At 37.1% G+C, this 144179-nt stretch overlaps 1 protein-coding gene across 1 annotated transcript; it reads left to right on the forward strand.

The window, feature by feature from the left end:
* Positions 1-6565: 6565 nt before the first annotated feature.
* Positions 6566-108809, forward strand: LOC135080818 (hemicentin-1). Its single transcript, XM_063975540.1, has 17 exons — positions 6566-6572; positions 80142-80274; positions 80760-80968; positions 81329-81439; positions 83208-83411; positions 83858-84009; positions 88152-88293; positions 88723-88853; positions 90765-90924; positions 98042-98198; positions 98648-98787; positions 99259-99395; positions 100158-100323; positions 105369-105522; positions 106772-106956; positions 107613-107767; positions 108531-108809. Exons 1-17 carry the CDS (start codon positions 6566-6568, stop codon positions 108675-108677), a joined length of 2490 nt encoding a protein of 829 aa, XP_063831610.1. The 3' UTR covers positions 108678-108809.
* Positions 108810-144179: the final 35370 nt, after the last annotated feature.

The following is a 144179-nucleotide window of genomic DNA, read 5'->3' on the forward strand; positions in this document are numbered from 1 at the left end:
ATTTAAATTCCTACGCTAAAAATTATCCATTTGTATTTAATGCCACTATGCAGTCCTAGTTTAACTATTACGAGAAAAACTCATTTTTGCAGTTTTCATACTAGTTGCTATTCAAGTAGCCATAAGATAAAAATAATACAGGATACATAGGCTTGGGGGAGGCCTTTGTCCAGCAGTGGACGTCATTTGGCTGAAACGACGACATAGGCTTGTGATACCTTTTTAGAATCTCAATTAACCAAGGAAGTTTTTAAGGTAATGGGCACGATGGTCTTCCTACATTTTTTTTACACGATGGCTGATCAAAAGTGCAAGACAATGAATTAATTTTTCCTTCTCTTCTGCAATTTCTTAAAATTTTCATACTTTCAAACTAGTTTGTTGAAGTTTGATATTTTCTTTTGATAGCCCAACTATCCCTTGTGATAAGGAAAAAAACTAGATTGAAATGTATCCTCATTTGTAGAAATGGCATGAGAAATAGTAATCACAGGTGGCAATTTTCTAAAAATGCACAAAAACTTAAAAATCTTGAAATCGGTGTTATTTTTACTGGGGTCAAAAATGGACGTTAGGGAGATCATGGCGAGGCCTATCGATGGTTACAGGGTTATCCATTGTTTTTGGGACACCCTGTATAACATGAATGCGTTTCATAACTAAAAATATTTTTTTACTTCCGTTGAAGTTCACCATTGATAAAAAGCTGCGTACAGAACAAAAACTTTAGCTAGAAAGTGTATGTAACGTACATAAATGTTATTTATATTTAATAGTATGCTAAAACTATTTAACATGTCAATTAGTATTCTGTTTAAATATAATATTTTAAAGATTTTTGGCTAGGTAGTTTTTACCTGAAAAAAATCAAAAAGTATATTACTACCATGTTTGCTAAATGTTTGTTAAATTTATGCTAAAAGTATGTAATATTATAACAAAAAAGTGCGTTGCGATACCTTACAGCAATAAAACCTCAACAGAAATAATACCAACAGCCTCGCCGAAGAAGTAAAAAATTTGAGAAAAACAAGTAAAAATATGAATTCTGCTAGTTCAAACCAAACCTATTCCTCACTGGAAACAGTCTGTCATTGCTTGCAAATCATATCTTAAGGTTCCACTGCCTTAATGTTATTACAAAATAATGAAAATCGGTCCACAATTGACGGAGTAATCGGTGAACGAACATAGAAAAAAAAAAAACATACATACAGTCGAACATATAACCTCCTCCTTTTTTGAAGTCGGTTAAAAATTAAATAATTGTTAAAAAAATATAAAAGATGACAAACAGTGAAGGGCTGATTAAGTTGTTTTTTGAGACATAAAAATGCCGGTAGAGCCCTTGAGACATTATTTTATATTTTTTTTATTATTTTTACGGTAATCTACATCTTATGACGCAACTTTTGAGGGGTCTTGTGTAGCGAAAATATAAAAAAATATATTTCGGGACACCCTAGTGTACAGGTACAATTACAATATGAAGTTGTGGGTACTTCTCATTTACACTCAAATTTGATGGTCACACAATAATAGTTCATAAACGGTATAAGTTAGAACAATAACTTTGAAATCAGATGATAAAATATCTATTTAGCTACATACAAAATAAATTTTATCGTAATAGAAGCAAAAATAATATGAAAAAATCACATGAAACGATAAAAAAACGGGGTCATTTTTCGCGTTCTCATCGTGTCACACCTTCGGTTGCAATGAAAAATTTGGTTACTGCATTCACAATTTTCATTCAATTTGTGTGTAGCATATACTAAAATCATCGTTATTAAATATACTTTCCACACAATAGTCAAAAAAATATATTCTTATAATTATTTTGAATTGAGAAAGCGAAATACGTTGGTCACACGATTTTAGGTACCTAAAATTTTGAGTAATAATACAAGATTGCCGTTAAACCGAACACCAGCAACCAATCACAGCGTTCTATTCGGTTAACGTCAGTCGCGCTTCGACCATTGGGGAGGTGAGATAGGTCGATCGTCACTCCGCGATAAAAATACGTAACTTTTTGTGATTATCCATAGACATACCGTCGCTTGCTTGAACAATATTTTCTACCTCTAAAATTTTAACAATTTAATTGAAACTTTGCCATTGAAAACTTAACATGTTAGACTTATTTGTGTAGTATTCGACTTGAACTGTTAAATTCAAATTTAAGGATAATTCATAAAAAACTAAAATTTTCGTCACCTTCGTGGCATCACTTTCGTGGTGTTTTATACACGAAGGTGATTTTAGGCCACGAAAGTGATTTCTTGCTTTGGTTTATTTTAAAATATAGTGACTGGTGTTCATGTTTTTATAATATTATAATAATTAATAAATTATACGTGGAGCCTAAGTAGAGTTCAGTACATCAATAAAAAAATAAGGGCCTCGTATTTTTGTTGTCTGTCTGTATGACTGTATGTATGTCTGTATATGTGACTGTGTATCTGTTTGTAAGATAAATTTAATCTGAAGTTTGAGTTAAAAGTTGTACAAGAAAAATACGCTGGCCTAAATAAAAAAATATATTTTTGTTGAGGGACTAATAATCAGTTAGAGTTCTTTTTTTATTGAGGTACTGATAATCCGTTTTTTGCTTCTTTAGCATTTCAGAATGCCACCAGTGTCACCCTTAAAACCAATTGCGTAGAATCTTGTAACTTAGTAGGTGACGTAATCGGTAAAATTGTATCTTGTATTTAAGTAGGTACCTATTAATATTATGTTATTGCTATTTATCTATGAAAATAAACAAAATATATGTTTTATAAACACTTAAGAGTCATTTACAGTAGTAAAGTTTGAAAAAAATATTGCTGTGAAGTACAGAATCACTTTCGTGGCATCAAAAAATTCAAAACGTTAAAGCTTCCAAACGAGACTCACTATTTGACTGATTTACTGAGAATACAATCTTCACATCAAGCGCTACAATTTTTGTTTACAAAAAGTTGAAATAAGTTAGAAATAAAATTCGCCACGAAGGTGACGATGAGAACCGTGGCGATGAGAAGTACCCTTGTATTAAAACCGTTTGCAAAGTTTACGCGGACGAATTCGCGGGATTGTACTAGTAGTGATAAAAACGCTGTCCAATAACGCTTTATGTCAATTTGTATCATTCTATTTTTAGTACCAAATAAATATTTTTTCTTTCTTTCTTTCTTTCAAAACATTTTTTCTTAGGAAAATAAGTACGTGAAAGTGAGTATATCAAACATTTAGTCGCCATTCTAATACAGTGATGCTAAATTGTGTAACTCCACACTTTGACGGAGAAGCAAAAATGCTGTATAAACGGCGCCACCTGGTGACAGAAATGAACCCATTCACGCTAAATGTGTTACGGGGGACGCGACTCGGCTCTACTTAACACGGGCTAACTCAAAATTCAATATTCAACGCGACATTTTGATGTAAACATCGCGTGACAGCCTTTGAGGTGGAGTCCAAGCACAAATCTAGCTTTTCTCTAAAAAAGCTCGCTTTAATTTCGCTTTTCTGAAAGTGTGAACTTGATGTGAGTGGCGTAACATTTATGATTTAATACGGAATATATTTTATGTTCACATTGATTTGCTGTGATGTGGGTGTATTTTTGTTTTTTCAAGATAACTAAAAGATTTTGATCATTAAAAAATATTATTTTCTAGTGGTTATAAATCGATAGATTTTGCTGTTTCTGGCAATGAAAATAAATTTTCAAAAATCGATTAAAGTATTTATTTTGATATTATTTTAATACACGAATTACCAATATTCCCTTTAACCTTCCGGCTAAGCTAAATATCTTGTATGTGTTAGGAGTGCGTTCACAAAATTAGTAAACCAGCGGTGGTGGGGTTCGAAGTTCGAACCAGAGTTCCACGGATCTCGGTGCAGCCAGTCCAACACCTTCATTGTTGGGTTCTTGTCGCTATAAGAGTGACCACAATAATAAGTACCGTTAGAATCAACCGAACCTCGAACTAATAACAGCCCTATGCCTTACGCCAGTATTCACAAACATTACTATGAGGTCTCACAGTGCGCGTGGACGCACAGGGTGACATACGAACCAATCACAGAGCTTTATTCAACGATTGTCTGCTTTACAAGCAAGCATCGTTTGTGAATACGGGGCGTTAGGCTCGGTCGCCTCTATCCGATAATCCGCTACATCCTAAGTCTTGACCAGTGCCGCCGTGTTTTGTTGCGTCATCGATCATCTTCAACGGCGCTTTTCGCTAGCGTTGAGTGTCGAAAATTACTTACAGCAGCAAACTACAGCGCGACAAAAAATAACCTCGTTTTGGCGTTCCGTAGTCTTTTATGGGGCGAAAAATTAATTATAATTATTTCATTAGGTAGCTTTATATGGATAGTCTTTAGAGGTTTAATAAGCCTTTGCTCTACCTCAAGTAGGTACATACATAAAGGCAGAGGTGCTTTAACAAAAATTCAGAGATGTGCCAATAAATTCCTTAGTAATCTGTCTCAAAGAACTGATGAAAATTGAAAAACCTATTGATTTGAATATCATCGGGCAGTCTTTTTTTTGGAAAATTTAATTTTTATAATTTTTAGGAGAAATTACGATTATAGAAAATTAATAAAAAAAACCCTTATTATTGATGTAGTAATCTTATTCATAAATTACCTAAAACCGATTGAGAGTTATTTTAAATTGGCATACTATGGTAGGCCACGCGTGATTTAGTCTAAAAAAGTGGCACGTGTACTCAGCCAAAAACTTGAGAACCTGAATAAATAAATAAATACCTAGATTATACCTACCAACGTGAACAACTAGCGTGTTCGAAAAACGGACGATACGGAATCCATTAAAAACCTCCCAACATTCTCACTAACACGCTAACACGTCCTCCACAAAAAACGGCAAACACCGTATATCTGAAATATCTCGTAAAGAATTGTGCTTTTAATATATCACACCTAAATCGAAAATCTCAACGGAGCGTGCAGAGAAAAATGAAAATGTAATAAAGCATCTTGGTACGTAACAATGTCTTTCGGCAAATATTCATAAGAGAGTCACTGTTGGATTGACTTTGAATACGGCATCGAGCTCGGAAGTATACTGTTGAAGGGATACTATAAGATTTACGAACCAAACGTCATGTTCTTATATCCGCCATCTTATTTTGAATTAGAATAAAGTCCATTTGAAAAGTCTTTAATTTATTTAGGTAGTCTTTAATATGACGTATTGCGTATTCGCCCGTGTGAAATTCAGTTTGTCACAGGTCGTTATAAATTCTAGTTTATCTATTATTCTGAATGCATAAAAAAAAACTGTAAAGTTTCATAAAAGTCCGTTCAGTAGTTTTTGTGTGAAAGCCTTCAAACATCCATACAAATTTTCGCATTTATTATATTATTATTAGTAGGATAAGAAGTTTTTCGGGCCCAACCTCTTCTTACTTTGGGCCTAGATCATTTACCTCATAGCTGGAACAATACATTACACACTTATTATAAATGCTTAGTCACTTACCAACTCATGAGTACTAACAACTCCTCAGATCTTCTTTTATTATACACTATTAGCTTTCTGCGGCATCGCCCGCGTGAAATTTTATCGATTACAGATTTTTTTTATCTCGTGCGTTTGTTTCAAAAACCGGGATAATAACTATCCTTTGTCCTTTCCCGGGAATCAAACTATCTAAGACTTTAAATTTTCGCGTTCCATTTCAACTAAAAAGCCGAAACGTCAAGCTTCTAAAATAAGTTTAAAGTTGAGACCCGTCCGTGCTTCTCTTTTTATTCAAACTATCTCTATGTTCTGTCTATTTTCATAAAAATCGTTTCAGTTAGGCGTGAAAGCGTGACAGACAGACAGTGTTACTTTCGCTTTTATAATAAGTAGGGATTGTACGCGTATGAGTATAATTGTTTTGTTCGTAATAACAGTAATTTATCTAAGCTAAGCTCGTTCAAGGTTCATGAATCTCCAGGCCCAAGAGATTATCCGAAAGACGGCAGATCTATGGGGCTAGTCCCAGTAGTCCCTAGCCATTGTGTCGATCTCGCGTACATTGTGCCGCCATATTTAAACACAAACGTATTGTGCTGGTAACGTCGTGTTCCTGTATTTCCAGATGCTTATGCCCATTGTGCTCCCGGTCGATGGGGCGTGGTCCAAGGTGGATATCGTATGTGGTTACAATCAAGTCTTGTTAATGAAACTGTTTGAAGTTAAAACTCATTGGTTTCATAAAATGAATATTATTTTGGCAGATGAGATTACCTGTATAAAGGGTGATGTAAAGCCAGTAATGTTTTTGACGGTATTGAAGTATCTTATATTAATATTGATAACTTTACGCACACCGTACCTACGACATGCAAACCGTACGAAGCTTCGAAAGTCCTAACTGTAGAAAGACTAGCTGCTAGCTAGTAGGTTATTAAGGTCATCATCATCATTTCAGCCACAGGACGTCCACTACTGAACATAGGCCTCCCCCAGTAATTTTCATAATGACCGGTTGGTTATTAAGTCAGCCCGTATACATTTAAATATTTTTCAAGCTACACAATGGAAGGTAAGTTTTGTACTCGTAATAACTGTAACAATAAATCTAATTTAGTATCTTTATAATTAGACCAACACCCCAAGCATATTTGTTGGCCAAGTTTTCCATACACAAGTGGGATCGCTTTTACTTGCGTTTTGTTCGCTCATAATGTATTGTAAGCTAAGTTATATGAGCTGTTCGTAACTCCATTAACTTAAGTTTGTACAGCTAGTACGAAAATTAAAATGCATTTGTGTGAGTTTGCCAAGTCATACGTGTAACAAATTACAGAACGGACAAGTTTCTTGAATATTATTATTGTAGTTTGCGTTTCATATCGTTTAATAAACGGAGGCGCTGTAACAGTGAAATTTTAGTGGCAAATAATTTAAATGTATTCATTTGTATTTTAGGGTAACGAATTGTAATACTTAAGGTGATCCCACAAGATGGACCGACGACCTCATAAAGGCAGCAGGAAGACAGGCCGCTACCAATCGGTCACTATGGAAATCATTGGGGGAGGCCTATGTTTAGCAGTGGACGTCTTATTGCTGAAATGATTATGATGATTAATTTTAGCTATCGTAACACACTAAAAACGGTTTCGCACTACGTCCGATCCGATTCCGTCAAAATATGGATATGAAAAACGATTACAGAAATCGGATGATGGATATTGGATCTAGTGCCTAAACTTTATAGCACAAATTTTAATGGTACAAATAGATCGGACGTGGTGTGAAACAGCTATAAATGAGCAACAATAAAACTAAACTGTGTAGTAGTAGGGCTACCCAACTTTCGCTGGTTGGCTTTGCATTAGATCTTTCATTAAAAAGCTCTACAGGCTCCGCAGTGTCATCAAAAACCTCATTATTTTTCTCAAACAATACTATTTGTAATTTCCTCCTTAAGTAGTGACTAACAGATAGATTATGGCACTTAAACAGATCGACACAGTAACCATTAGAAACTACAATGTTTTGCGTAATCGTCCCGGTTTAGACAAATCTGGTGATTTATGTGTCGTGGCAAAACTGGGATAGACCGGCTAAAGTAACTCTAAGCTGCTTTACAAGCTTTAGGTATTAAATTGGTGTCTACTACCCCTTAAACTCTTAATAGGATCACAGGAGAACCTGCAAATGCTGTCTTTAATTAAAAGGTCTCATTTCGAATACATTTCAGAATGTAGTTTAAATTTTATAATAATACTATAGCTTTCCGCCCGCGGCTTAGCCCGCGTTGAATTTTGTCTGTGACAGAAAAACTTTATCACGCGCGTCCCTATTTTATTATACTATGCCAAATTTCATCATAATCGGTTCAGTGGTTTAGGCGTGAAAGCGACACAGACAGACAGACAGACAGTTACTTTCGCATTTATAATATTATAAGTATAGAAGTATAGATTAGTATATTAATATAGAAGTATATATTATTTTAAGAACAATTTAAGTTCTTTTGAAGGGTCAAACCTGAGGTCGTTAATAAAAAAAGTTTTATAAATTCCTATAATCATCATAATGCTTACGAGTATTTACATAACCTAGGGAAATTCCGATTACGTTTCAATATTCTACAAACTAGTTTCTGTGAAATTTGAGAAGGCACAATTTCCTTGAACGCTGTTCCTTTCATTTATTTTTCGTTACCACGGCCTTCAGCTATGTAAAACACGAACAAAATTGTGAAATTGAAAAATACGTAGAAACAGACTGAGTTGCCATTCAAGCATATTGTTTATTGAATTCCACCGGCTTCACTTTTCCTTCGAAGTACAGTTACCACTAGAAACAATGTACCGTACTTCAGCAATATTTCAACTGGAACCAAAATAAACTTAAAAAAACACTTACAAAGTTGGCGACCCGCGAGTTTTATGAAATATAAGCGCATTTTTCTCAGTTGGACCCGTACTATAATAAAGAGGGTTCCGCAATTGTTGTTCGGAGTTCCAGTGTTTGTCGCTGCTTGTCGCGGAACTTCTGGCGTGGGGGTTCAGTATCAGCGGAGCATTAAATAATGGTAAAGAAATCTTGGCTGCAGAACACAAACACGTATTCTTTTAAAATCAATACCAAAAGCTTTTCAGGTCATGCTTTGTGATAATTCATCATAGTATGTATAGTTCTTGCAACTCCTTCCTGAGTTGCAAGAAGCTGCGAGTGAGCTATACTTGTGTGTGTACGTACATGCAAATAACGATGAGTGTAATGGCTGTCAAAACTTTAGAAAAACGAATAGTAGCAAGCCACCACACATTATGTAAACTCACTTGCCTTCGTGAATTGCAACAACTGACTATACTTTGGAAATGGATGTAAAGATACATGAATAAAACAAATTCTTGAACTTGTCTAATTTTGACAAAATTTAAAAATTAAGTAGCCTATAAAATGTTCGTCTAGAATAAGTATATTATTCATGACATTATGGCATGACTTTAGGTCGTGATCAGTACACATGAACTTGTGTCCCCTGCAGAATTCAAACCAGCTATCGTTATAGTCCCCAACTCATCGTTGTGGTGCCCAAACCCGATGGCTAGGCCATCAATTTGCATCGCTCTCGCGCCGGAGGCCACAGCTAGTAATCCATTAAACAATTAAACGTAAAACAGTCGATTTCCCTAATCTACAAGTGTTGAACACAAACGCTTATTAAATCTACATCTGAATCGCAAGACTCAGACCGTGATGGGATTAGTTCTGTAATGCGCGATATTCAAAAGGGGGATTGTTGAGGCGTTTAATGACGCTGCCGATTTGCGGTTCAGGGTCTGGCTGAGCTACGAATTGTACGGAAATCAATAAATCTTATGCCACAATACTATGAGTTTATTCCAAATGGCTCTTAAAACTGGCAATGAAGAGGGAACTATTGCTTTACGAAGTGTAATCGTCGCAAACGCGTTACATGGTACTACAAGAAAACAATTTAACCTTATAGACGAGTATGATTACGAAATCATACGATATTTTATTGGACCGACTTAGACGACACTATTGATGAAAAAAAAAATGTACATACACGTTGGTTCTTATACAGGCTCCCTTATAAAATCATTTTGGCTTTAGACAGAAACGTACGAGTATTTCACTTTCCAATCAAGCAATATCTTTTAGATTTATACTTTTATCTACTTTGCGAAGAATAAATTATGTAGCATAGTTATAAAGTGAATAGACGAGAATATACAAGCAGCATAAAGTACCAGTAAGCTCTATCTATTAAACTACATCTAATCTTGTCTCTGCTTAAGACTGACCATTACAATCTTATAGCACTAAATATGATGATATCAAAATACAGCTCTTTGAAGTACTCGCGAACCGAGATAATCTGAAAATGGAAATGTAGTTTTATTTCTGTGGTCCTTTGATCTCATGGTGGATTAAGTTTCTATCAAGTTTTTTGTTTGATCAGTAAAATCCTTTCTTAGATATACAGGGTAGGTCGAGGGTTATGTTACACTGATTACGAGATGAAAATAGTCTCGGCAATGTAATATGGAACGTCTGTTTTGCCTTTATAGTTATTTAACAGCTCACGACTCACTATTTCATTTATGGTACAATGTTTGAGGCAAATGTTTAAGAAAAGTTAAAATATTATAATGAAAATTAATTGTGTTTATATTAATATTTACGGTGTTGACCGAGATTTGGCATATAAGAAATTTAAAAACATAAAAAGGTAGCCCTTAAATTTTTTACAATATTTACCTATTCTTCTTTTTTTGGATCTACTACTAAATACATCTTATTCTAACAGTTTACGAATTGCTTTAGTTTAGAAATAAGTTTAAAATCATCAATCGTCTACAATATAGCAACAGCTTCGCGATGAAACAACATTATGAAATCAGTTACTTTTAGCTCACCCTGTATAAAAAACTTTTAATGAAGAAAAAATCTCGTTAACGAGTTAACAAGGCCAGAATTAGTTTTGAAACTAATTTCAAAGTCTCACTATATGAAATGGGAATTTTTATTTGGATGCAAAATTGAGACTGCATTATCAACTGAGGCCCAAAATTTGATGTTAAAAAATAATTGCAAATTTTATAAGAGGCAAAGCTAGCTTCTGCACGTAGCGTGGTTTCACTTAGGCTGAGTTGCACCAAATGACTTTAAAAGTAACTTTAACAATAACCGGTGCTTGTGTGGAGTTTGGCAGATTTTTGACGTTTGTTAATGTTAAAATAGAACAATACATTTCAGTGTGTTTCATTCTTTTACCATAGACTTCAGTATTGACTCAGATTCAGACTGGGAGAGTCTCAGAAATAAAGACTAAATTAATTCTTTGGGGTCCAATGTTTGTTTTGGTTTATTTTCCAGCAATTCAGAAATGTTATAACTGTTTGGTTAAATTGGCATCAAACGTTTCTTGCTATATTATCTCGTCTAAACAACAATAAAAAACATAAACAACTGTAAAGATAATGTCTACAAATTTGAATTCTTACCAAGTTTTCTCTTACACTAACATCGATGAAAAGCTATAAAGTGTACACTTCAAAGTGGTGTTTAATGAAGCTTTAATACACTAACATCATGAATAAACGAAAAAACAACGTATGGACGAAGGGTTTCCACCGAAAAAAGGGCTCGGAACAATTATTTGTAATGGACAGGCCATCTGAGCCTGCCCGCTCCATATCCCAAATACATCAAACAGCTTACTTACTTACTTTAATGGAATTCAACTGTCAATAATGATGACAGTTTAATTTTCCCCCGGGACAAACTTGACCTAAACTGTGGATTTTTATTGGCGGTCAAGCTGTAGATCCTGGCTACGCAGGAGTTGTAGCGGTGGGGACGAGAGGTGGGAATAGTCCTGTTTTCTTAATGGAAATAAGTGCTACTTATTAGAAAGGGGCTGTTTTAAATTCTGAATTGTAGAATCTGTAAGGTACTTGCTCTTTAGATCTTTTTATGCTTGATAAATTGGACGGTACGATATTGTTTTTGGGTATTATTTCAGTCCCGCTGGAGAGCTTTTTAGTATTTTACGGTAAGTACGGTATTGAAGACAGTTACCGAAAAATACATTATTACGCGATGTTGATTGCATATTTACGTTTTCACAACAATAGTCGTCCTAAAAGTAATTACATCACAGTCGTGAACGATGATTTTCCATTCACTCTTTACATGAGAATGTTGGAAATTAACAGTAAAATTACAAATTACTAATGAAGCTCGTATCAAATTGCATAGCTTTGTATGCTGGAGAAAGATGCTCGGGATATCATGGACAGAGTTCCGTACCAATGTGTCCCTACTCCAGGAGCTCGGTGTCACTCAGCGTTTATCAACCGTAGTACAGTCGCGCATACTGCAATACTTCGGACATGTCTCGAGGCGGGATGACAACTCCATAGAACGACTGGTCGTCCAGGGAAAAGTCGAAGGAACCCGATCGCGTGGCAGGTCACCAATGCGCTGGACCGATCAAGTGAAAGCAGCAGTGGGAGATGGCTTATGTGACTGCACCAGACAGTCTGCCAATAGAGAGAGATGGAGGGAGATCGTGCGGAGAGTTGTATCCGCCTCTACAACCGATGTGAACAACGCCTCAACGTGACCACGACCGCTCTGCCAAGAGCGTAACGAATAAGAAGAAGAAGTATATCATTGCATCTAGACGGTTCCTAATCCATCCCGCTGCCACAAAAGGCTGGCTTATCTGCCCGGCATACGGAATAAACTGTGCCTTTGCATTGAAACAAATAAAAGTCGTTACGTGCTGACCTTTGTAAAGAATTCCACTACAGCTAATAAAAGGGCAAAGGGAGTAAATAACGCGGGTGACACACGGCCCTGACAGCCGGCGAGCGACGAACCGTGCTCGGAATAACAACTAGCTGGGATTAGTTGTAGTATTTTGTAAAAATATTCAGTGATATTTGCTAGAAAAGCTACACTAAGTTTGCTTAAAGGCGTCTAGGGTAGAGCCACGAACGTGGCATGTAAATGAAGTTTTAGAAAACAGCGAGGAAAATTATGTGTCGCTGTTTTTTCTCGTTTGTCTCTAAACATCTCGCTCTCTCTCTTTCTTGTCTTTCTCTTTGTATCTTTCCAGAATTTCTTTACTTACGCGGATATATTGTTTGTGTTATGTCCGGTGGGCGTAAAAAACCTCACAATGTGAATGAGTGTCATTGACAAGTGAGAACAAGGATTCCGTGGAGGGTAGTTGAACGGGAAGCATGGTCGATCTGTTTTAATGGTTTCAATTTATTATTTAATGGACTTTAGTGTACAAATTTGGTGTTATTTTGTGTTCTAAAGTGCAGTGAAGTGATAAATTATAAAAAACATTGAAATACTTCGAATTTGAGCGCGCATCGAGTGTCGAGTGGGTTGTCGTATGAACAACCCGCTTTGGACCCGGTGGCGTCTTGAAACCTGCTTACGGGCATACTTAACTCCACGGAATCCATAAAAAATCAATAGAACTGAAACACCCACGTTCTATTGATAACTTTGTCAATTATTTTTTCACTCGACATTGGCAGAAATAAACCTCCCAGAGAGGTTTGGTTGCCATTAAAAAAAAAAAAAAAAAAAAAAAAGTGAGAACAATAATATTGACACTTGACTTTTATGGACACATTGTATTTTTAATCGGAATAGTTTTTGTAACATAATTCATTGTACTTATCATTCAGCTTCATAGTTCGTGACACCCGAAGTAGCCAAAAAGTTGACAACACAACCTTATTCCAATTGTAACAAAGACGTGTTGCGAACTTTTAGGGTACTTTGGGTGTCATGAACTATTTGAAGCTGGCTCTACATTGTTATTTTATGAAGTGTGGTCCTATTATTTTGATCGATTGTAACATTTAAGATTTTTTTTTAATTTTTGAGGATACATTTTCAATTTTTCATCCAAGGTCAACATTTCCCACATACCTGTGTGTCTCGCACCCAATTCAAAGTGGAGTTTACGTAACATGGGTTCCTTAGTAAGAAACTAATCGGTTTGTGCGTGTTGCTTCTGTTAAAATCAGGCGGGTGGTGAATCTGAAAGAAGGCGGATTTCCTTGAAACGGGTTGACATTTCAGATAGGGGTAAATAACTGCAAAGCCAGATGTCGGTGAGTATTAAGTTTTTGTAAAACAAGGTTAAGTCGGTTAACTCAACTTAGAGTAAAGTTATGCATTAGATACAATCTTTTACATTATTTTGATAGTGTAGTAGGTTACAACAATTAGATAATTAAAATTTATGATCGATTTACGCCCGTATTCACAAACAATGCTTGCGTAAGTGAAGCAGCAAATCTAAAGCTCTGTGTTTGGTTCGTGTGTCACCCTGTGCGTCCACGCGTACTCTGTGAGACCTCATAGTAATGTTTATGAATACGGGCGTTAGTGTCTTTGAGACATCCATCTTTCTTGCTATTATCAAAGAATAATAACTATTATAGTCTAGTACTACGCGAAATATCACTATTGATATTTTTTACCTCAAAATAATTATATAATATCGTTCTTTTACTGCTATATTTTGTAACATTGATCGTTAACTTTGTTAAAGCAAAAATGTTTGCATAATCAATATGAGATTTTTGAAGCTTCGTATTCCAGAGAGCCTCTTGTTTTCGTACAAGCATTTTGGAGTCCACTTATTCCGCCTTTTGCACAACATTCCCGGCTTATTTTGATTAGGTGGTATAAGTTGGTCTAATACAACCCGAGCCGCTGCAACTTAAACACCAAACAACGCCCTCTCCGGGGAAATCAGGGCAGACCGGGAGCTTACTCATAAGATAACGTAACGGCATATTACTAAATCTTTCCATGCTAGTCGGGCCATTTAGAATTTTTGCAGAACGAAGGTCTTGTTTTTGTTATTAGTACTGTTTGTGATTATTAAAATAGTTTTTACCCGTGGCTTTGCCTCACCTCATCTAGAAATTATCGTTTACTCATAACCGTGGTTTTATTATTGCATAGAAGTTATGTAGGTCAGTTATAAGTAGTCTATGTAAAGATTTTTCTTTCGTTGTCTTCTAAATTGCCATCTGTTATTCATTTATGCAGTCCTCACACCAAACCCGCAGACTCATCGACATGTGTCGTCGACTTTTGATATGTCAATGTTATCAAAAGACAGAAAGTACAAGTCATCGACATGATTACTTTGAAATAGCTTTATTTTAAAAATAATCATGTCACCGACACCAAGCGCTGGGCTGTTAGCGGGCTTGATGTGTAGTCCTTTAAACTGATAGTTGATATCGATCATCGGCTAAATCTTTCAAAGTGGATTTTGATTATGTAAGCTTACAGAACATCCAAGTCATTACAGTCCAACCCTAAAGATTAATAAGCCACTAAAACTCATTCAAAAAAGCCATAAACGCATGCGAAATTTCACGCGTGCTCACGACGTCTGACATATCAACAGCCAGCGCTGGGTGGAAGTATTACCGCCGATACATCAATCAACTTACAGCCTTATGCTTTAGCCACTTAAAAAAACCCTGGCGGAACAACCTCTGTTCATTTTTTATTTCCACGCCACTGATGTGTCATAGTGTAAAATGTTGCAGCAACGTCGATTGGTCCAAAACTCAAAACATTGTAGCTGTCACAACAATCAACCAAAGTACCATGGAAATCTTTTCGTAGAAAATAGATATTTTAGCCTTTTAAAGCTCAATTAGATTCTTTTAAGTATCCAATAAAAATATAACAGTCGAGTAAAAAGTCGCTAAAAGCAAGCTATTTTCTGTTGTAAGCATCCTTGACCTTACCAAAAAACAGTGAAAAATGCATTGAATAGTAGTTGTTCAAAATGATATTTCACACCAAAAGTATTTTTTTTTATGCATAACAAGGCAGGTATTTGACCACAATCGCACCTGATGTTAAGTGGGATGCAAGATAAACTAGTGTTCAACGCGTATGTAACTTTTTGTGGTGAGACGGTTAAAATTAACCAAATTCCAAGTAACTAGCCAAAACTTAACGATATTTCATTACATTTCTAAGTCTTGTAAGTTAATTTGCTCAAGGGATTTCAGTTAAACATTAAGCGAAAGAGTAACTTCAAGCTCTAACTGAAACTCATCAAGGTCATAGAAATTATACGGCAATATTTGTTTAGATCATTCTACAGAACATAGCTATCAACTCTACATGTAGTTCACTTGTATTCCGTATATTAAATATTAAACATAAATTCCACATAAAACCTGAGGTAATGAGATACGCCACAACGCCACTGCATTATGTTGCTTATTTCCTTACCCGTGACAGCTCGGAGCAAGTCTCATAAAAATAATGGCCACCATATCCCGCAGTCTCGTGTTTGACGCCTTTATGGGCGCGTGACGTGTAATAATGTAGTGACGTCACATTGTATCGCCGAGATTGAGGAGGGGTCTCGTAATTTTGTTGAGGCATTTTTGTAGATGAAGCAAGTTGCCAGTGAAATTGGTCGTGTAAAGCTCCACTTGACCTTTGACCTGAGTTTCTTAACCTGGGACCGTGATAGGGAATTTTCTATAACAAAGTGTAAATTTAAACATTATTTTATTATTTTTGAACATTATTTTAAGCTAAAATGCTTATGATTTCGCTATTTTATTGTTTTGCTTATTGTGGAAATAGCTTCCAAGCGATCAAAACATCCAAATGTGCTTTTCCAACTTTGTGTCTCTTTTGGATTCAAGACAAAGAGTATTCTATTTACGTCACTCATAATTATGTATTTATTAATTTACGGATTTCACCGACAATGTTGTTCATATTATTATCATACGTGATGCGGGCTGAGTTCATTTTGACCTGACCGCTGACCGTAGAACGCATTCAGTGTGGCAAATCCTTAAAGAATCATCATCATCATTTTCAGCCATAGGACTTCCACTGCTGAATATAGGCCTCCCCCAATAATTTCCACAATGGCCGGCGGCCTGCATCCAGCACTTTCCCGCTATCTTTAAAGGCTAGTGCAAAAAGAAAATAAAATGAAATAGGTATGTCATAGTCAAAGGTCGATATTCAGTCTCTTCGCGGAATGACTGGTCTATCCTAGGTTTGACCAAAGCCTTCGGGCCAACCCCGAAGTGAATTCTTATTTCGGCCTTTGACTAAGTCAAACCTAGAAGTGCCTAAACTGTTCAGTCAAACGTCGAAACTAAAATAATCTGTTTCGGGCTTTGCCTAGTCAATCCTAGAAACGACTGGCAGACTCGGTCAAAAGTAGACGCAGCGTTACAGAGGCCGGCAGCAATTATAGAAAACCGACCAAGTTCGAATCGGATTCACGTACGAAGGGTTCCGTACGACTCTTTTATTGTTATATGGCGAATGGGGATGATTTTTAAAGTGACTATAAAACTAAATATTTTGGGAAAGGCATGAGATACAGCCTGGTGACAGACAAACAGCGAAGTCATAGTAATAGGGTTCCGTTTTTACCCTTAATCCTTTAAGGTACAGAACCCTAAAAATAATAATTTCAAGATCGGTTTAGAAACACTGATAAACTACCGCAGTAAACAAGTTTAGTTATTCGTACTCGTACATTCACCTAAAGAGAGAACCGGTCGGTAAAGTCTATGTAATAAGTTCAAAATGAAGTGTAGTTTAGTTTAAAGTCTTAATTGAGGTTTGACTAGTCAAACCCCGATTTCATTAAATTCAGTTTCGACGTTTGACTGACCAAATTAGTCTCTCCTAGGTTTGACTAACATTCTTTAGTCAAAGCCGAAATGTTTGGGCTTTGACTAAGACTTCTAGTCAGACCTGAGGATTGACTAGTCAAACCTAGGAGCGCCTGAGCTTCGAGGTTTGACTATAACAGGTATACGACTTTTTACAAAACCGAAATTTTTCAAATAACTTCATTCTTCCACCCAATTCCTATACCTACACAAGAAACTCGAATCATATCTCCACTTGAGATATCTTTGTGTTCTCAAGTCCTCGATACGGCTGCGTCTCGTTATCCACGGAACGTATCGCGACCGCAGCGAATCGTGTTTGCTGATGATGCGTGCAAAATTGGAGGCTTTGAGTCGTCGAGCGTGGCTTTTACTCGAGGACCTGTAGTGATCGAAAGTTGACTGCAATTCGGCACATCAAGTGGATCGTATGTAGTTGGCATAAGATGCTTTATTGCAACAATTATTTTGATGTGCTATCGAACATGCTTTCGTCTAAGCAAGCTCTTGACACTACCGATCAAGTGACCAAGTGTAGTGTATTTATATGTGTAGTGTGTACTTATAATGTTTTGATGCTAAGTATTTTCAATAAAAATTTTTGGCAACTTTAAACTAAAATGCAATCAAATTTATGTTTTGGATTGAACGTCAAGCTCTTTATGGCTTGAGCAAGCTAAAAACATTAAGCATAACATTTAGAAGAAAAAGTTTATGCAGACACTCTGCCTCATTGTGTACTAAAGGCGTAAGGCCCCGATTTAACATAGTGAATTTCATGAAACTTGTAAATGCACACACACTTCGCTACACAAATGTTACCCATACAAAAAAGTATAGATATGTCAAATTAAGCCCTTTAAACTCCCGGAACACTTACAAAAAATCAAACCGTGTATCGCATCCGACAGATTTATCAAGGGCCCTTTTACGCGGTAAAAACTCCCAGCGGAATATACATCGGATCGACGCGCGCGCCTTAATTTATAGGCCCGTGCGGTGCCGGACAGGTATAAACGGACTGGACGGAGCAGTAGAGTCGCCATGCTTTTTAAAAAAGCAAGGAGTGGTCTCTGATTTCAAATGGTTTCATAAGTTAAGGACCGACTTTTCTTTAGTTGAATATTATTTAACAAAAACAGTTTATTTTTTAAACGGCTCAAATATCAAGTTAAAAGGATTTTTAAATTTAATGTTTTACTCGTGATCCTATCCTACTTCTAACTTCCTACTAATCCTACTAATATTATAAATGCGAAAGTTTGGATGTCTGGATGTTTGTTACTCTTTGACGCAAAAAGTACTGAACGGATTTTGATGGAACTTTACAGTATTATTGTTTATAACCCATAATAACATAGGCTATAATTTATGACTATCTGTGACAAACTAAATTTCATGCGGTTGAAGCCGCGAGCAAAAGCTAGTGGTAAAATACAAATACTGACTTATGAATTTAGGGATCGTCGTTTTAAAATGATTATTTGATTTTTTTATTACTGTGAAAAAAATGTATACACAAGATTGAAGCATTTATTTTAACTCATGGTTATCCTATCTTACCACCTCCAAAGCTAAATCTAAGTAACGAGCTATCTTGAATGTTCAAGTAACATCGCGACGTCTTGACATAACTTCGGCTGCATATGTAAATAGGAGCCATGTAGCAGAATAAGAAAGTTCGTATCTATGACTAAAGTTATTTATTTGAATAGAATGTTCAAAGTTGATGTGTGAACTGAGCTATCTTTAGCTAAGCTTATGTATTGCTATTATTATTTTAGCATGACATGAATTCAGATTTCAGATTCAGATTCATTACAGTTTCTGCTGGAGATAATTTTGTCCTTTCATTTAACAGCCAAAAGAGTGTGCTATAATTTCACCATTATCGCATCTCTCTTGGCCAGTGGGCAGTTAAAATGTGTCTAATCCAATACTCTGTTATAACTGTCAAAGTGTAATAATAACATGTCGCTAACTATAAAAACACCTTGACCATGTAGGCTGTTTATCGGTTGAATGTTTGTGACTGAGTGTAGTTAGTTATATCTAGGGCATGCAATTCGGATATCCGGATATCCATATTATTCGGATATTCGCCACATTTATTATTCGAATAGTATCTATATAATTATTCGGTCTTTTCGAACAATACGAATACGCCTTTCCTATTAAAAACTTGTAAAAATATCTGACCGCAAACTACTTAATAAAACTTAAAACTATTAAAACTGCAGGCAAGAAGTTAGCGGTAAGGTTAGATGTATGGACAAGTGCGCGCAATCGCAGATATCCCTTCAAGTGCCAACCAATATTCGCGAAAAAGGTTAAAGTGTCAGACATAATGGTTTCCGATGGTGCTAGTGTTATGGTGTAGTTATCTCCTGTTGTAATGAGATTTTTTGTTTGTAGTAAATCAGCAGGAGTCCAGTGACTCTGTTGCCCTCAGTGGTCATGGTTTCTCAACTGTCCTGGAATCTACTAAGGAGACTCTTGACACTAGCTCTTTGCAGTCTGCTGAATAGGAAACCTTCAATGGTCATGAGTTGTTGGTCTGATGAGTTTGGATGATTTGGAAGTTTATCCTTGTAGCGGAGTGTGTGGCTCTTTATTTCCTCTCTGACTGTGGGCAATGGCAAGTCCTGATAGATGAGCCTTTTGCTAATATACTACGGGATTTGGTAAATCAAACGTATGGCTTTTGTCTGGAAGCGCTCGATTATGTCGAGATTGGAGTTGGCAGCTGTTCCCCACAGCTGTATGCCGTAGGTCCAGATAGGTTTGTAGACCATCATTTTGCTACTGGTGTTCAGCTGTGACTGGCCTCCGACAAGCCACATCATGTTTCTTAGTTTGGCATCTAGGTGCTTCCTCTTTGTCCATATAATATGCTTTCTCCAGGTTAGCCTGCGGTCCAAGTGCAAGCCCAGATACCTAACGTCCTCAGCGGCTAAGCCTGAGGTATTTGGATACCATTAAGTTTAACCGGTGGGCAGGAGTTTCTTCTGAGAGTGAAGGTTACATGAACATGCATGATTTTTCACCGTTCGCTTTAATACGCCATGAATGATACCATTTCTCCATTTCCGTCAGGCTTTCCTGGAGATAGAATGAGGCCGTGACTGGATCGTCGTGTGTTGCCATTATTACATTGTCGTCAGCAAAGGTTCCTGTGAATGTATTTGCAGTTGTTGGCAGGTCTGCGGTAAACAATAGGTATAGCACGGCCCCCAAGACACTACCCTGGGGTATACCGGACGTTATGTTGCATAGGGCAGAACAACAGTCTCCAGATCTAACTTCAAAGCATCTGTCTTTCAAATACGACCTAAGTATTTCGTAGAACGGGCATGGGAGGTTCTGTTTCAGTTGGTACAAGAGCCCTTTATGCCAGACCTTGTCGAAGGCTTGACTTATGTCCAAGAACGCAGCTGAGCAGTATCGTTTCTTTTCTAGTGCTTCTGAGATGTGATGTTTATGGTTCTGTAGACCTGTTCAGTTGTGGAGTGTCTTTCCCGAAACCAAATTGGTGTTCGGGTATCAGATCACCGATCTGGGGCTTCATTCGTTTGAACAGTATTTTTCAAACGAATGAAGAATTATATTTTTACCTTCGATAGCAGCGTTTTTTTTTTTCAAGTAGTTATTGAAGGTAGATGATTGTATTAAGCAAATTGATCCTTATTAAAATGATTATAGACAAAAAAGTGTTTCTTTTAATTTACATTGTTTTGAAAATAGCAGTATTCGAAAAAATCGTTTTATCCGAAGTATTCGAATACCATAAATTTTAGTATTCGAAATATTCGAATACCAATATCCAACGAATAATGCATGCCCTAGTTATATCTCGTGCTAATTTTAGCAAATATTAATATCATTCTTTTTATAAAATTTTCAAAAGTAACAACACAATATCTCACCAAATACCCAACTCGTGGTCACCCTACCAAGACGGCGCCAGGTATAGGTAAAGTACTAACGAGTCGGTTACACCGCGTGTCACCGTCTTTGACATAATCGCGAGCATCAGATGGTTGTTATCCATAATGTATACGGGTAGGGTAACCATATCGTGCGATGTATAACTTATGACGTCATGTTCGCTTGCACTAACATTGTGTTTATTTGTTTCAGGTGAGATGGGAGTTGGTGGAAGTTTTTAGTGAGTAAGTTTTGTTTACTATGGTGATTTTAAAGTTGTTCACGTTCTTTTTAGTATTTACATTACGGCTCGTAGAATTTGCAAAAAGATTCAGTAGGTTAAAATGTTGCAAATAATCTCCCGATTTTCCCTGATTTTCATTATTTAGTTACGTTTTAATAGAATTGTTAAATATTATTTCTTGAGTCTAAGAGACTAACTAAAATTACGCCCGTATTCACAACCGATGCTTGCTTAAGTGAAGCAGCAAATCGAACACACAGCGTTGAATAGAGCTCTGTGATTGGTTCGTGTGTCACCCTGTGCGTCCACGCGCACTGTGAGACCTCATAGTAATGTTTGTGAATACGGACGTTCAGATTCTTGCTTAGGTCTTTGCGTGTCTTTTTATTTGCTTAAGCAATTCAATATTATAATTAAATGAATTAATGAAATGTACATTTACGTGGAATCTTCCGTAAAGTTTTACAATAAAACCACATAGGCTTCTTTTCCAAACCACCTCTTTCTTATAGCTCTATATTTTCAGACCAAAACCGATTTGAAGGTCTGCCAACTGCCTTAGCCACCAGCTCATATTGCGAATTTTCTTTTTAGCGAAAAATCTTCACTAAACCTTATTTACATTAGCTATACTTACTCTAGCACATCCACTTTATCTGTATCTCGATAATAGAGCAAGGAGCTTAATTCCGTGCAGCGCACTCCATGAGTTCCTGTGTAACTTTGTGTACAGTCAGCTTCAGATAGACCGAAACGTTAGTCGCGAAGCGATAGCCAAAATGATCTCAATCCATACTAATATTATAAATGCGAAAGTAACTGTCTGTCTTGCTTTCACGCCTAAACCACTGAACCGATTTTGGTGAAATTTGGCATAGAGATAGTTTGAGTCCCAGGAAAGGACATAGGATAGTTTTTATCCCGGTTTTTGAAAAAGGGACGCGCGCAATAAAGTTTTTCTGTGACAGACAAAATTCCACGTGGGCGAAGCCGCGGGCGGAAAGCTAGTATTTCATAATAATGTAACCAGTCAAAGTAAGCATATTGTTTGAGGCACCCAAAATAGTCAATAGAAGTTAGCAACACTGTTCTCAATTTATGAGCTGTCAGGATGTTCAAAAATATGTTTGCAGATATGACATAGAAACTGTCATGTTTTTGTTGTAACCTCTTTGAAGCCAGTCGTTTACAATGGATTAAGAAAAAATCATCCTGACAGCTCGTATAAAATTGAGAACAGTGTTGCTAACATATTTTATACTAGCTTTCCGTCGGCGGCTTCGCCCGCGTAGAATTTTGTCTGTCACAGAAAAACTTTATCGCGCGCGTCCCTGTTTCAAAAACTGGGATAAAAACTACCCTATGTCCTTTCCCGGGACTCAAACCATCCCTATGCCAAATTTCATCAATATCGGTTCAGTGGTTTAGGCGTGAAAGAGAGACAGACAGACAGAAAGATAGACAGAGTTACTTTCGCATTTATAATATTAGTATAGATAGTATAGAAGAATAGATTGACTACTTAGGGTGGCTCAAACAATATGCTCATTTTGAGTATCTTAGACGCTTCGATCTATCTGATGCTGACTGTACCATCGGTTTAGAAGTTTGCTTTAACTACACGGGATCTATGGTCTGTATAGTGTATTGAAGACGTTCCAGGAACTACGTAATCAGGTGCTTAAACATGGTTTAATACAAGAGTGCACCCGGAATATCATTTATGGTTGATTTTACTTTTAGAAAGCAAAATGAAGTCGCTTTGTAAACGATGGTTAATTTAAAATCAAATTAAATTGTGTATAAGTCTCATTTCATTTTATAGGAAGGTAGAGCTACTTGTCTTGCGTTGTATTGAGTACGTTAAGTAGGTAATTTTACATTATATTTTATACTAGTTTTTGCCCACGTGAAATTTTGTCTCTCACAGAAAAACATTACGGCGCGTGTCCTTATTTCAAGAATTTTGTATTATGTATATTGTTATGTCCTTTCCCGGGACTTAAACTATCTCTATTACAGACAGTTTTTTCGCATTTATAATATAACTAAACACAATAAGGCATAAAAGAACCAGCATTTACCTTTGATATACCAAAAGTTAAACAGCGATTAATTACGTAGATTTAGGACTAATTTGTTTTTGTAAAGTCCTCATAACTTTATAGACTCCCATGGGCGTACATTCTTCAAACCTTGTAGCGTTCATTATTTATATGTATACAGGGTGGAATTTTGTAATGCTACCTGGAAAGAAAGTACTCTTAATACTGTAGATATAAAATTTTATTTAAAGAAAACATTCCTTTATTTTTGAAAAGAAAAAGAAATACATTCAAAGATTATCGAACATTTTTCGAAAATTCACTACGATGCCATACAATTTTCTGTAGGTACATAATTAAAATAATTTAAGATTTCATGGTTTTCCTTTCATTTGATTTATCAAGTTTGTTAGAGAGATTTCATCCTTATACTTAGCCCTAGCGCACGATGTAATAAAAATACAGGGTTCGATTCCCGGTTGTGGCAAGCGAATTTTTGGAAAACTTTGAATGCAGTTCTTTAAAAAAAGAAAAGAATGTTTTCTTTGAGATTTTTTTTTCTATCTACAATATTAAGAGTACTAGTAGTAATTCCACCCTGTATATTCCCTTAACTTTTTCTCACAGGCTCATTTGAGATCCCACCATAAATCCTTATGCTCGAAGCAATAATTCATACTTAAATTTTATTATCACTTGAATTTCCTTTCGGATACACAAGAGTATTATAATATTATGAGAGTTCCAACTCCTACATTATCTTTACGACTTGTAAGTGTGGTGTAAGTTATGGGAGACGGCAAGTGTCGATGAAAATACAATGACGTTTTATGTTACAACTGTGAAACAAGCAACTTTTATGGTGACCGCTTTAAAGTGCTTTCGGGGTTTATAGGAAAAGATATTCTATAATATTTTGTAGATTTTTAAAATGTTTGTGGGGATGACACAGGTGATATTTTAGTATTTTTATACTAATCGTGTAAATTGTAAGTTATACCGTCGCAATCACTTAATTTCGCTTAAACCAAGTAAACAATGACCAATTAAGTCTTTCACTTTGAACCGTGTTAACAAATTCTGTGATGCTCAAGCACAGCTCAAGTTTCACTTTATGTCACGAATAAACACGAACAATGTTTGTTATCAAGCGTATGTGGATAATGAGTGATTCAATTGGTCTAAAATTTGAATAATTTACTACATTTATTGCATACAGTCCGCCAATTTCTCTGCACCGCGCTATCAAGTTTCAATAACCTTTTTACCCACCGCGTCACAAATGACCGTAATGTGTTTATCACTTACACCACCACCCACGCGACCGTCATAAAAAGGGGGTGTGCACACTGAAAAAGACATCAGGGGCGCGAGATTCGGGCCTAGGTGTGAAGTCTGATCGCGTCTTTTACGAGCCCTTTATAACTGATGTGTTGTCCGTGATTAATTTATCGCTTGTGAATAATCTGTTTATTGTTTTATGTCAAAATTGAGATTGATTGAAGTCAGCTGTTGATTTTAACAGGTGGGGGATTATGTTGTTGATGTTCTGTAATAATCGTATTTAAGTGCGTATGTTCAGCAGTGGACGTCCTGTAGCTAAAATGATGATGATGAAGATAGTTAAATGCTGACATTGTCTTTCATAAAACTGTTGCGCGATATTGCTCAAGCTATACAAAAATACATAATTTACTAACTGACCCGGCGAACTTCTTATTGCCTATGTTCGTTCATCTATACTAATATTATAAAGAGGAAAGATTTGTACCTATTTTTGTATGTTTGTAATGAATAGGCTCAAAAACCACTGAACGGATTTTGATGAAACTTTACAGTATTATTGTTCATAAACCAGAATAACGTATTCATATTCATATTCATTTATTTATTGCATCACAATGTATGTATGTACAGTAAGGTCTTATAAAATATGTAAGGTAAACATATGGGCCCTGCAAGGGCATTGCAAGTCGTATAGGCTATAATTTATGACGATCTGTGACAAACGAAATTTCACGCGTGCGAAGCCGCGGGCGGAAAGCTAGTCAGAAATAATTAGGAATTCTGATGTTGAATTTTTTAACCGGTGTAGTAGTTTCGGAGCCTATTCAATACAAACAAACAAATAATCAATATTTCTTCTTTATAATATTAGTAGATCAGTTTATTTAATTACAGGAAATTAGACTTTAAAACTAGACCTTAGACTTTACTTTTGGCTAGCAACAAAACTAGATACTCATTTAAGGCGATTAGAGTCCTCAATGACCTTGGGCGTTTGACCTTCACGCCACGCGAAACACCCGCGCACCCCGCACGAAAACTCCGATTTGACACCGATCAAAATTACACGGGCATAGGTAGATACAGAATAGAAGCTCTTTTTTCATCACATTACTGCCTATTATTTTAAACTTGAATTGATGAACCTTGATGTCGGTGTCATTTAACTCAGGCGTAAAGGTATTTAATAAAAATAACACAATCCATGAACATTTTGTACGGGATTTTTTTTTTTAATTTTTTCGTAAATTTTCTAATGATTTTGTCGGTTCAGCCGTTCTCGAAATTTGAACATGTAATATGTAGGTAACTTCGGGTGGAATCTTGCAAGCTGAATTTGTTAGACCAACTTCCTGACGACGACTGTAGGTATTGGAACACATAGTAGTATTGTCTATGGTTGAAAAAAGCAAATGTTTCTTCTTTTGTCTATTGTCATTCTCTTTGTGTCACTTATGAAGAATAAACTGAAAATGTGTTTAATCTCGTCTTTTTATTAGAAATCCTTCAACAACTGATTGAGTTAAAATTTTGGATATACTACATGTAGGTATTATATCCATTCGGATGACAATGCAATATTGTGATGACATGGAGTCGATCTGATGATAGAGCTGGAATGCCAGTGGCCCCATAGCAACTCCGGGATTAAACGATTCCATCGAGTTTAGGCTCGTTTGATTTGTATTTATTTATTTATATAAATATAAGTATCTAAGTAATATTATGTAAGTAAGCTACTTTAAAAATCACGAGTACCTACCTACTTCAATTCTCAAAGGCAAACAGGAGCTGGAATGTGGCCGTAGGAATAGGCAAGTTTCTTAAAAAAACACTATTAGTACGTCAATTACACTATCAAAAAATATTGGACACGGGATATTTTTATTTGTCAACAAACAAGTAATTACGAAGTTATGATGCGATGAAATTCTCGTGACGTCACAAATCGCAACAGTTTTAAGCACGCCTTAACGTCATGGGCCTCTTCTGAACTTGGCGCGCTTTATCTCTTTAAATTTTCATAAGTTAAAAAAAGTGAAAAATACATTTTAAAGTATTTTTTTGGTAAGTTGACCGACGGACTAATTCAAACTCTTGCTTTACCCAGGAAACATCCCTATTCTTCGAAATTATTACGAGCTACATAACGAAAAATCTTTGCTACTACGCCGCAGCAAATTCCGCATCATAAATAAAAAAATAAATTAAAAGAAAAAACCTTTTTTTAAAACAAGTTTTTGTATGCTAATAATTTTAGTTTCATGACATGCTCCCAAAATTCATCATCTTATAAGAGGATTGCAGTTTTTATCGACGAAACTTTTTAATTTGAAAAATATGGTATCAATGTACTGTGTACCTATGCACCTTCAGTGGCAACAACAAGGTCTATTGAGTACCTATAGTCTACTAAAGGCATGAAATAAATTAATTTTCACCAAAAATTAAAACCAACTCCAAAACGAATCACCAAAAGGTAGGCTGTCACCGACTCCGAAAATATCAATCATTATATACGGGCATTTGTAATCAGTATCCACATTTTTTAATAAGCTCTATAGAACAATTTATCAATACCACTTTATCTTATTTTTTTTAACTGTGGTATTTTCGCGAAGAAACATATTGAAAATCTAATTCTAAATGGCCCATTTGCGCCGAGCCTAAGTATGAAAAATATAAATTGTTTTCTTCACGTAAATCGATTTAGTTACTGATTCTGACTCGCTCCTAATTTGGATACTGATTGCAAAGGCCTAGTAAATAAATAACGAAATATATTTTCAACTTTTACTTATCTAGTGCCGTTTTTTTTTGGAGTCGATTTTTTTACACTAATAGATTCTATTTAGGTAGATAATAGCGTCCGAGCATGCTTTAATTCAATCGTATCGTCTGACTGAACGTGCTCTATGAACAACTCTGACATAAAAACTATTGTCAAACAAAGACTAGGTTGCACCATCTTATTTTAAATTTGACAAAAGTCAAAAATCTGTCAAACTCCATACAAAAAAACACCGATTATCGCCAAAGCTACGGTCAAAGTTAGGTCACGTCAGGTGGTGCAACTCAGCCAAAGAAAAAATTCATTTTGATCGCTAATGTCAGTTTGCAGCGAGTGACACAACCTCCCCGTCTGAAGGCCAGCGGCCGACTGCCGCCCGCACCCCGCGAAGGCCCCCTCAACAGCAAAACGTTCGGAATTTATCAAAAGTAAAATTTATGAATGAAAGTAATGTTCGATTGAAAAACGCAACGTGTCATTTAAAGATTAAAGAATTCCTAATCTATTCGTGCAAAAATCTTTTAAATTAACATAGCCGTTTTGGAGGAGTAGGGAATTTAAGTAAAAAATCGATGTCCCGTATTTATTTTTTTAATCCAAAACAAAGAGACGTAGCGAAAATTCAAACGTCACAAATGTAGTCCTTGAATTGTTGTATAACATATATTTTTTTCAACTATTTCTGTCCAGCAGTAAAAGAGGAGTAGGCTTTACAAAATGTCCATTTGACGCGGATTGAGGACTCTAATCGCCTTAATTGACTGTTGTAGGATTCAAATAAACAGTTTTTAAAAATACTTAATGTGAATGAAACATCCCAATGGTCATTAACCCCGTTTCAGAATTCACTTGAAATAACAGTAAATGTGAACCTTAAAAAGAGTCAGATTTCAGTTCTCACTAACTAAAGGAGTCATTCAGAGAGCAATAAAAGGAGTATCATTTGCAATTTCCCCGCTTCAGTTTTCGTCATGGCGACGCTGAAAATAAAGAATCATTTCGACAGGTCAACGCATAAAGAACTTGCTAAATGGACGCATAGGGTTGGCGAATTATTTTAATAAGATTGTTTAAGAATAGCTAACATTAGACTAGGCGCAGACCACCGATTTTTAATTGGCCGATAGTTGGGTCAGGCTGGTAATTAGTATGGAGATGTATGAAAGTGCGCACATTACACCGATTTGCTATTGGCCGATTCTTCATACAAATTACAATCGGACCAACTATCGGCCAACTAAAAGTCGATGGTCTGCGCCTATGTTTATACTTAGATTTAAAACGTTCCCTCACAGATTCCATCGATATTTATGACTCGATCATCGATGCCTCTGACGTCTCTCAAGACGTCTGAGGCATCCAGGCATAATATAGTTATTAAAATTTTGTAGCGTTAAGTCACAGAATAAGTAATAGGTTAAGTGTCGCACCTCAAACTAAATTTGAATCTTGACTAAATTTAATTTCCTAAGGTAGGAATCGACACCACGACCTTTCGCTTGCCTTGCTGCTCTCACCATCTAGCTACATAGACATGGTAGAACCCGTCGAAACTTTCAAGTGTTTTGCCATCGTGAGGAGTGTAGGCTAAATCCTTCTTTTGCATTCACAATAATAAGACCAAATCACAATAATAGTACTTACTAATTAACTGGGTGATTATTCGTGCGAAAAACCCTCAACAATATACCGAAAAGTGTGTCTCAACGAAAGACTATTTTAGTGTAGGTAATTTATTTATCCCGCAATCGAAGCTGTCCACAGCTCTACCAAAAAAGGCCTTTTAAAAGTACACACACAGTTTTAGATGACCTGAGTTATAATCGGCAGCCCTGGCCCGCTCGCTAACAAAGTCGTCGTTTTATGCAGTGGCTGCAGTTAGAGCACTATGCAGTATGCAGTTACGCCGAGTTTATTGACGCGGGACAGACATACTATTGTTCTGAGGGCTTAAATACTGCCTAAATTGTGACCCTGGGAGAACAAAGGAAGGTACCATTGGCAGATGTAACTTTTTTGAGGTATGACCTACCTGTATAGTTCAAATCAGACGATTTAAGTACGGAATAATTTTGAACAAGAACATAGTAAAGACTAAGTTCAGTTAATTTGTAATAGGTATCTACAATATGCGAATCTTGGTACTATTTATATCCGTTGTCTAGTACCCATAGTACAAGCTTTGCTTAGTTTGGGACTAGAAGCGCAGTGTAAAATGTCCAAGGATATTTATTAATATTCTCTTTATTAACAAAATAATCGACAAAAGTGAAAGTGGTGCACATTCTGGATCTAGTCTCTGACTATATCATGGGATGTAGCCAGAGACCATCCCCAGCCTGTGCACAGGAGCTATTGCAGTTATTGGAGATTATTTCCATGTCTCGTCCTTTCTGTAACGTTTTGTATCAGTCATTGTTATTCAGAAAAATACATTCTTCCCTCAGTCTTAAAACTTTTCATGGACTTAATACTTTCAAAACTGATATTAGAAATACAAGACTAAAACATCATAATTTATTTTTAATTGAGTTTGTTTTTAGGTTTAGACATCTTATTCGCGTAAAGATTGATGTTGTTTTTGGTCCCATTGTTATTTGATCAAATTGTAGAAGCTCAAGATTTTTTCAATTTTACAAAATTGAAAAGTCTGAATGTTTTGAAGTAATATTTGAACCTAATTATTATTTATGTTCTTTTACTTGTTCCTCGTAATTGGCAGCCCTACAATCACGGCTCTCGCAAACAAAGTAGTCGTTTTATGCAGCTGCAGCGCTGCACAGTAAAGTACTATGTTTATTGAACTACACAATGAACTGCGTTGAAGCTGCTCTTTGAAAAACTGAATCGTAAATAGAATGATGTAGGGAAATCTTGTTGGGATAGGGCTTTTTTATCACTTAATGATAAAGTGCTTGATTAAAAGCTTATAATGTTAAATACGTAAACTACTTTTGGTTTTACAATTCTTGGATATTGTCCCGAAGCAGTGGTAGGGTTAATTCTGAGACGTGTAAAAGTGCTTTTTAAAATATACTTGCAAAAATAAAATTAGTTTAATGAGTTTTTAGACCACTGAAATTTTGTGACAACTTGATTTGCAAGTATTTGATATTTATTTAAAGACAAATTGGAGCACTCTTGTGAGACTTCGATAGATATACGAGCTATGTAGGTACGTACAATTTAGCTACTTTGGTCACTATGCCAAGTGGTTGTCTATAGAGTGTATGGAGTGTTACCATAGTAAATACAAATGAGTAGGCCAGCTTCATAGAAACGCACCGAGCGCGGTTTGTATGTGAGCGTGCCAATATACGTATGCGGCGCGCACGCACACACTGACAAAATTTAGCGTGGATTAGCGGGGTGTTGCGCCGAATTTTGTCAGTATGTGCGTGCGCGCCGCATGCGTATTGGCGCGCTTATACAAACCGCGCTCGGTGCGTTTCTATGAAGATGACCTACTCATTTGTATTTACTCTGGTGTTACCGTGTTATAATGTAGGAGGATGCATTCCACATTGGACAACTAGACAAAGTTCACAGGTTTGTGTTTATCGACGCTCCGGGAACACATGGCGTAAGGAATTCCACACTTAGCGTATGGTTTATGTGCCTTCTGAACATACCAGGGAGATGGACAAAGTAGCCTGTTGCAGTTCACAGAAACATAATATTAAAAGTTGTCTCAAACGAAACATCAAAAGTTATCCTAAGGTGCTTTTTCAAAATTTTAAGGCTGGGTTGCACCATCTTACTTTGATTTTAACAAACGTCAAAAATCTGTCAAACTCCATACAAAATACGCCGGTTATCGTTATAGTCACGGTTAAAGTTAGATGGTGTAAATCAGCCTAAGCTTTATGATCTGTTACTGTCTTAACTTATTGACACCAATAAAAGACTCAAAGACAAAGAATTAATGAAAGGTAGAAATAGAAGAGGAAAGTTTTTTGGGTAAACAACTTTAGTTTTTATTTTACTTTGGTGCCTATATTCTGTAAATATGGATCTATTTAGATACAAAACTTTAATATTAATGCTTTCGGTAAGAAATGTCCTTGATACAAAACTTCGTATGACAGACTGAATCCAAGATGAGCGAAACAGCTGGTAAAGACTAGTTAATAAATAACTGTGAATCCTGCCAAACTAAACTCGTTAGACTCAAGCTAGGTGAAAGATGGGCTGTTAATGTCGGGTCTCCCGTGTGTTTGCTTTCAGACGTACCTACTTGCGAACTTTCTGCTTTTGTATTGGAGATGTTTTCATACATGTCACTTTTGAAATCCAGTACAACTAAAGGAGGTTTCGAGTCGGTATATGAAAGGTGATATCACAATAAACAAGCTCGACGATTTGGTTCAAGCCAGATTTTTAATACCTAATTTCACCCAAAAAACAAATAACAGATTGGCATCATTCGTGCTGAAATAATTGGGTAAATAAGTTATTTCTTCTGGCCTAAGATTTCTTCGGTCAATAGACGTAATAAGACTTTTTGGACACAACAGAAATAAGCGTAGGAATTATCAAGATTACAGGCGATGACGTTGCTTAAGTAGATCGATTTATTTATATTCAAGAAACTTTAATTTCCTCATATAGCTGAACTAATTGACCTGTATCGAATTACTGAAAGTTTATCCTTCTTAGTATAAAAAAAGTATCGTTAAACTACCAAGTTGTCGTTTAAAAACTCACATAAACTTTACAAATACATTTTTAAACACTGTCCTTTGAGGAAACAAACCAGTTCCAGAACAATAAACAATGAGATTTGAGAGGGTTCTCTTGCGAACTCCGGCAGAACTCTGGCCAACTAATACAGTTTCTGTAAAAACAACTTTTATTTGAGCGTTCCTCGAATGGGACGGCAGAGTAGTTACCGAGAAGTTCAACTTTAACAGACCCACATAGCGATTCTGTTGTATCAATACTTTTTTTATAATTGTATAGTAATTTGTAGTGAGTACGATCGCTTGGGCAGCAAGGTTAAGAGTGGAGGCCAGGAACCGGCAAGTGCAGCGTAGGACGTCCATAAGGTAGATAGATGACCTCATAAAGTTAGCAGGAAGGCGCTGGATGCCAGTCGCTACCAACCGGTAGATTGGTCGGTCGGAATCATTGGGGAAAGCCTACTATGAAGTGTCGTTTTACTAATAGTCCCATTAAAACCTCCAGCGAACCTAAAAAGCTTGAGTCATAATAGGTATGTAGGCCAGGGATCAACGGGATCCAAACAAATCCATTTGGCTATTATTTGTCGCTTAAATGCAGAAGAATTAAATACCCAAAAAGATCTATCCAGAAATGAATGAATGATTAGTTGGCACCTTGCGTGATATATGAACTAAGTTACGGTACTTACTTTATCAAATTACTAACCGCTGCACATCAAGGTCACATTGTGACACTTTCATAATCATCATCATCATTTCAGCCACAGGACGTCCGCTGCTGAACATAGGCCTCCCCCAATGACTTCCACATCGCACGGTTGGTAGCGGCTTGCATCCAGCGCCTTCCTGCTACCTTTATCAGGTCGTCGGATCGAACTAAAGTCGCACGGATTAGCAAGCTGTAGTGGCAGTGTGACACTTTATTTCGTTGTAATAAGAGCACTTTTGCAACAAACGTACAGTCTGACATGCTGCCGACTGTATAGATCCTAATAAGGCATAAACAGTAACTTTTCCTTTCTCAGTCATATTTATTCGGAATTTTCAAAGAAATAACGACTCGAGACGGCAAAAAGACGCACTGGCGAGCAAACGCCCTCGGCCTATGGCAGGTCGTAAACTAGAAAACGAGATATGAAAACTTCCTCCTTGGAGGCTAAACGTCATGGTATAGGAAGATCCAGAAGGATCGTTTCTTCTCGTCAATATAATTCTCTTGTCATCATCATCATTTCAGCCATAGGACGTCCACTGCTGAGCATAGGCCTCCCCCAATACTTTCCATGTTACCCGGTTGGTAGCGGCCTGCGTCCAGCGCTTTCCTGCTACCTTTATGATGTCGTCGGTCCACCTTGTGGGTGGACGTCACACGCTGCATTTTCCGGTACGCGGCCTCCACTCCAGAACCTTGCTGCCCCATCGGCCGTCAGTTCTGCGTACTATGTGCCCTGCCCATTGCCACTCTTATAGTACCCCAAAAATATTTGTTTTGTACGTAGGTAGGTACCTAGTTGATCGAAGCAGCGTATAAAGCATTACAGTTTAGCTTGAAACAATCGTTTGTCAATTTGTTAACATTCAATAATGTACTCATTACACCGATGTCTCACTCTTACTAAGAAGACGACATAAGTAAACTTGAATAAAGTAATAAATTGTTCTTCGCCATTATAGGCATAGAAATCGTTTAAAATAGTATGTTTCACTGCTGAAACTTTGTAATTCTAAATATTTTTCTTAGCATTTCTATGCTTAGACTACGGCTTTTCTATTTTTATAATTTATGAAAGTTTCAATTTTTTAAAAGACACATAATATTAAACGATTCTTCTGTCTCATTTTTAAGTATGCCAACGTTTTTTCATGACGAGACGTCACAAAAGATTCTGAGGAGTTCGCTAAGTAGGGATGCCGAGTCGAATTTTCATTTTCAAGTGTAACGTTTCATAAAGTTTGTCCTTATTTTTGTTGGATTCAGGAGAAATGGTGCTGTATTTCGGTCTGGAGGTGAGTTTAGAAGATATTGATAGAGATTAGGATAAAAGGGCGAGTAGGATGAAGTTCAGACTGAAATTGATCGCAGTGTTATTAAGCAAATAATGCATTTTAAAATAGTTCAACTTCATTATTTGACACATTATGTTTTAAGTAAATTTTAAAATTACTTAATTTGAATACAGCTCAGATGTATTTTTTTGTGTTTTACCGATCACAAAGTTGAATTTCAATATTTTCAATTTCTTGTAACTTGTGTGTGTCAAATGAAAAGGAACTATTCAATTCTGATACCATTCGATACCCTGAAACGATTTTTATTTGTCTGGAAAACAAGCCTTTGCAATTCTCTTCACACTGTTTAAAAAAAGCTTCTCCTCAACTATTTTTCAAACTTTTATTCAAGAACTCAACAAAAACTTCGTTTTAAAAAAAGAAAAAAGTGGCAACCCTAGCTAAGAAAAGGAATTGTTCATTCTCCTATTGTGCGCATGCACTCGTTTGTTCACCCGGCCCGCCTGCACGATAGCGTTTAATGATCAGCTGATAAAATGGCGGCTTCAATGTGGGATCATTAGTATCTCGTAAGAATTGCATTATGCATAAATTAAGAGATTTTTGTACAATACTATGATTAGTAAATGGATGTAATTTGGTAAAAAACTGGAACAACCTGAACATCAGGTCTTCATCAACTTAGCTGGCGTTTTCAGTCTTACAAGCCTAGTTCACGGCCATGGCGCATGATGCCCATGCCCATACCCAGATTTTTAGTGGGGTTGAGCCACATAATATGTATAGACAGGCGATTTTTCTGAGTCAAAAAAGGATGTAAAGGCTATTTCCCACGAAGACATCCTGTTTTTTTGCAGGTACTGTTTTATTCAGGATCTCGTTTAGTTCAGTATACGGGTTTTAATCAGTCCTGCATACATTTCTTGCAAACACCCGTTCCACTAAAAATCGTATCTACAAAGAACAGGATACTGCCGTGTGAACACACAAGTCCAGTTTTGTGGGATCCAGTAATTCAGTGATCCAGTAAAACGGGACTGGCATGGAAAAGAAAGAAAGAAAGATACATTTATTACAATGGACATCACACAAATACAAGCAGTTACATAGACATGACAGTGGCACATAATAATGGAAGAAGAAAAAAAAAAAAACAAGAGTAAACTGAGCAGCGCCACCCATTCACCAACAAGATACCCACTGCAACGGGACCACACTCAGCATATGCCGTGGCCCACGGTGACGAAGGCTGGTTTTTGTGCCCCATGTCGAGTGAGGGTCACGGACCATTTGGTAAAATAAATAAAATATTAAACTTGTCTAGATAAACATACATAAATAGTAATATAAGTGCAAAAAAGGGCCCTAACCCTGGTCTTACCAGGGCAGTGAGCAATGAGCATTCAACTCGCACGGTCTCGTCAGCTCACTTGACTGAAGCAGTACATTTACTGCCTCGTAAACATTCGCAACGTCTACTCGATTGGTAGACAGAGGGCGCAATTAACTCGCCCATTGTCCGCCTCATTGACGGCGCATTGTTAACGACGTATGGCACCGTGCGAATTGCCAGATGTATCGGGTGTGAGCTGAAAATTGATGAAGGATGGGGTCGTAAACTGTAGAAAGGGACTGAAAGGGATATGTGAAGAAAATGTTGATCTGAAATTACTTATACTGGTTAAACTGAAAGAAATACGAGTACAATCAAATCTTTACTGGTTGGATCTTTATTGACAGTCAAGCGTAGATGATAGCTACACAGGAGTTGCAGCGGTGGGAATAGTCCTGTTTAATGAAATACATAATATTTAAAATTTTCTCTTTTTCTCTCTCTCAATTGGCGACTATTTACCCGACTGCACCAGTTTTTAATTGCGCTATCTTTTCATTTCACGCTTACAAAACTAAAATAATCACTCGTTATTATAACTACCTACTTCAATGTTATTTGTATTGCTAATTGTTGGATCTCTGTTGGATAAATACAGGATTTATAATTATAAAAAATATGTAGATGGATGGGTACAAAACCACGACAGCTAGACCTCAAGACGTCTTCAGTATTCTGTTAAAATAAACGTTAAAAAACCCTTTCGTAACCTAAATACCGAATATTTTACTGGAACATTTCGCCCTTTCTTTCCAGTCTGCAGTTTTTGAATTGATTAAAATGGATGAAACGTATTTAAATCCGCGAAATTGTAATTGTGTCCGGGCGAAGTTACGAGTGTTCCAGTGACTTCATTACACAGATCCCTGTTTTATGTTTAACTTTTGGTTGAGATGGTAATAAGTCTAGAAGAATAGGCATTAGTGTTTTAAAAACTTCCATGGAAGGTGAAATTGTTACAGTACTATTTCGATGCCGTCTTAGTACCTATTTAGCTCAAGAACCCAGTTTCTTAGAAAAGGAATTATGTTTAAATGAATAATATTATAATATTAGCCCACGCAATTTATCCTACTTATTCTGTGAGTACCAGATAGCGGAAAAAAGATGTCAGTTCAATACATTTTCGGTAAATATTTATCTTATTTAACGCCCACATCACTCTATACAGCTAGTATACAAATATTTAAAAGCCCAAGGTAAATAGATAATCGTGCTTATTTCAAAAACATTTCAAATCCATGAAAGAGCTTAATCTTTACGTAAGAAATATTACATTTCATAAGGATAGCAATACATCAAACAGGATAAACAAAACATATTTCTAAACTATCAAAGCAAAAATAGCTTGGAGACGTTTAAAGTCGGAAAGTGATTTTAGGAAAACATCTGCTGGCCCGGATTAAAGTGGATACTCCGATATTTTTAGATTTCTACCTTTGGCACAGGATTATTTTGGAAATTCTCACGTGCGAGATTTGTGCGGCTTTCACGTGTTTTTGTAGGGGTATTTTTTTCGGTTTGCTACCAAAATAGTTTATTGCATATGAAAATATTTTTTTAAGAATACCTAACACTCAATTACCTGTCAAAGTGACACTTGTTTATCAATGACAGCAATCATTACTAGTGTTATTTATCGTAAAATAAATACGTTAAAAATTATTTTTTGTAAGATTATTCCCAAAGTAAGTGCGCTTTATTTTTTTTGTCACCATTTTCTGCACATATTCTTAATCCAAATCCTTAATTGATGAAACAAAAAAACAATATTTTATACAAAAAAGAGCAATTTACTGTGGGCCATTACTTTTTTTATTCCAAAAATCTATTAAGAGAACAATAAAAAGCTCCCTCAAATATCCAAATTCCAAACAAAAAACAAAACGCATCGCAGTAACCTTGTATCATCCGAGATCAAAGTAAAAAGCTAAAACGGCTATACTTAGCGGGAATCCCCATAAAAAACACGGTTCGGGAAACTTTAGGGAGATGCCACACGGTGCGGTGCGGCGCCGCACCACAAACATTTTGTGGTATGCGGCGCCGCAACGGCACCGTCTCGCTCAATCGAAGTGCGGGGTGTACCTGCAAATCAAATCAAAATCAAATCAAATCAAAATCAAATCAAAAAATATTTATTCAGTTTAGACCACAAGTGGCACTTATGAACGTCAATAGAAAATAATAAAAAAAGAAAAGGTAGCCCTTATGGGGCACTTTACATGTCTCCTTATCTTTTGGGCCCTACCAGCGCTTCGAGACAAACATATGGCAAGTGCTGAGAAGAAACGCCGGAACAAACTCAGTCACCACTTATTGCCAGGAATTATCTAACGATAAGAATAGTCAAATTTAAGTACATCAAATATGTGCAGACTGAACTGACCACGCATCCTTGTCATCAATATAGTCTCGAACCTTGTAGTACCCTTTGGACATAAGGGTATTTTTTATATGTATCTTAAATTTGTTTATTGGCAATTCGACAAGGTTGTGTGGTATTTTGTTAAATATGGTAATACATTTCCCCAAGAATGAATTACCTATCTTATGCAACCTGAATGATGGAACAGCAAGTTTATTCTTATGTCTCGTGTTAAATGAGTGGACGTCACTTTTCTTAGTAAATAAATGTATATGTTTACGGACATACATAATGTTATCAAATATGTATTGCGAAGCCACAGTCAATATATTGATTTCTTTAAAAACTTCTCTAAGCGAGTCACGTGGTTTAAGACCGTATATTGCCCGAACAGCTCTTTTCTGTAAAATGAAAATTGATTCTATGTCTGCTGCTGAGCCCCACAGTAAAAGACCATAAGACATAATACTATGAAAATAACTAAAATATACTAGCCTTGCTGTTTCAACATCAGTCAAGTTTCTGATCTTTCTCACCGCAAAGGCAGCTGAACTAAGTCTTCCCGCCAAGGCAGCAATATGGGGGCCCCATTGTAATTTACAGTCTAGGGTAATACCTAGAAAGACAGTAGAGTTTATGTTATGATTGATGATATGAGTTTATGTTTATGCGGTGCGGCGCCGGAACGCACCGGCTGGCATATCATTGATTTTTATACAGAATGGGTGAATCAAACTGCTAGGGGAGGTAGCTCTACTAATGTACTACATATCTCTAAAAATATGAAAAAAAAAATAAAGCGCATAAAAAAAAATTTTGGAAAAGTGAAAATAAATCAGCTTTGCCTAAGTATCTGGCTATAATTGCTGCGTTTGGAGTTTACTTCTACTTTTTTCTTACTAACATTAATTGTACATGATCGCTTCGTTTATGTGTAAACAAACTTTTGAAAATAATAAGTAAATTTCGAGTTTAGAGCACTTTATTAAACAAAAATTCCGAACTCAAATTTTTTTTTTTCATATTTTTTGGAGTAAGTACATTAGTAGAGCTACCTCTCCTAGCAGTTTGATTCACCCATTCTGGGACACCCTGTATACAGGACGCCGCGCCGCGATCGCACCGCACCGTGTGGATTCTCTCCTTAGACTGGACAAAAAACAGTTGAATGAACAGCTGCGTCCGCATTGGCAGGATAGCGGTGTTTATGGTGACGCATATGGGATTGTTATGGTGGTTGCATAACGTGGGTGCTGTCACCAGAAGCCGCTACCACTGGGATTGGCTTTGCCATAAAAAAATAATGGGCTTTGACATAAAACTTTGACTTAGAAGATCTATTTAGATTCTTATATACAGGGTGTTAGGTAAATGGGTATATGAGCTGACACTAGCCCATGTTACCATGGTCATATAAATGGTATGGTGAAGTCAGAAAATTTATATCATCATTTTAATTATTTTAATTTTCATACAAATCGGATTTTATAAAATTTATTTTGTATGAAAATTTAAAAAATTAAAATGATGATATCAAATTTCTGACTTCACCATACCATTTATATGACCATGTTAACATGGGCTAGTGTCGGCTCATATACCCATTTACCTAACACCCTGTATAGATGAGATAAACAAGGGAACCAAATTACGAGTACCTACATTTAAAGTATTTACTTTGCAGAAAATAAAAGATTTTCATGACTTAGTTACGATGAATTACTCGTTCGTTCGTTCGAACGTAAGTATTATCGCATTATTTTACGTAATTTGAAATGATTTTTTCAGTTACCTACTTAGACCTAAGTAAGACTGCAATTTTGATTTAAATATTTCGGATTTTTTCCATTGTATTGTTACTAACTTACAACAGTGTCAGAATTTTTTTATGCATAACAAGGCAGGTATTTGACCGCAATCGCACCTGGTGTTAGGTGAGATGCAGTCTAAGGATAGTACTTATTATCGGCCCTGTAAGTGCCTATTCACTCTCGCCTTGAAAAAGCCCGGCACTGAAATTCTGACACCAGAATTTAAAATCACCTTTACGCATAATCAGACTGATTGATAACCGGATTTCTGCATCAGTTGTGACATCACATTTGGAGACCCCATTATCGATAGCAACAAATACACTAGGGTGATCTGTCAAACGGCCAGACTAACGTTATAGATGATCGCGACACTGCACTGCACTGCAGTCACATTCCAAATATACTACGAAGCTTACTTCATGTCTAATGACTGTGCCAAATCTTATTTGAAATTTAGTGTGCCTTTATTAAGGCTGGGTTGCACGGTTGCACCATCTTACTTTAACTTTGACAAACGTCAAAAATCTGTCAAACTCCATACATAAATACTGGTTATCGTCATAGTTACGGCCAAAGTTAGCTGGTGCAACTCATCCTTAGATAACTTCGTTACGGGTCCATATTATGTATTTTGAATTTATACGTACAATCAAGGGCACATCAGACTATTTATGTATATTTTTTCTTTGTTGTATTTTCCCTTCACAGTCATGATCATCATCTTAGCCATAGGACGTCCACTGCTGAAAATAGGCCTCCCCAATGATTTCCACAATTAAAGCCAGTTGGTAGCGGCCTGCATCCAGCGCCTTCCTGCTACCTTTATGAGGTCGTCGGTCCACCTTGTGGCCTCCACTCCACAACCTTGCTGCCCCTTAACAGTGTTGAGCTTGACTGACAATAATCAAGTTTATCTTGAACACAAAATTAAAATTAATTTATTTTGCAAGTAGGTAGGTAAGCTTATAAAAAGTTATTTTGCAAGTCCCTGACCCTGTATCACTTTAATCCCTACCACTGCTTTGGGGCAACAAATTGAAACAGAAATTGTACAATATTAGCGAACACCAGAGATAACTTTGACTATTCATATCCATTCAGAAATAGAATGTAACTTTATGGACAGTCGTAAACCTATCATCTTGTAACACTTTGTTAATACTTAACATATACAAGCTACAAAACAAACGATAATGACAAACATAAACATGGCTGACAAATTATGACTTAATGAGTGAAAAGTGGGCAAGTTGTGAGTGGTTTCACTGCCACTAATCTATGAAACATCGATTGCGAAGCAAGCGTGTTGTTACTTTGACTTGTTACTCGTAATCAATTTGACGGTTTCTATATTCATTTTCAGTTGTGTAATTGACACCAATATTATTGAAAGGTATTTAAGATGTTAACTTTAGAACTACTCTTTCAGTTTACACTAATTACCTACTTAATTACACTATTTAGTACTGTTGTATGCCTTTATAATGTCTTTTATTAGCACTGGATCACATCCGCATTTATTTGTACTCAGTTCTAAGATTTTGGGACTCTACTCGGGAGGTTCTAGGTTGTATTCCCAGTGATATAATTAAAAAACCTATGTATGAATTTGTTCCCAGTTTGGTTTGTACCTACACTGCAGGCTCGAATCAACTTGTTTGCACTTTAAATCGTTCTAAATGAGCCATATTACTTGGGCACTTGCTACATGTGTTTGTTATGTTAAATGTCTGATTTGTTAAAATCTGATGCCCTCTCACATTGCATGGATTACGTAGAGCAATATGCATCGCGCACGTTATATGCATTCTGCTTGAGAACCCGACGCAATGGATGCAGCTGTTGTCCGTCTATCCTGTACGTACAATACAAAAAGTATATTTGTTTATCCTAAAACATCGCTGCAATTTCAACCTTATTTCCATACCTTAAGAACGGTGTGCTTGAATAAATAATTCGGAAACACTTGCGGCGGAACCCGGTCTGTCGGAACTAGGGTTACCGAAAACACAAAAGCCGGACTCGGTGCTTAATTTGGCCAGACATTTAACCCTAAAAGCTGGAGATACCTTTTTTAATAGGTAACGTGCTATGTCACGGGGGGGGGGGGGTTCTTAGTAACATCATAGCTCTTATACAGTGTGAGTCACGTTAAAGTGTACATATGAAAATAGATGAAACTAGACCTATTTTTATCGACAAAAAAGAGGTCAAAATTTTTTTGAGATTTTTTTTTAATTTTTTATAGAATTTTTTTTCTTCCAATTACTTATTGTAAAGAAAACGTAATAACTTTTAAACTAAGCGGTATATCCTGATAAAATAAAAACAGTAATAATGCTCAATAACAGGCGATACTAAAAAAATACATAAAATACACAAAAAATGCCAACAAATAATAAAAAATGATACTTTTTGAAAAAAATCTGCTTTTAAATTCGTGTTTTTTTGGTTATTTGATAAATTTCTCCAAAAAATGCCCCTATAACCGGTGGTTTTTATTACTTTGTATTATTTTTTATCGTATTACCTTCGTAAAACTAAAAATCACATGTCTCTATCCCTATCACAACGTTTGCAATAATCGTTTGAACTAAGCCTCTCCGGGCGCGCTATTCAAAGCTTCGTTAACAACGAAACTGAAAATGGCTCTAGATTTGTAATTTTGATAAAGACAAGTTAGATTTCAAATAAAAACAAAAGATTTCGAAGTAATATAAGCATTTTAGTTAAAATTAAAATTGTCTCTACCTGAAGGGGAGAATAATGTTGTGGCAGGCCTTTGTTCAAACGATTATAGCAAATGTTGTGATAGGGATAGAGACATGCGATTTTTGGTTTTACAAAGATAATACGATAGAAAATAATACAAAGTAATAAAAACCACCGGTTATAGGGGCATTTTTTGGAAAAATTTATCAAATAACCAAAAAGACACGAATTTAAAAGCAGATTTTTTTCAAAAAGTATCATTTTTTATTATTTGTTGGCATTTTTTGTGTATTTTATGTATTTTTTTAGTATTGCCTGTTATTTAGCATTATTACTGTTTTTATTTTATCAGGATATACCGCTTAGTTTAAAAGTTATTACGTTTTCTTTACAATAAGTAATTGGAAGAAAAAAAATTCTATAAAAAATTTTAAAAAAATCTAAAAAAAAATTTGATCTCTTTTTTGTCGATAAAAATAGGTCTAGTTTCATCTATTTTCATATGTACACTTTAACGTGACTCACACTGTATAACTGAGTACCTACCATCAACTCTCATCTTCGAATCGGTAGTCCAACATCCTGATACGCGCATGTGTGCTTGATGTTATTCTGTGGCTCAACTTTCGGCTAGCGTGGCAACCACATAAAAGTCTAACAAAAGCTGGACATGAGAAAATTTGGCCGGACAGTCCGTAATAAGCCAAGCATGTCCGGCTAAAGTCGGACACCTGGCAACCCTATTCGGAACCGCCGATTTTGTTTATTGTTTGTGTAACCCCAGTTTTGTCTTGTCTTGGGTGAGATGTACGTGAGTTTCTTTGTTCGCGTATTAGTACCACACCACATGTTTGGTAATTTAAACAATTTGTGTTTAAATTTATGAGAGCAGATTTAAATTTGGGTTTTCAAAGAAATGGGAATACTCATGTTTTTGTTCAATGAATGAACGGTTATTACTCAATAATGACTGTTTAAGGTTAGTTCTTCTAATAAGAATCAAGTTCAAAGGTTGACCAATAGAAACGAAGGTTTTTTTTACTCATTGTTTTTATATGGTAATTTTTTATCTGATTTTAATGAACATTTGGTAAAATTCACGTTATAAATTAGACAACAGTAAATTCACGTTATAAAGTAGGTCAAATAAAATGTTTTCAGTCGTACTTTTCTAATACAACGGTTTTTCTAAAGGTTCATCAAAACGGAATCCTATGGCTCTTAGAATAAAGTTTGGAATCAAATGAAACAGTCGAAGTCAACAAGAGCAATCAAGCCATGAAACCGGCACGTTCGTCAAATTCGTTCTTTAACTACACCCAACAACGCGAACATGGGATTTTACGTTTTGCGAGTAACGACGTTTGAATTTCGAATGCATCTGTTATTTTTTTCTTCTTTGTTCCCGCTTGTTTGTAAACGGGACCAAATCCGGCCTATTTTTGTTACTGGCCACCGAACCGCGTTTGAACTTTGTCGACTTTTTTGTTCGGAATTCAATTTTGGTGACTAGGCCCATTGTGGCTTTGACATAACGAGGTCGGGCAATAGATGAGCAAACAAATGAACATTTTACTTTTTATTTTTAAAACAAATGCATTTTGAAAATCTTTTTTGTGCCAGTTACAGAATGTAACAGTTTAATGCTTTATAGCAAAACTACAATTCCTTTAACCAATATTTTCTAAATCTATAAAAGCATATTTAAAAAGAAACGGTGTTTCTGCAAGTTTTAATAATTTTTTCACGACGCGACTATTTTCACAAACAACCAATGCAATGGTTTCGATTCGTTAGCTTTGTTCCTTTTTATTTGAAATTCAATACATATTTGCGAACCATTGTGAATAACTGCATAAATGATATTTTATTCAAACACACGACAAATGACGCCAATGTTTATGAAAAATGAAAGAGCAAAAATTTATTTCAATTCTGAATTTATTAAGCGAGGTTTTTTAAAACCAAACATTTTACTTCGTTACAGTTTATTTTTATGGCTGTTTTACTTTACTCTAACATAACAACGGCTAGATTAATATGAGGATTCATAAAATAGTATTTATTTTAATTTGTGTTTTAGCTTTATCTATCGCATGCCTGTTTCCGATTTCTGTTAAAAATCGAGTGTTAATGTATGTTATTCAGTCAATCACTAATGAAGTAGGTAAAACTTTTTTGTACTTTAATCTATAACTGCAGTTATCGTCTTTTCAAATGCTGTTCTCGTGTCCATTTCACAAAATTTCACGACACAGTTCTCGTTCATCCCATCGAGTTCTTTTGTTTCTCACAATTTCCCCGCCAAAAAATTGCAATAACAATTCCCCGTTTCGAAATCTGTTTTCTTCCACACAAAAACTGGGGAAGTAACTTTTTATACCACATTTTAGATGGCCACAAAAACACATTAGCGTCATAAAAACCAACAAGATTGCTAATCTTGCGAAGTTGGTGAAATCAAGGACACCTGGTGGTCGTTCTGGATAACTTTTCCAAAGTGTACGCGTATTTTAGGGTGTTCCAAACAGTTTATCTTCTGAGATGAGAACGGTTGCATGCGATTGGCTATTATGTTCTTTTTTTCAAATTTTGGAGAACATTTTCGCTCGGATGGAGCGTTGGTAGCTATGGGTGGAGCGGGCCGCGATTCGGATTATGTTTTTGCGGGGTAAGCCATTCCCAGACGCGAATTCCATATTCGGTTTTGGTTTTAGAATGCTTAGATTTTTATACCGTTTCCAAACATGGAAGTTTCTAACCATGAAAACCTAGACGAGTAGATTAGTTTTGGAAATTGGAAGGAATTAACCAAACTGTCAGACGTGCAACAATTCAAACAACGCAGAGTTGCCCAGAGTCCCACTTGATGCCGGAAAACATCGCTTCTAAGATGACAAACTGAATACTAATTTTACACAATCGCCTTGTCATTTTACTGAAAGATAAATCACTTACAACATCAATACATCGAACTCCGAACAAAATTCGAAAACTTTCTTCTCACTGACACAATTTCCACCTAAACACTTTTACCGATGTTTGTTCAAACGTTGATTAATGGCGACCAGAAGGGCTACTCTGAAACGCTGCTTACTTAGTTTCGGGTATATCTGTCACCGTCGCTCACGCTGATAATGAAAGGGATGGAAACATTCGAAAATTCAGCTAACGTTTTTCGGAGTAGCCCCCCAGACGGCCGTCTTGATCACGATTCGTTGGCAACCACCGTCATAAATAACGAAGTGAAAATACGAATTTGAAACAAATGATGAAAACTTAACGATTTATTCGCGTTCTTTGTGATTTTTGACAATGAACGTTTACTTTCCAATTTGAGTAAATTGATTGGAATTATAAGCGTATCACGTCTTCCGATTGGTTTAGTGGACTACCAAAGCTGTTTTGGAAGCCGCTAAAACTTAACAAAACACAAGGCGCTTGTGGCTAGGATCTATGAAAAAAGGGTGTAGCCACAGTACCTCTGTGGTAGCTCGCTTCCATTTTTGGCCTGATCATCACTTTCCATCAGGTGAGATGCAGGCTAAGAGCTTCCTGGTTGTGGATAAAAAAATATGTCACTGAAAATTAGTAACACTAATTTGTATCCGAAAAAGTCGTTCATACATTTACCGTCGACAAAAAACAGTCAAACTAGAATTCCAATTTACCGTTCTGGAAGTAAACCATTAATCTTTACTTACACGCGCCATAAGCAAGATGTTATCACCCAAATTGATTTTGAAAAATTACATCCGAGGCTCCTATTTTTCTGAACCACATTCTCTCACAATCGCCTACGTCTCCCACTTATCATAGAAAATGTTACAAGTTTCTTTTGCACCCAAAAAATCTATTTTAAGCTCTACCACTCTACGTTTACGGACTTCAAAGGTGAATGTAAAGGTTGGTTTTTCAACAATGAGAGGGTTTGTAACCAAAATGTATCCATTCACACATTCTTGGATTGTTATGTCAGATTGGCCTTTGATTTCTATAACTATGCCCCCGGAATATGTTTACACAAAGAAGTGGGGGCGTATGAGTACACAGGTTCGATTGTTAAAAAATGTAGAACGGTTCATTCAGAAATCGACTTTTTGGCTTCCCACACAGCAGGTCGGTTGTAAAGGGGGTTACACACATGCAACATTAATTTTAAAAAATTAAGGACCTTAGCATGAGATTTTTTTTAATTTTAAATTCGTTTGAGATTGTATTGATATTAATGGTTGCAGGCTTTTACCGGCCAATCTGGTAATCTTTGGGATGGAAATAAGGCTTTTTGGCTGAAATTATATGATCATACTGGTGAATAATGCTGAAAAATATTAAGATTTTATAAGTTTTCCATCAATACTCAATCCGTAATAAAAATACGTTCACATCAAATAATCAAAAATTTTAGAAACCTTTGCGAATCGAAACCATAGTAATCCCTTGATGTTATCTCTCACATATCTAATTGTTCGACCCAAATTCTGCGTATACAATTTAATATTCATAAGACATTTATCCGTAATACGTACAACCAAGCGTTTTGCGATCGGCGAATTTCGCTCCGAGTCTGACAGGCTTTCACGGTAACCATATTAATCTATGCTGCCATAATCCGATTGCTAATTGATACATTGACGGGGCTTTGACAGACGATTTGGTAAATCTAAGATTGAAAGGTATTAATGCTGAATTATTAATTGGTATTAGTAGGTTTTTAGTTTATGGTACACGTGCAAGGATTGGATTGTTACATTCGCTCTTATTTCATACGGGTCAGGTGATCACAAGGTACATACTGGGGGCATTTACCGAATGGGGGAAAATAGGAATTTCTCTAGCACATGAAAAGTCCCATTTTTGTGAGATAGATTGAAATATTTTTTTATGCAGAACAAGTCAGGTATTTGACCACAATCACACCTGATTTTAAGACAGTGAGATGCTGTCTAGGATGGTTATCTGCCTTGTAAGTACTTATTTCCTATTTCCCCCAGTTCGGTGAAAGCCTGTCGGGGAATGATGGGAATGCCCCCGATTCTGATGGCTGTATATTTGGCTAAAGACAATAAATACAAAGGCGGTACATGTCCAGTATAGTAATATTAAGGACCTTTGTGAGATAGTATTATTTGCTGATGACACTTCTTTAATTTTTAAAACTGACAGGCGTCAGGAAATATTTGACGACGTGAATAATGCTCTTTCCAAAGTATTAGACTGGTTTACAACTAATAATTTGCTATTAAACGCAAAAAAAACCAAATGTTTAAAATTCACTATGCCTAATGTCAAACAAGTTAATACTAATATTACAGTAAATAATGAACGCATTGAACTGATAAACTCTACTGTCTTTCTAGGTATTACCCTAGACTGTAAATTACAATGGGGCCCCCATATTGCTGCCTTGGCGGGAAGACTTAGTTCAGCTGCCTTTGCGGTGAGAAAGATCAGAAACTTGACTGATGTTGAAACAGCAAGGCTTGTATATTTTAGTTATTTTCATAGTATTATGTCTTATGGTCTTTTACTGTGGGGCTCAGCAGCAGACATAGAATCAATTTTCATTTTACAGAAAAGAGCTGTTCGGGCAATATACGGTCTTAAACCACGTGACTCGCTTAGAGAAGTTTTTAAAGAAATCAATATATTGACTGTGGCTTCGCAATACATATTTGATAACATTATGTATGTCCGTAAACATATACATTTATTTACTAAGAAAAGTGACGTCCACTCATTTAACACGAGACATAAGAATAAACTTGCTGTTCCATCATTTAGGTTGCATAAGATAGGTAATTCATTCTTGGGGAAATGTATTACCATATTTAACAAAATACCACACAACCTTGTCGAATTGCCAATAAACAAATTTAAGATACATATAAAAAATACCCTTATGTCCAAAGGGTACTACAAGGTTCGAGACTATATTGATGACAAGGATGCGTGGTCAGTTCAGTCTGCACATATTTGATGTACTTAAATTTGACTATTCTTACCGTTAGATAATTCCTGGCAATAAGTGGTGACTGAGTTTGTTCCGGCGTTTCTTCTCAGCACTTGCCATATGTTTGTCTCGAAGCGCTGGTAGGGCCCAAAAGATAAGGAGACATGTAAAGTGCCCCATAAGGGCTACCTTTTTCTTTTTTTATTATTTTCTATTGACGTTTATAAGTGCCACTTGTGGTCTAAACTGAATAAATATTTTTGATTTTGATTTTGATTTTTTGATTTTATGGACATTTCTTCAAATTTTTCTATAAAAACAATTGAACGTCATAATGTGCGTCAATTTTTCTTGTGTGCACGCAACTTTATTATTGTAATTTTAACTACTTGACCTACGAGCGAAGTGTGTTTGGTTAGGGCGCTTTGATGTTTGGATATAAATTATTTATTTTACCTATACCTAATGTGTATTTACGTACACGCCAGTTGTGAAAATTAAGTTTATTTTAAATAACGTCATGTATATTTCTCTAAGTTGTTTTATTTTTTGTTATTTTCTTAAATAAATTGGAGGCTGGAGAATAACTGTATTTTTGTAAAGTTACCACGTAAATTGCGTTTGTTAGACAAGGTCTACTTTTAAATCTACTTAGTTATCTTTTGTAGGACTAAAGCAACTAAACGTAGTTAAATGTTTCACAGTGAAAAAAAGTAGATGTTTAAATTATAAAATACATTTTTCTCAACAGACAAACATTTTCGAATCAAATAAAAATAAAACGTTGATTTGAAACTAGTAATAATAAGCTAATGTTTTAACTTAATAGTTTTTTAATGCCTTTCAGAAATAGTGCCGATACGTGTAAAAGTATTAGGCTAGGTTCATGCATTTTCCAGTCGAAAAAAAAAAAAAGGTTGCACCATTTTACTTTAACTTTGATAAACATCAAAAATCTGTCAAACTCCATACAAAATACACCGGTTATCGTTATTGTTACTGTCGAAGTGAGGTGGTTCAACTGATCCTTAGGGGTTTTTCTCGCACTTTCTTTCTCAAATTTTATTCTTCTAATAATAGGTTTTACGCCGCTTTAAATTAATTTTAATTTTGACGTCATCCAATACGTGAGCTTAAATAAGAGTGACTTGTTGGTGGACCGAAAACATCAGCATATCAGTATATACATTTACGTTGCAAAATAGCACTTATTGCAACCAGATAAGATGTCACACTAGTTATAGCTTGACGTGCTGTCATCCGCCGTCAGGCCTGATCAATATTCATAGCGCTAATCAACAATCGCTATGCAGATTGTAATCACACGATGACGTCATGTCCATTTGTATGGAATATCGCCAAAAGCATACATTAACACACTTCGAGTAATTATGTATAACAGTCAGCGTCAAATAGTTCGTGACACCCAAAGCAGGCAAGAAGTTCGTAACTCGTCTTTGTTACAATTGGAATCCTTACTATAACACTACCTTTAGTGTTGTCAACCTTTTGGCCATTTTTCGTTTGCCTCCTGTCCCATAAAAAAAAGAAAAAAAAAAGAAAAAACATGTCACGAAATATTTGACGCTGGTGTTACTCGTATAATTGCTCTTCAAGATGCTATTGTTCTTTGAAGTTCTTTATTGGGTCAGCTATTAAGAAAGTGTTTTCTCTTTTATCTATGGAATTTTAATCATAGACAATATTTAAAGATTACCTTTGAGTAAGATAATGCGAGAGAAAGTCCATCTTATTAAAACTTTTAAGAATCGGTTAAGCAAATCAAGTTGTGAATAAAAATAATGAGATGGTTTCCATGGGTGTCAAAAATAGTTGTTAAAATTAATTCAAATTTAAGTCATCCTACTATCCTACTAATATTATAAATGCGAAAGTTCGGATGTCTGGATGTTTGTTACTTTTTCACGTAAAAACTACTGAACGGATTTTGTTGAAACTTTACAGTATTATTGTTTATAACCCAGAATAACACATAAGCTATAATAATTTATGATGATATGTGACAAATTAGATTTCAATAAATAAATAAGACGGGGGTAAAAAGCGTTATCTATCGTCATTGGTTTAAATCTACAGAGCTGGACAAAAAAATTTGACGTTCGTAAATATTCATGCGGGGAGCCGTGAAACGCCATCTATCAACATCATTAGTAATTAAACGAGGTCCACGCGTACGAAGTCGCGGGCGGCCGCTAGTTATACATAATATTTTATTATGATGAGCATAGCAAATAATATACGGAGTATAAATTGACTACAATGGTATTAAGTAAGCATAAAGTTGGCAGCTTAAACTGAGCGGTAACTAAATTGCTTAGTTAGTTGTGTAGATACTGCAGCATGATAAGTTAGACTATTGCGAACGCTACATAATAATTTACTATATTAATTTAATTAAATAATGTTTTGTTATGTAATCTTTTCAAAATTAAGGAATGGCTAAAAACAATTTAATAAAATAAGTAACGTTTTTACTTCAGTTCGTTTCAGCCAAATGACGTCCACTGCTGGACAAAGGCCTCCCCCAAGCATTTCCATAACGACCGGTCCTGTGCCGCCCGCATCCAGGTTCTTCCCGCGACCTTCACTATTTTACTTCAGACTGACTGGCTAATAAAGTATTTACCCTAAACGCTTTACTTATGGGTTGTTTGATGATACTGATGATTGCTCTTTTCTTTATTTTTAATGGGCACTTGATTGCAATATTACCTCAGGGAGCGGGTAATATTTATGATAGGACATCATTCATGTGGTTTGGTTAAAGGTTTTTCGCCTTGCTACACGCCTTAAGCATCCATATCTGACACAATTAATATGACTTTGTCCCGATAAGGATTTTTCCACACTGTTTTCTATTTCCCCAAAAAGGGGTCAGAGACTTTTTAAATTAGTCTATTCCCAGTTTCAAAGTACAGCCAACTAGAAAACCATAGCAAAATGGCGCTCACTTTAAATTCAAAATTAAACCGCCATGTAATGGCCGCGGGAACTCTTATCCGGGACGATGAAATTTTTATGCTAACAGTAAGTGCTCGGGGAGCTTGAGGATCCCTTGCTGAAGTAAATTTCTGAGATCACTGCCGTACTATAAGATTCACAAGAGAATTAAGAGTCCGAGAGAATTTGTGGGCGACATACGGAGCCAACGGTCATAGAACAATTTTAGGCTGTTTTTCTTATCATAACGAGCAACGGCACTGAGAACAGTAATGAAAGTATTTTTTGCAGTATGAACTGTTATAGTACTGAAAGGTAGGCATTTTTGTTTCATGACAAATTACATAACATACATAAAACGCGTGTGATTTTATTATCTTCAGTGAAAACGATAATTAATAGATAATTAAACAATTTAACATGCAATCACACATTACCAGAGTTTACTTTCGGTTTCTATCATATATTTGAAAATACGATAAGGGGTGACGTTATAAAGTATACTCGTACGTACTTATGACGATGGCAATAGGTTTCATTAGCTTTAATAAGTTAAAAAAGGTTAGGTAGGAAGGACTTAAATACAGCATTCTAGAAAACCTTCACAGAACACTTTAAGATTAAATTGGTTTCCTAAGCTCCGCGACCGTGTGTCCCAGTAAGAGCATCTTCCAAAACGCTTTCATTGCAAGGCGCTCTCTAATCAGTGCATCTGCCCGACTCAATTTGAGAGCCTCTTACATTTGAATTAAATGCTTAAATACATTAGGCTATTAAAACTCAGTAAAACTCATTTATTTCTGTAAATAGGCTTAAAAAAGCACTTTTACCATTAAGGTTCAACTTAGTTCAAAGAGGTAGAAATCTCTTAGGTACGTTAAATCTTTAGATGTTTTCATCATCATCATCATCATCATCATCTCAGCCATAAGACGTCCACTGCTGAACATAGGCCTCCCCCAATGCTTTCCATGTTACCCGGTTGGTAGCGGCCTGCGTCCAGCGCTTTCCTGCTACCTTTATGATGTCGTCGGTCCACCTTGTGGGTGATCAAATCTTTAGATATAAGATATTATATTTCAACAGTAAATAAAGATTAAGATACTGTCAATCGCACATCTATATCTATAAAAGCGAAAGGTCACTGATTGACTGGCGCACTCAAACTGAAACTACAAGTGCTAGGAGTCTCAAATTTTGCATGGGGGTTCCTTTAAGAACGTAGGTGCTCACTAAGAACGGATTTTACGAAACTCCATCCATAAGGGGTAAAACGGGATCCACGCGTACGAAGTCGCGGGCGGCCGCTAGTCTCGCTATAAAATCTAAATAATGAGTGATAGTGTAGTATAACATGCCTGTAGATCAGAGAGCACATTACAATTACCTGTAACGGGCTTTACAAATCGTTTAGAAACTATAATAGTACCATAGATTCGAAGTCTAAGTACCATCATTTTCTCGAGGGTCTCTCAACAAAGTCTATCTTCTGTGCATCAATAGTCATCCATATCCCATAAATTACACATTACGAATCATAATGCATGCGCAGAATCCTTTCAAATGTACTCTACCGAAGATCGAAGAATAAGACAAGTTCAAAACCGCGGCGCTCCCTCTAATCAACCACTAGTTACGCGCCCGCGGGGCATGCCTAACTAGATCGACTTACCTACCTCTAATGGGACGAAAGGATGCAATTTTGCAACCATCAACGTAGATGGATCTCTTGTAAGCTTGAGAGAGAGTTTTATAGCCCGACCAGGAACATAAAAACCCTCGCCATGTTGCGGAAAAGTAATGGTACTAATTTCTTTTAATGGCAACAGTAACTGAAAACTTCATTGACATGTCACCTTGCATGTCAGTCTATTGCTGTCAAAGTGTAAACAAACTTTATTTTAAATGTGCGCAATTGATTTTGTGAATTAAATTGCTAAAATCTTTTTATAGTCGTGAAAGAAAAGTGGTTCACAATGTGTTAAAGTATTTGTCGAAGAGAAATACTAAGGGTTCGGACAATATTTTCATTGAATAATGTTTCCGACAAAGGTTGTCAAATTGACTGACATGTTTATCGCATAGTACAGTCCACTATGAAAATTAGCTGTGGTTTGTTTCAACTACCTATTTTAAAATTTTTTGTCACTTTCTAATTGTTGAATTTTATGGAATTGGGAAAGAAGTACCGAGTTTGAAGCGTTCATGAGCAAACATTGCAGTTGAATATTCAAGTTCTGAATTTGATTATTGATGAATAATAAAATAAATCCTACTAGCTCGATTGATGGTTTCATTTAATTTATTTAAACCAGGTTAGCTATAATAATATTTTTTCGTTAATTTATGAAAATATCAAATTAGCCCGTAATCCTGAATCCTGATACATAAAGTTAGCCTATTAATTTAACACAGGTACGACTGTACTCAGTGTTGCACTATCAAATGCAATTGACGCGCCTCTATGCCAGGGTTTTTATGTTCCTGGTCAGGCTATAAATATGATTTGAAGCAAAGGCATCGGTGTGTTATGCTTTTGTGCAGCTTAGGGTGGGTTGCACTGCACCATCTTACTTTGACAGTAACAGCTTTAGAGTTTGTCAGATTTTTGACGTTTGTCAAAGTTAAAGTAAGATGGTGCAACCAAGCCTAAGTGTGTTGTCTTCCGAAGTTTCTAATTCTAAAGCTAGATGAATAACGGTCAGTTAAATCAGTCAAACTAACCAAAAACTCATTGGTGTGTGAAATCTTAAGTTGAAATTAATTAATGTACAGTACACTGTCAGTTTTTTCGATGGTACGCCAGAATAGCCTTTTGGATTAAGGCCCAGATTAATATTAGGTAAGTTTCTTTTATATTTACAGTAACTAAAGCTGAGGTAGTAATTTTTTGTAACCTTTCGTTGGCCGTGTGGCTGCTTTGACCACTGAATTAAGCAAATTATTGGTAAGCTGTCGAAATTGTCAAATTATTTTTTCATCAATGTAGGTAAAATACCGTTGAACTTACGATTGTTGTCCTAATCTTTATATAACTTCAACGCACTTCTTGTCTTTGTAATACACATTCTAATTAGTTTCTCAAAGCTTTTCAAAACTAAAGCACGGTAAATTAGCTTGACGGTGAAATGTAACTGTATACCTACCTATTATATTTATAAAAGAAAAAAAGCGACTGTATAAACTCTATTGTCATCCACGCGCAAGTCCTCGCAGACAAATAATAATTGACAGCTATTATGCGAGCTGAATTGCTAGTGACAGCCGGTTTATACGTACTACCAGGGCTTCCCAACCAGTGGTCCACGGATCACCGTGGTCCGCAGGAGTTGAAAATAGATCGCGGACCATATTTTCAATATCGCGAGCGATTGACCCACACCCACAAGGTGGACCGTTCGTTCGTTCGTTCGTTTCAGCGTCCACTGCTGGACAAAGGCCTCCCCTAAGGTTTCCTACAATGCACGGTCCTGCGCTGCCCGCATCCAGGCTCGTTCCGCGACCTTTACCAGATCGTCGATTCACCTAGTAGGAGGCCTGCCCACGCTACGTCTTCCAGCCCGTGGCTGCCACTCGAGAACTTTTCTGCCTCAATGGTCATCGTCTCTACGAGCTATGTGCACCACCTACTGCCACTTGGTTTTTGGCAACACACATTGATACTTATTTTAGATACAGCTTTTTTTAGTTTCTTTATTGACTAGTTTTTGTCTACAACTTTGCTCGCATGAAATTAAAGTCACAGATCATTATAAATTTTAGCCTATACGTATTTTTGAAATAGTTCCTGCGAACAATGAAAAATCTAAGTGGTCCCTGGTCCAGAAAAGGTTGGGAACCTCTGTACTAAAAGGTTCGTTAACGAGTTTATCTGGCATTATTTTGAGTACATGCCCGTGACGGAATTGTAATTTGTTCGGTAAATACTTTTGTTTCAAGTGTTTTATTGTCTGTGTGGATTAATGACAGGTTTTCCAGTGTTATTGAGTAACACGACTCTTCTATTGAAAACAGATTTTAATGAGTATAATGAGCAAAACTTAAAATATTTTGGAGCTTTCAATATTCGCTTTTAAAATAGCTAACTTTAATCATCACCATAAAGCATCTAACATAGCCAAATTGGTTTAACGTAACTTGCTAACCACGAAATCCGGACCTTTAAAGCATATTATCGCCTTTCCTTGCGCATTATTTGTAGGCTGATTCTCCATAGAGTCTTCTCGAATCTTCTAGATTCGAGTAAGACTTTAATGACGATAAACCGGTGAATTTCATTCTTAACCTAAGATGAGTGGGATGAAAATGATGAAAAATAATTGTGTTTATCCAAAAAACCTTTTGGGAAAGATATTTTCTTCACAAACAACATTCTTCAGAAAAGATTCAGTTTAAAATTATCAACCACAAATAGTACGATTTTAATTTTCTTTGTTAAAACGGACTGCCCTATTCTATTTTGAATTAACTAAAACCTGTTTATTTTTAATTTACATACAATTTATAAGATCGCATCTCTCGTCGAGCGTCTTTAATAGTGTAGGGTTTAGATATAGATGCCGAATTTTAGATTATTGAAATTAATTTTCTATATCTACTTACCTACATGTTTTACAAACGATCCATAACAGATAAATTCGTTCAAATTTTTTTTCAGTTAAAAAAGTCCCTTTTTCGAATTTAATTATCTACATCCACACAAAAAGTATAGAGTGGGTAAATGTCAAAGTATATATTAAATTACAAGTTGACATTTCAAAAACTAATTGAGGCACGCCCAACACTAAAACATTTTCATTTTCTCGTATAATTTGAAAAACCGTCATCCCACTCACACTTGCCCGTTCCCTTATGCCCTGGAGATGTTGTCGCGTCCCTAAAATGGAGTCTGGAGGAGGTTCATTGAGGGCCTGAGTACTATTTGCTCAAGGATACCGCTTTGAGCCGGTTTTGGACGTTTTGATTTCAGTTTTTGAGCACACAAGACTGTAAGGATGAAAAGAGTAAAAGGATATGTAATGTGAGGGTATTCAGACGGATGATTTGAGGTTAAGATGTTATTTAGGTTTAATGATGAGCTGAGATTTGCGGGTTCATTAACCTTGTGAGATTCGAATGTTGTTTTTTAGGAAGTTATTGGACAGTAACAGAAAAGTTCAATGGTTTTTTACAAAGATGTTAAACCGAGTTCTAATAACAGGTGTCGCAGGAAAATATATTAATATTGATTAATTTTTATTTTCTCTATTTTTCAGCACAGCAAAATGCTTTTCTATTTATTTATTCATACACAGTTAAAATAAGTAGGTTGGGGAAAAAGTTTCTTCGCATGTTGTGTGAAAACTTAAATGGTTTTTGGAAAAAAAAACAATAAGACATAGTCTTAATTAGGCTATTGTTAGGTTATTTCAGCCTGTCTGTAAAATATTTAAATTTTTCACGACCCAAGCTGCAATCAACTGCAGAAGTGTCGTTTTACTGTCACCATTGTAAATTCTCTAATAACAACCTTCTCGCATTGCTTTAAGGGTGTAACGATAAGTGTCTGTCTTTTACAGACGCTATGAAACAAAATATACATCTTTATATGCCATAAAACATTTTTAGACATGGCAATAATAGCTCACATTAGCGTACACTCGCTCGTAAATGTTGCCAGATTTAAGAAAATTTATTGACACAGCTGATCTGTGAGATATTTATATTCCTTTGTTTTTGTATAGTCGTAATAAATAAATTTAAATTGTTTGTTTTGTGACAGTGACAATTTCAAAGTGAAATAGGTAGGCTTTGTTTGTAGATAATTGAATAACTTTCTGTACTTGCTTACTCTTTTGAAACGTATAACCAGAGTAAATACAAATGAGTAGGTCATCTTCATAGAAACGCCCGAGCGCGGTTTGTATGTAAGCGCGCCAATACGTATGCGGCGCTCGCACACACTGACAAAATTTAGCGTGGATTAGCGGTGAGGTGCGCTGAATTTAGTCAGTGTGTGCGTGTGCGCCGCATATGTATTGGCGCGCTCACATACAAACCGCGCTCGGTGCGTTTCTATGAAGATGACCTACTCATTTGTATTTACTCTGGTATAACTTATAGTATTCATTTCAGCCAAACGACGTCCACTGCTGGACAAAGGCCTCCCCCAAGGATTTCCACAACGACCGGTCCTGTGCTGCCCGTATCCATCAATACTTAAGTGTAGGTTAAATAAGTATGCACTTAAGTATTCATAGAACCTAAGTTCATTTTTGATTGTATTAAATGTATGCGTTTCTGCTAACTAATAAAAATGAGCAATGTTTCTTTCTTTTACTTTTTTCCATATCTCGAATGCTTTTTCTGTATTTTAAAAGTCATTAAAGTTTTATCGCTTTGTTGTAATACTGCCACTTCAACCAAATTAACCCATAAAGCTTAAAAATGTGTTTTGCTATTACTACAGAAATATATCTATGTAACTCTACACTAGACGGGCTCTAAACGTCACTGTCCACGGTGGCGTAGCGTACTAGACGCATACGCGACTTTGAACGCTTGGTGTAGGTACGTCTGATTGCAGAGTACATACAAATCTATGAAACTCTGTCGATGGAACGGTAGTGTGGCGTGCGCGACATTGTATGCAGGCTGTAAGCCAAGCGTACAAATACACGTACGTCTATACTCAACGGAAAGACTCGTGGCAGGCGGGCCATAAGTATTTCTTTTGCATTTTGTAGCTTGCCGAAATTACTGTACTGTAAAACTTTTCACAGCCCTAACATCATTTACACATTAATTAATTGTTTAATTTTGTTGAAGCTCTGCATTTTAATACTTTAGATCCTATCTGTGGACAATGGTGCTGGTTGCATTGTTACAAAATTTTCAAATTATTAAGATTTAGTACATAAGCCCTCAATGTAACTGTTTGTTGTGCCAAATAAAGAGAAAAAAAAAACAGAGATGCACATTCGTCAATATTTTATTAATTATTACGTATTATAAACAACGCTATGCCTGCCTTTCTGTGACGTCACCCATAACTGGTGAGTGTGAGTGTAAGGGAAAATATGATCTGCACTGTTTTATTATTACACCACCTGCCACGAGTCTTTGCGCCGAGTATAGTACGCTACGCCACCGTGGACAGTGACGTTTAGTTCCCGCCCAAAAGTCATGGCCAAAGCAATTTGTTTTTGTCCTCACATCAATTCACTAACAACAACAAACAGAAACCACCCAAACAATGCCTAAATCAATCAAAAGGGCACCTGTCAAAGCCTCCCACTATCTAAACAAATTCCCGTAATTTACCCGTCTAAACCAACCAATTTTAGGGTAACTCGCTTCCCCATATTGTTTCCTTCTGGGGAAATTAAAAACATATTTCTTTTCGATGGCACGATAGGATTACACCCGCCCAATTTTCTTTCGCCCTGTATTTTTGGTGTTGGGTAAAGCCAGGGAGGTTTTAATATAGGCTGTCTTCCTCTGAGCTCTAATCAGTATGGATTCTGTATGACTTCGTTTCCCTTTGTAATGTAGATTATTTAAAATATTTTGTTTCTTAGCTTTTGTAGAATTTCATTAGTAATGAGTCTCTCAAAACATTCGGAGAATTCGTAGAAACTCACGAGCAATAATATTTGATTACTAGGAATTTTACGTAATAATGTTCGCTTATTTTCTAATTTTAAAGTAGATGAATGGAATATAATATCAGATTTGTAATTAAAATATTTTATGCGTAGTTAAAGTACTCTGTCGGGTAATTAACTTCATTATCTTTTGGGGGGCGATAATAATATCTTGTGGGCTTAGGATGTGTTTACTTAGGTGTAAGCTCCGCTTGCAAGCGCATCAAAGGTCCGAGGTACAAGGGTACAAGGGCACACTCATGTAGTACATAAATATTGTCATAAACATACTCCTAAATTACCAATTCTATGACTGTTTGAGAAAATCCTGGCAAGTCTGTAAAAAAAATCTGACCATTTCACTTGCATTATTATAAAAAAAACTCACACCATTTTTTCCGTGTTTTGCAACAAGTATTCTATTTCCAAAAAGCAATCTAGTTGAGATGTTACTGGCCAGTCCGTTTGTTAAAATTCGAATGGTCGCTGTCTAAAACGACAATCGTAAATAGAACTCCCCACGGGTGGTCTTCAATCGACTACAATGGACACATTTCAAAAATAAACCAGAACCGACGGTTACGTCGAAGGCGGAGTGAAATATCGCAAATAATATTCCCGATGACGATAAAAAAGAATATTTATAATGCCATTGACATCATCATTGTTGTAAATTAGGCCCCTCTCTAATATTCTGGTAGGCTGGCTTTGTCGTGGAATTTATTCGAAATAAATTGACGTTTAAAATCGCATTGTCATCTTTGAGGTTTTGTGTTCTTGTCAATGCTCAGGTTTTCGAGTTATGACGACGGTTGTAAATTGTTTGTGAATGGATCGAATTGATCAATATGAATCGAGTTAAAATGTTCTAAGTCGTGTGATAGAAATACATTGATTTTCAGCACTATTTTGGTCAAACAAATTTATTTTTTCATTTGCATCAAACTGTAACACGGTTACTGTATCAGTGCCTCGCCAATGAGAACCACTTAATAACGGTGCGGTTAATGCCTATCGGCAGGTCCTTAAACACTAGAGCTGAGTTGCACTACCTAACTTTGACCGTAACTGTGACGTTAACCGTTGTTTTTTGTGTGAAGTTTAACAGATTTTTGACGTTTGTCAAAGTTAAAGTAAGATGCTGCAACCCAGCCTAAGGGCTCTTTCTCACGGAGACATCCCGTTTTATACAGGATTTTTTTGTAGGATCCCGTTTAGAAGTTTTTTTAATTTTAACATTCAGACAAACAGTTTCCCGCAAAAAACCGATCCGCTCTAATTTGGAATTAGAATTGCAGTCAGACTTGTGTGTTCACCGGTTTTGCGGGCTCCTGCAAACTGGAATGCCGCGGCCCTTGCCCTATCATACGATCCTTTATGTTTTGTTTAACAACATAATACAACCCCGATGATCCCGCCTGATCTAGTTTCACCATAACACACTTACGGCCGTTATTCTCCCATCTTACCGCGCCCTGACGGAAGGTATCGGCGTCTAATATCTTGTGTGTGGTCCAATTTACAAGAATAAACGATTTGAGAAGTAAGGAGGAGAAAAAAGGAGAAGAAGTAAGGAGTTCTAATACATACTCAGGGCTTTTCTGTGGAACATTCATGAAAATATAATATTGTTTTAATTGTGTGTGACAAATAAATAAAACCTTTAAACAAAAATGTAACTAAAAGATCGATATTGTTTTATTGGATTTTTTTTACTCTTATCCATACCTACAGGTAAGTTTATATTTTCACGAAAGTCACCGTTTTACGTCGACGATATAATTGAACTTAACTTAATTTACCAACTTACTAGGTAACCGACGAAGAAATTGAAAAAAAAAAGTTTATACATAAATTCAAACCACACATTTATTTTTTAATGCTTAAACAATATTATTCATGCTTAACATAAAACGTGACCAAAAAAATTACAAAATAATATTGAAATCGCTACATGAAGCCATTTGGACCCAACCTTCATTGAGCCGTACCTGTCACTTAGCGAGAAGAATTGCCGCCCATAAATTACTCTGATGCAATTAATTTCTGTTATGTCGAGGGTATTGAAGGGTTAATTTAACCATTCTTTTAACGTCAGTTCGGCACCCCTTGTTGTGGTCCGAATTTCAAGTTTCCTGGTTTTTGTGATGCAAATATCTGTTGGTTACTTGACAGGTCAATTAAGGCTGGGTTGCACCATTTTACTTTAACCCTCTGTGTACGAGGTGACTAAAAGTTACGTCCCGTACCAGGTGGGGTATGACACACCCCAATATACAAAGTGATAAAATTTTCATTCAACATTTTTTTAGGTGGAATTTAATATTTAATATTGATTATTTACGTATGCTAATTAGGTTTAAGAAATGATCTGAGCTGAAAATATGTATTATAACATTTTTATCATAAAAAAACAAAAAGAGACAATTTCCGTTGTTCTTGTAATTTAGGAATCAGTTTCCTATGTATAATTTTTAATTAGTGCCTTTAATTATGACAACCGTTTTTATTCAACAAAGTACAAGTATTTACTTATAATTTAAAAGTAAATTAAAAACTGGAAGAGTGTAAATTTGTTTTGATCATCGGTTTTCAATTTACCACAATTCTGATGAAAGAAAATGAGTATGCTCAATGCATAAAATGGGAGCGTAACAATTTTATTTATTTATAAAATATGTTATTCCATTTCAGTAGCCCATAAATTGTATCACCAAGTATAAATTGTAGCCCATAAGTGTATGTCCACATACATCTTCGGATCTCAGTACTAAACTTCCAGATTCGCACTAAAAGTCATCTCATTTGACTAAAAATGCTTGAAAATTTCAGATACCGTGAAAATCACGAAAAATGATCTTTGTATTGAATTTTATTCCATTGACAAAGCTAAAAATATATAAATTACACCAAAACTGTTAGATTTTTTTTAAACTTTTTAACAACGTCCCGTACCAGGTGGGGTGTGTGACACCCACACGTATTTTAAAGGCATGTAACTCAGTTGATAGTCACCGCTGGACTGATTTTGCAACGCTTATCGAAGCAGCAGTGTCATAATTCCAGCTACTGAGAATTTCAAATTCAGCACTTACAAATTTTTAAAATTGTGGCTATTTTTAAAGGACTGGGGTGTGTCACACCCCACCTCGTACAGCGAGGGTTAACTTTGACAAACGTCAAAAATCTGCCAAACTCCATACAAAAAACACCGGTTATCGTTATAGTTACGGTCAAATTTAGGCGGTGCAACTAGGCCTAAGAAATACCCCGCTAAGTATTATCCCTTTGTCAATCTTGAGATTTAATTTAGCGTCTAAAATAATTACTTACTTAATAACGTCATCAACTTGAAGCATTTATATTGATGACGATGTTTGGGATTCTAAACAATAGCCTTGTGATGCTTGGAACTGTCATACGCAAACAAAATGGCTGTACTTAAAGCAATATTTTTACATAACCCAGTATTTTTCCTCTATCGTCTCAGACTGACTGAGATGACATACATTTATATTGGGTTTGCTTGAATACAATGTTACACAAAAAACGTACTTAGATATGTTACGGGATGAAGCCTTCAGAGTTAAGCTGTAAGAAATTCCACCCAACAACTAAGGCTCAGTTGCACCAACTTATTTTAACTGTAACAATAACAATAACCGGTGCTTTTTGTGTGGAGTTTGACAGATATTTGACGTTAAAAGTAGGATGGTGCAATTCAGCCTGAGTAAACAACAAAACTGTGACTTTACCATTTCAGCTAGTACTGCATGTAATTCCTGGACTTTTTCGATTTAATTCTGTCAATTCTTCATATCGATAGATAAACGAGGGTTCTAACTTAGTCGTGAATGACATTATTTCACTCAACCGTATAACCGGAATTCTCATTACAAATTAACTGTGGTTCCTATAACCGTACGTTTAATACCGTAATCGATTTAATCGTTGGGAACTCGAATGTGTTCGATATCTCGATTGACAGTAATATCGATTGAATAGAGCTATTTTTAGAATCAATTAACCAATCATGTGTATTGCAAAGTTTGGTTTGTATTTCTGTTTAGTGAAGTCATTGAATAGGCCGTTTTAGTTCATCCTATACCAATAGTTTATAACTATCTGATTGGTATATTAATTTGTTAATGAATTAAATGGTACTTTGGAATTAATTGGGTTCGATCCTTGTATCATTTGTTCCTAAATTTAAATTCCTAAATACATCCAACTGTGAAAGTGTTCGTAGATTCTGATAAAATCTTTTAAGAGAAGTTTTCGAGTGGTGATCATTAACCGAAAACCGTAGTGCAGGCAGGCCTCTCACTCCGTGGACTGACGATCTGGTGAAGGTCGTAGAAAGCACCTGGATGCGGGCAGCGCAGGACCGGTCATTGTGGAACTAAGGATTGATTGAAACGAAGGAGCTTTCGCGCTTTTGTCGCACATGCTATCGCGCGTTTTCCCGCTCTCGCAAGTGGAAATAATGCACGAACCTCTACCTACTACTACCTCACGATTGCACGAATCGAAACCCGGGGTTTCAAATTGCGTCATCTGCCGGGCAAGAACGTGATAAAATCTTGTCTATGATTTTAGACGACAAATATAGGGGCCTATCGCGCAAAGCCGATAACATAACGCGATAAATCTTATCAAGGTGCGCATCCTAAGCGCTTAACAACTGTTTAATTTTCTTATTCGTCTTGTATAAACACAAACTCTTATGCTACAAATCGGGTCCGATTCCTAAGCATGTCGCATCACGCACTAGTCACTAGTCAGTAGTCCGCTTGAAATGTCTAACGAGCGGATAATTGTCCGGCGGAGCGCTGCAGAATGAGCGCACCAATTATAATGGGCCACTTCCTATGGGAGCCGAGTGATTTACCGTGGAATCGGCTTCCTCGGTATCGGCAGATTACACGTCTAACTAGCGTTTAGGCAAGGCTGTTTACTTACTACGCTTAAGAGTAGCTACGTTTTTCAATACAATTTGAAAGTCTCCGTCATGGAACGGTATTTCTAAGGATACCATGGTCATAATTAGTCGTACTGTGCAGCGGTCAAATCATAATGGGCCACTTCCTATGCTGGTGATTTACCGTGGAATCGGCTTCTTCCGTACGGGATCGGCAATCGGTAGATTGCACGTCGATCTAGTGTTTAGGCAATTACTTACTACAACTAGGTTTTTTCAACGATTTCTAAGTATACTCACTCATACAGAGGTCAAATCATAATGGGCCACTTCCTATGGAAGCCAAGTGATTTACCGTGGAATCGGCTTCCTCGGTACGGGATCGGTAATTCAGAAGATTGCACGTCTAACTATTGTATAGTCAATAAGGCTGTTTTTTTATGCATGACAAGGCAAGTATTTGACCGCAATCGCACTTAGTGTTAAGTGAGATGCAGTCTAGGATGGATGTTAATACAGGGTTGTCATATTGTATTAGGCCTCAGCCTCGAATTTAGCGGGCAGCGGGGCGGTGGCGGTAGCGGCGCGGGAGCGGCAGATATTATGCGTAAAATCAAATAGACCGGTTCTCGAAAACAGCAGCGCGGGAGCGGGCAACGAGCGGGCAGCGGCGCGCGAGCGGGCAACGAGCGGGCAGCGCACTCCTTCTTTTGCCCACAATAAATCGAGCGTTAGGAATAAATTTGAATCGAAATAAAATTATCGCCGTTGGTCAGACGTTTCGTTTGCGAATAAAAACAAATATCTCAATAACACAACCCCGAACACAACACTTCGCCGCTAAAGTGCCGCGCGAGCTGCCCGCTTGTTTCGAGAACGGGTCTGCGTTGCCCGCCCCGCTCCCGCGCCGCCGCCGCTCCCGCTCCCGCTGTAATATTGAAATGTCTAACGGGCGGATAATTGTGCTAGCGACTAATCGTTCTCAGAATGAGCCGCGCCACTTAAAGGGCCATTTCCTATGGGAGGTGATTTACCGAGGAATCGACTTCCCATAGCGATTAGGTAAATACATGTCTTTGCTGGGAACTAGCGCTAGGTACTTCAGATTTTTTGAAACTTTTAAAATTAGAAAGACCAGTATTTTGGAACTTATGATTGTAATTTTGTATCGAGTCCCGAATTAAACAATGAGCAATATCGTTCTGTCGTGAGCTGCTGATCTAGATATGAAGTTAGCTACATTTTATTAACTGTCCCATATATTGTAAAGTAAGCTTAGTCTAGATCTCTTCTAAGTCTAACTGACTAGACCTTATCAGTAATTTCTACTTACATTTCATATAAATACGAATAAAGCATCAATCTCCTAATCCAGCAGTATCAATTCACAAACCGACACAGCGCAGTGACGTCACACAAACTCAATGCTAAACCCAAACTAATGCACGCCATAAACTGCACTAATATCCACAACTGCGCCTAATGTGACTCCTTACTTTCATAGCTGCAATGCGATATAACGCAATTTTGCACTTTAACGCGCCAGATTTATAGTCAAAATTTGAATACGTATCAACCATTCATGCACGGAGCGATACGCTGTAATAGTTTTGAGTTTAAATAATCTTCAATTTATAGGTTTGGCGGGAAAAAGAAATGGTAAAATTTTGTGATTCAACCCAATTGGTTATGTGATTCGGAAAACGTGACGAAAATGAAAATTTATGACGATACCAACCACATTAATAGTGACAAAACTTAACAATTATTGTATTATTCTTAAGGCTTTTCTTCACGTCAGAAATTTCTTAATATCAACTTCATACAAATGAAAAACAGTCATTTCCAGTAAATACTTACAGTAGGTATCATATTTATGCTGAAGTTTGACGCAAATGCAATACAAAGATGATTTTTCTAGCTAGAAAGAAAATTATATTTTCACTCATTAACCAGAGGGTCAATTGGACCCGATTGCATTCAATCTATCTCATTAGATCCAGTCACTAGATCCATTATGGATTTACTGAGATTTTATTTTCCAACTACACTCGCGAGCAAAAGTATGGAATCACTTACATGAAGTTGTTTCCACGCGATCTTGTGTACTAACGAATTTGTTAGTAACTAAAAAAAGTAGCAGCATTTTAAAGATTAAACTTTTAACTTTAAATTGATACCAAATTCATTTAAATCACACCAGCATTTAAAAAGATATCCCGGCTGATGTGAAGAAGTAAGAAAAAAGACATGTACCAACTGTTTGATACGTCGCGAGTTGCGGCCTATTTACCCCCTATAAAAGCACGTGTTTTCGGATTTTTGCGTTCACACGTTGATCCATACACATCTCGGCTTCTTTTGACACTTTACCTGGGATTCTACACCTTCAGAATCAGCACAAATCGTTGCACTATTGCAAGAAGGGCTAAGCCAGCGGGCTGTCGCACGTCAGCTCCACATAAGCCAGTCCTGGGTTTCAAAAGTTTTAAGACGCTTTCGGGAGACTGGTGGCTTTATCCCGAGACCAAGTTCTGAACATTGCCGGTGCACATCGCAGAGGGAAAACCGTTTTTTCATGTCAACTTCTCTACGAAATCGTCATTTGACTGGTATCGACGTCCAGCAAGAGCTCAGAAATGTTCGTAGGATAGCTGTTAGCGAGTGGACAGTTCGTCTAAGATATGAGCAATAAAATTTGACTCCAAAAAGGCCTGCCACAGGCTGGAAACTGACGGCAGGTCGCCGACAAGCACGCTTTCAATTAGCTCGCACTCGGAAGGCGAGTAATGGAGGCGAGTTTTGTTCTCCGATGAATGCAGACTGTTTTTGCAGTGCAGCAGTCGAAGAGGTCGGGTCTATAGACGGCCTGGGGAGCGATTTGTGCAGTCCTGGTTCGCTAAAACATTGGCTTATGGGGGTGGCTTGCTCGACTTCCCATCGAGATGTGTAGGAGCAAATTGAAAGCGTGCTTATCGGTGACCTGCCGTCAGTTTCAAGCCTGTGGCAGGCCTTTTTGGAGTCAAATTCTATTGTTTATATCTTAGACGAACTTTCCACTTGCTAACAGCTATCCTACGAACATTTCTGAGCTCTTGCTGGACGTTGATACCAGTCAAATGACGATTTCGTAGAGAAGTTGACATGAAAAATCGGTTTTCCCTCTGCGATGTGCACCGGCAATGTTCAGAACTTGGTCTCGGGATAAAGCCACCAGTTTCCCGAAAGCGTCTTAAAACTTTCGAAACCCAGGACTGGCTTATGTGGAGCTGACGTGCGACAGCCCTCTGGCTGAGCCCTTCTTGCAATAGTGCAACAATTTGTGCTGCTTCTGAAGGTGTAGAATCCCAGGTAAAGTGTCAAAAGAAGCGGAGATGTGTATGGATCAACGTGTGAACGCAAAAATCCGAAAACACTTGCTTTTATGGGGGGTAAATAGGCCGCAACTCGCGACGTATCAAACAGTTGATACATGTCTTTTTCCTTACTTCTTTACATCAGCCGGGATATCTTTTTAAATACTGGTGTGATTTAAATGAATTTGGTATCAATTTAAAGTTAAAAGTTTAATCTTTAAAATGGTGCTACTTTTTTTGTTATAAACAAATTGGTTTGTACACAAGATCGCGTGGAAACAACTTCATGTAAGTGATTCCATACTTTTGCTCGCAAGTGTAGATCCACTGTGGATCTAATGAGAAGTTATTTATAATTTGATACACCATTACTCCTAAGAGTAAAATCCAATAACTTTCACCATTGAGCTTACACTTTCCCAATAAGTCTCTGTGACCTCCATTGTGACAAGTCACACTTCAAAGTAGAAGCCTAACACCCTGTATTTATTATGACAGGCACACCGTAATTCGAAACCACACTGACCGCGGCGGCCATGAGTATAATGACGCCAATTTATTTGGGACTGTATTAATCAATACAATGACACGCGACGGCCTTCGCAGCGGGTCAGTGTTTTTATTTCCCTTTATTATTGTAATTATTTCATTGAGGCACTTGTACTGGCTCAAGTTAGAAACAATTTGCTCTTTTTAATTGTCCAATCCCAACTAATATTATAAATGCGAAAGTAACTCTGTCTGTCTGTCTGTTACGCTTTCCCGCTTAAACCTCGCAACCGATTTTGATGAAATTTGGCATAAAGATAGTTTGAGTCCCGGGAAAGAACATAGGATAGTTTTTATCCCGGTTTTTGAAACAGGGACGAGCGCGATAAAGTTTTTCTGTGACAGACAAAATTCCACGCGGGCGAAGCCGCGGGCGGAAAGCTAGTGAAGATATAAAAGGCTCTGTGGTGCTGTAGTCTTGCTTTATAGATGGAAAACACCAACGGGACTATTTCCACCTCTCGTTCCCACCGCTGCAACTCCTGTGTAGTCAGGATCTACAGCTTGACCGCCATAAAAACCCAACCGATGAAGGTCAAGTTTGTCCTGGGGGAAAGTTAAACTGTCATTGGACCCGCAACGAATTAATCAGAAGAACATAGGAGGAGTTCGAAGTCATGATGAAAACACCAGTTAATAACCTTTTTTAGGCCTGATGTTAAGTGAGACGCAGTCTAGGGTGGTACATATCTGCCTATTCACTCTCACCACTTAGGCTGGGTTGCGCCATCTTACTTTAATCCTTCAAGGCCCGCGAATCTAGACACAATAGATAATCAATTGTTATGACATTAATGAATGCCGTCTGGGACTCAAGCGGTTAAAAAACGTCAAAAATCTGTCAAACCCCACACAAAAAGCACCGGTTTTCGTCATAGTTATGATTAAAGCTAGGTGCAGTTCAGCCTTAAGTGTAATTGTTCAAGTTTGATTAAGACGGTTGCAGACTTTGAATCAAAATTAAAATATAATCTGAACTTAGAAAGGCATTTGCCTACAATCTGATTAAGCTACACCGGACGCTTATAACGGATCGTAAAGTTCCCATCGTCAGAGCTTTTTTAAACTATTTTGTAGGTATATTAATAAAATCTGTCAGTGAAAAATAACGCTCCATTTCCTATCAGAGTTGTCACTAAACCCAACCGCATTTTACTAACCGAACCGTTTAATATTAAACTTAATCCCATAAGTCGACGCTTCCGCGCTATAAATAAAATAAACATCTCAAATTATTTCTAACCGCTTCTCTTATAACTTGAACTAAAATTGCGTAGGTACTTCTTAGTGGGTGTGATGGATTGTTCAAAGCGAGATAGGATTATGTCAACGTGATGAAATCACTCCATCGTATAGAGTTATCTTTAAAATCGTAATTGATTGTCGATTAGTTGTTGAAGTTTTTGCATAATCGTAAGTGTGCTTGAAGCTCTGACGTTGATGTAGAGTGTGACAAAACAGTGTCATAGTTATGTTAATTATACCCAAGTTGTTTCATGAAATGTCACAATGTTATTATGACTTTAAAGAGCTTATTAGGATGTATCGTAATATTTCTTTGACTCTACAACTGCTTCGCTATCATAATTTGTGCCCATGTTTCATCGTAATAATATGTGAGGAAGTTTTGTCAGTCTTTTGTCCTGTTTTGATATTAATAAAACCCAGGCACTTGTTGATATTATAGACTAGTGTTCTTTTTAATATGTGAGGCCTAATGTCAACAGTTGCCTACTAGTTGTCATATTAAAATCTAGTTCTGTTATTTAAGTAATGACTTCCTCACGTAATAATTATTCTTACTAAGACTGAGTTGCACCATCCTACTTTAATTTTGACAAACGTCAAAAACCTGTCTAACTCCATACTAAAACACCGGTTATCGTTTTAGTTACGGACAAACTTCAATCAAATTATTTGATAAACAATAGTTGTATGCCCTAAACCCTAATTCACGTTACTTTGATGTTACAGTCTCTAACTATCTTATTTAATAAGCAATTGGCGTCAGATTCTTAAACACAAGTAAGTAGAGCATAAATTTACAACATAATATCCAGTTTCGCAAAGAAACTTTAATCAAAATAAGCGCACTAGATACCTCAATACCGAATTTCACTACAAAGGATTCAAAATAAAAAGTACGAGGTTCACTTTGATTATTTCATCCCATCTGGGCCCGGATCGGTTGCCAATGGCAGCCGTATATTCGGCAAAAGTTTGAATGCGTGCCGTGTTTTGGGTTTATTGGTAAAATTTGTACGAGTTCGCAACTAATATACTAAAACCGTAGAAATTTTTAACGAAAACATTGATATTTAAAGTTTTTTTGATTTGAAAATCAACGTTTTCATAGTTATAAAACTAAAGAAACTTGAAATTAAGTTAACTAGTCAATATCCGCCCATTTTCTTAGTTTAGTTGTGACATAAACACGCAGCACTGCGACACTCACAGATAGGACTATGGTTCAAGCGGAACGATTAAGCGTTTTGGATAAAAGTAATAGTTTACAAACAATTTTTTTTTTGTACAAACGATCTAAATGTCATAACAACAATGTTAACAGCATTGTTGTGTTCCGGCAGTTAGAGGTAAGATAGCCAGTTCCTCCGTGGTTGAGGATTCCGGGTGAAGCTCGCTTCCACCTTCGGCCTGATCATCACTTACCATCAGGTGAGATACAGGTCAAGAGCTTCCTCGTTGCGGATAAAAAAAAATAGGAGAATGTTAAAACATCCATTCTGTAGCTCATTCTCTATCTACATTCTGATTGGTCCAGCAAATCACAAATAAAGCCCTTATAAAGTATGAGTTCCTCATAATCATTATATTCATCATCAGTGTACACTGAACGAGCTTAAACCTCTAATTTATCAGAAACAAATGAATTATTTAACCTTCAGTACACTCCCCATTTCCCCATGTTGGGAAAGCCTAATATTTGTATATTTACCTCTTATAAGTAATCCTCTGGTAGAGTGAGTCTTTCGATTCAACTCTATCGAAACTACTCGACAGTGTAAATTTTACTCCCTCGCTTCGCTCTTGGCTCAAACCTGCACCCTTCACAAGGCAGCAGGTGCGCGAAAAGGTTTCGCGCTAGCGCGTACAGTGCTGAAACACCCCGTATTTCAGGCGGGCACTGCTGGAATTCTCAAACGGCAATATTTTCGTCTTTAGAAGACAATATGTGTAAACGCTCCAGGATTCGCAGCTAATTCCGTTTTGTTGCGAGTTCCAAAGAATTCTGGGAAAAGTTGAACCGTATTTTGTTGTTATTTGTTATATCAAGTAAATACACAGGTAGCTCAAAATAATCCTATAGGACTTTTCCTGTCAACACTGACATACTAATTAAGTAGGAGATAATGAAGTATTTACATGATTACACATTATTAAATAGTATAAAATAAAGTCGCTCCCGCAGTCTGATCGCTTAGATTTTGTAAACTACCCAACTGATTTTGATGTAGTTTTCAGCAATAGATAAAGATTTTAAAAAATAGAGAGACGTTCAATACAACGGTTTATAACATAATATTATGTATAAATTGTACCGGGGCAAAGCCGAGACTAGTCGCTAGTTTATCATACAATAGACTCGTACTGTCAAATCAGATGCTGCACCAGGCAATCATTAACTATTAGACGTTTTATGGTCTTATTAGTCTGGCTCTAATAAATATGTTAAATATCTTGAACTAAATACAGCCATTGCAGTATAGAGTTACATAACCCCTTCCTTCCATTTACCTAGCAACCTACCAACCTAGGAAGCCTTAGTGTAAGGAAACGCCGTCAGCCGTTATGCAACCAACCGCGATAGAGCGGTGCAAAAGGGCTGTGCCAATTTGATGTGGAATCTACAAATAAACTGTTTACTATTCGATTGTATAATGATAAACAAATTGAGTTTATATTTGTTTATCATTGTAGCAATCACTTGCAGAAAAATACTTGAGATATTTATACAGAGCTTCTTAAGAGCTTATTTTTTAGGACTTTGTAAGACGAATCCATATTAGTGTCACTTAATATCAGGTGCAATTGCGGTCTTGCCTTGTCTTGCATAAAAAAAACTTAGGGTCCATGCACACCACATATTATTCAGATTCCGATTGCTTTGTTACAAAGTTTCATTGATTGTGATAACATCGTGTACAAGGCGTATTCCATTCTCATGAAACGCACGTCGACAACGCATGAAAAAAATGCATTGTGCATAAAAGATGTCAAAGTTTTGACATATAATATAGTTCGTTCACTCTTAGTGTGATTAAATATCTCCATCCAATGATATTAAAAATATCCTCCGACTAATGATACCATAATAATATTCTTTGAATGAAAACATTCCGAAGTTTTCAGGTCTCTGAAAGTTATGGAGAAGCAGAAAGACTTAAGAACGTTTGATTAGCAAATTAAAGTAATGCCAAGTTCAAAATGAGCTTATGGATGGCCACTACAAAGAATATTTTACGGCCAATATCCAGTCCACAAAGAGGCATGATAAAAGCAAAACCCCGTCTCCCAATTTGGCCTTAAACAGAAATGTTGTGCAGAATATCTTAGACACAGCGTCGTCATAGTAAAAGAGCTGTAGTAAATCATCTTTTCCGACGTTTTTTTAGCAAATAGACGATATCGATGTAGGTATACGAAGTGTTTTAATTAGAAAAATCGTTCAGGCAATAAGATAATTAATTGTAATTACATCGATTTGCCTCGCTCTAATCTATGTAGGTATAATTTATAAATACGACGGCATAGCAAAGTAAGCACCGTGGCTATGTAATTATAATAGGTGTGATAAAAAATATAATATTATGATGGCTTTACAACCGCAATGAAATACATATTTTACATACATAATTACATGACTAAATCGATAGATAAATGCAAACTATAGTAGGTATAGGAAAATCTCTATTGTGCTTTGAACCCATAACCGCTCACACTCGAAACAAACAGAAGGTGCACCCGTAGTTACATACAAGGTTAAATAGGAACTTATAACAGTCTTAGGCTGAGTTGACCGTAACTTTAACGATAACCGGTGTTTTTTGTATATGGTTTGACAGTTTTTTGACGTTTGCCAAAGTTAAAGTAAGATGGTGCAACCCAGCCTTATCCAAGCATTTTAGAGTGTTTGCATGCACTTGACTTACTGTTCGCTTTACAATGGCCTGATGTAATAAGGGTCGGTGCTCGGAACAAGGGTGGAATATTGGATGCAAAGCCTTTTATGACTACTGCAGCCCTCAAGTCTTCAAGGTTATTGTTTGAGCTCTCTAAATAAAGGCATAGTTCACTTAGTATTAGGTCTTTAAATGTGGTACTGAGGATTTAAACTGGTTGAAGTATGAGGTTGTGTTTTCTGATGCGCTTTCTTTTTAACCGACTTCAAAAAAGGAGGACGTTCTCAATTCGTCTCCGTGATTTTTGAGATATTTATTTTGGGGTGACCTATAATATTCTACACAGAATTTCCAATTTGATTTTCTTCATTGATAAAAATATTTTGCGTATTAAATACTTACTTAGTGAAAAATAAAATGAAAGATTTTTTGAAATTTTTAGTCACTTTATTTGTTTTTGCATTACTTCTGTAAAGAAGCTGATTAAATTAAAAGTCTAATTAATAAAAGAATCTGTCTTTGTCAGACTCTTAAAGAATTTAGGTATTCCATTCAAAGTTATGAACTTATTGAATCAAAATATATTAATTTGAAAATTAAGAAAGCTCCAATATTAGTTTATTCGAACACTCACAGGCGTTCCTGGAATATTAATTTCTAATTTAACTAAGGTATTCCTAAAGAGAATCGCTATTAATAGAGTCTCACATATTGGTTGAGGCTTCACTTAGTTAATATCAATTTAAGATAACCAATAAAATGATATAGCATTTTATAACCACGCGAACGCAGTCGTGGGTCACATATTAAAATAAAACCAAAAACAGAGAAACGATGTTACCAATTTCCGGTTGACAAAATGACTGTTGGTCAGTTATTAAATCAGCGCTGTATCATCATTAGTAATGGTACAGACGACCGTACATCCGACTACACGTTTTTGTTGGAAAATGACACCTATTGTAACGACATAAGAGACCACAGTGTTGAGCATAATATGCTGCTGACTGTACATCGCATATTTGCGGTGACTCTGATATATTACAATGACTGTACCCGGATGATGTGCGGTTCGAATGATGTCACGATGTTCTTGTTAAAGCTCTTTTTTTGAGCTGGCAAGCACATCAATCTACGATTCAAAGTGTCAATTTCCTTGATTAATTTTGAACTTTATTGTAAAACATAAGATCGGAATTCGTCAAGGATAATAAGTAATTATGTTTCTTTTTAGAGTTTTGTACCCAAAGGGTGAAAACAGGACCTTATTATTTAGACGTCGTTATATTTTAACCGTTTGCTACAAATAGCATAATTATTATAAAGTATGTTATTCTAGGTTATAAACAATAATACTGTAAGGTTTCATCAAAATCCGTTCAGTAGTTTTTGCGTAAAAGAGTGACCAACATGTTTACATCCAAACATCCAGACATCCATACAAACTTTCTCGTTTATAATATTAGTAGGAAGTAGCATGCTAGCATACACTATGTTGGCACCAAAAGCCCTCGGGGAAGGTACATAATGCTAGTTGATGTTGGACACTATCTTTAAAACAAACTACTTTTAACAACTTGATTATTTTACAGTGTACCATTAAGTATCTAAATAGCATACATTATTATTTGTTACGATAATAATATGTAAAGCCAAAACCAGAACTTAGACTGAGTTGCATCACCTAACTTTGACCGTAACTATAGCGATAGCCGGTGTATTTTGTATGGAGTTTGACAGATTTTTGACGTTTGTCAAAGTTAAAGTAAGATGGTGCAACTCAGCCTAAGTGTTGTCTGTATTATGACAATCACAAAAATAATAACTTTAACATTACTTTGACATCTATTATACCTACTTATTCCACATCGTCATTATATCAGTTTAAGCACGCGATACATCAGAATCTGATACATAACCAAGATTTGTAATGTCGTTTTAACGTCGAACGACAAAAGAAAGGAAATTAATGCCGATGCCGATAGGGAATTGTTTCGAATTATCATAAATCCGAGATTCAGATACGTTTAATAGGTCCACAGAGATTATAAGACAGTAAATCAAATAGTTAAAGAAACAAAAATTTGAAAAAAGTCCGTGAGGAGCTCGGAAAATTTTGTGATAAGCATTTCTTGCTATTTAGGCTAATGCCGGTGAAACTTTTAAAAGAAAGGCTTTTTAGATTTATTATTTGCTTAGATTGAGGATAAGTTTTGACAAATATTGTTGTCTTGTTTTAAAAAGTTGGCAATTATTCTTTATTGTGGTAAAATTGGAGGGTTATCTGCAATGCGGTGTATGTCGGTGACAGCAGAGAATTCTATTCATTAATAAGCAGGCTGCTATGAACTGAGATATTTTGTTCATTCAGTTATTGATACCTAAGTATTTTTAACAGCAAATGTTTTGAAGGTCGCATTCGACAGTAAATATTCATAACGATCACGCGTTATAAAGGTCTGCCTTTCAGCCCTAATACCTTCTTATCTGGAGATTATTAGACCTTAACTTTAGTACCTATTTATTTATTTACTATTTAATGTTCAAAGGTAAAGGAAAGTCAAATTCGAAGCTTTCAAAACTTAGGGCCTTTGCAAGGCGCGTACACAACCCAAATATTATTATAGCATGCCCTACCACCAGATATTAATAAAATATAACATTCAATGTTTGGTTCATGTTCAGGACTATTCCTTCACCTCTTCACGGACCATGTTTCATAAATCAATTTATACTGTAGTCGCCAAAAGAACATCTGATTAACAAATACTCGGATTTCCAATTGTAAAGTTCGAATGAAAATACATCGAAACCGTAACCGAACCCATGATTATTCGCCGGGAGTGAAGAATAATTATTTTAAAACCCACCTTCGGGGATATTATAATTTAATTCTGGAGTTTGGTGACGTCAAACTCGGCCCGCCATTATTTTAACGGGTCAGGTTTCTTGAAACTCGAGTTGTGATTGCTTTCGGAATTTCGGGGAGAAATTGTTGGGCTTCGATTGGATAAGATGATTGAAGTGTTTTTAAATTAATAGAAAATGGGACGATGGATTAGGTTTCGCAATAATCATATTTGTATGGAAAGGTCAAGCTGACAGACCATAATTTATTATGAAGGAAGACGTCTTAACAGATTTTAATTATAAATCATAATCAATAAAACTCAAGTCCCTATTTTATAGTGCCCATCTTTTATTATTCATCATGTATTTACCACTTTAACCATGAGCGGTGTGTTCCATTAAAACTCATGCTTCTTTTACGATACTGCTACAGTGCTTTTTAACCAAATCATTTTTATTGCACATAACATAAATGTTGGTACAAGTCGGGGATAGAACCCGCGACCTTTTCGATCGTAATATATAGACACGCATTCTGAAGCACGCGATCCCTATATGAGTCGATTTACCCATCGATTTTTTGTTCATTTCGTATTAAACAAATTTTTGTGAATGTTTTTGAAAGTACTGATATGGTATTCACAAACATTATTATGAGGTCTCACAGTGCGCGTGGACGCACAAGGTGACATATGAACCAATCACAGAGCTCTATTTGACGCTGTGCGTGCATTTTGCTGTTTCACTTTAGTAAGAATCGTTTGCGAATACGGGCGTTAAATAGACCATAAACAAAATGAAAGTGTCAAAACCTTCACCTGTTATAATATTTACAAATAAATTATATGTTACAATGGTCCCAAAATAGAAACGCATCTTGATGATCAAGATGATGGATTATTATTAGTAATTATTGCCGGAGGCGCTCTACTAGCCCGCCCAAAAGTAAACCAATAAAAACACTATAAATCAAACCAATAAAATTATTATTTGGAGGTGTTTATAGCTCAATGGCGGCGACTTTAGTGGTGATGATCACCCATGTAAAGCAACCATTAAAATGTTCGGGAATGGTTGGGTGACCATTCAACCATTTTTTTTTTACAAATAAACATGTCCCCTTGCTTCGGAAGATACGTTAAAAAAGTCCCAGCTAATAATCCATTTCAGCCATAGGACGTCCATGGCTGAACTGAACATAGGCCTCCCCCAATAATTTCCATAGTGGCAATGTATGGACCCAGCTGACTCTACATTAGTCATTTAGTCATCAAACTTAGTTAGGGGCCTTAGGGTGAAAATATTAGACAGTAAGGTTGGCACCTTGCCTTACAACATAACCCAATCCCCAGCCAATCTTCGAATGTATTAAAAGCGAAAGGTCACCCATTGACTGACTCACTCATCATGAAATCTCAGAAACTTCAAGTGCTTGGAGTCTCAAATTTTGCATGGGAGTTCCTTTTGGATTTTAGGTGCTCCCTAAGACGGAATTTTGCAAAATTCAATCCCTAAGGGGGTTAAACGGGATCCACGCGTACGAAGTCTCGGGCGGCTGCTAATTACTAATATTAGTACCACCTACCTACTTTTGATTCTTTAGCACCAGTTAGGTGCCATCTACAAGTTTTCTTCACGTGACCCGACCTCGATTGTACAAAACCACCCAAATTATAAAATAAAAGCCGATAAGACCCAGTTCTACGATAAATCAGTTGTAACGCGGGTTGGAGATATGATGTATCGATAGATTGATGATTAGGGTTTCGTATTATTTAATATGACTGTTTCTTTAAAATCATTTTTTTTAATATGGATGAATAATTTATCTTGTAGCTGAATCATTACTTTCTTGAATAATTATAAACTCATGACCAAGCCTAATAAGTAGATATTTTATGTATATGGCGAGATACCATATCCACTTACGGGATATAATCTACCCAACGTACCACGAAATTGAAATTCTAGCTTTTAATCGTTACGCATTATCATCAGTGTTGCACCATGAGTTTACGTTAGGTGTGCTCGCTAGCGAGTACGTCAAAAATCTCTATAAAGATTTTATTTCTTGAAAGTAGCCGCTAGGGGCGCTGCACAATATGTCATACAATTAAATGTCATTTTTTTACGCAGTCGCTAGCGAGCACAACTAACGTAAACTCATGGTAAGCACACAGAACATGAAAGTGCTTACTTTTTCCGTTAGAAAAATAATTGTGTTTCGATAATATATCGATATTTCTCACATCGATATAAATTCAAATACTCGCTCGTCCCTACGGGTGACTATAACGAAAATATTGGCTGTAAGCAATTTTCGTACTGCTCATTTCCTCTGTGGGCGAAATGGGTCACACTACTTGATTTCTTTTACGATCGTGTTTGGAGGTTCGTAGTATTATTGTATAATGTAAATTATAATCGATTCTATAGAAACGACTTTAACGAGGCCATTTTGTAATCCCAATGTTTAGATATCACCAATTTAAAAAGTAGGTACTACGAGTTTTTTTTGTGATATGATAAATTATGATTAGGAGAAAAATGCAAACTGTTTTTATAACATAAAAAAGTTATTTTTTAAATAAGTAGAGATCTAATTATTACGAAGTCATTTAAACATCTTAATGTAATGATGATGAATTCATCATCATTCTCTTCATTCTTTTTTTCTACTGCTAACCGCGAAAATAGTTTAGCATTTCTATTTTAAAAACTTACCTCATTTTATAATTCTAATAACACTAAGATAACTACGCCAATTAAGCTTTTAAATGCATTTAAACCCTGCATGGAGGGAAATTAAATTAAATTTCTACTGGACCACTTTCTCCTCAATTAGGTCGCTCTTGTCCTATTTTTTATTTGGTCTCAATGTCCTTTTTTCGGTTAAACGCTGACCGCACTGCCGTTCAGTGGAACCACAGTTCGGTTAGGTACAGTTGGTTTTAGGTATATTTCAGTTATGCACCTCAAATCTAAGGTGTTGAGATAGCCACTTTGTCATAGATCATTCAATCGCAAGAGAACCAAATTAACCGATGTAGCCCGCAGATTTGCTAAAATCAAGTAGCAGTGGATGGGGCACATAAGTAGCTCGCAGAGCTGATTGCCGCTGGGGCAGAAAAGTTCTCGAATGCTGGACACGGGCTGGAAGACGTAGTGTGGACAGTTCGGAAGACGTAGTGTGGGCAGGCCCTTCACTAGGTGGACTGACGATCTGGTAAAAGCCACGGGAGGTGTCTGGATGCGGGCGGCGCGGTATCTATCTTTATGGAAATCTAAATCAAACTTGGCTATTACTTAAAAGCAAGTTTTTGTCAGCAAAGTGAACCCACTGCTCCCTCCTCAATTATCTCAAGCACTTCCTAAGTATTTCTATCAATATCGCTCTCGATCTGTCTGGCTTTGAACGCTAGGTTTTGTCCGGCGCCATTTGTGTGAACTGGACAGTATTTTTAGTGTAAAGATAAAATAAATGGAGTCTCGGTTCTGTGATACTCGCTAAAACGTTTGGGCGTAGGGGTGATCCGAATCTAGACCTTACTAATCGATTACTTTTTTAGGTCATAGTAATTCTGGTCATGATCAACAGGAAAGAGTTCCTAAAATGTGTAGTTTTTTTTTCAAACTTCCTAATTTATTAGTCTTCTGACGTAGGTTAGTTTCACCAGCAGAGCTACAACCAAAAGACAAATTCTCCAGTGAAAGTTTAGCTTTATACTTTAATTTGTATGGTTCAAAATTATCTGCGGTTGTATTGACAACTCTACCCTACCATCAGACAGTTTACAAAATACATTGTGTGTGTTTTTGATCTTAGCTCCCACAGCCTTTAATAGAGCTAGAATCCAGAACAGTGAAATATTTATAAGGTTAATAAGTTGGCAGCTCTACCATCACCCATATTACATTGCGTGTGTTTTTTATTAGCTCTTAGAACACCAGGATTAGAAACGTAATCTACTTAGAGCACCCGCCCAAATAGCACCCACATGAATAGCACCTGGTCTAGTCCACATTGAGCACCTATCGATATTTTGTTTTCTTTCTCATAGGCAAAAATGTAAAAATAAATTTGAATCCACGAGTAGCGATATCGATAGGTGCTCTATGTAGATTAGGGCAGGTGCTATTCAAGTGGGTGCTCCAAGTTAACTACGTCGTTTAAAAGAGCTAGAACCCAGAGCGATAAAACTTTTAAAAAAACAAAGTTAGTAAAAAGTGGTGCATTTCTAACGGCTGCCCTTTGTCCCCAGTGCCAACATCGGACGTCCAAGGAGTGCTGGGCAAGAAGGCGTCCCTCCCGTGCGACATCCAGCCCCTGCATTCCGACGACGACGTCGTGATGGTGCTGTGGTTCAAGGAGTCCGATGGCGAGCCCTTGTACAGGTGAATACTATAGTTATACTAGTAGCTAGATTAGAATTAAAATTGTGCCAAAGCGCAGCACAGGCTACCTTTTAAATACTTAGCCACGTAGTCCCTAAAATAATTAATTGCAATAGTTATGCTATGTTAGTATTACCGTGTTATCTACAAGATTCGAGAAGACCTCACGGTGCATTTTTAAACAAAATTACTAAGTATTTCTAGTTAGGTCATCATCGACGAAAATCTTAACAGAAATAAAACAGACTTTCTTTCTCCATTTACGAAATAGGTACATTAAAACAGTTAGACGTTAAATTATTTTACTAGTACATATTATTATAATAGCAGTCAACCTAGAACTGTGAATAGAATGAATTTATCATAATGGAATTTTGAATTCTTAATATCAATCAATCTTTTTTAATACCTTGATTGTTACGTCATCATCAATACATCAATTCCAGCACACAGCTCATCGTCTAACTAACCGCATCTTTTCGCAGTTACGACATCCGAGGCCGGTCAATGACCCAGCCGAAGCTGTGGTCCTCCCCCACCGGCTTCGGCAATCGGGCCTTCTTCAGGGGGGGAGCGACGCCAGCGGTGCTGATGGTAGACGACGTGCAAGCGGTGGACGCCGGCGTCTACAGGTGTAGGGTGGACTTCAAGAACTCGCCGACGAGAAACCTGAAGGTCAACTTTAGTGTTATAAGTAAGTGCCACATGCCAAATACCAAAGGAAATTTTTTGTGATTAGTTCGCTCAACTTGAGATAGTTAAACGTGAAATAGATTTGCCGTATGCTCGACTGAAAATCTTTCCCTACAATTTAACGACGCCTAGCTACATCCTTTATTAGATCAATTATTAATGTAGGTACTATACTGATTTATTTATTTCCTTAACAATCATACCTCTAACATTACAGGTTACCCCAATTCAAGTAGAAGATGCGTCAATTTATGTATTTAAATATGAAATATAGATTTAACTTAGATGCCAAATCTGAATACAACTGAGCGCAGTGCAGTCTTCCCAGATGTGAAATCTAACAAATGTACTTTCGTTGCAGTCCCACCAAATCGTCCAAAGATATACGACGCCAAGAAGAAAGATAAGGCGAATCTCGTGGAGCCATACAACGAGGGCTCAAACGTGCATTTAATTTGCGAAGTTGAGGGAGGTGAGCTACTATAGTTAAACTTGCATCAATCACTCTGAATTTTCAAGAACTTGAGAGGGTAGCGAAGATGTTAATGCAATAAGGTGTTATAGTGTGACAGGAGAACGTTTATTAAACCGGATCTCCACTAGAGGTAGTCTCGGTTCGAGGCTGCTCAAATGGAGATGCTGCGTCAACCTGAGGCACGAAATTTCGCCGCCATGGACCGAGCTACGTTTTGTCGCTCGGAACGAGGCAGTCGGCCCGAAACTGCCTCTAGTGAATACGCGGCTTTACGTTCTGTTCACAATTTTTTCGATGAGACTATTTTTAATATGAACGCCATATAAATAAATAGAGGGAGATTACCAATACTCGCCACGCTTGGCAGGCGGGTTAGCGAGCGCAGTTTTTTATTGATTTCGCACGCAGACGTTAGAGCCCATCTCGTGCTACAGGAATTAGTCGCCTCTTACGACACGCCTCCTGTAAGCGGTGGGGAATTGTATTCTTTACGGCCGTCCTCACACGGCACCATTATTGGGGGGGGGGCCTATATTCAGCAGTGGACGTCCTATGGCTGAAATGATGATGATGATGATAAATAAATAATGTGAACCACCACAATGTGAAACAATGTACTCGCATTGTTCGTGACATGTTAATAATTTTCTTTCCAACACTACATCATAATTTCAACTGGCCAATGGCCATTGACAGTTCGATGGTCGACATTTCCTGTCATTAAACACCCACGTGTCGCGTTGTCATTCCAATTATAGAAAACTAGCTTTCCGCCCGCGGCTTCGCCCGCGTGGAATTTTGTCTGTCACAGAAAAACTTTATCGCGCGCGTCCCTGTTTCAAAAACCGGGATAAAAACTATCCTATGTTCTTTCCCGGGACTCAAACTATCTCTATGCCAAATTTCATCAAAATCGGTTGCGAGGTTTAAGCGGGAAAGCGTAACAGACAGACAGACAGACAGACAGACAGACAGACAGAGTTACTTTCGCATTTATAATATTAGTTGGGATAACGTTATAATTGTTCTCGGAATTAGAAATTTCATTGTTGTCAACGAAGGATATTGTATTGAAATAAAAGCTTTGGTGCTTCAAACACTATGAGTGTCTATTTATGTAGTTTTGTTACTATCGATGGTTTTTTATTTGATTCACATGTTCTATTATGGAATCACGCAATCTAATTGGGTGGAGGACGTGTTTTGTTTTAAAAATAATCATTTATTTGTCCCATCACTACCTACCAAGTATTGATGAAACCACGCTGGCATAATATGGATCTACCAATGTTCCGCTCAGCGGTAAAAGGATACAGTTTCGGAAGTCTATCTAAATTCTAAAGACTGCACTCTACAATTTCCTTTTTTCGTGGTACCACGAGAACGTCCGTGTCTAATTTACCAAAACGGGACTTTTCTCACCTCTCGTTCCCACCGCTGCAACTCCTGTGTAGCGAAGATAACTTGACAGCCATAAAAACCCAACCAATGAAGGTCAAGTTTATCCCGGGGGAAAGTTAAACTATCATTGGACCCGCAACGAAATTAATCAGAAGAACATAGGAGGAGTTCGAAATTAAGGTTTGACTTCCCTCCATTGCAAAGCGGATGACAGGTGACAAACAAAGGTTTAATAACCTAATTTACCAAAAGTGAATAGATAATTTTGTCTACACTCCCTGACTGGTTCTAGGGGGCAAATGGTTGTTGAGTTTGGAGGTGTACCATCTAGAGGGGTTGTATTCTACAATCAACTTCTTTCCAGGTCGACCACGACCGCGGGTGACGTGGTACCTCGAGAACGAGATGATCGACGACTCGTTCGAGCAGCGGCCCGACGGGGTGACAGTCAACACGCTGACGTTTCCCAACATTGGGCGACAGCATCTGAACGCGAGACTGGTGTGCCAAGCGTCGAACACCAACCTCGCGCCGCCCGAGACGAAAGTCCTGATTTTAGATATTAACTGTGAGTTCTTTCGTTGTTAATTAGTTATTGATTGAATTGTCAATGAATTTAAGAAAACAGATGAGTTACTTTTTTTGAAAATATGGTAGAGTCAGCGTCAAATAGCTCATGACACCCAAAATGGAATGAAAAAGTTGTCAACACCACCTTATTCCACTTGATGCTGACTGAAAAAAATCATTATCTACTTAATAAAAATCTATGTGTCTATTTAATTTTCTTGCGGGCAATTGAATAATTAGTCAGCACGAGAAGCTGAGAAATGACAAACAAAAAAACTTTTTTTACAATATTGCAAGCTGAAAGAATGACTATGTTGATGTTTCATTTTTAATTACTGAAACCTAATTTACTTTTCTTTTGTAACTCATCGGACACTATAATATTAGGTACATAGGTACCGTTTTACACCTAAAACATGTACTAAAATGCATCTCCTCTTCCAGTAAAACCAATATCAGTGACGATACTGACAAAAGAGAAGCAGATATCCGCCGACAAGCGGTACGAGATCGAGTGCAAGACGACCGGCTCCCGGCCCGAGGCCGACGTCTCGTGGTGGAAAAACAACAGGCACCTCAAGAGGATGGAAAAGAAAGTGAGTTTACAACCTATAGTCTGGTCCGGGAGCACGTACAATTTTGTCCAATGACCCCAAGCTACCCATCCTTATCGCTCGCGCGTAATTATGTTGCTGTCGCGCTCGCACACTCACTGCGGGCGCCCGTCCCACAGTCAATTCTACGTGCTCCCGGACCAGACTATACACACAATAATATTTTTTGAGTCTCGCCCGAATACAATAGAACTCTAGGCACAAGGCTGACGTCTCGTGGTGGAAAAACAGGGTGCGCCAAAGTTCACCTAAATTTTCAACTCCGAAAATTGGAAATCCGAAAATGTTCTTCCTAAAATTTTTCATCCTAACAATCACAATTCCTAACTACTCTGTCTCTAATGTTCATAATTCCGAAGCATTCAACTTCATAATGTCATTAGCAATAAACATCTATTATACTTTTATTTGTTTTCCTATATTTTCGCAACATAACCATATTTTACACTATTATTCCAAGTCAAATCTTTTTGTTTAGATTTCTTTCTTTGACGATATATAAAAGTTCAAGTTTGTTGGCATTAGCACGTACATACTTGAGGAAGTATTTAGCGGTGTGTACCTACCTGCAAAGATAATAGTAAATCTTCAGGAATATAAAAATATCATTTCTAAACAATAACACTTTAGGTTAGGTTAGAACTGTGACCACAACGCACGAGCCGAGCGAGCGAACCCAGAGACGCCAGAGTCCCGCTTCAGTCATTCAGTCAAGTTCCAGAAACGAATCGGTCCTATTCATAATTATTGGTTTAGGTTAGGTTAGAACTGTGACCACAACGCACGAGCCGAGCGAGCGAAGCCAGAGTGCCGCTTCAGTCATTCAGTCAAGTTCCAGAAACGAATCGGTCCTATTCATAATTATTGGTTTAGGTTAGGTTAGAACTGTGACCACAACGCACGAGCCGAGCGAGCGAAGCCAGAGTCCCGCTCCAGTCATTCAGTCAAGTTCCAGAAACGAATCGGTCCTATTCATAATTAATTATTGGTTTAGGTTAGGTTAGAACTGTGGCCTTGCGTTCCATTCGCGAAGAACGTACTTCTGTACGTAGTATTTATTAATATTCTGTGGTATGAGTGAAAATATTATGGTAATGTTTAGGGATATAAGTGTTATGATAAAAAACAGTAGGAGTTTAAATATATTTACATTAATGATATTATTAATTACAATTTTCGGAAACATGAGCGTTATGAACATCGCCGGTAGCACTACAAATAGTATGAATGAAAACTTTAGGATGAAAAATTTTAGGAAGAGTGATCATTCGGATTTAAAATCGTTAGGAAGAACAATTTCGGGTAAATAACTTTAGGTGAGCCAATATGGACCCGGAAAAACAACAGGCACCTCAAAAGGATGGAGAAGAAAGTAAGTTTTAAGTCATTAATAGTAACAAACTAAACACAATAAAAAATTTTGAGACTTGCCCGATTGCAAGACCATGGGCTCCCGGCCAGAAACTGACGTCACGTGGTGGAAGAACAACAGACACCTCAAGAGGATGGAGAAGAAAGTAAGTTTTTAGTCATTAACAACCAAACTGTGGAATGGACTGTCGTCTGCGGTGTTTCCGGACGGAGCTTTCAAGAAGAGAGCGTATCTTTACCTTAAAGGCCAGCAACGCTAGCAAGGCAAGGCTAGTAAGAAAACTAAACACAATAAAAATTTTTGAGACTTGCCCGATTGCAAGACCATTGATGGAGAAGAAAGTAAGTTTTAAGTCATTAATAGTAACAAACTAGACACGATAATATTTTTTGAGACTTGCCCGAGTGCAAGACGACCGGCTCCCGGCCCGAAGCAGACGTCTCGTAGTGGAAGAACAACAGACACCTCAAGAGGATGGAGAAGAAAGTGAGTTTTAAGTCATTAATAGTAAAAAACTAAACACAATAAAATTTTTTGAGACTTGCCCGATTGCAAGACCATGGGCTCCCGGCCAGAAGCTGACGTCACGTGGTGGAAGAACTACAGGCACCTTAAGAGGATGGAGAAGAAAGTAAGTCTTAGGCCAACCGTACATGGATAATAAATAATAATAATAATAATATTTTGCGCTTAAAACGGCCTCTACGTGTTGGATCTGTATCCCCACGCAAGCCTTATAAAGGACCGGGCCACTTTTGACCCGTGAGCTCCAAAGCGTACAAACATAATAATAATATTCATGGAAGGCATAAAGCTGACCTCAGTCAACCACACGTCGATAAGGATGCATCGAACGCATGGCTGAGGCGCGGCGAGCTATTTCCCGAAACAGAGGCTTTTATGCTCGCCATACAGGACCAGGTGATAGCGACGCGTAACTATCGCAAGCACATCACTAAAGAATTGCAGGCGGATCTATGTCGAAAATGCAATAGCGCACCGGAAACCATACAACATATTACCGGCGCCTGCAAATCTTTAGCCCAATCAGACTACAAGCACCGACATGATCAAGTAGCAGCAATCATACACCAATATATAGCACATAAACATAAACTGATAACAAAAAAATCCCCTTACTACAAATATACACCATCAACCATACTCGAGAACAGTGATTTGAAAATTTACTGGGACCGAACAATAATAACAGACAAAACCATTCATTATAATAGACCTGACATTACCATACACAATACATTAGAAAAAACCGTATATCTAATTGATATTGCCATCCCTAACACGCATAATCTACAGACAACCATTTCAGAAAAAGTTACAAAATACCATGACCTAGCCATAGAACTGAAAAAGCAATGGAATGCAAGCGCTGTTTATATTGTACCTATCGTAATATCATCCACAGGAGTAGTACCGAAATCATTGGCAAAAAGCCTCAAATTACTAGACATTAATGACCAAATAACACACCTACTACAAAAGGCCGTAATTTTAAACACTTGCCGTCTCACCCGTAAGTTTTTATCCTCGGACATATCGTCATTTAACGCTGTTATGCTTGGCTGAGGCCCGCATAACAGATGTAATAACCCATCTTAAAAAGGTGGAGGAAAGATGCGAAAAATAAATAATAATAATAATAATATTTCTTTATTGCACAAAACTTTTACAATGGTAGTAACACAATAAAAATGTAAATATAGATAGTGCATTGCTGAAGGAGACACAGAGTAAATATACAGAGGTTTCCAAACTAGGCCAAGCCTGTATCTTGGAAAACCAATAAAAATTGAGTGTGTAACTTGCAGAGAAAAGGAAAACCAGTACAACAATGCAATTTCTGGTGCAAAAGAAACATCAAGAGTAGCCTAAAAACATCAATTTATCAGTTTTTCTGTACTTAAATAATCCAGCGAGAGTAACCACTTGCTTAGGGCTATCTCTGATAGTATTATTCTATAGTATCGATTGTTAAATTCTCCAGTTAGCCGAGTGGCTTCAAACGTGTTAAAAAAGATAATAATTTTAATATGTCTATTTGGAATCGAGATGCTACAATGCGAGTAGTTTTTTTCTGCAAACATAGTTTTCACTAGCTCCATAGTAAAAACGAAGATAACTTTTGACAAACAGAAAATGTGGAACGAAGGTGTATTTAGATGAAGTAACTAAAGTAACCAAGAAGAATAATTGAAGAAATTGTAAGTAATAAATCATTCAAGAACATTATTATCGTCTCATGCACAACATAAACACCTAGTACCCAGGATAAAAACAAAAAGTGTTTGTGTTAAAGTACACAAGTTACACCAACAGAACAATTTGCCACATGAAGCAATAAAAAGCTGTGACTCCGACCGCTCGTCCGGCGAACATGTTTAAACGTCTGCTGCACAAACAGCGCAAATAAATTTAATTATATCCTGCTCTTGTTTCCACCGCACTTTAAACTGCACACAAATGTACATAGACTGCGGATGGCGACCTAAATTACAGAGCATCCAAACTCATGAAAATCAAACTGTTATTCGGTTGACAGATGAAAATAAAAACTGCGAAAAATGCGCTCGAAAGGACATCCTATTTTCATTTCAAAAAATACCTTAGGTTTCGAGATTAGAGTCCGTTTCGGTTGGTGTTTCAGCGCGCAACGTAGCTATGACAATTTCTGTTGTAGGATCACACCAAAGTATGTCTTCTACAGTTGGGTTAAGGTTGGTTTTGGTTTCAGTTCTCGGAGAACAACGAGACCCTAAGCATTCTGAGCTTAGTGCCGAGCGTGGAGGACGATGGGAAGTATCTGACGTGTCGCGCCGAGAACTCGAAGATAAAGGACTCCGCCATAGAAGACAAGTGGCGGTTGAACGTTCATTGTAAGTGTTTTGTTGAATTGTCTGTTCTTTTACGTTTCTGATGGGGCAAATTCCGTTTTTGTAGTTTCTTACTTCATTTGTTTTTGATGGCTTGATTAAATACAGTTTTTTCCTGAGCCAAGAAAACTTACATGAAAGTGTTAAGTAGGTAGTTATTAAAATTTTAATTGTAATTTGTGAAGGTTTCTTGTGTATTCATTTTGCAAGAATGGAGGAAAATTATCTTTATGACTTTTCTACTCTATAATGTTTAATTTAAAGCTTTCATGAACTTTACAGTTTTATTTCAATTTAATTGTTGTTAATCTAATGTCAAGCAAATACACACAAAAAATCGCTCAAATACACACGAATTGTAAGCCCCGTCGCACACGACAGAAAATATCATTAATCTACAATTATTATCCATATTTATATCGTGTGTCCCAGATGTGCCCGTAGTGGACCTCAAGATGGGCTCCAACCTCAACCCAGACGAGATCAAGGAGGGCGATGACGTGTACTTCGAGTGCACCGTAAAGGCCAACCCCAAGACGCACCGGCTCGTGTGGTTCCATGACGTAAGTGCTTCTATTGTTAGTCCGTACATTTCAACAATACCAGCGAGTTATCAGGTCAGCACAAAAAATGCGTCTCGAGAAATAAGAGCGACTTGAGAAGTGAGTTATATTATTGTAATTAATCACTCTTGTTTCGTCTGCCAACAATATGATTTAATAACTTATAGTCTTTAAAATTCCCATGTACATCCTGCTAACTGTAAGTTGGCCTTAAATAAGAACTCACTTTTCAAATGCGCTCTTATTTCTTGAGACGTAATTTTAGCGCTGGCCCGATATCTACTAGTAGCTGGCATTGTTGATTGGAGGTTCCAGCCAAATGACGTCCACTGCTGGACAAAACTCTCCCCTAAGAATTTCCACAACGAACGGCCCTGCGCTGCTTGCATCCAGGTTTATGCGACTTTCACCAGATCCTTGGTCCATCTGGTGGGAGACCTGCCCACACTACATCTTACAGCTCGTGGTCGCGAATCGAGAACTTTTCTGCCCCAACGGTCATCAACTCTACGAACTATGTATCACACTCACTGCCACTTATGTTTTGCAATTCTGCGGGCTATATCAGTTACTTTGGTTTTTCTGTGGATACTTTCAATTCTGATTCGATCTGCGGATTTCATAGAATGTTCAATAATAGAAACAATGGTTGCATGCTACAGGAAGTAAATCAATCCCTACTAAAACAGTACATTGAAAGAATATCTAGGACTAGGTGTAAATAAATAATGTGAGGCACAAATAGATCTGCAATGTAAACCGATTTCTCTTTTTTCCATTCACTGTCGAATTAACGGAAGAAAGATTATCCTTGTTTACTTTCTTGACCTAAGAAAGTGCTTTTTAGCAAAAACTATTTTTATTTCTGTCATTATTATAAAATAAAGGATTACGAGCGACGCGTCGACGTTAAGTGCACTACCGCGGCTTATCCGGGGCACATCGGGTCATACGGTTTCCCGGCTGAGTGCTTAAGCTGCTGCGGCCTTTGAGGCCCCGCTCTGTCATGATGTTGATGTGTACTTAGGACCACGTTTTGGGCTATTCGGTAATTAAGTGGGTGGAGATTTTAAGTAAGGGGAAGTGGCTAAATGTTCGTTAATTTGAAATACTAACTAATTTGGATGAGACATCAAAATCTATTAAGGAATTTAACCGCTTGAGTCCCAGGCGGCATTCATTAATGTCATAACAATTGATTATCTATTGTGTCTAGATTCGCGGGCCTTGAAGGATTAATGAATAACCTATCTACAGGGTGTTAGGTAAATGGGTATATGAGCCGACACTAGCCCATGTTAACATGGTCATATAAATGGTATGGTGAAGTTAGAAAATTGATATCTTCATTTTAATTATTTAAATTTTCATACAAATCGGTATTTATAAAATTTATTTTGTATGAAAATAAAAAAAAATAAAATGTTGATATCAAATTTCTGACTTCACCATACCATTTATATGACCATGTTAACATGGGCTAGTGTCAGCTCTTAAACCCATTTACCTAACACCCTGTATAAATACATATTGATTGTAAATTTTATTATTTAGGAGGCCGATAGCAATTTAAATTGCGGGTTCAATGACATGTCAACCTTTGGCTTTAATTAACTTCACTGTTTGGGCTTTTATTGATGTTCAAGCCACAGCTCGTGACTATAAAGAAGTTGTAGCGATGGGATGAGCGATCCTTCGTTCGTTTCAGCCAAATGACGTCCACTGCTGGACAAAGGTCTGCCCCAAGGCTTTCCATAATGAACGGTCGGTCCACCTAGTAGTAGGCCTGCCCACGCTACGTCTTCCAGTCCTCCTACTAAAATATTCCTATCACAAGAAAATCAAAATGGAAATTATTTTGAACCAATAAAAAAATAGAATTATATTACTAAAATGTTTTTCCATCAACAGAACAACGAAATTTTCCACAACGAAGGCGCGGGCATCATCCTCAGCGCCCAAAGTCTGGTGCTTCAAAGCGTGACCAGGGCAGCGGCTGGAGACTACACCTGCATGGCTGCCAATAGCGAGGGGAAAGGCACCAGCAACCCTGTCACGCTGCTAGTCCGATGTAAGTCACTTTTGATTATTTGGAATTTAGAACGTGCGTCCAGGGCTCGCAAGAAACGCTTGATATCCTGCTCACTTAAGAACTGAGTGAGCAGGACGACAAACTTCCTAAGACATAAGATTTTGTCCGTCAATACTAGAAGAAGCCAGAAACTTCGTAAGGGGTTAATAGAAATAATGTTTACTATCAGACATGATTGTGTATAGCATATAGTTTTGTTGATTACTGGTGCAGTCAATTAAAAGAACAGTACGTTATTTTAATGTCTACAATATCTTTCAAATTGTACAGCATAACCGACAAGGAAGCAAAAGTACTTAACTCTCGAATCCAACTCACACCGAGCATAAGTTCCCCAGAATGCAAATATCCCGGGCGTCCGGGCCTCACACTCGGAAATTGTCAGAGGCGGACTATGCGATAGCAAAACGCCCCTTTGTGAGCGCCCCTACGTGCGTGAATTGGACGTTTTGTGGAGTATCCGCTGTTCTATTATACAGTGTGAGTCACGTTAAAGTGCACATATGAAAATAGATGAAACTAGACCTATTTTTGTCGACAAAAAAGAGGTCAAAAAATTTTTGAGATTATTTTAAAAAAAATTATAGTTTTTTTTCTTCCAATTACTTATTGTAAAGAAAACGTAATAACTTTTAAACTAAGCGGTATATCCTGATAAAATAAAAACAGTAATAATGCTAAATAACAGGCGATACTAAAAAAATACATAAAATACACAAAAAAGGCCTACAAATAATAAAAAATGATACTTTTTGAAAAAAATTTGCTACGTTAATTTGTTACGTTGTGATAGGGATAGTGACATGCGATTTCTGTTTTTACGAAGGTAATACGATAGAGAATAATACAAAGTAATAAAAACCACCGGTTATAGGGGCATTTTTTAGAGAAATTTATCAAATAACCAAAAAAAACATGAATTTAAAAGCAAATTTTTTTCAAAAAGTATCATTTTTTATTATTTTTTGGCCTTTTTTGTGTATTTTATGTATTTTTTTAGTATCGCCTGTTATTTAGCATTATTACTGTTTTTATTTTATCAGGATATACCGCTTAGTTTAAAAGTTATTACGTTTTCTTTACAATAAGTAATTGGAAGAAAAAAAAATAAAAAAAAAATAAAAAAAAATCTCAAAAATTTTTTGTCGATAAAAATAGGTCTAGTTTCATCTATTTTCATATGTACACTTTAACGTGACTCACACTGTATACGGGAAAAAGTCTGGTCATAGTGGACTTAAATTGTAATGAAATCTCTGTAGTGTTAGGTACTGGCTGGTTTAGTTAGTAAAAAATGAATTAAAAAAAACAATTGTTTCCGACTTTCAATTGTTTTACTTTTACAAGATGAGTCCCTATTATCATACAACGTTAGACAACGTTCAATAATGTCTTTAATTTTTAATGAAACGAAATTTTATTTATGTTGTCGGAATTATCTCTCAAATCAAGCAATGTGCCAATTTCGCTGTACGATTCCTAAAAACCTTTTCATTTCTCTGGGGGCCAATTTTACATTCTCAGAATTTTGTCTGTAGAAGATATTTGGTTAAGGTAATCACAATTTTTGAATAGAAATTACGTATACGTATAACTTATTTCTTTGGAAAAAATGAATAGGTAGGTAATTATGGAACTTCAATAGATGGAAAAATATGTACCTTCTACAGAATTCAGAATGTAAAGTCGATAGCACATCATAATACACATTTTCGAACCAAATAGTACTAATTACAACTGCTTAAGATGCCAAATTGTTCAATTTTATGCTCTTCCATTTCAAGTAAATAAATGATTCCACTGAAATGCGCCTTTAAATGCACGTCACATTTCAATATACAGGGTGTCATGAAAGTAGAAAAGAATAAAAGAACAACGCACTGCCGACGAGCACCGGATCTCCGGACACCCTTACAGTAGAAACGGATATCTAAATTGTCAACGCATTGACACGGACTGTCAAATGTATTGTATTGCTGACAATGTTTTGATGTGTTATTTTTTTACACATTAGAGATTGTTTAATCACTTCTCTGTTGATTTTTTTTTGTGTCAGAGAGGTTGTTCAATTACTTCCAGATTAATTAGAACCAACTTAACTATTTATCAAGAAATGGAGATATTGTATCATTTATTATTAACTAGCTTTCCGCCCGCGGCTTCGCCCGCGTGGAATTTTGTCTGTCACAGAAAAACTATATCGCGCGCGTCCCTGTTTCAAAAACAACTATCCTATGTCCTTTCCCGGGACGAGGCGTGAAAGCAAGACAGACAGACAGACAGAGTTAATTTCGCATTTATAATATTAGTATAGATTTCATAATTATAACTCTCAAACGTTCAATACATCACATACAATAGGCTTTACTAAAATATTTACATAAGATTCTACATTAAGTGTATTCTCCTTAAAGCTGCACACTGTAAGAAGCCACGATACCGACCTACTTGAGTATCCGTTAGCAACCCTCAGTGCCCCAAGGGATATTAATTTCCTCATTAAAACGTCCCCATAGTAATTATCTTCGGGCAACTCCAGCTTTAGGTTTCACAAAGTTAAGGATATCAATCTGCGTTAAGTTTGATAGTTTCTTCTGTTATTTCAGCAAGACCCGTTATAACTACGAGTTACGCCCCGCTGCAGTTTTGTAAAAGTTTGCCTCTCGTTCCTTCGTTATCGGATGGTGTTATTGACGTTGTGAAATCTGTTTGAGTTTGATTGGGCCATTCGTAGTTACGAATTCGATTGTTAGCGGAACTTGGAAAAATGATGAGAGGGATCTATTGTTACTTGGAATACTTGGGATCTGCTGAAGTGAAAGTGGGTCATTCGATTGAATTATACAAGAAACTACTTAGTCAGCAAAAACTTAGACTTCTCTTGATGTGTTATTTTTATTATCTATAATTAGCGTTTTAGACAGCTATTATTTTAAAAAAAACTAACTTCCAACAATCAAAAATGTTTAATTTACAACAAAGGAAAAATAACTTAAAAGAATAATTAATAAATCGACACAATTAAATAGCAAGGGTGTGAACGTCCGTCCGATCCGAGAGCAGCAGCAAAAGTGAGCTCCGCCAGCCCGTTCGCTCCCAGCGGCGTGCGCGCCCCTCCGAACAGGCCATGATCACGCCATGTGATGTCACAGCCAAACCCCGCCTCCTCAGACGCATTCCTCAGCTAACACGGCCGTTCCTGACAGCGGGTCGTCCTCGACCGCAGCATCATCAGGGTCTGGTGGCGTTGGCTGGGTGGACGTGCGGCGTGATCTTGGTGGCTGAGCATGGACCTCCGCTTCGACTTCTTGGAGACCTCCCGTTGTCCCGCCTTCGGTGTCAGAGGCACTGTCATGTGCCTCCTCATCGTTACCTATGAACGATATTGTTTGCATTAGAGTACATTCAACACTATAAAACAACATTCAATTATAAGACATCACGTCTTATAAAACAACAAATTGTGTTTATTTTTATGTAAGACATTGCCCGGGATGCCAAACACAAAAATATCCACCTAACTAGCAGAGCCCTCAGGATACTAGTCACCGTACAGAGCCCTCAGGGTGTACGAACGGCAGAGCCCTCAGGTTACCGCAACAACACAATATACAGAGCCCTCAGGATGTATACAATTGGCAGAGCCCTCAGGGTGCCACAACAGTCAACAACACACGTACAGAGCCCTCAGGATGTACCATAGGCAGAGCCCTCAGGATGCCCAATGCATGGGTGTACCAGACAACAGTGGAATAACAGAGCCCTCAGGTTATTACTCAACACTCGCACAGAGCCCTCAGGATGCGCGCCATGCACTTCTCAACCACAGTCTCACAGTCACAGTCAGTCAGTCAATACTCACAGTCGAAGAATGCCATACACAAGTCGGGGGTCCATTCTTCTCACCACAAAACCATGCGGCCACGGCTTGTGTAGTCTTACCATGCGACCCAGTGACCAATCGGAGCCTAACTTGCCCCGTGGACTGGCTTGTCTTGCGCACGACAACCAAGTCGTTGAGTTGAAACGACCGGGGTGCTCGGCGACGCTCATTCACACGAGCATCCTGGCGCACTCGGTTCTCGTCCAACAGCTCACTAGCGCGCTGTCGCGCCAGCTCACGCAAGGACTCTCGGTTGGGGCTGGCTGCTTCCATCGCGATGTCGCGAACCACGGATCGTATGACAGGCGTCACACCATTGCTGCCAATTAACAAATTCAAAGGTTAACATTGAGTAGGTCTTTGCACTGTGATGTTCAGGTTGAGCTGCAGTTTCCAAATAATTTTAGACCAACTTTCATGGCAGATGTTTGTTGACAATACCGCTCAACCTGACCATTACTTTGGTGCATTTCTGCAGTAATAAAGTGAACTTCACAACCCAAGTCCTTAATCCAATTTGTAAACAAAGAGCTCTCATACATTCGTCCTCGATCAGCTACAATTAAGCGAGGCGTACCAAATAGCAAAATAGCGTACCAAATAGCGAAATAGCGTTCTCAAAAATGCGTTTTTAACTCAATAGTGTCTTGTCTAAAAATCGGAGCTAGCAAACAATATTTAGTAAAAGCGTTTACAATTAAAAACAATATTACTAGCGTAACAACATAACAGTAAAAGCGTTTACAATAAAACTACTTAAAACCGTTCGACCAATAATTCTATTTTGTGTTTGCTCGGCTTTACCTGACCGTGACTGATCATTCGTCCTAAGCATTCTACTCCTAGTGCCAGAAATGTACATTTCATAAGTGAATAGAAAAACAGCAGTGTTCAGAGTCCATCGTAGCACCTCTATTGAGTACCTATATCTGTACCTAGTATGACGGGTGTATTTAAATATCGATCAGGGACTACATGAAAGTAGACTTCAAGGGAAATCTCGGGGAACTCAACGGGTGAAGTGGTAGAAAAGCTAGATTCGACTTATTGACTGCCTATGCCTCGTAACGTGCAAAGAAATGGCGTTTGGGTGCACTGAAAACGCTTTGCGACCGATTCAGCGATTAAAGAAATTTGCGAGCCACTATCTATTAAAATATCTACTGGTACCCCTTGAATAACCGCTGCGGCTATGTCATTCTGTCTATTAATTTTATTTTTCACGGCAAAAATTAACATTCGACTTCCCGCGTGACTCACTGCGCTGTTTTGCGAAGCAGTCCTCAATTCTATGCCCGGTTTTCTTACAAAAACTACATGGATCAGATTTATGCAGGGCGTTATTTGAAACAGGTGAGTTTGAAGTCGAGGCTACGTTATTGTCGTAAGAATCATTCGATTTTACGCGTTTGGGACAGTGATACTGTTTGTGGCCAAAACTATTACACCTAAAGCATGTGGGTTTCGTACCAAGGTATTCCCTCTTACTTAAATTATTATCGTAGAAGTCATTATTGGGAGCATCACGTGGCCGTGTACGAACTGGTGGAACATTGCGAGTGGGTTTGATATAAATCGATAAGAAACCAACTAAATCACCGGGTAGCAAATTGGCATTAGTCGCAGCCGCGCGAATCTGCGGGTCAGTTATTCCCCGAATAATAATTGCAGTTATTAATTCTTCACTCAACCCACTAACAATGCGCAACCGCAACAACGAACGCCTAGCGTATTCTGCGTATGTAGTATAGCGATCTGAGCTAGTTTGCATCACATCAAATAAAATATTTGCGACATCTACCCTACGTGGGCATAAAGCCTGAAAATCACGCTTAAAATTGGACCAAGAACGATCTTTCGTTGTTCACTCATTGAGCCACACGCGGGCATCGCCTCTCAAACAATTACCTATTCGTGCTAAACATTCGCGGTCGTCCCATCCGTGAATATTACGTAAATGGTCAACTTCATCACACCACACAATAAAATCATTTAACGACGGGTCGAAATACGAAATATAAATATTATGGTTGGATCTTACCGGGTTTATGGCATTGATGGCGGTGACAAGCTTGTCTGCTACCTCACTCATGATGGTTTCAGCGCTCGAAGCCGGAGCACTCGACGGCAGCGATGCAGCTACGCTCGTCATCCCCGAAGCCACGCTGGGCACCGGCACGCCCGCACACGTCCCGACACGTTCCTCGCCACGCGCATCACCGCGAGCGGCCACCAAAGTCGTCGACTCACTCGATAAATCGAGCAGGGGCGGTGGCGGTGGTGGCGCAGGTGAACCAACGCACGCGTTGGCCTCACTCAAGGGCCTCCTGGAAGTATCTTCCAAAGCGGTCAAACGAGAAATAATCGTTTGAAGCTGCTCGTCGATATTTGGAGCGGAAGAACGTCCACGTTTCCGAGATTTACTACCCTCTTTAGACATCGCGCACCGTGGTCATTTAAAAATGTGATTAATATGAAAAATACCGTTAAACTGCACTACTAACAGTCTAGAAAACCAACACAGACGTGGTTACTATCCCACTTCTGAAATTAGCGTTTTAGACAGCTATTATTTAAAAAAAAACTAACTTCCAACAATCAAAAATGTTTAATTTACAACAAAGGAAAAATAACTTAAAAGAATAATTAATAAATCGACACAATTAAATAGCAAGGGTGTGAACGTCCGTCCGATCCGAGAGCAGCAGCAAAAGTGAGCTCCGCCAGCCCGTTCGCTCCCAGCGGCGTGCGCGCCCCTCCGAACAGGCCATGATCACGCCATGTGATGTCACAGCCAAACCCCGCCTCCTCAGACGCATTCCTCAGCTAACACTATACTAATATCTATACTTCTATACTAATATTATAAATGCGAAAGTAACTCTGTCTGTCTGTCACGCTTTGACGCCTAAACCACTGAAGCGATTTTGATGAAATTTGGCATGGAGATAGTTTGAGTCCCGGGAAAAGACATAGGATAGTTTTTATCCCAGATTTTGAAACAGGGATGCGCACGATAAGGTTTTTCTGTGTCAGTCAAAATTCCACCCGGGCGAAGCCGCGGGCGGAAAGCTAGTAAGATATAAATAAAAAATCGCTCTCAGGTCATCAGCCTATCAAGAGACAGAATCTTTTCAAGAAAATCTTGCTTAGAATGACCTGACGGTCACACCAATGAAAAGAGAAAAATAAAAGCATTATTTTCATTCACAGATGCACCAGTATGCGCAGAGAAGAGAGATGGAGAACTATTTGGAGCACTCAAGCATGAAACCGTCTCGCTTCACTGTTCCGTCGATGCCAACCCTGCGCTCGTCTCTTTCCATTGGACCTTCAACAATTCAGGAGAACAGACTGAAATACCACCACGGTAAGTAACCCACTTAAACTCAATCTTAAAGACGAAGCTGCAGAACTTCGCAACCCTCCCTTGGAATCAAATTACCTATCCACTAGAGAAGATAATCATTGATGGAGGGTTCCAAAACGCTACCTCAGTTACTCCTTTTATTAGTCTTTCATGCAAAGCAATATCAGTATCCACTATTGACTAAGGCTAAGTTGCACCATTACTTTAACTTTGACAAACGTCAAAAATCTGTCTAACTCCATACAAAAAACACCAGTTATAGTTACGGTTAAAGTTAGGTGATGCAACTCAGCCTAAGATTCAATAAACCAAATGTTTATTGTCTTAGATGTGCTGTGATAATACCCCTTACAATATGGTTATATTAATGGTTCTCCCTTTTTTTCTCATTCTACCAAAGATCTTTCTTCCATCAGTATCTAGAATACTGAATTCTACTTTTGGTGCAGGTTATACAGCAGCCACGGGCACACGTCCACCCTAAACTACACGCCGACCACCGATATGGAGTACGGAACCCTGGCCTGTTATGGTGCGAACACCGTCGGCAAGCAGAAGGTTCCGTGCCTCTTCCAGTTGGTTGCAGCTGGTAAGAAATGTTATAATACTTTTCTAGAAATATTCTTTGATATACAGTGCACTCTTTGATACAGATGTTTGTGATCTACTTAACTAGTTTTTTAAGTGCCTATACGAGTGTGTTGTAAAAGTCTCGGTGGTAATACCTTGAGCTAAGCTAAATAAATGGATGTGTTACGAGTGGGTTAACCACAAAATTAAATAGTAATAGTGACTGAGTTTCTTGCGCTGCTTATTCTCAGCACTGGCCCATTTATTGTCTGGGAGCAGTGGTAGGGTTAATACTAGAACGTGTAAAAGTGCTTATTTAAAGCCTATTTGCAAAAAAAATAGTTTTATGAGTTTTAGTACATAAGCGATGCGGTTAGAACTCCTCGGTGAGTCAGAAATCAGCAGTCTGACGCCAACACCATTGGGCTATTGTCATCTCATTTTTTTAGGCATTCTATTGATAACCAGGTTATTTGTAATTTCCCCCAAGGTCGGCCGTTCCACCTCCAGAACTGCTCAGTGGCGAATCAAAGTATCGATTCGCTGTACGTGGAATGCGTGGAGAATTTCGACGGCGGCCTGCCGCAGACCTTCCTCATGGAGCTGTTGGAGCTACCGTCACTAATCGTGAGTATATTTTTTATAAAATATGTCACAATTTAGCAATTGTGACAGGTGAATAGTGGGCAGGCCTCCTACTAGGTGGACCGACGATCTGGTAAAGGTCGCGGGAAGAGCCTGGATGCGGGCAGCGCAGGACCGTTCATTGTGGAAAACCTTGGGGGAGGCCTTTGTCCAGCAGTGGACGTCATTTGGCTGAAAAGAAGAAGAAGAAGAAGATGTCACAATTTCCTTATGATTTATGTATTTAGATGTTTTTTCTTATTTATAGGTCGAAAACTCTAGTAATGAACTTTCTCCATCTTGTCGCCGAGTAAAACAAAGTCTTAATTCCTTTGCGAACTGGCAACGACTTTTTTCATTACTTCAGGACTTTTTTTTGTAAATTCAAACTCGTCTCTTTCTACTTTTTTCATGTCGAGATTGAAATGAAGTCATTTTTGCGTATTCATGAGAACATGGAATTTGTTTTAGGCCAAATAAATATTTTTAGCAAACAAGGCTTCTATTTCAAGAAGATAGCTTAAAGTGACTGGATGATAAAAGTAGATCGCTCCTTTACCAAGGCTTACGTCCAACAGTGGCATACCATAGACTGTTAGTGTAGGCGCACACTGGGCGACACGCGACAGCGACAGATCGGGGACTTGTAGCATATTCTAGTTAATTTCATATTCGCTTGTCATCGAGACTCCGCGACTCTGACGCCAAGACTGTCGATTAATAAGCACCTAAACTTATGATGACGATGATGTCTATCTCACGCAGGTCCGCTATAACGTGTCCACAAACCGAACTCCCCCGTACTTCGAGATCAAAGGGCTGCCACCAGGCGTCAGCTACAGAATTGACCTCTACGCCGTCAACGCCAAAGGAAGAAGTGACGTGTCCACCATAGAGACCGTCACTCTGAAGGGCCAGGCCAAGTTTACTGGTAAGTGTATCTCATGTCTGGCATGTAGTTTTATTAGTGGCTATTTTGCAATAAGATTTTTCTGTTCGGTTTTGTTGGTGGTACAGCTTATTCTAAGTCCGCCTGGCTAGCTACCACCACCATCTTACCTAAGTCTGTCGCCATAACAGTGATGTTAACAGCATTGTTGTGTTTCGGCAGTAAGAGGTAAGATAGCCAGTTCCTCCGTGGTTTGAGGATTCCGGGTGAAACTCGCTTCCAACTTCGGCCTAATCGTCACTTACCATCAGGTGAGATACAGGTCAAGAGCTTCCTCATTGTGGATTAAAAAAATGTAAGAACAGTGTGTTATTTTGTGTTGTCGACTGTGCAGTAGATCAACCACAATTCTTATAATTACTATTAAGTAACACGAGTTAAACTAACGATATAAAGTTAAAATCTATTATCTTATAGAAGATTAATCCTGGAGTTATTATAATTATTCAAGAGCATAACATGCGTACTTAGTAATGTCTATTCATGCGTTTTAATCTGAGGCTTAGTTATTCATCTGATGGAAACAAAAGCTTAATATTCTAGATTGTGGTAAATATAATAAGCTGCCATAATAAAACAATTTGGAATCTATACTGAATTAGATGTTATTTTGTATTAAGTACTTGTGTACTCTAGAACTATCTTGGGAGAAAACTGTGGGAATTTAATTTGAAGTCAAAATTGTTTAATCATGTACCTATTATTTGCTATTTTTACAAGCAAAGTCTCTTTAATAATTATAGATGACCAAATAGTAAAACTTTGACATAAATCCTCTCCCTGTTCATTATTTCGGTTTAACTCGGTAATTATTTTATTCTAAACAAAGGCAAAACTCACACCACAGTTCGTATTATTATGATTACATACATCACTGTTTATTTCGATCACTTTACTAAAGGAGTGACTCGATGTGTCGAAGGCAACGTAATTGTAGGTAATTTGGATGGAGTTATTTTTAAGTCAGGATTCCGTGTTGTTGTATAGATTACTAAAATAAACTGAATTATGTATCGATTAAGTAGGTAGTTGATGGCCCAAATCATCCACGAGACATCTGTGGTTGTGTCTCGCGTGATAAAATAAAAATGACCCACAAATTTTTCACTGCATGCATAATATTGCATAAAAGCATCAGTTATAAAGCAGTGTTTAGTTTTATAAAATGCCTGTCTAAAAATAGTTTTTCCTGCCCACAAAAGCTTCGGCACTTTATTAATTTGTGTCGTATAATAAAATTCGTGTCGTTTATGTCCAAAAGTCGTATTTAGCTAACTGTTATTTGGCGTTTCTTATCACTGTTCTACTGCTGATCGTAAAAAAATGCATTACGCTAATAATACTATTTCTACAGCTATTATTCGCACCATGATGCATTTAAATACACGTAAGTCATAATCCAAAATTGGTAATTTTTGCTACTAAAGCGGAAAATGCGCAGAAGGTGAAGAATGAAAACTATATTGGCCATAAAAATGAGTATTTTAATACACAAACCTACTCGAATTTGCCTTTATTCACTGGGTCATTATGCCCAATTTCGCATAAGCCCGTGATCCGTCATTACATGGCACTAATAGCGCCCTAGTCACGGCAGGGAAACGACTTCATCCGAGGTGCCATGGAGGTAATGGCCGCCTTGCATTATTATTGCGAGTTTGTTTCCGAATAACATGCGCCTTGATTGGGTCCTGAGTATAAAAACTATTATTTTCTTTGATATAACACCTTTGTGTATAGGCAATGCATAATTTTTCTCTATTTTTTTGACATAATTCAAGTCTCAATTTTAATTGTAATTATTATTGTAACCATAAGTATCAATGTAGAACTGCAACAGCATCAACACAAACCTTAGTGGTTTCCTGAATGCTGTCAAAACAAATTTTGTCTGTAATTCTTTTTATTTGGTAAATAAATGAAAAAAAAAAAACGACTCATAATTCTGGATATAAGGCAGAGTAGCCAACGCCAACCCATGCAATTACATTTTATAACGTCGCGATAAAAAATAAGGAATGATGAGAATGAGCACGAGGTCTACGAAGGATGCTAGTACTTATACACTGACACATATAACTGGCTATTCTAATTTGGAGCCAAATTTGGATCTAATTCAAATCAACTCCAATTCAATTTTGATTCAAACACCGGCAAATGATGAACATTCAACACACAATGTACCTACATAACACGCATTCTTTATCGCTGTATAACATTCAAATTGGAATGAAACTTAAACAAACAGTACGTGTGAACCCGCGAGACTAACATAATCCAGATCAAACAGAAAACAATCGCTGCAATCCCAGCGCTGCTCGTAAACAAGACACCGCGGTATAAACATTGTGTAGGTCAATAATTAATAAATTCCGTTTACAATATTATTATTAGGTTCACATAATTTTTGAATGAAGTTGAACAGTAAGGCCCAGAACAGACGGTGAAACGCAGCTGCAACGAAACTGCAACGTTCTGATGATTCTGATGAATGAAACTGAAACTGAAAGTTTCAAACTGGTCGCGTCATATGCGGTCTCTCAACGGAGGCTATGGCAGAAACTTAGATGCAACTCAAAAGTAATTAGCAGTTGCACCGTCTGGTCTGGGCCTAATTCAAACAGATTGAGTTCTACCAGTTCAACATAGGGCAGTTAAAATATCCCATGGATATCTTTATTAAACATAGAATACCTAAAACAAAGTCGCTCCCACTGTCTATCCGCTTAGATCTCTTGAACTACGCAACTGATTTTAATGCGATTTTCAGCAATAGGTAAGTCGATAAAATTATTTAAGGGAAAGGTTTTACGTACGAACGTACGTATACAATACAATGCACTGGTGAGAACTATTAGAGTTAAATTTTCCAATTTAATAAAAAAATAAAACCATCAACAAAATCTATATAAATAAAAATGAATTGATGTTCGTTAGTCTGATTAAAACTCGAGAACGGCTGGGCCGATTGAGCTGATTTTGGTTTTAAAATGTTTGTCGTAGTCCAGGGTAGGTCTAAACGGTGAGCAAATACGAGCGCGAGCGCGATATTATTTTTCTGTGACAGACAAAATTCCACGCGGGCGAAGCAGCGGGCGGAAAGCTAGTCTTGAATAAATGGTTTTAATAATCCTTTTATTATTTTAAAATAATCTCACTAAATGTAATGTAAATCTGTAACATCTTTATATACCTACCATGTTTTAACGCAAATAAATATTCTGAGTCTAAAGACTAGATCAAATGTTTTGGGGTTTGATGTACCAGCTCCATGTTTCCCGTTTGAACTATGCCCGAAGTGTGTATAGCAGCACTGGGAGCGTTCCCACTCAGCGTCATAACTTCACGCTCGATTCCCCTTGTAAATTCAAATTTGCAGGAAAAGTTGCATCCGTCTCCCCGTAGACCTGCTGATTTAACCTTTTGACGTCGGGAACGGGTCGGAGTTCAGGGATGAAGCGTAACAATACCTGAATTGTAACGTGTTTGTCGTTTGGTTTGTGGAAGGGTTAAGCGTAATCAGAACGTTTTGGTGTGCTTAGAGATTTTTAATAAATAAGTTACATTGTGGTTTAATGTATCAAATATTGTCATGAAAGTGTAAAATCGAGATTTCATGTGATATGGTTGCTTTTAATTTATTTTAATTTTGTAGAGACGCAAGTTCTTGACATAAACGTATTTTTATTTATGTGAAAGTTCATTATTTACGAATGGTTTGAAAGGTTTTTAACCCATAATTTATTCGACGAAAGAATTTGCTCTTTCCAACTCAATCAATTTTTTAACTAAAACAATAACAAAATGAGTAACAAAGCTTCTAATAGACCAACTACCAAAGTTGGAATAGGAAACGGAACTTCAAAGGAAATTTAAAACCGATGCAATACCTTAGAATACAATAAAAATACAAAAATAGAACAATATCCCGGTGTACCCGACGATCCAGACATGAATTACAACTTGTATCTACCGGAGGTTTAATCGCGTGATATAATTTACAATTTCGTTCTGAACACGAACGTTCCCGGTTATATGAGTGTTTGTATCCAAGAATTAACTGTGTTTATGTAACTTTGTAATCAGGGCAACATTGCCGTGGCTCTGGCAAATTATAGCAGAGCTAAGTTGGTTTGGTAAAATGCACACTTTGCATTGAGAGCTTGTTAGTAGCTCGGTATTTGTCGTGGGATTGAGTAATAGTTACCTACAGTTTTTCAAATGGTGGTTGATGGAATAATAATTAATGAGCTGTATGGGCTCATCTTTCTTTAGTTTTCTCTCAAGAAGAGAAGAAAGACACGTGCTTAAAGGAAGTTTAAGACTGGTTTGCGCCATTTTACATTGACCGTAACTATAACAATAACCGGTGTTTTTTTAACTATAAGACACGGGTCTTAACGCGACGTTTATTAATGAGTTACATTATGTACTCAAAGCTTGACGTTTCGGCTGCGATGTTTTTTGTTTAGAGTTTGACAGATTTTTGACGTTTGTTAAAGTTAAAGTAGGATTGTGCAACTCAGCCTAAATATTACTTAAATAACAAACGAATTAATACTATGGAAAAGTGGTAAAAGTTATTTGTTCATACCTAGAAAATACAATTAAATAGTAGAGTTATTTCATAACAACACTTGCAAACTTGTTTGTTATTATTCCCAGTTCGCAAGTCACTTTCTAAAACTTCTGTACCATTAACAAAAAGTTGAGATGATAAGCGATAAATATTTCAGTTGAGTATGAAAATGTAACTTCTAAAATCTACCAATAGCTACAACAATTATGAATCCAATTTATATTGCCAGAGCTCATTAGATATACCTTTATCTTTAAAACATCAATCGGTCATGGTCATTGGTCATGGTATTTTATTAAAAAGAGAATCTTTGTGAGTTTGTTTATAGAAATATTTGGAAATTACTATTTCTAATAATTATTCTACTATCAAAAGACTGTGAAAGATATTATCCTAGAACTGGATGAAAAAAAAAAACAATGTTTACTATGACTCTCATTTGGTCCAGGAGAAAGCAACGCGCTCGGCGTTTCACCAGTGCTGGCATCTATAGCAGCCATGTCGGCGCTGCTGGCTACAGCAGTGTGCGGGGTCCTAGCCGTGCTGTATAGAAGGCACGCTGCGAGGCACAGACATTTGCCTGCTAAGCATGCCCCTCTGAGGTAAGTGATAGATAACCCTCAAAATTTTGAAGTTCAAAATATGCCTTATAGTTTTTAAGGTCATAGCAGACTTATCAACTCGTAAAGGGATCAACACCGTATCGCCCTTCGAGAGCTGTCGTCGCCTTTCGTGCGTTGTCAACAGCAAGGCGAGGCGTTTACGTTACGCTGCGGATAAGCGTGCATTGCAGTATGGAGTTTCACACGAATAATACTGACCGCCTCGAGTTGGTACGGTTACGATCCCTTTCCGGGTTGATAAGTGTGCTACGTCCTTTATTCGTAAATGTAACCCACGTAAGTGCGAAACACTTATGCCATTAGTCATTTTTGTCGATCATAATAATATATTCTAGAATGTATTCCACTGCGATGCAAGTTAGTGCGAAGGACGCCATCGTTCACATCCTCGAATTAGTGGAAATTTTATACTAATTACCATTTTGCGACTAAAAAAGTGCGTCTATATCTCATCATATTTCCTTAATATTTACACAATTAAATGGCTTCAATTCCTTTTGATCATTATCAATCAACAAATAATTTACTCGATACTAAATGCCAAAAATAAATCATCTCGTATAATTTAATTTGTTAACTGAATATTCAAAGCCAATAAACAAAGTGGGAGCGGTGTAAATAGGGGAACTTTCCCGGCGAAGTCCAAGTTCGCATTTTAATTTAAGTCCTTATAAGTTCTGATAGAGCAGACGATTTTGCGAAGTCTTCGGAGCGCCGGCTAACAAGAATATCTTGGAAGAATTTATGAGAGTAACGTGTTTTAACGTTTTCAAACTAATTTAAGCCAATAATGTTTGGCTTTGGCTCTTGATAGCGATTTGTGAATGGAAATCGCCCGTTTTTCAGCAGTGGCACGTGTAAACTACACAGAGGGAAGGAGAATAAAGAAAGTTTTGCTTTACTCCGAAATTTGCCTCTTTATATGTAGGTCATACCAAGTAGGAATAAACTTCGCAACGATCACTCGTGGTGACTATAGATCGTTTCATCCACGAAGACGCGCCCCACCATTCTTTCGCTAATGTTTGAGTTTTATCGGCACACGCTAAATCATTCATGAGTGCACACTGCACACGCACACTACAACAATGACGGTCGGATTGCTCGAATAAAACTCCCCGCACCCCACGCTACCCTTGACCAAAATTGGTGGGGCGCGTCTTCGTAGATGAAGCGATCTATACCTTATGATTCATTAGACCATGCTTGTAATACCATTTCTCCTTAGCAGTGAAGCAATGTACGTGGAGCGGGCTGGCCACTGCCCCACGCCGGTGAAGCACGAAGTGGAATCCCGGGCCAGCAGCACGGAGCCCCGGGGAGACGGCTTCGGTGCGCGCGGGGCGCTTCTACACGCTGCCGACCCCCGGGACAATGATGACGCTGACCCGGATATCATACCTTGTTTATACGGTAAGTTGAAGGTAGATAGATAAGTTCTATGCCATAGCACGAGTCGGAGTCCCGGGCTTGTAGCAAGGAGCCCGGGGGATACAGCTTCAGAGCACGAGTGGTACTTTTGCATGCCACCTACCTCTGGGACAAAGAAGATGCTGATCTATCAGGTTCAGCGTATTGTATCCACCATACCTTGTTTATACGGTGAATTGGAGGTAGACAGAACTGACAATCATCATTCCGATGGAGCCATACCAGGAAAAATGTAAGCTCCGACTAGAAAATTCTTAGAACAGGCCTTTGTACAGCAGTAGCAATGGACGTGTTTTTGTTGAAAAGAAGAAGAATGTGTTACACATTAGTTTTATAATTAAGGGGAGTCTTCATCATTATTTCAGCCACAGAACGATCACTGCTGAACATAGATCCCCTCAATATTTTCTGATTGGCCGGTTGGTAGTAGCCTGTATCTGTATTGCTTATCGGTCAGGTCAATCCCTGACTTCACAAACAAGGCTGTAATACGGAAGTAAAGGCGACGAATTGTACACCTTGCCACCAAGGTGTAATGACTACGACAACTCTGTCTAGAGTGGAGTGATGAAAGATGGATTAATTGGTTCAGATCTAGAAAGATTGCCAATCATTAACCCGTTCAATCTCCCCACCAGAACGGCGGCCAGTCTCCAACGGCTACATGAGCCTGCAGCGACCGCCGTCGACCAGCAAGCTGCCCAAGCTGGGCGAGGACGTGCGCTTCGAGCCCGACGGCGGCGCCTACTTCACAGACTTCAGGAAGAAGGACTATAGGATACCTTTAACTAGTGTGAGTAGACTTATCTTTACTTAAGCTTAATCACAGGCCAATGACAGGTCGCGCGTCCCATGACAGTCCGCGCCTATCCGTGACTGTCATTGCTTCACGCCGGCGATGGCCATCTTCGCGCCTTGTTGTGGTTGAAGAATAGAAAGATACGAGTGTTCATCCACTAGCAGATTTCCTAAAAAGGGCGACTAGACAACAGCATTTAAAGCGTCTACTTCACTGGCTTATTATGGGTGTCGGACTTTATTAACTCTTAAGTACACAATTATCTCCTAATTGTCAAAAATATTTGAAAAATACTTTTTTAAACGAGAAGTAAGTATGATGGCAATTCAAGTAGCTCCGAGAAGGTATACGGATTTACCCTGTCTAAAGTGACAGTGAGATCAAACAAAAACTGGCGATGATAACAGAGTCCTTTCTTGTAGTAGTTTATCCTCCACTTTTTGTTTCTTCTTCTTCTTATTCGTTACGCTCTTGGCAGAGCGGTCGTGGTCACTTTGAGGCGTTGTTCACATCGGTTGTAGAGGCGGATACAACTCTCCGCACGATCTCCCTCCTAACTTTTTGTTTACACCAGCCGATATATTCTCCCAATTAGCTAGCAAGGTATATTTGGAATGCATTAATGCCTTGAAAAGCTGAAAGAGGCAATCGAAGAATTGGGATTTAGTAAATTATCGTACCAGTAATTATTAGCAATAATAATTTCATCTTTATCCTTTAGATACAACAAATAGTGACTTTACTATCCTTGTTTCAGTCATATCATAGCTTAGGGCGCGTGAACAAGGGAGTGAACGCGTGTAGTCCCAGTTCGGCGGGTGGAGTGACGTCATCGCTCACGGCCCACCGGCTGCGGCCCGAGGTCGTGACGACCTCGCATCGAGTCCAAGAGAGCTGTATATAAGATATCCCTCCGATGTATATAGTAAATTAAGCATTGGCGGTGCAGCGATTACTGATAGTGCAGGTTAGTAAATGGCTATGATTTGTGTAAGGCTAGAGAAATACATTGACAAAGCATTACAGAATTTTATGATCAAGCTGTATGCCTGATCTTAAGAAATGAAAACTATCTAATAGAATTCAGTTTTTCGTTTACTTTTTTTACAGAATGGTACCAGGTTGAATTTTCAACCTTTTAAAGAATTGAAAATCTTTTTAGAAATGGTAATAGGTTGAATTTTAAATATAAAAATAATGAAAAAAATAGTTGTCACTTTCAAACAGACGTTTATCTAATCATAGAATAATTTTAGTTTTTAGTTGTAAGCTTTTTTTAAACTTAGTTTTAATAAAAACTATAAGTAATCGCTGCACCAATCATTGACTGTGTTCCTTTGATAGTCTAACCTTTTGTAAATTACCATTTTACGAATTTGTGTGCGAATATGACTGTAAGTGAGTGAATGTGGAAATTGAAACGGCTTTGCGAAAAAACATGTCTTGTGTAAAAAAGACGCGTTTGTTTTACAACAGATTTCTTGGTTAGGTCTTTATTGGCAATAAAATTAAGACCTGAGCCTATTTTTAAAAAGACTACAAGTAATTTCTACTCCCAGTCAGAGCTTCCACCTTAAACATATCCTTTACATGTATGTAGGTAGTTGAAGATACATGTCGATACTAAACCTTCCATTATAGTCCCTCAATCAAAATCAATCAATAATATACCAACATTGGAGCAATAAAGAATTTGAACTTCCCCTAAACCTACAGGGGTGTTTTTTCAAATGTACACTGCTTAATTTGATCCTGTTAAACACTGTCATTCTGTTTAGTTTCAAAACATACAAAACAGTAAAATAGGTCAAACAAGTTCTATCGATAAATTCACATTCTACAGTCGGCGTCAAATAGTTCGTAACACCCAAAATGGCCAAAAAGTTGACAACACAAACCTATTCCAAATGTAACAAAGACGTGTTGCGAACTTTTTGGCTACTTTGGGTGTCACTATTTGATGCTGACTGAACCTATGAAAAAACTACATGAACGTTTTTCGCAAAGCCGTGATAAACTAATTAAGCCCTAACTTTTGTATTTTGATTGGATGATAAATTATACCTACCTCAAATTTTCTACGTCTTCTTATATCGAAACCTTATCTAAAACGCTGTATCGAAAATGTCTAACGTTAATTTTAGTTTAATACCTGTAGCACAAATTAATGACTGACTCTTCTTATTAATTTTATTACTTAGTTTTAGATGAGAATGAACGAACTAAATTAATATTGTGTGTATGAGTAAGTACCTTATTTTATAATGGTTTATTTATTTTTTTCTTCTATACGTCTTTTGCTGTCACAAATACCTACGAATAATAAAATATTATTACCTATTTGTCATAATGTTTACTCAGGCTGGGTTGCAACATTTTACTTTAACTTTGACAAACGTCAAAAATCTGTCAAACTGCATACAAAAACACCGGTTATCGTTAAACTTACGGTAAAAGTTAGGTGGTGTAACTCAGCCTTAGACATTTTCCGCTAGAGGTTCGAAAGCGTTCATCATTGAGATCCAATTTTAAAATCAATGTTTGTCCACGAACTTTCGTAAAAACCCTAAACCAATTCCTTTTTTACAGTCAAACAAGAAAATCTGAAGTCGAATATCGCTTAAACCTGCTAAATAATAATATAGTCGTATATGAACCCACGAGAATTGTCAGTTACCCACAAAATGTGGCGGGGCATGGAGAATTTGGGTTTGCTCCGGGATTCCGGGGTAATGTCACGGGTAACATTTTTGTCGAAGTGAGAAATTATGCGGCCACGAAAGTAGCGATTGGTGAAAAGTCAGTGGATGATCAGTTTTGACGTATTTTGAAAGCCTTTGGATACTGGTGGGTCACATAAATTATACTTATGATGGGCAGTTAACGTGCTCAAGACATCTACTTTTCTGTATATCTGTTTAATCAACCAAAAGGCAATAAACAAGTACAACGTACCTACGTAGATTTTGAGCTTTTGCAATTCACTAAGTAGAGTTCAAAGACGTGGTTTCTTTTGAAAAAAAAAGGTTTGTTATGTATACTTATAACGAATACGTTCACATCTTCCAATTACTTAACGTTGGATGAAATCGCTCTCGCTTCCGCTTGGCTAGACGCCTGTTCCGTGGCCCCATTCGCACGTTCGCGGCCACACGCAACTCGTCGTTAAACGTAACGACAACATTTATCTATAGTTAACGTGTCAGTTTGTCTGCTCGTAACATTATGTCTCGGCCGGCCGATTGTTTAACGTCTAAATAGTTTATTAAACTGTTTTATCTCACACGCGTGGACGTAATGTCCCATTTTGAGGGAACTGACGAAAGGGATTGGGTAAATACCAAGTGCTAATGGGCTTTTACACAGCCATGTGTTTTTAAACTGAATTGTCGATAAGGCTAAAATACGAAGACATCGTGAAGAACTTCGAAAAATACATTTCAAAACTGTATTTTAACAGTTTATCACAATTTACGTTAACCACGTTAGCCCAATAAATATTATTTATTTTGCTATACATAGATCAACAATTTCTCAATAGATGCGACACATCATTAATATTTCACACGGGCGCCGTAATGCTGCCTACACGCACGCTACGTGCGTCGTGTGACGCCGAGTCCCTTGCGGATAAAATCTTACACATTATTGACGGGTCGTGGCGGCCTGAAATTGTAATAAACACACGAAAAAATCTATATCTTCCGAGATTGGACCATGCGAGTTCCGCGTTCGTACCAGTTTTGATATTTGGGGGAATATGTTGACAGATAAATCGCATTAGTACACATTTTTGTCAACGCATTGAGTGGATTGAAACTACAATTTAAGTATCCTATTATGACCTAAGACCTAAGGTCAGTGAATTTTATGTATTAGTTATATTATCTTACCTATACATGAGTATTAGGTACAGCGATGACTTCAAACTAGGTATGCATTATACTACCGGAGTTGAATAAGCTTTGTTCAATTCAGTTTTGCGATAATTTAAAAATTGAGTCTGAAAATCATTTTTCCCAATGAGTATGAATGACTATTATTTCATAATTAAAAAAATGTGTATTGATGAGCGCATTGGTGTCCATAAATATAGCTCGAATTGAAATTTACTGTCTGTGTTACTTATTTCTGCTCAAATATTTATTAACTGTACTACTTTTACATGGTAACGAATTTTTAAGTCCTTTAAAATAATTGTTTTTGTAACGATGAACGTGTGAAGTGTGAAAAACTAATATATTCTGCTCGAAACCGTGAATGTGGCGCTCAAAAATGTATAAAATTACTAACTTATTGGCGTAAGTTTAAATAATGTCAGATGTGACAGATAGAAGAAATGAGGTAAAATTGATCAATTAATAAATCTTGAAACCTAGCTATGAATTGACTTCAAAATAACAACATTTTACAGATTAATTTATTTTATAATGAGGGTTTTCGCGAATGAAAGATCCGCTAGATGGCGGGACGTGGATGTGGGGTCTGACTGCTGCGTGATTGGTGGATTTAGACATATCTGTCAATGTCATGTCAAAAATAACCAATCATGCAGCATTTGGACCTCGCGTCTACGTATTGCCATCTGGCGGATTTTTCATTCGCGAAAACCCTCATTGTGTAATATGAATTTGTACCTACCTGTTTGTTGGCGAGTTACAATAAATATTTATCGATAGCTAATTTCTATAACACATTTTAGGTAATAATAAATAAAAAGTAAAAAAACTAAAACCCAACTACGACAAAAAACGACGCTGAAAAAGTATAAAACAAGATTTTCAGAATACTGAACTGAACTTGCTAATGTAGTTGCATAGTAATTTTCATGTTTGGAAAGGCGTAGTCACACGTTGTCAAAGTGCTACGGTAGGTAGGTATATGTAACGTGTGACTACGCCTTTCCAAACATGAAAATTACTATGCAACTACATTAGCAAGTTCAGTTCAGTATTCTGAAAATCTTGTTTTATACTTTTTCAGCGTCGTTTTTTGTCGTAGTTGGGTTTTAGTTTTTTTACTTTTTATTTATTATTTGTACTATTTTGGTGTTAAAGTGTATTTGTGGCGCATAATATTAACAAAAATTAAATTGATGAACTAATAAGTAGTAAAGAAGCTATGAACGAAAAGATGTGAATTATATGCAATCAGCCCTTGAATACAGGTAAAGTCACAAGCAAATGCTAGTAATATATATATATTCAAAATGTACAAGTAAAGCGCTTTCAAATGATACCAAACACGGCATATTTATCTTAACTTTATTTTTTAACTCTGTATGTTTTGTCCGCTAGAGGGCGCCACATTAGATTTTGTGAAACCCCATATAGCCTATAACCAGCGGACAATTAAGACGCTTCTAATGATATGTCATTTGTCGAATTCTGATAAGTAGTTTAGAAGTTACGAGGGAACACATGAACATACATACATACATACATACATACATAGCCTGTCAAAATCATAACCCTCCTTTGGCTTTGCCGTAGTCGGGTAAAAACTAATTTTTAATCGCACTGTCACATCTGAACTTATCTGTTCTTGACATTATTTATTCTTAGGCATTTGTAAATTTCTACTTGTATTTATGTAAATTGTAAATAAACTAATGTATTAACGAAATTAAAAATCTAGTCTAATTTAGTTAACGGTGCTAAGTACTGTACATTGTATTGTAATTCGTAGGCTATGTCAATTGCTGGTAACCTATACCAAGTATAGGACTCGAACTATTGTTAAAAAGATGTTTCTTGTAAATGTTTCCAAATAAAATGTCAAGCGTTTATGATAAATTTGTTTTATTTTATTCTTCTTTTTGTCATGTCGACAACAAACCTACACAGCATCAGCCCAAAACTCTGCCACAAGAGAGGCGTTGTCAGTAGCCTTCATTAACTCTCCCTGCGTGCAGTTGTTTGGGCACACTTGGTACGACATCATGTGCTTCGTCGACTGGGGAACAAAAACACACGTGCACTGTAAGTTTGAGCCATCCAAGAATCCCTACCTGAACAGATTGTCCTTACTACGACCGACCTGCGTCCGAAGTCTATTAAAAGAATTCAATGGCCTACATTGAATTCTTCAGGGGAGCTTATGTCCAGGCGGAGGACTCTCAGACATCGGGACAAAAGATCAGGGAATATCAGCTCTCTGCATCTCTCTTATTTTATTACAAATATTACTTGACCGCCAAAAAACTAACTAGTCCTAGTAGAAAATTTAACTATCTTATTGAGCCCACACGAAATTAATCAGAAGAATAAGGTAGAGTCGAAGGAGGAGGAATTCGCTTCAGAGACAAACTAGGTCTACTATTACTAAGAATAGCAGGTAGGCAAATAAAGGTGATAACAGATAAAACTTTCAGTCAGTTATTTAATCTTTAAACTGTCAATAAATTAATCAATGACTGCATAAATCAGCTATTCTCAAACCAACAACGACACTACACAGTCACCTACTCAATAATAAACAATCTCAGATTAAATTCTAGCTGAGACTCGAACCCGTGACGGATGTTTGTTAATCAATTAGCCGTTACGTTGACAACGAAGTGTGGATTACATTGATTTTCAATTAAAACTTTGATAAACAAGGCTAAGGGTATTACATCAATTTGTTGCCAGCTCCGCAACTGATTATGTGATTGATTTTAAGAAGAAGTTTAATTTATTGATTAAAGATTTTTTTATCAACAACGAGGAAGCTCTTGGCCTGTATCTCACCTGATGGTAAGTGACGATCAGGCCGAAGGTAGAAGCGAGCTTCACCCGGAATCCTCGACCACGGAGGAACTGGCTATCTTACCTCTAACTGCCGGAACACAATAATGCTGTTAACATTGTTGTTATGGCGACAGACTTAGGTAAGATGGTGGTAGCTAACCAGGCGGACTTAGAACAAGCCCTATCACCAACTAAACCGAACAGAAAAATCTGCCCTCACTGGGAATCGAACCCGGGACCTCTGCGTCTGAAGCAGGTGGTCTTACCACTAGGAGGCGGTTAAGATTAAACGCTTCGATCTGAATCCTGGGTTCAAGTCCCAGGTGAAGCTATAAAATGATAAGGGTCTCGAGGGAAAATTAAACTGTTATAGGACCCGCAACAAAATTAATCAGAAGAACATAGGAGGAGTTCGAAGTTAAAGTTCTACTTCCCTCCGTTTCAAAGTGGGTGACAGGTGACAAACAAAGGTTTAGTAAACCTTTAAGAATATGCACCACGGACAATAAACATCTACTAAGGAGGAAAAAAGTACAACAACAAACATAGCTCGCAGAATTGCTAAAATCAAGTGGCAGTGGGCGGGGCACATAGCTCGTAGAGACGATGGCCGTTAGGGCAGGAAAGTTCTCGAGTGGCAACCACGGGCTGGAAGACGTAGCGTGGGCAGGCCTCTTACTAGGTGGACCGACCAAGAGCCTGGATGCGGGCAGCGCAGGACCGTTCATTGTAGAAAACCTTGGGGGAGGCCTTTGTCCAGCAGTGGACGTCATTTGGCTGAAACGAACGATTCTCAGGACATTATGTCAGCTTATAGAAACTTCTAAGACATGTTTGTTCCAACAAAGCGTCTACAAGTCTTCTTATTTTGCAAGCAACACATGTCATGTCCTTTCACTTCCATAAAACGCAATTATATTCAAACTCCCAAACTAGATAACCAGTTTCGCGTAAACTTTGACGTCTAACACATTAAGAACTTAACAATAAAGGATTTCGAAACAACTGTAAGACGCAGAAACATTGCTTTAACTTATCAATCGCATAAGTTTAAGGTGCTTACACACTGGGGACTAACTTAATGATTTATGAAACTTCTGCATAATAATGCATCTCACTTAACACAAGGTGCGATTGCGGTCAAATATCTGCCTTGTTATGCATAAAAACACGGTTTGAGACCCCTTTGATTGTGTAGGTAAAATATTAAATGACAAAAGAACATACAAATACTTTTTGAAAATCAAGCATTAAAGATCAAATGATGACTTCAATGTTCGTTACTTAACGGAAATATAAATTAAGTCTACTTGCGTCTTACATACACAAAGGAAGACGAAAGATTATTAATAATCCAGAGAAATAGACATTATTTTAGATACATCAATTACATCAAAAAATTCTCAGACAAAGCGAAAGTAACGGACAGCACGTACCCTCGTCACTCCCACGGCAGACGTTTGCCGCGAACGCTCGCTAGCGCGGCGAATGTTCGTGATGCGTGACGGTAGAAAATTTCACGGAAATGACAGAATATGATATCAAAAGGGTCAAATGTTTTTACCCTTTTTGTGCTTTGACCCGATAGCTGTGCGGTCACGTACCAAAATACAACTTTCGGGGAATTCGGTGTTGTATTTCGACGTTTACCACAATATCTGATGACCACTTAAGCACCGATCAGTCAGTCTATATTTTTCTGCAAAATCAGCTCTATTACAACTAGGTAGGTACAGTCGAGTTCATAAATAGGCAGTGCCAATTTTTCAAAATATTGTTAGCGTTTTACCGATCAATATCAAAACCACTTAAAGCTCCAAAATTTCATCGTAGTCGTAGATGTTATGTTACCGCTCACACAAGACTATGAAAGAAGGATGAAATATCATAAAAGAAGTTAAGAAGCAACTAACGTAAAGAGAAAAATTTTATGCTAAAGTGAGTACTCTCCCTAACTTTCGAACCAATTCTAACCTAAGTTTTGAAAAATAGATTGAAGCTTTAAATCTCAACTCTTTCCCCTAACTCTATAGTTCAAAATTGCTTGTCTTTAAAAATCTTAAAATGTGTACTTTATCGCCGCATCGAGCGAGATATGTCGTATACGATATTGGAGCATTAAATTTTATAATGCCCCCCGCTGACACGACCATCTTGACTTAATGCCGACTGAGATTTAGTATGATTTTTATTTACCAATCCCAGTTTTATGTTCATCGTTAAAATTGATAAAAATATAAGCCTTTATTTTAGACTTTCATTTCTATGTGTCATTAAAAAAGAGATTAAAAATTTAGTAATCATACATCAGGATCATAATAAAAGTGTTTTATTTAGAAAATAAACAGTCAAAGTCACGACTGAATAGCTTTACAAATATGTATGTGGCGATGGTGGTCTACAACGCCATTTCAGTCGTAAGTTCTAATCTCGCTTGGTCTAAATTTTAGTTTGTTGATGTCTAGAAGAATAACTTTTAACTTTTATTTGTAAAGGCGACTGTACATCAGTCTGTATCAACTTCAATGCAAAATAACTCCTATTTTAATGATCCTGCAGTATTTAGCTTAACGTTCTTTCATCTGCTGTACTTTAAACGTCATAGTTATACAGAAGTTTGTCAGAAGATTTTGTACCAATTTAAGTCAGAAAGTTGTCTAAATGACGCGTTTGAGAATCGAATTGACTATGCCAAAAGCAATCACCACATTAATCGAAGATCCAGTACCAGTCCACATAAAGCTCTTATCACACTTATCAACTCGGAAAGGGATCAACACTGTATCGCCTTTCGCGCACTGTCAACCGCGAGGCCAGGCGTTTACGTAATACGGTGCGGATAAGTGTGCGTTGCAATATGGAATTTCATACAAAGATTACTAACCGCCTCGAGTTGATACGGTTACGGTCCCTTTCCGGGTTGATAAATGTGCTATGTCCTTATACCGAATGGAACCAAACCCCGTAATATGGAATTAACGCGTTCTGCACTAATTAAGTAGGGATTTTAATTAGTATACGATATCGCATTACAGATTAATGCTGGATTGGATGTCAATAAAGCTAATTGGCGCCTTACTTAATCGCCTGTGAGATTAACTGGGATCATTAATTATTATTTTTAAGAAATTGCCCGAATATGATCGACCTCGTTTCTGATCGAAAACAGGTCGGCAAATTAATAATGAACTGTGATTATGTTAGTTAGGTAAGTATTTGATTTTATTTCAATTTTCAGGTGAGTATTTTTGTTTTCATTTCCACGAAGTATAATTATCCAAAATGCTACTATAATTATGATAATCCTGAAAAAATATTACAAACTTTTAATAACAGACAGCCATTTTTTCAGCACATGAAGCCACCACAAAACGGCACCACGGATTCTACCTCATAAGAGTACGAATTTGAATTTCAAAATTCATTGGTAAGATTTGTAATTTTATGTACTAAATTCAAACTATTAAGTTTTCTAGTATAGTTTTCTTAAAAATACCTAAATATGTATAATGTCAAATTCATAAGTTTCTACTAAATAAGTCCATGAAAAGTTCTTCTAGGATTCTCTACTTTCCCCTAAATATTTCTTACTAATAAGAACTTTATCTTAGCTTCCCCAGCACACGATTTATAACATTTCGACTTGGCCTCATTAAGCATTGTAATCAAAGTGATAATTTATTTCCACGCCAGATAAAACTAACTTTCAATTTATTACCCTGCAATTTGTCCAATTCATAAATTACTGCATCACTTAGCCTTGTGGCCATTAGAAAAGCGTTTTGTTAGGCCCAGAACAGACGGTGAAACGAAACTGCAACGAAACTGCAACTGTGTGATGATTCTGATGAATGAAACTGAAAGTTTTAAACTGGTTGCGTCATGGGTCTCTCAACGGACGCTATGGCAGAAACTTAGATGCAACTCAAAAGTAACTAGCAGTTGCAGTTTCGTTGCAGTTGCGTTTCACCGTCTGTTCTGGGCCATAATTAAAGGATTTTTTTCTAATTGGCTAGTTTAGTAATTCTATTCACGATTTTTGTCTATCACGTTATGAAAATGATTATTTAACACAGGTTTTTATCTAAAACTGTGTGCTTACCATGAGTTTACGTTAGGTGTGCTCGCTAGCGAGTATCTACGTAAAAAAAATCTATAAAGATTTTATTTCTTGAAAGTAGCCGCTAGGGGCGCTGCACAATATGTCATACATTTAATGTCATTTTTTTACGCAGTCTCTAGCGAGTACACATAACGTAAGTTAAGCACACTGCTTAAGAATCCAATAAATCCATATCACCTGCTCATACCTAAAAAGTAAAGGATGGGCTAGAAGTATTAAAAAATCTATTTATAATGCAGCATATCCTAGAAAATTTCATGTCATCGATATGATTCTTTTGAAGTTAATCCGGCGATATCAAGTCAGCAGGCTTGGATGTAGAGGCCATAAAGGAATCTTGTCAAGAAGACTCCGCCGCCTTTTTCATGGCCCCAAATTCTCCAAACATAATAAGTGCGTGGCGTTCAAAGACTAATTCTTTGATTAATTACTTTTCACGTGCGATGACGTTTCAATTTGCGCTGAACCCAAATTGATGGCTCACTATAAATTCGGCCCACATAAGCTACTACAAATTGGATGAGTTTTATTTTTTGTTAATTCAAAAACGCCGCTTATGACACGGCCATTTGATTGTACAAAGTTAAGACTATGGTTTAATCCTACACATATTTTATCGCCTCAAAAAGATACGATCTATTCATTCAGCTGCCTACTTTAACATGGATTAAAATGGCTGTGTCGATAATTTTTATTTAATTAGGTGTAACTTGTGATATTAGAAGACCAGCTGTAGTCACAATACCGGTATCGGGCTTTAAAATGAGACGTCTAACATGGCTGATTTAAGGTCATAGCACACTTATCATCCCGGAAAGGGATCAACACCGTATAGTCTTTTGCGGCGCTGTCAACCGCGAGGTGTTTAAGAAGAATTCCTTTAAAGTTGGATTGTAGGAGTAGAAGAAGCTTAAAACTGGCGCTGGATGCAGGCCGCTGCCAACCGGTCATCATGGAAGTCATTGGGGGAGGCCTAATGTTCAGCAGTAGACGTCCTGTGGCTGAAATGACGATGATGATGATCTGTAAAGTACAGTCAGCGTTATAATGATATGAGGTAACAAGGTGGTCAAATACAGATTCGAAAGAAAGGTTCAATTATCATAATCTTTTCTGGGAAACAAACGGATGAACGAACTCAAGACTCCGGATCAAAAGAGTCGACTTTATTCCATGAAGATAAATCATTGAAAGATAAAAAAGAACGTTGTGCAACCTTTTGTGTACATCACAGCGTTTTGTATATGTTAAAAATGATACTAATTTTACATACAACATACAGGAATGTCGTAAAGATACAACAATAAAAGTTCCTATCAAACAAAACTAGCCAGTCTGATATAGTTCTTATGGCAGTAGTAATAAGGTTAAAGGAAAATCGGCGTTGATTCGACAAATATTTACATAGTTTCGTATCGTAAACATTGCCATATAAAATATGGAAGATGTATTTGTCGAATCACCTGTCGGGGTAGACTAAGAATGTGTAGAATTACCAACAAAATTATTATTAGGGCCCCCGCTGAAAATCAGTTTCAAGACAAGCCCTGGCGGTCTTGATGTACGCTGAGCCTTACCGGGTACCTTTTTGTCAGAGGGGCACAAGCAGTTAACTGTCCACTTGTTTATTTCTCTCTGTTTTAATCTAGGTCTTACCTGCTTGTATACCTTTCTTGCAAATAAAAAGTTTTCTATTCTATTCTATTCTATTATTAGACATGTTATTGTATCAAAAAATGACGACACACGCTTGACATAAAATGGTTGAAAAAACTGCAAACACTCTAAAACTTTAAAATCTATACTAATATTATAAAGCTGAAGAGTTTGTTTGTTTGTTTACTTGAACGCGCTAATCTCCGGAACTACTGGTCCGATTTGAAAAATTCTTTCAGTGTTAGATAGCCCATTTACCGAGGAAGGCTATAGGCTATACAACATCACGCTACGATCAATAGGAGCAGAGCAATAATGAAAAATGTTGCGAAAACGGGTTTTCACGCGTACTAAGTCGCGGGAACAGCTAGTCCTATACCATGTAAAACCTCCAGTTACAAAACCAATGTCGTCATCAACGATTAAAGTAATTACGATTACAATGAATTCCACCTTTCTGTCATTTTTCACTTGCATTCGTGTTCCGAGCAGGTGAGTTTAAAATGTAGTTCCATTTGGAAATGATTTCCATAAATTGTACAGGGAACTCTAATCGTTGTCATGTCACAACCCACTTGTGATTACTGTTCGTGGGTCCATGCCACGAGAGGGAGCAAATAATAATAATAATTATGTGCTATTTAAAGAATTGCTGCTATTTTTTATTAAAGCATTGATAAAATATGAAGGTCCACAAACACCTTGCAATGTTGCCTCAATCAATTGATATTTTTAAGCTATAATATTTTAAGCTATGTAAATGTAAGTCAATAAATCTGTCGTTTTCTAAATGTATACGGTTTGTTTGGCTTCTGCATTTGTCACGAAGGAGTAAAGGAAGGGAAACGAAAGAAACCAAGTCTCTGACCGCAATAGTTACACCTCACGATATAGAATAATTTTGAACGTGGCTACATCATCCGACTAAAGCACGCTCTTTATTGTCTCTCACACGCTCTATAAGCGTAAAAACAAACAAGAAGTGGACAAAATGGCTGGATGATCCAAAGATATTTATTTATTACACCCGTTACACCTGAAATTGAGCTGGACCGAGTTAAACCGTCAAATAAAATGAATAATAGTACAATTATTAACCGCTGCCGCTTATGAATGTCACCACCCACCGTTGGGCTTAACACTTCAAACGCTGACGTGTCGTGGCATGCGCCCCTGTTTGCTTTAACACGTTTTTTGTACTAACAAAACATTAATTACTGCTCGTACGGGCATTGGGCAATTTACACTAATACACGATATGAGTAGTGCCATAAAAATGTACGGAACCTTTTCTTTTAATTAAAATTGTTTCAGAGGTAATTAAAACACATTAAAGTATTGCTTTACCCCATTAGGTCTTAGAATTCGGGTAGTTATATATACATATACAGTGTGTCCGGGCATGTAGTGATCAAACTTTATGGGCCAAATCTAAAGAAAATTTAATCGATAAAAATACTTCAAATTTGGGGTTTGACCCATTTATCGCAAAATTACAAGGATTTAAGTTTTTAATTTTTAGTTTTCACCTTTTCCTTCAAAAACAAGTGAAAGCGTGGGTAGCTTAACATTAGTAAGCAAATATTTTATATCACGCGATAGCCAATAAAATTATCTATTAGCAAAAGTAGAAAACAGATACAAGTTTCATACATTTTAAGGGAGTAACAATGGATTTAATTAGAAAAAACATGACTTTTTTCACTTCTTTTTCAGTTATTTTTCAACACAAGAAAAGCCAGGTCGTTAAGGTATGTTTTATTTGCATTTTATTATTAGTATTTGAGCTATTCTACAAAACGAATGTAAATTTATTAGTCTCCGTCCATTAGTTTCGACGTAATTGTTGAACAAAGATACCCCTTCCCAGCGGTTTCCATAGTAATCGGAATAGGTTGTGTGATTCTTTCAGGCAGTGCATTTTCGCATGTCGCGTGCGCTATGGAAACCGCTGGGAAGGGGTATCTTTGTTCAACAATTACGTCGAAACTAATAGACGTAGACTAATAAATTTACATTCGTTTTGTAGAATAGCTCAAATACTAATAATACAATGCAAATAAAACATACCTTAACGACCTGGTTTTTCTTGTGTTGGAAAATAACTGAAAAAGAAGTGATTAAAGTCATGTTTTTTTCTAATTAAATCCATTCTTACTCCCTTAAAATGTATGAAACTTGTATTTGTTTTCTATTTCTGCTAATAGATAATTTTATTGGCTATCGCATGATATAAAATTTTAGCTTATTAGTGTCAAGCTACCCACGCTTTCACTTGTTTTTGAAGGAAGAGGTGAAAACTAAAAATTAAAAACTTAAATCCTCGTAATTTTGCGAGAAATGGGTCAAGCCCCAAATTTAAAGTATTTTCATCGATAAAATTGTCCATAGATTACGCCCTTAAAGCTTGATCACTACAAGCCCGGACACACTGTATAATCCCAAGCCGCTTTCGGCTACGGTAACCACGACAAAATTCCTTTAGTCCGCAATAAGAGGGCTACGCTGGGCTGCCCTATCAAGTGCCCTCACATGGCTACAGTAGCCAATCTTGTTGGTAAACGTGCGCGAACAATGTCGACACGTTAGGACACCGCTGATGTAGTTGTAAGTGATAGCCGCTGCTGGTCTGGCTTTAAGAGCATCGCGCTTCGAATCAAGATCAGATTTCCGCTGCTCTTCGAAATCGTTAACTTTTTTCCGCACCAGGCGCCTCCACTCCAGACGGTGGCTAGCAGTTTTTTCCCACTTTAGGGGGTCAATGTCGCATCGCTTCATATGTCTTTTCTGAACATCCTTATAACGTAAGAACTGGCCGCCTTGTTTCCGCTTGCCGTCCTGGAGTTCAGAAAAGAAAATTTGTTTCGCGACCCTCTCGTCAGCCATATGATACGCCAAACGTGACCGCACCAACGAAGCTGCCGACGCATCAGGTACGCCTCAATGCCGCAGACATTTGCCCGTCGAAGTACCTGAGTGTTTCTTACTCGATCTGACCATTTGATGTTCAAAATGTCTCGCAAGCATTTGAATTCGGGTAGTTAGACAATATGGAACTAGTAGTTCAGACACAGAAATTTTGAAGGGCACAAACAAATTCATCATCTTCATCATTTCAGCCATTGGACGTCCACTGCTGAACATATTTTATGCCTCCCCCAATGCTTTCCATGTTGCCTGGTTGTTAGCGGCTTGTGTCCAGCGCCTTCCTGCTACCTTTTATCATCATGGGATTTTTGTAAATCTAGTTGTAAGTACACGTTTCACTTTTCAGAATTTCCTCTTCAACAATACGACCCAAGTGAATCTCACCCACGTAATATCGTTCGAGTTCATTAATTAAGCCAACAAAGTCCTTAGCGTGTCCGCAGCAAAATGGCCGAGTGGATCTCACAAGAACCGTCGTGATATTGCATCGACCGGCGCGAGTCCGCTCCGTTTCCGGCACGGAACCGGCCCGGATGTTTACTTAAAGGCGGCGCGGGTGCGGGGAATACACATGCATAGGGGTTTGAGGGAGGCACGATATTGAAACGATAATAGAGTGACGACAGAACAGAACGCTTAAAAAAAATAAAAAATACAGCCGAATTGAGAACCTCTACCTTCTTTAGTCGGTTAAAAACAGAATGGATGAATAAGGCTGGGAGTTTGGGGACGACATAATGATGAACACGATAATAATGTTATATTCATTTTGACCCGGTTTCGGCATATTTTGAAGACTCACGAACCATATTAACGTGCTTTTGGAGCCAATAAGTGGTTTCTATTTTTTATTATTTCTTCTGTTTCCATGTAAGGCGATACGAAAAAAGGAAATAACTCTGATCAAAATTACAGTTGCCTACTAAAATCGAACGAATAGTGATGATTGAGTAGTTCGAAGAAAGAAAAACTTGGGAATAGTCTTATTAAATTTTCAAATTCAAATTGTTTATTTGCCTACTAAGTGTACATTAAAGGTCTTATCATTAATACATGAGTGCTTATTACTTAGTTGCCTAGTTAAGGCATTGCAAAGGTTTGATGGGAGGGCTACATTATTTATTTTTATAAATAAGTAAGTAAGTATGAGTGTTACATTAATATTAAGTAAATCAAATATTATATTCAATAGAATATTATTATGTTATATATAATATATTTGCTAAAGACTCAGAGCGCCATAATGAGGTATTTTAATAAAAAATTAAAAAGTATAAAAAGTTAGTTTGTTGTATTATTTATATGTTGTTTTATAGGGTTTGTTATTTAAATATTCGTCTAGTTTGTAGTAGCAGTTATTTATTAAGAATTGTTTTAGCTTGTTGTTAAAAATTGTGTACTTTTGTTCGTTTTTTATTTCCAGTGGTAATTTATTGTATAGCTTGATGGCCATATAGTATGGGCTGCTATTCAGCATTTTAATTCTCGAGTATGGTAGGCATAGTTTTTCTTTATGACGAGTGTTTACGTTATGGGTGTCTTGCATTTTTTGGAATGAATTTATGTTTTTATAAACAAATGAACATAAATCGTGTATGTATATTGATGTTAGAGTCATTAATTTGTATTTTTTGAAATATGGTTTACAGCTTTGTGTATTATCTATTTGGGCTATAATTCTTACACATTTTTTCTGTAGTAGAAACAAGTCATTGGCATTTACGCTGTTGCCTGAAATAATTGCTGAAACTAAGTGGAAAAGTTTTTTTTTTTCACTCTCCGAATGAATATAATATAAGTAGGGAACTTTTTACAGTTGAAACATTTTAGTGACGAAATATTGACGAAAGAATCAAATCAATCACCTCATTTCTGATTCGATCTCATAGCCATAGAACCTGCTAGTAAATCTTTCTTTAAAAAATATCGTTCCTCAACATATCCCGCAACATTCACAGCATTGTGTAGCGGAGACATGGCGCGTCGTGTCACTGCGCCGGGACACGCGTCACGCGAACACGTCGAAACTTGTCACGGACGGGACAGCTTGTACTCGATTAGATGCTTGTGGGTAATCCTTTAGGAAATGGATCTAGTTCTTTGATTAGACTGAAAATTGAATTGGACAATGGTTCACAGATTGAACTGAAACTGAAATTGAAGCCAGCAGGGAATCGGTTATGGTTGTATGTTCGAATATCTTATGAGTATGAGTTAAACAATAGTGCAATGACCACAAATTTTTATACTTAGTCATTGGAGACTTGAACAACTACTTAAATTAGTCAAATTGTGAGAGACTGATGCCCATTTTCACCATCAATCCCTCATTTTTAAGTGACCCCTATGGTTACACATAATAGGAATTTTGTTTTCATAGGCGTCACTTATTTGGTATTGATCAATGATATTATAGAACTATAGATATGTTACGTTCATAGAAATTACGATTTTAATCCGTGCCGAGCTATTCCAAATTGCACACATTGACAAATGTAACTGATAAGTGAAACAAAAGATACGAAATAGCACGCAAATGAAAGAGATAGCTATAGTTTTAACGATTCTGCACTAACTAATCTATGTCCGCAGCGCACGCATCCTTATCGCTCTAACGTCAAAACAAGATCGCTTTCTCTTTCTTAACTTGAACATGGCGCATGGCGTCTTGATTGTTTGCATAAATAATTGAAAATATAAATACTAAATAATTTTGCATAATCACATGTGGTAAGAGATCCCTTGTATTTTGTTTACTTTAGAGTAATAATTGGTACACTTTCGAAACACACACGATGGCATTTTTTATTTATTTTGGTAAGAACACAGGAACTTACGGTGTGGTACACGCGATTGCGCACGACGCAGGCCACACGAAGACTAAACACAAGACGTCCCAATTGGGACGTATTTGAGTATTCACAGCGCGAGCGCTTATAACATATCTGCTTTTGTTTTTATATAATATCATTGGTATTGATGGTAAAAACGGGCATGACCCAGACCCTCGATGGTTTAAGTCGACAAACTAACATTTAAGTACATAGTCCAGTGACATTGCTAAACCGCACAATGATAAAGTGCTTTCTTTGCTTTTGATATAAAGTAGTTTTAGGTAACCCACGTTGTGACAGAATGTTGTGATTAGCTTACTCGTATCTAGGTTATATTTTAGCTACAAATTTCCCGGTTGAATAACTGAACGCAATAGACAGAACACCTCAAGGTGCTTCCTTATCGTATTTAGGACGCATGGGCGCAGTGCACGTCGACCCATTGGGATCTTTTGTGCTTCCCTATACCTTCATGAGGGGGGATCCGCAAAGATCCAATCCATATAGTGAATCAAGTGCTTGGGTGAGAAGGACCTATATTCTTCTGGTGTCGGATAAGTAGACCCCAGGAGACCCATTCTAGTTCTAACTAGCGCGTCGCATTCACACAGTAGGTGTTTCATGGATACCGCATGTTCTCCACATGCTCGACAGCTGTCATCCGTAGTTAGGCCCATTTCAAGGTGCTTCCTTAGCCTTGAGGTGTTTTTCCCAAAGTCTCCAATTATTTATATTTGGAAACATGGGGTGATGGTGGTCCCACAATGCGACAAAACAAGAAACAGTCACACTGAAACATGTAATTTCCACGCAACCGGTCAAAGATTTGGTCGCGTGACCGCGGCTCGAATTCAATTTGAGAAGCGACGATTAACCTGGAGCCACGCACATTGTTATACTACCCTCGTTGCAACAAAAAAGAACTTTACGCCAAAAAATTTAGGGTCGAAAATCTAGCTGAAGTAATCAGACTTTATGTTTGAAATGGCGCTTAGCTGATTAACGACACATTCGGAATTGGTGGTGTTGTAATTGTGTTTAGATTAGATTTTAAATATATTAGAGGGCTAAATGCGTAAGCTGTTATTTCGAATGTCCTATTCCACGTACCTATTACTGTCCAATATGTTTCGGGTGATCGATGGATTGTGAGATAAGTACTATTGTGGCGCGTGTTGTGCGCGATTTGTCTTGACTGATCCGATTCTACGATTTAATTTATTATTAAACATACCTAATTATACTGATTAATTTTTAAGTTACTATATTTAGGCAAAGTGTAACTTGCGAACATCGGCAGTATCACCTTTCACAAAATCCGTGTAACAAGATTGCGTTATTAATGGTTACAACTCGCACAATAGAAGAAGAAACGTCCAATGTATTTGTGTCTGCAATTATCGTTCAATATTATCACCCAAATAACCGCGACCTACTTTACCAATAGCGCCATCTGTTAGTGTTTCAAGAAACTGCTTTGTATTCATCACCCATCTCATACAATTGGAGTGAACTGAAAACGAATCTTTTAATTATTGCACGTAAATTATCAATTTTCATTTGCAATCAAAATTGTCGCAATGAACCTCGTTATCTTTGCAAACAAGACATTCCGCACGAAAATCTTTTTTATGAACGGCGCTATTTTCTCTAAAGAAAATGCAAATGGCTTCATTATTCAAAGAAATTATCTAACGGACGGCAAACGGACGACAGCGAATGCAAATATTCAAAGTCGAGGCTAAGGCTCATTACTCATTGGTTGATTTGGAAATCGGAACTGACATTGTAACCAGCATGACATTAAATTTGTTTCAGCCAAATGAGGTCCACAGCTGGATAAAGGCCTCCTTCAAGAATTTCCACACCTCACGCGACTTTCACGAGATCGAAATTATTCTAGGTAAAAAAAAACTGATCAAATGATGCATGGTGAAATTGTTCACTTATGATGTTCTCACTAAGATGGTACCATTTCGTTCGATTTAAGCAAAATAATGACATCCACTGCTGGACAAAGGGGAGGCCCAAGGATTTCCATAACGATAGGTCCTGCGCTGCCCGCATTTAGGTACTCCCGCAACCTTCAGCAGATCGTCGGTCCACCTAGTGGAGACCTGCATCTTCCGGAAGATGTAACATTTATTGAACGCTTAGGCTTTGGTTGACTTTGACGACTCTGATGTCTGATTGAATAATGATGACCCATTTTCAGTACTTGTGGCATTGCTCATTTTTGTCATTCCGCTGTTGAATTCCCAGCCTTATTTGAATTTATATGCCCCAACTTTAATTTAATTAAATGGCAAGCCTTTGACAGTACTCGGTTGAGAGGACACGATAAGGATTTTAAGTTTCTATTTCTGAAGAAAATATTAATTTTGAGCGCTGACTTCTGAAACAAAGAAACGCGGACACGATGCAACGATGCACTAAGTAGGTATAGTTTCAGGGTGGTGAAATTGTCATAAATAATAGTAGCACACAATTAATTTCAAGATTTACGCAATAAATTACCAACTTTACTCTTGTAGGTACCTAACACACAGTCACGAGACACGCTGCTAGCGATAATAAAATCGTATTTCCAATTCCACATAATTAACTACAAACTTTACAATCTCACATTACATAAAATGAATAAAATAATGTAAACAAAAAGCTTTATCATTTTAAAACTAAGTGGGTATCTAACCCACTTAAAATTAAATGTTTCTCTATTGAAGAAGCCTAACACACAAATTGAACAGAAATCAACAACTTTGCTAATTGCAAACGAAAGGAATTTGATACGAATTTAATTGGTGCAAGACGTCAAAAAGGCTTCGAGAAGCGCAAGTTCGTTAAATACATCTGAGAGAACCTTGTTCCTTAAGCCTTTCTCTCGAATCTTAATAGGAAAAGTCAATATTCATTCGCGAACCGCTGCTTCTGCAACTGCTCATTAAAACTTGTCTCGGAATACGGTCTCCAGATGTTCTGCAAGTCCTGGATAGCGAGACAAAAACGGAATTCGTATATAGGTCGATTTATTGGAGGAATCTTGAGCTTTCTACGGGGAGACGTTTGGAAAGCACTCTTTAAATTCAAACTAAATGGGACCATAATGATTTTGACCTAATTTGTGAGGTTTGAAGCTGGTATTGATGCAAACTAAATATTGTATTCGCTCTTAGATTGTGTGGATGACACGACACGCAATCAAAACGCACCTACTTATCAAGTTCTATCATTTTTGGCATTAAAATCTGTGCAAGGCAATGCGTACTTCGTTGTTTGGTTTCTCCTAGAATTTACTTATAGCTAGATTAAAGGCTGAAAAAGTTCCAGAAAAATCCTGATAAGGCTGCATTAACACGCTTTCTTAATTATGAAGAATTTCTCACTAGATTTATTGATAAAAGACTTTTTGACACACACATACTAGTAGATACTCGTACCTCCATAACCAAAACCTCCAATAGTTTACTCTATCTAGTCCCATTTTCCACCTTAATGTTGGTGGCCACATTCTAACTCACTCGTTAGCTCGCTGCTAATAACTCGCATACCTGAGTCACAGTTTGAAGTTGAGTGAGCTCAGCCGAGTCTGTGCAAACAGCCCTCATTGTTGGGATTCGGGAGACGATCTTGCTCTCACGAGCTAGTTCAATCTCGCTTAGGCACGACAAAGGTTCAAAATGTTTATAAATTATGCAGAGGTTTGTGGAGCTAATCGCGTGAGGTGAAGCATACTTTTGTTAAGTTGACATAGTATGAATACTGAAGCTTGCTTACTTTTTCACGGAAGACTGATTTCAGACGTTTCGTCCATTGTGTTTTTTTATTATTAATTAGAGCGGATGTTTTATTTTAAACGAACATAAGTATAAAAGGTATAGTTAGTTATAATAACCCATATAGGTACACCCAACACAATTTCTGGATCAAATTTTTGGCTCACAGCATAAAAACTGTTGAAAATTTTGAAAGCTTGTCTATGATCCCGTAGCTTAGTGAATAGAGCAGTCAAACAGAAATCGAAAGGTTTCTATACCTACCCGAATAAATTTTTAGAGTTTTAAATTATATTTGAAAATGTATAAACATCAACTGACACAAATATTCGTTATTTACACGTTAATTTCGTTCCTACTTTGAGAGTAAGCCCGTTGAAATTGATAATTTAATATTTACACACATAATACAATTGAAATTTGATTCTCATGCTCCCAACAAAGGCTGTGACAGTAACTTGTTGTCAGAATTACTGCAATTTGGACAACAAAACGCCGGTTAATGCTAGAATAGCAGGCAAGGTTATAAAATATGTTTATGGCTCAGTAATGAGCTTTGGCGGTGGCGTTTTAACGCCCGCAAAGCGATTTAACCAGGCTTGTTGATTAAACTCTAACCAGAACGATAAAGTGTTTGAGTAATTTGGTTATTTAGAGCTTGCGGTATGTTCTTTCGGGGTTTTGGAAGAAAGTTGCCAATGGTCATTAATAATAATTACCCGTACATTCTCTGACATATCTATCCTAATAAAGGTAACAGGAAGGCGCTAAATGCATTTTAGAGAAAAATATAGCGTCGTCAAGAAGCGATCTGTTGGAGCTAGTGTGCAGAATGTACATATTAATTCATAAGGGAACACTAAAATCAAAGAATTTAATTCCAAAACTGTACACGTTTAAAAAGCCAACCTTAAAGTAGGGTTGGTATCCCGTAGTGTGTCTTGTAATTTGCAGAGAGAATTCTGTTCCTTATACCCTATAATTATGCATAGACTAGCGGCCGCCCGCGACTTTCGTACGCGTGGATCCCGTTTTACACCCTTAGGGTGCAGTTTCGTAAAATCTTTTCTCAGCGAATGCCTACGTCATAACATCTACCTGCATGCCAAATTTCAGCCCGATTCGTCCAGTGATTTGGGCTGTGCGTTGATAGATCACTATGCCAGTCAGTCAGTCAGTCACCTTTGAGTTATATGCAGGGTGGAATTTTGTAATGCCACCTGGAGGCAAAGTACTCTTAATACTGAAGATAGAAAATTTTACTCGAAGAAAACATTCCTTTATTTTTGAAAAGAAAGAGAACTGCATTCAAAGATTTTCAAAATGTTTTCGAAAATAAATTCACCACAACACAATACAATTATGTATTTTCCGTAAATAATTAAAATAATTTAAGATTTCATGGCTTTCCTTTCATTTGATTTATAAAGTTGGTTAGAGAGATTTCATCCTTATACTTAACCCTAACGATCGATATAATAAAAATACAGGGTGTAATTTTTAACAGATTTTAGTTGGTTCGATTCCCGAGTATGGCAAGCAAATTTTGGGAAATCTTTGAATGCAATTCTACTTCTTTTCCAAAATAAAGGAATGTTTTTTTTGAGTAAAATTTTCTATCTACAGTATTAACACATTCTCTGCCGCGGCGCCTCGATCCAGTACAGGTGAGGTCACCGATGACCTACGCGGCAGAGAATGTGTTCAGAGTAGTTTCCCTCTAGGTGGCATTACACAATTCCACACTGTATATTTAGATGCTACACCCGCTCGCTACGCCACCAAATCCTCACCCCCAGACGTCACGCACAGCCGCAATTTGTACTTTTTGTGCGTGCCCGCCAAGTAATTGTTAGTATTAATTCGCCGCCGTGTTATAATATGGAACACGCAATCGACCATATTTTCCACTAGGAAATTTATTGCGCTAGAGTTGCGTAACTTGTTATTTTTGGAACATTGAAGGGGTTACATGTCAAATTATTACCCACACGCAAAGATGAGTTCACACAGAATTATTTTAGGGCATTGTCCTTTCCTCTATGCATGTCAGACTGTTTATAGGGCTCAAAATGTGACACCACCATTGCGGTATTTTTTATCCGTAACGAGGAAGCTCTTGGCCTGCATCTCACCTGATGAAAAGTGTTTCAGGACAAAGGTAGAAGCGATCTTCACCTGGAATCCTTAACCACAGAGGAACTGGCTACATTAACTTACAAGAATGCAAAAATGCTGTTAACATTGTTGTTGTGACTGAGTTTGTTGCGGCGCTTCTTCTCAGCACTTGCCAAATGTTGGTCTCGAAGCGCTGGTAGGGTAAAAAGATTATGAGACATGTAGAGGCTCCTTGAGCAAAATATTTGACGATTTGTAAGCACTATTTAATAGCCTATACAAATAAAGAAATTTTGACTTTGACTTTGTTAGAGCGACAGATTATGTAAGATGGTAATACCAGGTGAACTTAGAGCAAGCCCTAGCACCAACGAAACGTAGGACTGTGAATCTAACCCGGGACATCTGGATCTAAAGCAGAGGTGGTTCAAAGCCTCTAGGACTAAAATTACCACTGGTAAATTTACTTTCTCCGTCTTTTGGTAAAAATTGATAGAAAAAAGTTAGTCTAAGCAATACAAAACGCCTGTAACTTGTATGTAAAACAGTTCTGATCGCGTGGAAAAGCCAACCTTAATCGAAATCTTTAATTCAGGTGCTATGACAGTTTGGATAGGTGTTCTTGAACGTGCGATGAGACGCGCACGCGATTCTTGAATCGAACGCTAGTATTTCGAGCTGGCAACACGCTACGCACTTTAATTCAAATTGAAACATGAAAAATTAGGTTTTTATTCCATCGTAATTGGTGTTTTTTTTTTATAAATAATATTTTATTTTTAAAAAAAGAACACCAATTACCATTGTACATTTTAAAGCAGTAAACCTTTGAAAAAGAGGCTGACAATAGTGACTGAGTTTCTTGCGCTGCTTCTTTTCAGCACTGGCCCATTTATTGTCCTGAAGCAGTGGTAGGGTTAATACTGGGACGTGTAAAAGTGCTTTTTTTAAGCTTATTTACAGAAATAAATGAGTTTTATGAATTTTTTATGAGTTTTTATAAGAGCTTGTGAAATGTAGGGGCTATTAAATAAGGTTTATTTTAATGTGTCTTAACAAAAAAATAATAGGATTTTAGTCATTTAGGTTTATTTGAAATATCCCTAGACAATGTTGATGTGTGTACTATCAAGTAAGACACGTGAATCTTCAAAATAATACAATATTTTCTGCTTACAGCGCCCACGTCTCTACGACAAATTTCTTTGCTGTATCAATCTCTCCATCTCCGCCACGGTCTCCAGTAATTAATTAATAGATTGCAAAGTATTATCCACCAATAAAACGTTCGGAAACAGCAACAAAACAACAGAAAAGGGTACAAAGCCCCACGACAGACGGCGCGTTAACAAACGTCATTTGTCGGTCTACACTAGTGTTGTTGAAGTATCGATAGGCCCACCACTTTCGATATCCGTACTATCAATCCTTTATTTAAGTCAATACTTTTCAAATAAACATTACTTGTGATCACGTCGCGTTGCTGATCACGTGATTATACGAAACCTCAATTATTATGCCTTGAATTAAGACGTAGCTGTACGCAATATAGACTAAAAACCAAAGTATTTTCTGTAAGATTGATGCTGCGTAAAGCGTGCTTTAAAAAACTGAGTTGCAGTGAATAGTAAATTTACTTAAAATAATCTTATGTTGTAAAAACTTTGCAAATTGACAATTAAAATATTTGTCGATACTCTCCCTCTCTCTAATAAAATTAATCATCACAATCATCATCATTTTAGCCAATGAAAATCTACTAAAGGACCTAAAGCTTACGCTTAGCTTCCCCAAGCTTACGTAGTAGGACTGCGCAATCAAAGAACGCCATAACCAGTGTTGATAAAATTCATCAATTCAGAATCGATAGTTCATCGCTAGCCTATCCCCAAACGACATCACTAGCAGTACCTTATCCCGGGCATTCGTTGTCCCGATAATCCGGGCGGAATTGGTTTACAAGGCGCGCCAATATTCCGGGACAACCAATAGATATAAACAACGGGCGAGAGGTTGTTAGATTACATCTGTTACTGAATATTTTGCGTGTCTACAATTTTGCTTTTTTATATTTTGCCCGGATTTTTCGTATAAAAGATAAAGAATACAATGTCGCAGATTGTTCATCTTGGATAAATCCAGCTTATATCAGAGTCTTTCAAAGATACTTTAGAGAGTTACTTTGGAATTTGGAGAAAATGTGTCATGTTGACTTTGTAATTTATCTGACAATCCGATTCAACACCTAATAATAAATGAGAAAGGTGTTGTGTGGAATGTGGAATTATCTGGAATTATCCGTAATTTGAAACGATATCAAAAACGGAAGGTTTTCAATTCGGTTGGTATGTTTCAAATACCATAACCGTGTCGATAACATTTGCTAGTCGAAAAATAGATAGTGCCCAGTTAGGTACTATCGGGGACTCTTCCGCCTGACCACTTTGTAGAAATTTTAGCGTAAGCGCATCGCTCCGGTCACGTGCTCACCCCGACTCTAATTGGTTACGCATTTTACTATATTTTTACTACGACCAATAAGAGACAATCAGGGCTTAGGTTGCAATACGAAATACCATTGTGCACTTTATTGTTATACGGTTAAGGTTTAAAACGAAATGTTTATTTTTCTTCAATCTTTCTTAGTTTTAGGCTGAGTTGCACCACCTAACTTTGACCGTAACTATAACAGTAACCGGTGCTTTTTGTATGGAGTTTAACAGACTTTTGACGTTTGTCAAAGTTAAAGTAAGATGGTGCAACTCAGCCTTAGAATTTTAATAATAGAATTTGGTTACAAACAAATAGATAATGTATTTTTTTAATATTGTGTTTTTATACGAGGTCTGTCTGCTTTTTCCTTTGGCGAACTGTCGACATATTCTCGCCTTTGTTTTTTTGTGAAGTTTTGTGATCAATAACCGATTGATTTTGTTTTGTGTTGACCCGAGCTATTAATTGGACTGTTTGATTGCCTTTTTATTGACCTCCGCGCGATTACCGAACCATGCCTCTCAAAATAATTCTTAATTCTTATATTTACTTACAAACTTAACTATCTACAATAAACATTGTTAACTGTTTAAGTATTATTTAGTTTGAAGTTTAATTGTTATTGATTTAAGACATTGTGTAAAGACACTTAATGTGCAATAAAAAATTTTATTTGAAATAAAACTAACTTAATATTATAATATTTACGATAACCAATTACCTGGATCATTGCTAGTATTGCTACCTAGTGCAATATTTGCATTAAATTGTAATAACGTAGTTAGATAAGTGTTTCGGAAAACAAAAGTTGCTAATGTATTAAAAATAAATAGAAACCTATTATAGGTTTTTATTTACATTCAAGGATTTAAGAAAGTTATTATGAAGTTATCTTACAATAATTGTTTTTAAGCCACAAATATTCCTTAACTCTTTACTAATTAATTCAATAACATAATATTGTTTATAAATTATGAGTTCCGAATAAATTAAATACCTATTAAATAAGTAAAATTCGAAAGTAACTAACTGTATGATTTTGTATTTCTCGCCTTAACTAGCTAAACTAATATCACGAGATTTACACTCTTAATCTTAATATCAACAATAATTATAGAAAGGGCTACTTTTTTCTTAGGAAATTGCACAGTTACCTCGGAATGTGCGATACCAATTTTGTGACCCGAGCGAGCAATCGCTAGTTCAAATTTTACACGAAGCCCCATATAATATTTTGCAGCGATTCTTTATTGGGTTTCAAATTGACTAAAATGCGACGTTGCCAAACGAGCGCTACGGATGCGGGTAATAAGCAATACTCAATCCTAAACGCTTTACATAGAGCTTGGTTTGCAAGGGTAAACATCTACAGTGGTGCGCCGACGCTGCTTAGACCCGAAAAATGAATGAACGGGGGCGTATCATAATCGAGCGTGTGTGTGCAAACAATTTAGGCCCTTAAGGTGTCAAGGCGTCCGAGTCCCCGATAGTACATAAAAATATTCTCAGCTAAGTAGTTATCTTCTAAAAATCTCTTTTGCACATCCTAATATAACTTTTCTGAAATGAGCCACTAGTAGTGTAGAAAAGTAACTTTACTTCTTTTTCCAGCCACTTCTTTAAAACTTCAAATTAGGCGGAAGTTATTTTGATAAGTTTACATAAAGTAAGCATCTTGTTTCATATCCAAATGCATAACATTCATAGATTCTTTTTACAAATGTTTTTCTTTAAAAACTAAAGGTCATAGGCACACTTATCAGCCCGGAAAGAGATCAACACCGTATCGCCTTACGGCGCGCTGTCAACCAAGAGGCGAGGTATTTACTTACGTTACGGTGTGCATTGCAGTACGGAGTTTAATACAAAGAATAGTGACCGACTCGAGATCCGTTTCCGGCTTGATAAGTGTGCTCACTCTTAAGCCTAAGATCCACCCAGTACCTTATGTGTAGCGTTAAAATTGAATTACTATTGGCAATTACAACGCGCCACTACTATGCCAATCTATGCCACTCTAGTGGTGGCGGTTGGATTAATCGATAGATCTAGTTCAAGTGAGTTCTAGTGTTGCTTTTAACTCTGTTATCGATTGAATTAATTTAACTGTCTCTGTGGTCTAGTGGTAAGACCACCTGCTTCAGACGCAGAGGTCCCGGGTTCGATTCCCAGTGGGGACAGATATTTCTGTTCGGTTTGGTTGGTGATAGGGCTTGTTCTAAGTCCGCCTGGCTAGCTACCACAATCTTACCTAAGTCTGTCGCCATAACAACAATATTAACAGCATTATTGTGTTCCGGCAGTTAGAGGTAAGATAGCCAGTTCCTCCTTGGTTGAGGATTCCGGGTGAAGCTCGTTTCCACCTTCGGCTTGATCGTCACTTACCATCAAATGAGATACAGGTCAAGAGCTTCCTCGTTGTGGATAAAAAAAACAATGTAAAAATAATAATGGGACAAAAATAACATTATTTTAGCTAGGATTTCTTGCCTTTTGTAACTGAGGAAGAGTGGTCAGCCTTCGTTTTATTTTATCCAACATTTTAAAAAAATAGTTTGAACCGCATCCACGACCGCGACCGTTTACCGGCGCGGGTCAGATTGCGCCGGTTTAATCCGGTTACGTTTCGTTCGTTACGGTTGAACTCGTATTTTTGAACCTCTTGTTGATTGGTGGATTTGTTTGACGGCTAAACGGATTCGTGGCCGGTTAATTGATCGGTCGTTTTAAAATGATTACGGTCCGGTGATAATTCGTGCGGTCTCGCCTTTCAGTCGGCTGACCGCGTTTACACAACCAGATTTAATTTCGTTTCGCACCGGATGACAGTTATTTGCTGGGTTGTGTGATACGTGTGGCTACTGGGCATCAAATGAATGATTCAACTTAGAAAATAAAAAATGATGCTAAACTTTCCTTGATGATCATGTTTTTTAAGTCCCGTTGACCCCTCGTGGTTTACTGAATGCTTGTGTTACGAATGGGTTCACTTCAAAAGTCTAGCCGCGTCGGGGTTCGAACCCGTGTTTCTCGGATATCGATTTGGGCAGCTTCCAAGCTTCTATCTATTCTATATTCTATTGTCGTATCATGAAATGCTTATCATGGCTAAGTCTTTGCCTATATTCAGTGCCAGTGGACGTCCTGTGGCTGAAATAATGATGTTATTAAATTAGCTACATAGTTTTATTCTGTCCAAAGTAAGCCGATCATAGCTCTTAATGAAAATTCTTTCACCCGTTCAATACACAATTAATTTATTTTCGCTCAAACGTTAAGCCCGAACTTAGTCCGGCTTAAACTCCGAAACATCCAAGTTCGGTGAGGTTTGTTTTTTCACTTACTTGTAAGTTGCAGTGTTAGCCGCCAAACCCCACTTAGCCAACTTAAGATTAAGTCTGACCCCTTCTACAGAAAGTACTTAAAGTTCTTTGTCGTGGATTTTAACAGGTTCTCGGTGTTGCTTATTGGCTATTCCATGAAGAATGAGTTTGGTTTTAACTAGATGTTTTATATTTTAAACTTAGTCCTTGGGTATTTATCAAGATCATTCGCATCCTAAAGGATTCTAGAACTCTTGTAAAAATATAAGATAGTGATAATGCAAAACGATGCACAAAACTCTAAAATTAAGCATTGGTGAAAAGCTAAATAAGTCTAGGTCTCAATACAAGACTCCGGATTTTAGAAGGTGTGTAAAGCCAAATAAGGCACAGAGGTTCTTAAGTTTTAAACCAGGGTTGTGATCTCAGTTGTTACGTCATCCCAAACGATAAAAGAAGAGGATTCTTAAATACCATTTCCAATTATTTACCTTTATAAAATGTCTACCATCTACCTTCAAAATGATTCTTTTAATAGGTACCTATAACGGCAATATCAACTTTTGTTCTTTATAATTGCCAAGGTTGTTAATACAATGGCATTTATTGTCTCGGTCCCTCCGCGATAAAAACTCTTTAAAAATTAGCACAATTGAAAATTTACGATTTTCTCTTCGCAAAATTAAACCGTCTCCATTTTTAATAACCGTCTTTTGTATCGCCACAGATTAGAATACTTCTTTGTGTTTGGATATATATGCGAATTTATTAACAGCCCGAATCCAAGCAAGGATTTTTCCTTGACAAGGGTTCAAGCCAACCAAAGGGAGTCCGGACCACATCTAATTGAATGTGGAAGAACTTTTATGGAAAATGGTAATATAATTTTACGCAGTATTCGTGCGATATAATGATATTACGGGTCTGGTTGTAGGGAAATACAAATTTTGCATATCTTTGTTGATTGTATTTTGGGGTTTTGCCAAATCATTTTTCAACCTTTTCATGAGAAGTTATTGCATAGAACGTATAAAATGGTACCTGAAACAGCCACAGTCTAACCAAAGGTAGATGTAAGATATTTTCTGCCTGTTTCTAGCTTTCAATTTCAAATCAAATTACTGTTCACATTTATATCGCGTAGATCTGAAATCAATACCTAATTTAAGAGGTACTAATCAAATTTAAGTTACGACCCCTTTGTCCTTTTTCCTTTAATCTTATCGTTACCTACATGGTATAAAAACACTCGTGCAGTATAGTCTACTAAAACGTTGATTATAAATCATGATGCCGACCCTCGGCTACCAATCAGTCAAATCACCTCCAAATTCTATTACGCCTAATCCTAACACTATTACATCGATAGCGATAAAACTTGGCTAATCGTAACCGAAATAATTCGGATCGTCCCTTTCAATCAAACGTATCGGTTAATTCCCTTAATGGAACCAGACGAATCGCTCGTCTGTTTAACAAATTGTGGCAATCGGCCAATGTTGGTAAAACAACGTTGATAGAATGCTAACTTGACATAAAGGCAAGATTTGAAGTAGATAGCGAGAAAAATACACTGGAATTGCTAAACTGACCGAAAACAAAAAAAATCAGAACGTCTCTAAAACGTGTTGCTGTCTGATCGATAGATAAAGAGATACAATTACTTTTCTGTATATTACATAAAAGAAATACCAACACAAAACTTAAAGTTTGCCTTCTTGCATTTTTTTCGTAAATAATGCAATTTTACCGTTCTAAATTATTTGACCCTTTCGACCTAATGTCACTCTCGACATTGCCCAATACAATAACACATATTCCCACCCACGACTTCATCATTGCACATAAATATTCATTGGATAGGCTCATTGTTGTGACAGAAATTACTTACAATCAACCTCACAAGAACATTTTCAATTGTCAACCTTAACATTATAAAGTTATGGACCAAGAATGGTACCTTGCGGAGTCCCGTTTGGCGAGTTGTGCGTTTTTCATTCAATTTTGTTTCGGATATTATCATTCGTGGCTTTGATAGAGTACGGTCGGCGCAAAAATGACGTTTTAACAAAAGTTTAAATGTAATTGGCTTGTGTTGACGTCGTTATGAATTCAGGAGGTAATTTTTTTGGTCGTATACTTATTTCGGATGTCAGTCTATTTTGTATCTGATCATTCGTTTCAGGTTGTATGGTTTCAGTTAGTCAGAATTTTTTGCGGAATATTTCATTTTTTTTAACCGACTTCAAAAAAGGAGGAGGTTATATGTTCGACTGTATGTATTTTTTTTTTTCTATGTATGTTCACCGATTACTCCGTCAATTGTGGACCGATTTTCAAAATTCTTTTTTTGTTCGATAGGGTACACTTCTGAGGTGGTCCCATTGTCACCAAGTCAGGATCTGATGATGGGATCCTAGGGAAATCGAGGGCAACCCTCAAATTTTATAGGCACGTATATCGTTTTTCAAACTTTTTCTTAAGTTATTCAAGTATTTGCTCCTGGAAATCATCATCTCATATTGATGAGCTGATGATAGAAGGTAAAACTCCTTAATGCTTAGGAGTTGGAGGATAATTCTTTTAATTTTATAGATAAGTATAGTTTCTAAAGTTATTCAAGTGTTTACATCAGATATTCATCATCTCATCATGATGAAATGGTCATGGTAGGTACAACTCCTTAATGCTTAGGAGTTGGAAGATAATTCTTTAAATATTATAAGTACAAATAGACCAACAGTTGTATTCTTTCATGTTTTTAAGGCGGGCTGACGGTTTAGGGTCTTTTAGGTTTCCTATATGGTAACCTGTATTTTGTATGGAATATTATTTACACTAGACATGAAGAATATGGTGTCAATGTACTGCCTACCTTCAGTGGTAACATCAAGGTAATAATTAGTTAACTAAAAAGCAAGAAATAAGTAAAATTTTATAAAAAAAAAATAAAACCGACTCCAAAAAACCTACACTAAAAAGTAGAAAAATAATTACTAATTTCCTACTTATTTATTAGGACGAATTAATATTTATGTAGGTATACCATGATTGATACTTTTGGAGTCGGTGCAGGCAAACTTTACATGTTTCATAATCTTGGCACCGACTCCAGAAGTATCAATCATGGTATACCTACATAAATATTAATTCGTCCTAATAAATAAGTAGGAAATTAGTAATTATTTTTCTACTTTTTAGTGTAGGTTTTTTGGAGTCGGTTTTATTTTTTTTTTATAAAATTTTATTAATTAAGGACTTATCACCAAACGTTAAAATGTGTAAACCAAACAACACTTCATGTTTTTCTGAAAGAGCAAGAACAAGACTTAATATACCAAAGAAGCTTGAGCATTTTATCCGTTTTCGCAGCTATTATTATTTATTATCTAAAATGTAGGCAACTGATATGAAACTTATATTGTTGACTCTACATTCAGTATCAGGTTCAATTGTCTTACAACTACGAGTGTGCCGAACAATGAATCTCATTCAATTGGAATGTATTGTTATCTTGTCACTTTCATTTAATAAGACGTCACATTTACGATCGCACGTAAACACATCTTCGTAAATCATGATTACTTTCATAAAAAATATTTTCTTCGTAGTATGTTTGGTGTCCAATCAGATTTGTCTTTTAGCAGACACAGACTTTCTGGAAGACTAAATATTTAAGCGCAATGTCGCTTGCCTGTCTTATTATTTATTTTTGATAAATAAAAAGAACTGTGATGTATCTTTTAATAAACGCAGACTTTATCAAAAGTGTTCGCACATAAAGCACTAAATGTATTATTAGCTTTTAAGTCTTTTGAAAAGGAGATGATTCTGGACTAATAACCTTAATCAGTTTAATATTTATACAATGCAATGTAACTTGACAAAATTGAATTGCCTGAAGTGGAAATCGAACCCACGATGCTTGGCTTGCAGACCATTTTACTTTATTAATTAATAAATCATGTTTAAATTAAGTAGCCTGAGCTAAGTTGAGAACTTTACACATACCTAACTCAACAGCGTCTACAAATTACACAATTATATTAATTCCCAATCCCAACATAAATCCAGGGATTACAAACAATTTTCAGAAACAAATATCGGCTTTGAAAACTCATAAAACGGAGGGGATTTAAAAGCAACCTGCAAAGGATTGCAGGTGTACTTTACTATCGGAATCGGAATTTAGTATAAAGCTGTAAGGGAAGCCCATGTTTTTATTACTCCAGCCAGGATATATTCCACGGTTTTATAGTGGCTAGTTTTAAAATAGAGCGATATGAAGATAAAGTTACTGATATTTGCGATATTGAGACGATTGTTGAAAACTAAACTAATACCTGATCGTAGACAAACACTTTTAGATTTGTGTTTTGTAGATTCTTTAGTCCTAAGTAATAATATAACGGAGTTATACACGAAATTATTGTTCTTATATTACTTTCAGACAAATGTTGATTAATTAGATATCCTATTAAACCTAGGAAGTGATTTTAGACTACGTGCTACCTGACTATTGAACCTATGTGACAGTTGAAAGTACAAGTGGACGCGTTGTATTTTCGTAATTTAAAAGTTGTATGGTATTGGGCCAGGTAATTACCGTAATTTAATTGACTGTGTTCGTTCCCAAGTTACAAATAATTCAAGCAAAATATTTGATCCCAATACAATCCCATATTCATCAATAACCGAATTCATACAAAAACTTTGTCTAATCCGAACTTCTGTATTACCAAAACATTAAATTCCTAAGAAACCAAACACGGATTACTCGGGTTAGAGAAGAAAATTATAAAATGCTTCCGTTCCGAACTTGTACAATAAACCCGGTACGAATTTCATATTAACGCACCGACTGGTATAATAAAAACTCGTTGGCTTCCCTGTAAAGCTCAGCTAAGTTTCGATAGTAAAATACACCTGCAATCCATCCGGACCAGTTTTCAAATACACCCCAGTTTTATGAGTTTAGGGAGACTTGTTAAAAAAAAACATGGACCATTTTATTGCCTGAAGACTTGCTTATTTCTTCGCTGCGAAATTACTTGGTTTTAATCACCCAAACACGGGGTTGTTTAAATTTCTAAGCACTCAGCGATATTACTAAAATAGGTGTATATTTTTTGCTAGATTTTGTTTTGAAAATGTATCTGTAGCGTTGCAATATGCGGGTTGAAGATCAAGAGCTAAGCTAAGATAGTTTAGTTAGCTCGCATAGCTGGCTCAGTTTTCCATAGATGTGTGCGAACTGCAAAGTATTCAAACGCTAAGGGAAACTGTGATAGCTTACAAACTTAGCTTTGGCCGGGAGGGGCTGTGGTAGAGGAGGCTTTGTCCGGAAACCCACAGTTTTCTCCCACTTATGGCGAGTGACGGAGCACCACGGTCTTTTTAGTGGGTATGACTCGTCCTTCTGACTTGGTGAGCCCCACATAACCTACCCTGTCCCCGCAGGGTAGGTATGCGACTCAGCGCATTTTTTCCTCGTAAAAAAAAGGTCTTGGTCTGCACTTGCATTACACTCGAATAATGTAAAAAACAATAACAAAAAATAAAACAAAAGTTTGAAATCGAAGGTTGGATCTGCCAGACGCGATTTTATGAGCATGAGGAATAAAACAGTATTTATCTTGGAAAAAGCGTAAACATTCCTGAGGTGTCAAAGTTATCAAAATATTTTCAAATTTGACCACGAGTGGGCGTGATATAAACAAAATAAACTGTATTACTAATAAATTTGGAATCAACATCTAAAGTTTTATCTTTGGACGTTCGACTGTCCGTACATAATTTATGTTTCAACGATAAATCACCGTTGTGAATGTGTACACAGTAAAGATAACGATATGCAGTAGGCCTTTTCAAATCAAATCAAATCAAAAACATTCATTTCATATTTAGGAACTAAGATGAAAGGCGTGTCAGATACCTATGCAGCTCTAGCAGTTCTGAAAAGCTTTTGGTCTAGAGATAATACAAACAGCTGTCGTAGATTTCGCTAATTTCTGAAAAAAATATTTTGTTTTGTAAGTAGGTAGTTACGAGATAAAAATGTAGTGGTATTTAGATAAAAAATATTTTATGTGTAAAGATACTATAAAAGGCATCTTGTAAATATAACCATCATCATCATTTGTAAATATTATTGTCTCGCATCAATCGCTTTTTCAGTTTGCTCGTAGAAAATTGCGAGAAACTATTCTACTCTCTCAAAACTCAATAAAAGTAACTTAATAATAACTTAACATCCAATAAAAAAAATCATTGATTCTAGTAGCAAAATACCAGTAAAAAAAACTATGGTATGGTATACTACTGGATTTATCTTAATTGTGGTGAATCGTTAGTGAATCAGTTAATCTTTGTTAACTTTAAATGTAGGTTGTGTTTTGTATGAATGGCGCTCGACTTTGACTTA

This window comes from Ostrinia nubilalis, chromosome 18 (assembly GCF_963855985.1).
Source record: "Ostrinia nubilalis chromosome 18, ilOstNubi1.1, whole genome shotgun sequence".
NCBI lineage: Eukaryota > Metazoa > Arthropoda > Insecta > Lepidoptera > Crambidae > Ostrinia > Ostrinia nubilalis.

Bases quoted from the DNA above. Each gene is read 5' to 3' on its own strand.
- LOC135080818 (XM_063975540.1), top strand. The intron at 98,199-98,647 runs GTAAGTAACCCA...CTTTTGGTGCAG, and splicing joins CAGACTGAAATACCACCACG to GTTATACAGCAGCCACGGGC. The intron at 98,788-99,258 runs GTAAGAAATGTT...ATTTCCCCCAAG, and splicing joins CTTCCAGTTGGTTGCAGCTG to GTCGGCCGTTCCACCTCCAG.